Consider the following 121,896-nt stretch of genomic DNA (forward strand, 5'->3'; position numbering starts at 1 on the left):
GTGCTGATGTGACTTTCCTTCCTCTGCTGTACAGAACCATGGTTAGAGCTTTGTTAGGTAAGCGCCCCCACCCACTCCTGTAGACCCGCAGCCAGCCTCCTGCAGACGGCCGAAGGGCCCCGTCCTGCGTCATGTTTCAGTATGCGCAGCCACTGAGCTCAGCCACTGCATGGCAGTCCTTTTACGTCTTTCTAGTATATGTTCTACTTTCCAAGTAGAAAATATTGAAAAAACTAATCAATATTTACTCACCTACAGTAATTTATACCTTCCCCAAACTATCTCATCTTATTTTTGTAGGGAGGTTGGGTAGTAGCTGTCGGTTTACTCAGACGGCCTGTGAGACCGAGTCACAGAGCTTTCGATATTTGGTGACTGAGCTAATGCTCAGGAGCCTCAGAGGAAGTGAGCTTCCTAGCACTGGAATTTGAACAAAGACATTCAAACATTCTGTGGGAAACTAGAAGAGACAGCTTTTAAAGCCTCTTCCAATGTCAAGGTTCCAGGATTCCACATTGCTTTTTATAGTCTATCAAAATGAATGTCTTACAGAAACTTTTTCTTCAATCCCAATGTCAACCATTTATATGAGACTTCTTAGACTGTCTCTCTAATGTTGTTACATATTACCCAGCGAACAATTGAAGGTTGTAAAATTTTTGTCCTTTTTTCTCTTTTCCTTTTAATCCGTGCTCTGCTCTCCCCTGCATGAAAATATGGTAACACACAAAAGCCCACCTTGATGCTGCATCCCAGCCTCACCTTTCTCTTTCCCTTTCCCTGCATAGCCAAGTTTCTCCAAAGAAAGGTTTCATTCACTGTCAGCTTTCTCCCACCTCAGCTGCCTGGAACCTAGCTTTTGCTAAGACCATCTTCTAGTTGTCAAACCCTAAGGTCATTTTTCATTATTTCCCTTTCCTGATCTCTGTAGCACTTGATGAGTTGCTCTCTCTGAAATTCTTCTCACACAGTATCGTGATTTTTTTCCACTCTATAACTCTACTTCTCATTCTCATACAGTACTGTCTGACTCTTAAATGCTGATGCTCCCCAAAGTTCTATCCAAACCATCCGCTTTAGCAATCTCATATATGCCATGCTCCAGATCCTTGTGTTTAACTGCTTAATGTTCCAGAGAAACTTTAACTTCAGCATACCTGAAATAAAACTTTATCTCTTGTCCATACTTCATTTTTGTTCTTGTTCCATACATATTTGTCACCAACTCTCCTGATTCTACATTTTTACTTTTTATCCCCTCTTCTCCATTCCTATTAACAATTCTTTGGTTCAGTCCACATCTGAACCAACTCAGTAAGCCTGAAACTGGTCTTGCTATTTCGGTGTTCATCCTTTCTGAACAAATTGCAGTCAATTGGTGACTTAAAAAAATTTAAATTTCACAGCATGGTTTTTTTTTTTTTTACCTGCTCAAAGTTCTAGAGGATCCAGCTGAATTTCTTACTAAGCATTCGAGGCCATTGGTAGCATAATGAAAAGAGCACAGGTTTCGACCCTTATCAGTGGTATAATTGTGTGTGTATGTGTGTGTGTTGGGAAGGGGGGGGAATGGCGAAGTAAGGAGTGCTCAGGTTCTTCATCATAGTTGTTGAAGGGTTAATGCTAAAATTGTAGTGTCTAATACAAGGCAGGTGCTCAAGAAATGGCTGCTCTCTTATTATGCCACATTGGTCCCATAGGATTGCACTGAATTCTCAGCATGCTGCTGGCTTGTTTTTTCCTGGCTTTTATTTCAACTTGTCCCTGGACCAGCCCCACCTTTGGTCTGTCTGGTTAATTCCTACTCATCTTTCAATATTATACTTGAGTGCCACTTCCATGCCAAGCTTAGGTCTTGACATGTTAGGTAGGTGGGTAGCCACCACTTAGGTGGAGTTAATCACTTCCTTGTCTCTGCTTCTGTTTCCATTGTGCACTCCATAAATCTTATTTGTTGCTCTGATGTGGGGGAAAAAAAGTTTGGTTCTGGACTATATAAGCAAGTATAGGGTGTGTTCCCTGAGGACAGGTATTCCCACCTTTGTATTCCACACAGTCACCTGCACGAGTACTACATCAACACCTTGGTAAATAAATGTCCAAATTATGAGATAGGAAGCAACTATGAGCAAGAATATATGCTTACAACTATATTTTCTGAAAAAAGCATTAACCATTTTTCTGGGAAAATTCAATCTCTTAGTGATATTCTTTCTACTGGCCCCTTAAGTACAGTGCCTGACACATAATAACCATTTAAAAAGTTGGTCTTTCACATTACTATAATCTTCACAGATCATGTATTTGCATTTATCTTATTCACCCAGATTTTTCTAAGATCTACCTTACCGAGTCAACTAAATTTGGCACTCTTAGAAAGTGATGCGCTCTTTCAGGCCATAGCATAAAATATAGTATCCTGCCAAGATGCACTGAAAGATTAAAGGAAGAAAAGGTCTCATTAACATGTGATAGTGGTTTGTTAAGTCCATGATCATGGGTCAATGCTATATTGCCGATTTAGAAAAACAACCAACTGGCTTTTTAAGACAAATTAAGAGAGAATTGACTGTCTCTTTACCCAATAACTTTTGGCCATAAATCATATTAATTTAGATACTAACTGCACTAAAATGTCTAGATCCTTGACTATCAGCAGTAATTTTATATGCCTGAAAGTCCACAATTTCCATACATGTTTTCATTCTAGCATTGTAAATTGAGAGAACTCAATTTAGTTATAGCTGTACAAAGTAATGGGGCAAATTAAGGAAACATATTTGCCTATCCTGATTTTGTTATGATTACTGCTACTAAATAATTTAATATTTTATAACTACTATGCAGTAAAACTTTTTGGCAAGTCTTACCTGGAATTAAAACATATTTAAAAATTAAATACACTTACTTGAAAAAAATGAAAACCAATATTGTTTGTTCTAACAAAATTTATTATGTAGGAATTACAAAGGTTAAAGACTCTTCCATTTCAAATAAAAATAACTATTTTAATTACACACATAACATAGTACCTTATAAGAATGATTCCAATAAATATCACAGGAAATACAGTGCATTTTCAAATTAGAGACAAATACTTTCTCATTCACAGTGTTTGACATAGGAAAGCCTGTTCACATAATGATCTGTAAGGTCATGCTCTTAGTAACAGTCCACACAGAGCTCTGCCAACACAGTTCTTTCAGAATGTGAAGTACCGGGCAAACCACTCCTGGCGCTGGGGATCTGGAGAAGCCACCGGGGAAGCTTCACTCTGAGGAGGACTGAATTCATAAAAAGATCATAAAAAGAGAGACATGTAACCCAGCATTAAGCTGTTTTGCAAAATGAAGGGTAAAGCACATAAAACATCAGTTCAGTGACCACAGGTGGTTGGCTATGTCAGAAGATGTGTGTTAAAGATTTGCTACCCCTAGGCACTAGATTTGGTTCTCCACTCCATGAGGGCCTTAGAGTGCATCAACAGCTCAGGTGGACAGTTAAGGAGGAGCCACATCGTAACAAATTCCAAAAAAACCAAAAACAGTTGAGGAAAAGAATGTTATTTTCTTCGAATAAGAAGAGAATTCAGGAGGAATGGTGGGGAGTAAGAGAGAAGAAGTGGACATTCCTCTCTTTCAGCACCTTTCCTGTTTTAATTTCAGAATCTGATGCAAGCAGTTGATTTTTACAGATGTGTACTTAAATATAACTAAATTAAATAACTAAACCATGGAATAGTATTTTTACTATAGGTATATTTACATTAAACTTTCATAATTCTATAAGCAAATGCTCTAGAGGAGTGCATTTAAAAGCCAAATTCCCCTCTATTTTCAAAGTTATATAATATATAGTTATCTTAAGTCAAACTAAGATTCTTTGGGCTAGTTGAGAAAAGAAAAGAGTCCCTACCGTCTTTGGGGGAAATTACACGCAACAATGTGTAATGGAAACTCCAGTAGTCATGTTCCTTGAGCTCATGCACATGCACCTTACTGATACCTGAACATGCCCATGCACAAGGGAAAATAAGCAACACAAAATATTTAGCAGGAGACACATTCAAAGGTGTATTTGACTATTTTTTCATCCTTGCCATTTTTATTTAAAATGATTAGTCATTAACTATGTCATTAATCATTTAACCTAGAAAAAGATAGTCTATCTGTAAGACTACTGCTAGTGACATTGCTGAAATCTGGTAAAAATAATTTAAAAGTAAGTAAATTTAAAGCAGCACAAAATCAGTGATATTAAGGTAAGCATATAATGACACTGCTTTCTGACTTTAATTTTGAATGGATAAACAACTGGATTTTGTTTAAATTTTATTTGTTAATACATTTAATCTACAACTCAGATAACAAACTGGAATGTCAATTATAAAAACTATTTTTTCAAAATTTGTTTTTTGCTTATGTATATCATTAAGTTCCCAGAGCTTACATATTTTTTATTTTGGCAATAAGCATATATATTTATAAGTAAGTCTGGTAAACAAGAATGGGAAAAAATATATAAGAAACAAACAGAAGCCACTAAATTAAAAGAATTCTTTAAATTCTGTAATAAGGATAGATTACTAATGAGAAATTGGTGACGATACTAAAAATGAAGCAAGAGTCCATAAATATTGAAATTCCAAGCATGTGAATTACATTAGCACATCTTTAAACATTTAGAAAATTGACTAATAAATTGGAAAAATCTTTTTAATAGTCAAAAAAGAGTTCTCTGGAGAAGTGAGAAATATATATTGAAAATATTTCACAGTATTTTCCTAGGCAGTTCTTAAAGCAGTAGATTTCTGCAACGTAAGAAGATACATTTCTCGAGTTAAAAAGGTAAAGAAAAAAATCACTGGTGAGACGGGGCTCACCTCAAAAATGTCTTGGGCTCTTTGGGTGGCACTGGCTGTGGAAGTGGCTTGCTGCTGTTGAACTCAATGTCGCGGACTGGAGAATTAGGAATGGGATCCAGGCGGTTAGGGTGTCCATTGCCCACTCCACCAGATTCCAGAGCACTTAGATTGGGAACACTCACAAACCTGTTTGTTGGTGATTTATCATTCTTCTTCTTTTGCTGCATTAAAAATAGTACATGTGAGGATAGTCCCTGCATAAGGACAAATGAGAAAACAGGAATAGTAGAGGATAAAAATTTGTCATAGGAAAATTTTGGAAGCTTTCTGTTCAATTGGGATGTTAAAATGAACCAGTGTTACCCAAAGTGTGGTCTGGGGATCCTTGGAGGTGTTCTTCATCAACATGGAATCCCCACAGACAGACATGCTGCTAGGACAGGAAGAATGAGGAAGAAACATTTAGGGATGGTTCTTGGGGAGGGACAGAGGGGGTGGAAAGAAGGTCAAGGGATAAAGAATACTGAGGGAAAAAGAGGGGAAAAGAGTAGGTCTTTCAGATACCACAAGGACGGAGGCTAAAATTAGGAGAAGGTGTAAAGTTAAAGATAATTTTAAAAGAGAGTCCTGTGAACTTTAGCCATCTGTCAAAGGGAGGCAGTCCTTGCCTGGAAAAAAAAAGGAATGAGAAAATGCTTGGCAATGTAGTTTGAAACAAAACCTCACATTTCTATTTGAGACCTAAAGTTGATTTAGAGAAATGATTTGGCTTTAAATTTATTGCATCATCTTTCTGAAGACAGAAAATTAAATCTGCATACTTAAGTCTCATTTCCCAATTGGTAGTAATGTTAATTGGTTCACAATCTTGTAAAAAATTTATAATTTATAAAATAAATCAATTTTTTAAATTTTAAATTGTTCTTTATAATTAACAGATAAGGAGAATACAGTTGCAGGTTATCAAAATTTATCTTCTTGTAAATTATTAACCACAGCTCTAGAATCAATGAGCATCAATCATCTTGTTATGCTGAATAAAGGTTAACATGTTGTAAGATACTTTGAATATTCCTATATTTTACTATTTAGATGTATGCTAATTAAATTTATGAAATGATTTTTGGAAAATGACTCCAGAGGTTGGAAAAACACAATAGATAAAAAGGCCCTTTTCCTTTACTTCCCAAATAATCATCTCACTATCTAAACATTGTCCTCTGTATCATAGTCTGTAATGATGGAGTCTTTAATAAGGAGCCTCTTTCAGCATAACTGAAAAAAGAAGAATAATTTTTTCTTTAGAACTATTCGTGTAAATTGAAATCACTCTTAGGAGTCAAAAATAGTTAAAAGTTCTCAAGAGTTCTATCTTTTGCAATTTCTTATTTTAGTCACCAGAGGGCATAATAAAACTTACTTAAGGTTTTTATTTTAAGAAATCAAAGGTATCAATGACAAAGTTCTATAGTAATGGTTTTGGAGCTAAAAAATCTAATTCCAATAAAATAAATAAAAGGAAAATATTCTTAGTATACCTTGTTTTATAATTAAAAGCTTGTTTTTACCCTAAATTATGAACTTAAAACTAAAGCTAAATATATTCATCCATTCAACTATTGAGAGCCTTCTATGTGCCAGGCAGTATTTTAGACTCTGAAGAAACAGCTATAGGCCTCCCTACTTCAATCATTCTACTTTATGAAAAATTTAAGTTTAAGGTCTGGAGTGCTTTAATTTGTGAAAGAAGGGCATATTCCATGTTCTTAACAAAGTAGTTTTATGACCCTTGAAAGCAAAAATTTCTAAGGGCCTAAAAGAAATTAGGCATGATAAGCAAATCAATAAAATCTGAATTTAAAAAATATCTTCAGCCCTGACTGGTGTGGCTCAGTGGATTGAGTGCCAGCCTGCAAACCAAGAGGCTGCCAGTTGGATTCCCATTCAGGGTACGTGCCTGGGTGGCAGGCCAGGTCCCCAGGTGGGGGCAAGTGAGACTCTCACACATTGATGTTTCTCTGCCTCTTTTTCTCTCCCTCCCTTCTGCTCTCATTAAAAGTAAATAAATAAAAAATCTTAAAAAAAAAAAAAGAATTTGGTCCAAACTTTTAAAGAAAACATATCTTTAGCCCTAGCACTTTTATTTCTCCTACGGATTTCTGCCAAAATATACGTAATCCTATGAAGTCAATGGATGTAATTATTTATTCCTTATTACCTGCTTTCATCACTAGAATAATTCTGGTGCCTTACAGGAAATGTGATGAAATTTGCAACTGGACCAATATTTATTGAATACCCACTATACCCAAAGCACTATGACAGGAGCCATAGGAAGCTGGGTTTCCTATGATGGGTTTCCAAAGATGTTTAAGACTTAGCCATGTCCATTTCATTTGTCTACAAGGTGAAATGTACTTTTATCCTAAGAGAGCAAAAAAGTGTCAAGATAGGTCATGTTCAATTTCATTGTTAAGGAAAGATCATAAGACTGACAAAAGGAAAGCCTTTCTCTGACAGTTGGTTAGCAACAAAATAATATCGAACTCCCTTAAGACAGAAGAGAGACAGAGCTGTTGGGCACACAGTGCTGGGATGTCTTTCCAGACCCCACACAGGCTCGTGAACATGAAAGAAATGACAAGAGGTCATCTTGAGGAGACTTAGAAGGTAGTTTTCTTTAGAGGTATGAAAAAACAAAATGATAGCACCAAAGTTTTATAACATTAAAAAATATTATTTTAAGGAGTATTATCAACAAATGAATAGTATTGGAGTCTCATTCTGAAAACAAAGATTTTGTAGATTGTAGTCTTAGATTATTAAATTTAAGAAACATCTTTTGGAAGTTTGAACCTATGTTGCTCTAAATATTTTATAAAATTTTAATCAAGTTTTGAACCATATTCCTATTTTACAGTGTATACAGCACATACCTTGGTCAATGGATTAATAACACCAACAGTAGGACTTGAATTAAACACTTTGTTGAAGTTAGTTTCTCGATTGACTAATTCCAGTTGATAAAATTTATTATCATCCTATGCAAAAGAATTACAAACATCTCTTAAACATTTTCTACTGAATTTTAAAAACATAATTGTGTGCCATTTCATTCAAAATTTAGTAACACCCTAAACGAAGATTTATATACCTTGCTCAAAGATTTCTCACCGGCTGCCAGAGTCATAAAGACTGCCGGGGGTAAATTTTCAACACGCTTCAAGCCCTAGGCTCCAGGACTCTTCTCTACCCTTCATTATCTTTTTCCTTAAGCCTGGATCTAAGCATTTTCTTTGGTTCCACCCCTGTTCCAAAAGCCTGACTGCAGTTTCTGCAGGCTTCACTTGTATTCATGGAGCTGTGTGCATGATTGTTTCCACATATGAAGATGGCACTAGGATATTCAGTATTCTTGAGTACTGGAAAGATATGTGATCTTGTCAAATTTCCTCTCTGAGACATCAACATATGACGGTGGTAACCACAGAACAGAGAAAAAGTGAATGGCTCATGTAAGAGACAAACAATAACATGCTAACTGAATAACCAGATGGGAGGGAGTAAACATAAGTAAATGGAAAACCGTGTGAAATGTAGGGTTGTGCTCTAGAACGAGATTCTTCATACCCCACTTAGGTACCACTATCATTGGCATATTTAATCATTGATTAATTTCAACCATGGTGCCTCCCTGTCCACAGATTCAGGGTGTAAAGGAAAGAGTGTGGTACAACCCTTGGCTAGATTTTTGGCTCTGTCACCAACTGTGTTATTTCAGAAAATTACTTCTCCTTTGAAGTCTAATACTTGTCCTTTTGTGAGAAAAAAATGCAATTATATCTGTAACACCTGCTCAGTAGGAACTAGAAAATCAATAACTATTAATATGGGCCACAGATGAAATACACGTAATGGCTTTGCTAATTTCATGTGTGGTATGGTAGGTAATTTTCCATGAACCTTACTGCTATCCAACAGAACCACCGGGGAGGCCTGTGCTCAGGCTCACAATGCCTGGAGGACGGGGTGGTCAGTGGGATGAAGCAGCACAGCACATGCTCTGTCTTCCCAGTGCCTGCTCCTGGTTCACCTACAAAGCCCAATCTACTCCCTGTTGCTTTTGGCAGGAACTTACAGCCCTAGACAACAGACTGGCTTTCCTAAATGCTAAAAGAGATATGTTAAAGGTAAAAGGATTTCAGACATAAATGCTCTTATGCTCTTTTTGCATGCTAATTTCCAGAGTTTTTAGTTGAAGGATAGAATGATTAGTTTTCTATTTCTAGTTTTACTCTGAAAGATTTCTCATTTGTTAGTGGCAGTAAGAATCAGTATTTTAATTATTGATCAGAACATATAATTTTAGAAGACTATGAAATGTTTTATGAATCTTAAAACATTTGTGTACTTTTTATTCTTAAGGAATAATGGCTTTAATGAAAGCAGTGTATTTGTTAAGTCTGTATTTTCCTCCCTGATGGATTTCTCAGAATTCCTAACATCTCAGTGTAGACTGAGGCTCTTCAAGAACGACCCCATAGCTTTTATTAGGCTACATCATGGTACCTTTCTTCATGGGGTATCTCCTGAAATCAGGGTTCAGTGGAACACACTTTAGGAAATTAACATAACTACCTTAGAAGTGTACAATGCAGACTTACACATGAATGTGTTGACTATTCTTTCCTATCCAATTCTCCATGTACAATACTAACGCTTCAACAGTATATTAACTGTACATTGACAACGACATGTAATTAAACATTTGACATGTACTAAAATACTGAAAAAAGAGGCATAATCCCCTTATCCTAATATCAAATTTAAATTTTAAACTTAGTATTTCTTTCCCTTGTCCATAACATTTTAATAAACTTTCAATCACAATGCACATTTCATACTTCAAATTTTTGTTTAGCATTACTTAAAAATATTTTCCCATGTCCTGCAAATCAACAGTCTATTGATATACTACATGGTTACAGCAAAAACAAAATATCTTACAATTAGTTTCTTTATGACATGGTCTCTTTCTGTAAGCATGGCTTTTAATTCTGTAATCATCTGTACATCTTCTGGTTTCGATTCTCTCATGAGATATTTTTCTTCCATTTCTTCTAATCTAAAAACAAGAAAATCGTTAGCTTATTAATATGATTCAGACACATTCTTTTGTCATAACTGCATTTTTTTTCATTAGTCCAGTTGAATACACACAAAAACTTAAAATCAAACTTTTTCCTTAAAACTTTTGATAATGGCATGATTGTCTTATTAAAACTCTCCAAGAATAGGTGATATTAAAGGCTTTGCAATTGGCTTTTTGAATAATTTATCCATTTTATGTCATTCCAAGAGTACATGAGGTTGAGGTGAGGTACGCTTTGTAGAAGAAATGATATGCTAAATGATACTAACCTAGCAAATGCAGCTTTGATGCTGGAAATGTAGGCTAACTATTAGAACGTACACAAATACAATATTGTGTTATGACACAGGATTAGTAACATACACAAAAAAGACAAGGAAAAAATACAGAAAGAAAGGAAACAAAGGACACAAATATGGAATCATTCTTTCCTGGCTGACAAGAAATTCAGTTTAAAAATTCTGTATTATCAGCTAATCCATATAAACTATAAAAAGAATTCATCAGGTAAAAGAATTTTATTTCCCTCTAGGCCTATTCTGCCTTGAGTGAGATGATTAGGTTATAGGGCTGCGGGCCACTGAAGACTCTAGAATAGAAGCCACACTTTATGAGCAGAGGAAACATAGACCCCAAGGGTATAAAAATACAGAACAGGGTAGAATTAAGAGAATACAAGTGGAAAATTCTGGCTTAGTTTGAAAAAAGCACTTCCAATTTTAGAAAATTTAAGTAATTAGAACGATTTTAAAAAATCATTGTTTTTAGAATAAAAAAATAGAACTTAAGCTCAATAAAATATGGTTAATGATGATTCACAGAAAATTTTATTCACTCAACAAATATTGTGTAACTTGTAGGTGATCTTCTAGGAATTAGTGATCCATGCCTATCCCCTGATGCAGAGGGGCACCAGAATCTAATTTTAGTAAATTCCTCCTCTGGCTCAGCCTAAGCTAAAGATGTGGAGGTAACATATTTGGCTCCCTACCCAGCTCCATGGCTGACGTTCTAACCTGGGAGTGGGGAAGGATGAGGCTGACAGAGTGTGGCCCATCTCAAAATCAGTTGGGACTTTGTCAGTTCAGTGTGAGGTTTCATTATCTCTATTTTTGTATTTTTGCGACAATGCAGAATGAGTGAAAAATGTGATTCACTGAACTCACATAAAGTGACCTTGCATTTTATCACAATATGGCATTTTATGGGCAAAACTATGTATTTTATGGGCAAGGTTTCAAGAAGCTTGAGAAACAGTGATCTAGTCAAGGAAAAAGGCATTTGGCTTTGACATTGGAGTAGCCACAAGATGTCACTGGAGTACATTATCATTAAAAGCAAGGTACAAGATTTTTAAACTACTTCTTGCAGCTGAACAAGAATAACTGGTTGTTAATGGTTGCTTAAAAAAAAGAAAAAAAATTTAAGCCTTACTTAAAACTATTATGTCTATCTTTTGTTCTATACAGCAATTTTCAACCTTCTTCATTGCATGGCATACATAAACTAATGACTAAAATTCTGTGGCACACCAAAAACCACATTTTTTGCTGATCTGATAAAAAATAGGTATAATTTAGATTCATTCACACCACAGGCTATTGTTGTGTTGGCTTTTTCTTTTTTTTATTTGACAATCTAAGGGAACAGAAGTCGGTGCCCCTGACTAAATAGCCAGGTTTTGCATTTTTAAACATTCTTGTGGCACACAGGTTGAAAATTGCCATTCTGATACAATAAGAAGGTAAAGTGAATCTAAGGTCGGTTACAATCTTTGAACCTCCTTTTTGCATAATGAAGGTCTGCTCTGAACCTTAATTCTAATATATGCTTTCATTTAGGTTAAACATCCTTTGCCTTCAAAGTTATCAGTTAATCTTGACAAAATACCTTTACATCATCAAAAAATATTTAAAAGATACCTGGATATTAAAGGGAAAAAAATAATTCATTAACCTGGAGAAACAGAATCCACATAAACACAAATGGGAAAGCATTAAAGGAGAATACAAGTAATATAATATAGATTTAACTTGTGAGTATATTTCCAGAATGATTAGTCTTTGGAAATTCTAATAGAAAGAACACTTGGTACTATTTTGATACCCACGTCAAGCCAACACTAGTCAACATTCTACTTTGCTGTGGTTGCCCCCATGTGGCATTCTAAGCCAGTGTCGCTACCCAAACCCTAGAGATGAACGACAGGAGAGAGAGGAGATGATATTTAACTTGTTCTCCTTTAATCTTTCGAACCATGAGAAGGAGGAAGTCTGTTTGGTTCCATATATCTTAAATAGCCTTCATAACATATGTTTCTTACCCTATTTCACAACAGTCAGGCAGGCCATGAACATCAGTACTAACTAGAAACTAGTGACATTGTTTTATTTTCACACAATTTACATTATAGCTTAACCTCTATTTAGAATAATGGATATAATTTTCAGTGGTGATAATGATTTTACTGTAGAGATACTTGAGTTTTCCTGTTAAATTTTTAAGTTAAAATTAAAATATTAAGAAAATAGTATCATAAGTAGTCAGAAATGACAGAATTCCAAAAGGCTGCACAGGAATGAGTATAGCCTGGGAAACACTGCCTTAAGTAACCACACAAGCACAGATAGCTTTTTTATGTGAAACACAAATTCCCATCAAAAGTAATACAAAGAGAGAACAGACAGAAGTAGAACATACAAAATTATTAATTAGAGTCACTGCTGGATTCTCCCCAGGCATTCATGCTCTGATTTTTTTTTTTTTTTTTTTTTGGCTCTGAGAATACAGAGATCAATGTCTATGGACAATACAAATCTAAAATATCAATGCCTAAAAATCTGTACAAAATTGGCACTGGCTGTATGGTTCAGTGGATTGAGTGCCGGCCTGCAAACAAAAGGGTCACTGGTTCGATTCCCAGTCTAGGGCACATGCCTGGGTTGCAGGCCAGGTCCCCAACAGGGGGCACACGAGAGGCAACCACACATCGATGGTTCTCTCCCTCTCTCCTTTCCCCTCTCTCTAAAAATAATAAAATCTTAAAAAAGAAAAAAGTTGACTTTTTAAAAAAATCTGTATAAAACTATATTTTTAAGAAGTTTCCAAGTTGACAGTCCTCCCATGCTGTTTTTTAGAATAAGTAATTGACAAAAATATCAGTAAATTGAAAGTTTAAAGCCAAACAACAGTATTACTAGGCACATATATATTTTAGAATTTTAATTATATAAAGACAAAAGCCCTCTGTTACACCATCCTCCTCTGTAGCCTGAAGGAAAAGTAATAATGAAGGAGTTTAATGGCAATATTTTCCCCCCATAAATTGTGGACACAGGTGGCTTGTGCCAACAGACTACTACATCATCTTACAAAGTTTATGAAAATAACATGAATAGTAACTTAAAAACCAAATGACAACAACAAAAAGCAATTAGCGTATTACAGATAAAAGAACTCAAACAGCTTTTTTAAAAAATAAGTAATTCTGTTGTGTTGGAGTGCTTCTTTTCAATTAGGGATACTGACCTACTTAAAGTCCAAGCACAGAAACTCAGTATTTTCTCCAAGAAGAAATTATCTTTTTGCTTCAGCACAGTGAGAAATTAACATAAAGCAGACTTAAACAATCAATAGTCTCCAAATAATTTTTTTTGCACAATAAAGAGCTGTCGTTTTGGTGTATCTTTATGCCCACATTTAAACCAAGTTCTTTAAAACAGCCCATTCTCTCATTTGTTTCTAATATAAACAAAAAACATGACATTTTTAATAGATTAAGGCTTTTTACTAAGATACTGTATTACTCAAGAAAGTATTTCTGTAGAATGTCTGAAAATCTAAGGCTTTAATACCTAGCTCTAGAGAAGAGGATTTCTAGTAGTCACTCCTTAAGATACAGAACTCTTATCACCATTTCTACAATGTTCAGAGGGCACTTTCCATCCTTTAAATGTTTTGCCCCCTCTTCCCTGGAGTCCAGCAGGGTCTGGGGCAGGAATAGAAGAAGCCTCCAGCTGCTTCAGAGGCCCCTTGCTCCCGCCTCCAGCCTGGGAGACTGTCCCATGCTCCGCCAGTCCTCCACTACCACCCTCTTCCAAGAATCCAGAGGTTTTCTCATTCTGCAGCTTGAATGCAAGCATCCAGTTGATTATGAACTTCAGCAGGGTATCCTTAGTCCTTTGGAACAGGCTGGGAACAGTCCAATGCTGCTCCCTCAGCTCCTAACACTGAATGGAGACTTCCTGTTCACCACATCTATCTAAATCCAAACCATTCAGCAAATCCTAGCAGGCTGCATTTAAGAATTTGGGTCAGAAATATTCAACAGTTTTAAAACTGTGTTTTCCAATATAGTAGCTACTTGCCCACATGTGGGTATTTACATTTTAATTTAATAAAATTAATGGAAATGAAAAATTCAATTCCTTGGTCTTGCCAGCCACAGTTCAAGTCCTCAACAACCATTGTAGCAACTGTATTACATAGAGCACATATAACACATTTTTATTATCACGGAAAAAATTGGACAGTGACCTAAAATATATGTTTGTTTTTAACTAAAAGAGTAAATATCTAAAGCAAGATGGCAGCAGACTTCTGGTGAAAAAGGAAATATGATTGGTTAGCATAAACCTAGACGAAGTTTAAAACATATGGTACAGTACATCTAGAAAAGTAATAAAATATTTGACTTATGAGTAATAACACTAATTAAAATGATATTATAAAAACTAAGTTATTATTTACTACTAAAAATCCATAATGTACAAAACCATGTAACACAGAATAAAGTGAAAACAAAGACATAACCTTTACTTTTTGTAAATTAACATTCCAAAGGAGACAGGACACAGGACAGGGGTTATTCTTCTGGTATGCACGCTTCTTTTCGAATATATAGTAGAGGGCACCAGGATTTCAGCCTCAGTCTGATGAGCGGCATTGAGGCCAGGAGCAGGGCGAGCCAGGGCCCTGGGATTTACCGTAACTCATTTCTGCAAAAAGCCCGAGGGTATGAGATCCTGTGCACGGCAGGTTTCAAGAAGCAAAAGTCACTGCGACTGGGGGAATAATCTCATGAGTCTATTTCAGAAGTAAATTCATGACGTGATAAATATTATAGGAAATCCTCCAAAAAAAACCATTCATAAAGCAATCATTGCGTGCCTACTGATGTAAAAATTCTGCATTTATCCATTAGAGCGCCTCACCTCAGAGGCCCCTGAAGTAAATGCCAAGGTTGGAAGTCTACAATCTGTTCCAGTTTAAGTGAATGCGGGTCTTTGTGCTGCATACATAACGATATTTACTGCGAGGCTTATTTAGCTATATGGGTGAAATGTGAGATGATTTTTAGATTTGAGAAAGGTTGTCAGGTGGTAATGACACAAGTTATTCTAGATTGTAGAAGACAACACTGGAGAAGTTGAGAAGGAAACCAAGAAGGTCAGTGTGGCTGAGACAAGTGCAGCAGACAGGGAATAAGGCGACTGACTATGGCATGAGGCGGGATAAGGCATACTGAAGCTACGGATTTAAGTTAGAGACTAAGGGCAATTGGATTAGTCACTACTTTGACTTTACTGAAGTGTGTGGAATTTATGGACTTTTTTTTTTAATTGATTGGAAGAGGAGAGACTGAAGATGAATAAATCATCTACAGCAACTTAGAGAAGATTAATTTTGAGATAAGTCGGACCACGGTTTGGGCCACAGAGATGAATGAATGCATTGATTAACGCAGTTTATAATTGTCTATGAGAGACAAGGGCTATTAAATATTTTTTAAAACATTAAGCAACAATTACAAATTTGGGTTTTAACAATATTAGAGTTACTTTGTATAAGTAATATTTGTGATGTTTCATTTTTATGGATTTTTAAAATAAAATAAATGCTTGTTACAGAAATTCAAACAATATCTGAGTATATAAAATAAAAAGGAAGTCTGTGCTTTTCCCCACCCCAATCATCAATATCTCTTAATTCATTCCCTAGAGGGAACCATTATCATTAAAATTTTGTATTTGTTTTTAAAGATCGTTTGATATCTTTGTGAACTATTTATTATTAGTGTGACCTACTGGTCACAATATGCTCCTTTTACATAACATTATATAGGGGACATCTTTTGAGTTTTCACTATGGCATGACAGTTCATGACCCTGAGGGACAGTTTTTAGACAAGTATTTGTCCTATAGTAGAACTGTCATAGTAGCAGCTAATAATATCATCATTCAATTAATTTATCCTAATTTAAAAATATTTTACTACAATTACCATCTGTAATATGTACTTGTTTTCTTTTTAAAGTATCATTTAATTAGTTTAAGAGAGTAGCTATTTTGAGGTTAGACATACTATTCCTCAATTTATTATCCGCATATGAATTTTCTTTAATATAATGTGACTTACGACACTTGTAAAGCTGCATTTATTTCCTTGAGAAGTTCGTTAGTCTTATTAAAATCTGCCCGCATGACATTTTTCTCTCTGAGGTGGTCTGCTGTCATGACATCCAGCTCTTTTTCAAGCCTCTTGTTTAAATCTTGTTCATGCAACCTGTTTATTTTTAGTTAAGAAAAGGTCATTCTGAAGTCAAGCTTTCAAAATTTTTTATATTCTACCAGATCTGAAATGGCTTTAGGTATAATATATAGAAAACTAATGGAAACAGCCCAAAGTAAGTTACTTCTAGCTTGTTAAAGTTGTCTCCTTTAATGCTTTTTAAAATAACATTTTTAAAGATTTTGGTTAATTTTAAACAATTTCCAAAGTAGATGAATGCATATACATCATTCAAAATATAACATTTCATCTATGTTCTAGATTATAACATGGTCAACAAAGTCAAAAATGGTCCTCAATATCTTACTAGAAGTCAGTCTAGTTATATAAATAGGCATGTATTGCTAAATACTATCACAATAGTCTTTCAAATAATTGTGCAAATTCCTTCTGTTGTAATTAATGGCATACCTCATCTGTTGGTTAGATTCGCTTCGTATCCTAAGAATTTCTTTCCCTTTAAATTCCAGTTCTTTGGTTAGGGCACTTATATTTTCGTGAAGGTGCTGTACCTCCTTATCCAAGTCAGAGATGTGGCGCTCTCTGTGCCTTAATTCCTCTTGTAGATCTGTTATTCTGCACATGTGCTCCTTACTCTGCAAAATACAAATAATGCTTAAAAGGTTTCTACGTATTTGCTGCCTGTGTTTATTTGAGGGAAAGAAAATGGCATACTGGAATGTCAAATGTAACGCATCTGCCATTACTTTAAAAGCAAACTGCAGACATGAGAAAATCTCAAGGCCTCTTCTCTTTCCATATATATAAAAAGTGTTTATATGGATATATTTTCAATAATGTCAGAGCTACAAGGAACTCAAAGGACCATAAAAGCACATCTCCTTCATTTTACAGATGAGGGAAGTAAAACCCAAGAGATGATTTGTCCAAGGATGATTTATAAGAAATGGCAGAGCTGAGTTAGAACACAGGACTCTCACATACTCAAGACGCTGCATAATCTGCAATAAAATGCTGGCACCATTGTCCTTCAATCCAAAAAGGACCCACACACGTGAAGGCTATCCCGACACACACAGAGACGCATACACACATATCCCATGGCTTAGAAAGCAGACTTTGTCTGCATAGTGCTGGTCTGGCAATTATCTTGTCTGAAAGGTAAGTTTCCTTGTATTTTCATAGAAGTCACTGCCTAGACATTGTCAATTTTACTGTCAGCCTACTTGCAGCGAATATAACTTCTGTCCATGATTATAAAGTAGCTCATTTAAAATTTCCAAGTAATGAAGAGAAAATTTGGGTGATCATTTAACATAGTTGAAGGCTAACAAAGTAAAAGTTGTAAGTCTAATAAACTAGTAACAGTCCTCATTGCACTGTGTCTAAAAAGAGTCCATCCATCCACATTAAATAATTTGTGATTCTGAATGTTTGTATACATTCAAAATCACAAACTATTTAATTAAACAAAGTACACATGGCCAAAGAACAAAGTTTAAAAAGTATAAATAGTGACTGTGCTAGAGAGATATGGAAATACAAGTTTTTTTTTTTCTTCTTCAGGACCAGCTACTTCTGTAGCTATGTTATCCAATATAGCTGTTTAAATTCAAGTTTAACTGAATTTAAATAAAATTGAAAACTCAGGTCCTCAGTCACACTAGACGTACTTGGCCCATTTGGCTAGTGGATGGCAGAGTTATAAAACATCATGAAAGTTCTGCTGGACACTGCTGTTTTATAGTACTCTGCCTTCACTCTTTGTGTTATTTACATTTTATTGTTCACTTTCTTCAGGATGCAAGTGAAATTCAAAATACTCAATTAAAAGGTCATAAAATATAATGTAAATTATATGACCAATATTAGTCAAGGTCCCTATTTACCCTTAAAAATAAAACACTTTAATATAGATAGTAAATAATAACTAGTGAAAATACTAGTCATTATAAAATACTTTTCAGAAAATTATGAACATTCAAATCTATTCACGTTTAGGAAATAATCACAGAACAGAATGTTCTTCCCTACCTGTCTCCTGCTGATGTCCATGCTTCTCTCTAATTCCATTTTAGCAGCTGCCAATTCTTGATGGTGATTATGCCGTAACAAATCAATTGCAGCTGCATGTTGATGGTTTAATTCTGAGCGTAAAGAAGCTGGAATCCGAGAACAAAAAGAGGTTTAGCATATTTAAAAAATATTTTAAGTATAGATAAAAATTATATGTGTCACAGAATATTTTTAAAATCAGGACACTTGTATGTATGCCTGTTAAAATTTCATAGACTTGTGTATGCCTGTTAAAATATTACAGACTATAGAATATTATGAATTTTAGGTGAATTATCACCTAGCTTTAATAATTTTTAGCTGCTCAAATGCATGAGGATATTTCTATACATGCTTTCAGTTTGCAATTAAGGTACTGATATTTTTAATTCTTCTCATTCACTATTAGAATAACATTTTAGAGTTGAATGGTACCATAACACATATTTAGGAGGCAACCTTCTATCCAGGTAAGAATTCTTCCACAATATCCCTAAAAGATGTTAACCACTAACTAGTGAATGTGTTTAGTGATTTGGAAGTCATCATTTGAATTTGAATTTGAAATTGACTTTTTCATATAATCTGCATTTACTGAAAGTCAGGGAGAATACTAAGGGAGAAGAAAATATGACCCTGTCCTTGTAACAGCCCATGCTAGAAGGGAAGACACCTTGTTAGGGAATTAAGAGAAATATCAGAGATGAATAATAGTTCTAATGAAAGCACAATGGTGGAAGTAACCTAAATCTCCTGAGAAAGGAAAACTGAGGTTGCTATCACAAAGGAATTATACAGTAACTAATCTAAAAGAATGAGTAGGGTTCTCTAAGTGGAAGAAGAGATACCATGCAGAAGCAGAAAGAACCTGACCTATCCAGCAGTCCATGACAAGTTTGGTGTGGCAGAAGCCCACGGAGCAGGTAGTCATACTGGAAAGAAAATGGGAGACCAGTCCAAGAAAGTTTTATTGTAGTATAAAATGTTTTTTACTTCGTGTTTAGGTTTGTGGTTCTCAGGCTGGGATATGTGTGTGAGTATAGCTGAGGCTCCTGTAGAGTACACATGAGCATCTTTGGAAACATGAATTTACATGAAGACTTCTGGGAGAACCATTATTTTTATATTAACACAAAAGAGATATAAGTGAGTAAAATGTAAATTATAAATTTTAAAGCCAAAACATGAATCTTCAAAGAAATGTTGTGCTTGCAGCTAGTCAATTCAGGCTCCTCCTGAGACCTCCATGTAGGGCTCCTGGTATCAAGGGCTTCTTCAGTGGCAAAACTTGACAGACCCTGAGGAAGGGCATGTGGAATCACTGAAGGATTTAAAGCTGGGAAATCACATGGTAATATTTGAGTCTTACAGGGATTAATCTCACTGGAGTTTGGAGGATGAGAAGGGAGATCAGAAAGAAAGTTATGGTAATAATCAGGTGACAAATGATACGACCACATACTGGGTATGGCAGAAACAGAAGATATAGGGAATATTTAGAAAGAAGGAACAAATGGGATGTAAAAGTGAAAGAAAAAAGTTTAATTTTCTGGGCAGCTGGGTAAATGGTGATACTATTAATTAAAGTGAGTACAGGAATAGAAACACATTTTGGACCATGAAGGAGACAGTGAACTGATATCTAAAATGTAGAGTATAAGAATATCTAATATACAGTAATAAATATAAATCTAATTCACAAAGAAAGCAGTATGGTCCAGAAATACGTATTTGGGGTCACTAGCACAATATAGATGTAATCGAACACAAAGATATGAATCCCATCAACCAGGAAAAGCCTGAAGACTAAAACACCAGACCAGAATGCTGGGAAATACCAATATTTAACACCAGGCCAGAGTGTTGGGAAATACCAATATTTAACAGGTGCACAGGGAAACAGGGCTGGCAAAGGAGATTAAGGAGGAGAGGTCAGAAAGGTAAGAATAGAATGAAGACAGTATACTTTCAGGGAAACCAAAGGGAAAAATGAGTCAAGAAAGTCAAAGGGGACAAATGATGCAGACAGAGCCAACAATATGAGAGCTAGTGAAAATACTTTGGACTTTCAAAGTATGATCATGACCTCAGGAGGAGTAACTTCAATGGAATAAGGGACAGGGGTGGGGGGAGCGTGTGTGTGAAATGTAGACCTAAAAGATCTTGACCAGTATCTAGAATACATAAAGAACTCTTAAAGCTCAACAGTAAAAATACAAACAATCCAACTAGAAGATACACAGATGAAAATGAGTACATGAAAAAATGGTCAACATTATTAGCCATAGGGAAATGCTAAGTAAAATTCACTATGAGATATCATCATATCCCTAAAATACAAAATAACAGTATCAAATGCTGGGGAGGAGGTGAAAAAACTGTGCCACTCATATGTTGCTTGTGGGGGTTGCAAAGTGGATGGTACAGCCACTTTGAAAAACAGTTTGGCAGTTTCTTCAAAAATTAAATATACCATTATCATATGACCCAGCAGCTGTATTCCTGGGCATTTATCCCAGACAAATGAAAAACTTAGTTTACGCAAAAATGAAAATACCCAGACATCCTTCAATGGGTGAAGGACAACAAGTGTGGTCGGTCAATACCATGGGACGCTGCTCAGTAATAAAAAGGGACAAACTATTGGTGCAACCACCTCAGTGACTCTCCAGAGACTCACAGTGAGTGAAAGAAGGCCAATCCCAAAGGTTACATATCGTATGATTCCATTTATAACATTCATAACATTCTTCAAATGATAAAATTATAAAAATGGCTTCTGGGAGTTAAAGGTGGGGGAGAAGAAGAGAAGTAGGTGTAGCTATAAATGGGCAACAGGAATCCTCAAGGTGATGGGATTGTTCAGTGTCTTGACAGCACCAATGTCAGTATCTTGGTTGTGATATGTACTTTAGTTTTTTTAAATGTATTTTTCATTTATAGTTTACATTCAATATCATTTTGTATTAGTTTTAGGTGTATACTATAGTTTTGAAGGAGGTAACCAATGGGAAAAATGGGGTAGAGGGTTCAAAGTATTTTCTATATTATTTCTTAAAACTGCATATAAATCACAATGATCTCAAAATAAAAAGTTCAATTTAAAAGCATCAGAAAAAATCTTTTTGTCAACAAAGGGGTATTTAAATCATGTTTCAATGGACTAAACAACAACTTTTCCTACAGTTGGCCTGTTTTTACCTCTCCTCACATGGCTGCAGAAAGTGCTCCCTTTGGGCCACATTTTACAAAAGCTACCTCTGCATTTGACTAGAAGCTACCTGAGGCCAAAGACAGAGCAGCAGTTCATTTCTGAATCCTCCTTGATTAGCAGAGTCCCTAGCACGTAACACATATCCCACCGATGTTTTCACGCAATGATTTTCATCTTAGGTATCTCAAAGGTTTTTAAAAGAAGAGAAAGCTATAGTGACTTGGCCTAGGGCTCCCAGCAACAGTAGAGATGGTAAACTGGATCAAACGGCTTTCTCTCTGAGGTCTACAATATTCACAACATTTTGGTCTTCTTTGTTCCCAATTTCTACTTGGAACAAGTGTGACACTGAAGTGTGACAACATACACTAAAAATATGAGGAGAATTTGGAACAAAAGGAAGGAAAAGTGAGATGAGAGGAAGGAAAAGTTACTGAACGACACTAAAAAGCAAACTGAAAAAACCTTTAATATATATTTGGTTTTTCTTCAAAACACATCTCCTTATAAAAAAGGTAAGTGATTTGAACACTTCAAAGATAAAAACCCCACTTAAAATATCTGTCCGCATTTTAGTTGAGAGCAGGATGATAGCTAGTGGTGGGGGGGGGAGGTTGGGGGGTAGTTTAGGGGGTGGAGGGATTGAGCAAAAAGGAAAAAGGACTCACGGACACGGACAAGTGTGGTGAGTGCTGGGGTGTGGGGGGCATACGGGGACTAAATGGTAACGGAAAAAAATAAAGATTTTAAAAAAATATATCTGAAAAATACCTAAACAAAAAGTCATATCTAAGCATGACTTTTCACATTTAAAAAACAAAACAAAACAAAACAAACCCTGAACTGGAAAAAACCAATATGACTATCTAGTCTAAGGATATGTGTCTCCCTGTCTAACTCTCTTTTTCGTTACTGGACAGTGGGAAGCCTGAATGTGCTGACTCCATTTAGTTGGTTAATGACAGACGGAAGCATCAGTTACTGTTGCTTACATAGCCAGTGTGTGGAGAAATTTTGCGTTCTATCCATGCTATTCCACCATACTTGCCTCTTCATCTGGTAACTTCAAGTAAAATATGGAAAACACTTAGATATTTATTTTGATATTTCAAAACTTAAAAATAAACTTTGTGATTTCACGTTGAATTTTAGAGTAGAAGAATGTCCACATAAATATAGTATTATAATCCACACAAAATACCAAGCATAGCTTTTCCTTCGTCTTCTAATTCAAACCGCAGAGTCTGAAGTTCCTGTTCCATTTCTGTCCGGAAGCCCTCCATTGACTCTCTATGTGCATCTTTTAATGACTGAAGCTCTGCAGAGTGTTTTTGTTGTAAATGATTTTCAAGAGCCTAGAAGAGGAGAAACATTCAAATTAGTATGTTAAAATACAGGAAGAAAAATGCAAATAAAAATAATTAATAAAACTCAGTCATTATTTAAGAAAAACAAGGGATTTTAAAAAAGATTTTACTTAGAGACAGAGAGGAAGGGAGGGAGAAAGAGGGTGAGAAACATCAATTGGTTGCCTCTTACATGTGCCCTGACTGGGAATTGAACCTGCAATCCAGGCATGTGCCCTGACTGGGAATTGAACCTACAATGTTTAGCTTTGTGGGACAATGCCTAACGAACTGAGCCATTATGGTCAGGGTAAAACAAGGCACTTTTAATTTATTACAAGAAAATTAAATATAAGCCCTGGCCAGTGTGGCTCAGTTGGTTGGAGTATTGTCCTGTAAACTCAAGGGTTGTGAGATGGATGGGGCACATGCCTAGGCTGCGGGTTTGTTCCTGGTTGGGAGCATGTGAGTGGCAAACAACCAATCAATGTTTCTCACATTGACATTTCTCTCCTTCTCTCTCCCTCCCCTTCCCCTCTCTCTAAAAGCAATGGGCATGTCCTTAGGTAGAGATAAAAAAAATAATTTGAAAACGAAAATTAAATATAAGATAATCATCATTAGAAAATAAATTAGTAGAGTCACTTCAAAACAACAAATTAATTGTCATGAAACCAATCTGACTCAATATATTGTGTTTGAATTGGAATATGGACTCCTGCTGTAAAGCAGTTTTCAATAGTTATTTTCTAAAGCTGCTAACAGGTGTGAATCACCTAAAATTAATGGATAAGTCTTCTGTGTGCACAGAGTTAGACTTAGGAAAGACAGAAGGAGGGCATTAAGATGAAAAGATCTTCTGATCAGTGAATAAGTGATGGGGGCATTTATAACTTCAACCTCATCAAGTATTTTGTAGCTTCTTTCTATAGTTATTCTTTTTGACTGCATCTGTGTACAGAAGCAAGAGCTCTGAGGCTTTGACTTCTGGTCAAGATAGAGGCATAGGTAGACATGCATTGCTTCCTCACACAACCACAAGAAGAATCACAACTAACCTCAAAACAAAAAACACCCAGAACTGCCAGAAAATGAAACTGTATGGAAGTCTGACAACCAAGGATTTAAAGAAGCCACATTCATCTAGATGGGTAGAAGAGGCAGAGGCAGGGAGGGGGTGGAGAGGACTAGGTGAGGCACAGAGAGGCGGTGGTGGTGGTGGAAAGGGCAGCCCGAGTGATCCCAGCCCCAGGCCAGGCTGCACAGCCCAGGGTTCCAGTGCAGTCTCGCAACTACTGACTGTAAAAACCAGTGGGGGCTGGAGCAGCGGAAGAAACTGCCAGTTTCTCAGGAGAGTCCATTCAAAGGATCTGCAAGGTCCTAGAACGCATGTGAACCCACCCACTCTGGGAATCATCACCAAGGCAGCAGCTAGAAGGGTGCCAGTCACATACGGGAAGTGGGTGAGGTGACTGGAAACAGGACAAGTGCCAGGTAACCCTCCAGAGGCCAGGCAGTGGTGAAGCGGGTTGCCCTGCCCTCGTGAATACCTAGGGCTCTACCCCTTACAACTTAACTGGAGCACTAAGACAGGAAGTCAAAGCAGCTCTACCCAACACACAGAAAACAAACACAGGGAGGCTGCCAAGTTGGGGAGACAAAGATATGGCTCAAATGAAAGAACAGAACAAAACCGCAGAAAAAGAACTAAGTGAAATGGAGATAACCAACTTATCAGATGCAGAGTTCAAGACACTGGTGATAAGGATACTCAGAGAAACCACTGAGTACTGCAAAAACACAAAGGAAGAAATGGAGGCTACACTAAGTGAAATAAAGAAAAACCCACAGGGAACCAAGAGTGAAGGGAAGGAAGCTGGGATTCAAATCAATGATTTAGAATATAAGGAAGAAATAAACATTCAACAAGAACAGAATGAAGAAACAAGAATTTTAAAAAACGAGAATAAGAAGACTCTGGCACATCTCCAAAAGGGCCAACATCCAAATCATAGGGATGCCAGAAGGAGAAGAGGAAGAGTAAGAAATTGAAAACTTATTTGAAAAAATAATGAAAGAAAACTTCCCTAATTTGGTGAAGGAAATAGACATACAATTCCAGGAAGCACAGAGAGTCCCAAACAAGTTGGACCCAACAAGAACCACACCAAAACACATCATAATTAAAATGTCAAAGGTTAAAGATAAAGAGAAACTCTTAAAAGCAGAAAGAGAAAAGCAGAGAATTACCACCTACAAAGGAGTACCCATTCTTAAAAGAAACTTTGCAGGCAAGAAGCAACAGGCAAGGTGATGAAAAGCAAGGACCTACATCCAAGATTACTCTATCCAGCAAAGCTATCATTTAGACTGGAAGAGCAGGTAAAGTGCTTCCCAGACAAGGTAAAGCTAAAGGAATCCATCATCACCAAGCCATTATTACATGAAATGTTATAGGGATTTACTTAAGAAAAAGAAGATCAAACTATGAACATTAAAATGACAATAAACTCACTATCAACACTTGATAGCTATCAACTCTAGCTATCAACACTTGAATCTAAAAAACAAAAACAAAAATGAAAATGAAAACAAAAACTAAGCAAACAAGTGGAACAGGAAGAGTTCTTAGATGTGGAGATCATGTGGAGAGTTATTAGCTGGGAGGGCAAAGGGGAAGAACGGGGGAAAATGTACAGGGATTAAGAAACATAACTGGTAGGTACAAAATAGGGGGACGTTAAGAATAGTATAGGAAATGGCAAAGCCAAAGAACTTATATCCATGACCCATGGACTTGAACTAAGGGGGGAGGGATTGCAGGAGGGAAGGGGGTTACTGGGCAGAGGGGGGGAAAATGGGGGGCAAGGGGAAAAATTGGAACTGTAATAGCATAATCAATAAAATATATTTAAAAATAAAAAGCTCTGAGATGGGGTGGCTGAAAAAGTAAACTAAAGCCTTTCATGTGATTAATTTTAAAAGCCTAGCCAGAGAAAACAGAGAAAAGCCTAGCAAGTGGCTAAGACTGAGAAGATATATGGCCACAAGGAAAAAAAAATAGAACTCAGGGTACTTTAAGTTTAGAGACTGAACTGTGCCAGGGAGCGTTTATCTTACTGTAACTATGACATGAAAGGTTCCTTTAAAAGATTCTGTACTGTAAATAGGGGAGCATTTCTTTAATCATTACTCTAAAATGCTGTTTTTATAAATTAGTATTGGGCTACAAATGTTCACTGTTTTATTTCTGAAATATAAATACATTTCTTTGAATATAGGTAAAATACTGGCCTTTCAGTTTAGACGTTACTTAGGTAGCTTGGCCACCAAATGACGGGCAATAAAATTTCACATTCTGATTTCTTTTTAAAAACGATTAAAGTTTTGAAAAGAATGAATATGCAAAATTAAAGTACTGATATAAGAGCTTGTTATTCCAATTCACATATGGTATCCAATGAACTGATTACTTAGCAATGTAATCAAGTCTAACTTTTAACCAAAGAAACTTCCTTGACCAGATCAAGAGACTTCAACGTACTGTACAGGCAAGTTAACTGTTTTTAAAAGGTTAGGACTTTCTTATTTTAACTTCTTTATAATATATCACTTCTTAAAATGGTGCCTGCTCCCATATAAAGAATTAAGAAACAACTTATATCTGTAATGGTTATAGATGTTGAAAATTACTGTTATTAAACTGTATTTTTCTATCAGTCTTTACTGTGATTACCACAAGGTCCTTGGAAGAAATTGGAAAATTCAGTGTTAAGAATTAAACTATATCAAAATTAATCACACTAAGACTATGTCAAATTAACATTTTAACAAGGAACTGAGTAATGTATATGGGGAAATTCTAGCATATATGATTAATCTAATAATACACCTATTTGATTTAAATCTCTTCTGAGTGATTTGTTTGTATTGTTACCTTTCGTATAGGCTTTGGGGCTGCATATAGGGGATTGCACTATTTTAAAATGTTCATAATTTCACTGAGAGTTTTGTACATTTTTTTTAAAAAGTGTGAGAAAAAAATCTGTTTGAAAAATATATCAATTCTTTGGATACATGCCTTTTGTAGATCTAGCTTGAAATAGAAATTAAAATTTGAAGAAAGACAATTATAAATTCTAGATAGTATTAAGTGATTATAGCAGTTACAACTCAGTAGAACCATGCTAAATTTATTTAATCACTGTTAACTGTATGACAAACCAGACAGACTATTAATCTCATCATGAACTTGGCAATATAATGGAAAACAGATATAAAATGCTGTCCCTAGTCTAACTTGTCTGTGATACTGTGTAACTAGTATATATGCTTAAACACTGGAAACCACATTGAAATAAAGCCATACATAGTTTCTGGGAGCTAAAAGAATTAGAAGGCTAATTATTATTAGGCCATTGGATTCCATTTGATATATGTCACATTAAACTTACTCTTTGTTCCTTTTCCTTTTCTTCTTCCATAGTTTGAAATGCAAGGACATGTGCTTCTTTTAATGATTTATGTCTCTGCTGATGTTGTTCCTCCAATTCTTCAAGCTCCTGTGTAAGTCGCTGTCGTTCTTGTGTAAACTGGGCTTGCAGTTGCTGCAAAGAAGTCTGAGACTGGGAAAGCTGCATCTCCAGATTCTGTTTCAGCAGGGAGATCTATGCCACAGAATGGTACACAATGAAGAATAAATATAAGGCATATTTCACAAATTGCCATTCTAAGAGAAAAAAAGCATTTCAAAGATATTAAGTATAGTAAAACAATTGCCTTAAGTGGTATCTACTTCAAATGCTTACAATACATCATAGATATCAAATCTTTAGGTGTTACCACTTTCAACTCTATTTTTAGTAGTTGCTCTAAAAATACTGTTTAGTGACATTAAGTTTGTAGACACTAAAGAACACTGCAGCCCACATTTAGAAATACAATGAACAACTACGTTGTATTGCATTAAATATTCACAACATGAAATAAAAACAGAAGACGACTAATTTATTTAGTAGATTACAGTCACTTCAAAGAGTATGAAAAGTTAAAACTACTTATTTGGGAGGCAGTAATGTTGAGTAGTTAGGACTGCGGGCTCTGAGTTAAAATCCTAGTTCCGCCACTTGCTAGTACCAACACCTCACCGGGCTGTGTGAGAATGAAGTGTGTTACTATGCATCGTCACTGAGAACAATCCCTGGCATGTAGCAAGTGCTCAATGTTAGCTAAGATTATTTGAGGATTGAAACGCTAGTCTTTAAAAGAGTGATCAGTTCATATTTAGAATCCTTGCATTAAATAAAATTTTTATTTTGAGATCTGATTTAATTCAAGGAACTTGAAAACCTTCAAGCTTTTTAAAAATCATAAGCATCCTCAAATCCTCTAGTTACATCATTATAATAATGACAGGTACCCTTATTTCACTACTGAAAACTGATTTGTCACTCCTTTTGGAAACAGACATCAACATTAATGCATACATGGCTTCTGGGTGTTCCAAAACACTTAAAATTAAGTCTTTTTTAAAGAATAAAAACACAAAATATGTATATGTATATGTGTACACATATATGTGTTTGATGAAACGATTTAGTGTTATCTATTTCTCTTTCCCTATAAGGGAAATGGTAACTTGACACTAGACAGCTATATATTTCTTACAGAAGTCTGAATCTAAGAGAAACTTAGGAGAATGAGATAAAAAGCTGTCATATGTGTTCCATTAAGTACCTAAAGACACGGTATGTGTTCATACACAACAGTTTCTGTGGCCAAGAAAGCCTATGGAAAGAAAGAGCTATAAAGTGAGTTTTTGTAAATGGAAAAAGACATTCATTTGAATGATGAAAGACAAATAAAGGCTGCCTCACATGTCTCACAAAGGAAGGTACTGGGAAAAAAAGAAAAAGGGTGGAGAATCACTATATAATTGCAAAATAAGAAAGAAAAAAAAGGAGGAACTGGAAAACAGAAAAGGTCAGAGGCAAGCAGCAGGAACTGGTCAAAGCCTATAGTGATTTTGGGTGGGTGACTAGACATCTGGAGGGTTTTGGACCAAGTTATAAATCAGGATGGGTTGTAAAGATTAGCACATACCTTTATGGAGGTAGTCAAGAACTGGTGAAAAATGACGGAACTGATATAGATGTTCAATGTGTCTTATTGTATTTCCAAAGAAGTAACTCTACCTACTAGAAGTTATATGAACTCTACTTGGTGATTTCTATGCAAACCTAAGGTTTCAGAGGGTATTCCATTTGATTGGAGCCAAGTGGAACTGCAACAACACTCCTGACTCCACGCACTGCCACTCCCAACACCTTTAAATGGCAGTAGCACCCATGACAGACAGAGTGAGATAAACCTTTAAAGTGTGAAGAGTGCAGAAAATTTTTACAGCAACAACTACAAACATACCTGTGAATTAGGAGGATCAAGACATACTATACCCTGTGACATCTTGCCATTTTATGCAAAGAAAATTAAGATGAAATGAGCATTAAAGACAACTCAGAAAATAAATAAATAAATAAATAAGGGTAAAGGCAACAAAACTGTGTGTTTGTGAACAATGATGTATAACTAGTAGAGTCATTTTTTTCCCAGCTAGCTGGTTCTTGAAATAGAGAAAGAACCAAATCACTCTCTTTCCAAAATCAACTCTAGTCCCAGACCTACCATGGGGACTCATGTGACTGGAACGTGACAACTTGTTAGAATACATGTAAGAATGTTAGGAAAAGACTGTTACATGTACAAAAATGACTGATAGTTAAAGCTATTACCTGGCACCTGTCCAAGTGAGGACTAAAACCCACCCAGTGAAAAAACTGTTCACCAAGCTGTCTGCTCGGGTATGCATTTGCATCTACCCAAAGAAAATGGGCTTGTATTTCTGATTTGTCCCAAATCAGCTGCCAATGGCCCTGGATCCTGACCTCCAACACGTGTGCACTGATGTTAGTAACAAGCTAATCAGCTCACAGCTGTGGATCTTATAGTCAGCAATACCTACTTCAAAAATTCACTGCATGGAAAAGAGCTCCTATGTTAATGAATACAATCTGATTCACAATTAAACTATTTAAGGGTGAAACTTATGAAGAAATATAACTTTTAAAATGAAAGATGTACTAAAGTAATATAATAGTTACATGTTTAAAATCTAAGTCTTTCAAGAGTCTCACCAGCTTAAATATACTTAAATATTTTACATCAAAATATACTTTACCTTGAAAGGACTCCAAAGCGCTATTTTTCATTTTAGGATATAAGATTAATCTTTGTCTCTATACTCAAGAAAATATAAAGTATGTACAAAAAGACATTATCATGCAATTTAGTGTTTAGTTATACTTAGTTTAGCTATTTTATATTAACTCTGAAAGCACACCAAAGTAATTTTTAGCCTATCCAAAATCTTTGGATTCATGCAGAAAGCCTTTATCATGCAATGCAGCATCAAAACTTATTTTGTTCCTTTTATAAAGAGTTGAATTGCATTGAATTGACAGCCTTTATTCAGCATGAAAATGACATAAGCTTTAAAAGACAAATAACGAGCAAAGCAATGTCAAATGAACTAATGTTTAACAACTGAGTATAGTATACTTTATGGAAATATATATTAATATAAAACCAGTAATTCAAAATAAAAGAGAACAAAGATAGATTTTACTTTCAATAGTTTGGGCAATTTCGATCAACAGGTTTATGACAGAATTATAAAAAAGCATTTGTTGAATAAATGAGCAATAGTGGTTGCTTCAAACTATATCTTTAAATTATGAAGTATATGGTATTAGTCTCTATACATTTATTATAATTTTAAATTTTAATGCTTTTAATTTTGTTGATTTTAAATAAACCAAAAAAGTCCTTATTTCAGAAAAAAGTTTAGCCCTCACTTTAAAAATTCTTACCACAACCACAGCAGTTTAGATAGGAATTATACAATATACTGACTTGAGTGATAGGTACCAGATACATTGCAAACAATTTTATAGGCAAAACTGTACTGATAATAAGTATCACCTTTTGATTTCTACCACTTAAAATACTTTTTTTTTGTAAAAATAAATTGTTGTAATAATTTCAAAAATGCAAAAATTAAAATGAGAACATACGGGTACTTTTTTTTGAAGAAAGGAAAGCTTTACCTATTTCCTCCAGAGCAGTTTCACAAGGATTCTGTGCCTCCACCATGGTGCCTGAGAAAGAATTCCCTCAACATAGAAATTGACATGTCAAATCTGAGGTCCTGAACATGACAGGATGTCAACATGGGACATGCCGTTAATTACTTATAACTTTTGGTTTTTAATGCTCTGTTGGTGTTTTTTTCTCTCCCAAAATATGTCTTGTTAGAGAAATGAAAGAACATATCAAGTATACCAATAATTTGTCCTCAAAACAAACCTGTGTGTGGCCCCGATCCCTTGATACTCTGATTTAGTAGGTCTAGAATTGGGCCCAGGCCACCTAACATACTATTATTCTAATTTAGCAATGTAATGAATGTTCATTGTGGAAAAGAATTTTTAAATATAGCCATTATAGAGTAAAAGGAAAGCCTGTTTCACTCCCTTTCCTTGCCAAATCCCAGTCTTTAAGGGTAACCAGTGTTAACACTTTGGCATCTTCCTAGATATAATGACTTAACGTCTTTTGATATAAATTGCCTGTTTTGTTTTCTTTGGGTTTTTTTTTTAGATTTTATTTTTATTTATTTTTAGAGAGAGGGAAAGGGAGGGAGGAAGAAAGAGAGGGAGAGAAACATCAATGTGTGGTTTCCTCTCACATGCCCCCTACTGGGGACCTGGCCCGCAACCCAGTCATGTGCCCTGACTAGGAATCCAACCGGTGACCCTTTGGTTCTCAGTCCAGTGCTCAGTCCACCGAGCCACACCAGCCAGGGCTATTGGCTGTTTTCTTTGGGTATTCTTACTACATCATGTGTAAGTGGCCGGACAACTTTCACCAAATGTAGAGAGTACATCTACCCTGATCTAACAAAATAGTGACTATGTCTTACACATAAAAGTTACTTTAGGGCCCTGGGGCACATGTCAAGAGACCAGTGAGTGCCTAACATTCAATGTTGCTGGAACAGACCCTCTAGGCTGTCAGCTGGGACCCATTCCAGATGCATTGCATGGAGAGAGAAACACCACTTCAAATGTAAAACCATGAGGTGTCCAGACCTGCAGGTACTGATACGCGATGGGAGTGGCTTTTCACACACCCGACTCTATGCAGCTTCCTCCAAGATGAGCACAGCCATGGATGTATTTAATGACGGTTAATGGACTTTCCATTAGGGTGGCCAGTAAGTTCGTGTTTTTTATAGGTTTGTTCTTCTCTGCACAGTGGTGTTGATAAAGTACACATATCCATGATGAGGAGGTATACGCCAATTCTTTTCAATGACAACAGACTTTCTCCTGCAGGCACTGTTCCTTGCCTCCCCAGCAGTTAACGCCCCCCTTTCCTTTCTTCTCAGTTAGCTGAACTCTTGAGTTTGTTCAGGGGTTGAATGGAAATCCCTACCTTAAAGAAGGTAAGCCCCTCCTCTCCTAGCACCAAGGGATGGATTAGGACTGAGATGAGAAAGTCACAGAGATCTAATTATAAGGATATGTCACCCTGTTTTAGTTAATAAGCTAAAAGAAAGTATGTGGGAAATTTCAGGGAAAGATTTTACTTCCTGAGAAAAGTTAAAAAGCACTTAAGGAGAGCCTCTTGCATTAGCACACTTGTTTAGAATTTAATAGCTAGAGCTAGATCGGCCATGCTGCAACTATGATACGACAGACTTAAAGTCAAAAAGTTAACACAATGATCATGGCAAAGCCGAAGTACAGGAAATACCTAGTTCTTAATTAACTATCGTGACAGCTTAAGCTCTGCTAACTTGGTGTTCTGCTGTTTATAGCCAAATGTATCCTAACAGACATAATTCCAGAATGTAATACACTACAAATTGCTTTCCATCCTGATGGAAATTTGGATCATCTCACCTAGTTTTGCTATTATAAATATTGCACACACACACAAAATTCCCCCTACACTAAAAACCAAATGCTTAGAACATGCACACATACGAGTCTGTTGGAGGGCTGCACATCTCTCTCTTTTTTAAGGTTCACAGATGACTTTAACTCACAGTCACAGTTGAGAACCACTGCCCTGGAATTCATAAAACTAAATATTTTGGCTGCTGCTTTTCTGATAATCTTAAGGCAATGTCTTAGAGAAGTCCTTGAAGCCTTGGCCTTTTACATATCCTCTGCTCTCAGTTCATTTTATGAGATCAAGGAGAAAAAGAAAACAAAATATTATTTTCCTCAAGTAATATTAACTATGATCCTCTCTACTGTAGCTTTTATCAAAGTTTATCAAGATATTGGTAAACTTTATCTGTGTATTTTTTGAGGAAGGTTATTACGTAAATCATTTTTCAAAAACGATTTTTTTTTTATGGCAGAGGTTTGGGTTGAGAGGTTCATTCATTTTTGTAAACATGAAAATTAGTAAGAAAAAAATTTTGAAAAACTAAGGTACAAATATAACTTGTCTTATAACTTTGTTTTTTAAAAATTATAAATATGAAATTGTGTTGGGCTGGAATACTTATCAATTTTGACAAGGAAAGTAAAAAATTATTATAAAGTCTAAACCATATGATAGTAATATTTAGTTTAATGCTCTCAAATATATAAAAACATTAAAAATTGCTAACATAGGCTTAGTAGCAGACAGTAAGGATAGTTTATTACTATGAAACAACTTTCATTAATGCTCATGTAAGATGTTTGAAGGTGCCTGAATATTTTAATTTTTCCTATAGTTTTCTCTTTTTTAAACAATAATTTCCTATGTTTGAAGAGTCTAGCTAAGAAAAGTAAATTTAAGCTTGTGAAATAACCATTCTGAAAAATTTCAGAACTGTTTACAATTTTTTAGTATTTTCTAAGGAGACCTATAAACTGAGTTCATCAATTAAGAGCCACACTATAATGCCTACTTGATGTCCCAAAGATATTTCTGGAATATGTTCCCAATTACCCTCTTACTCCCAGTTGAAAAAAATTAGGAAGGTTTCATAAAGAACAGATGTATCAATAATGATGTGTTATTTGGAACAAGATGGTATATAGCGGAAACTTGAATGAAAGGCTGGAGAGAGCCAATGTGCTAGCAGGTGGGTAGGCGCTACCGTGCTGAACAGTACTCTGAGGAGGTCATATTCTGTTTGAATAATGACAGAGTAAAGAATTGATCCTCAATGACTATGATGTTACAAAAGAGAATTAATTAGTGGAGATTTCACTGTGTTACCAATCCCTTTTACTTTTTCTGTAGGAGGTGAATCAAGGCATTCTTGTTCTAGTTACTAAGAGATTTAACATCACCAAGGTAGTTTTTTAGTTTAATGAACACTTTATGATTTATAGTTATTATGGAAAAAGTGGCTATGTTGTTACAAGTATGCTGAAGTACAATTCAATTAATTTCCTGACAATAATTATACCTTATTTGGGGGTTCTTATTTCTATCCCAGTTAGCACATGTGTCAGAAAGATTAATATAACTTCTATGCCCAAATTCTTACTATGTTCTATATTCTGCTAAAAAGAACTTCTAAACACAGCCTTATTTCACCAGTATTGAGATAAATATCTTTGTTGGTTATTTTTAAATATATTAAAGAAAATGATGTTAAATTTATTTGTATACTTCTAATTACTTTTTTAATGCAGAAAGCAAAATTGAATATGAAAGATAGATAAAATTTTTCTTTTCTTGCACAACAGAAAGAAATTAGGGTGGTATGAGGGAAGAGTTTCACTTGAGAAGTATCAAATGTCATAGGACATCTCTAGACTCAAAGGTTTGATTCCTCTAGGATGAGAACTGGCCAACTATAGCCTGTCTGTATAAATTAAGTTGTACTGGGATACAGCCACATGGTTTCATTTACATACTGTCTGGCTATGGCGCCTTTCACATAGCTGCATCAGACTCCAGCAGCTGCCACAGAAACCGCATGGGCCGCCCTGACTGGTGTCATCCCGCTCACAAAACGGATGCCAGTTCAATTTCGGGTCAGGGCACATGCCTATGCTGTGCGCCAGGTTCCCAGTTGGGGGCATGAGAGAAGTAGCCAGTTGATGTTTCTCTCTCACATCAATGTTCTTCTCCTTCTCTAAAAATAAATAAAGCCTTAAAAACAAAACAAAACAAAAAAAAACCCCTGCATGACCTACATGTCTGTTATTTACTAGCTGGCTCCTTTCAGAAAGTTTGCTCACCTGTGCCCTCAGATATCAGGAAAAATATTAAGTAATGTTTAACTCTGTTCTTATTTTAAAGAACAAGTTGGGAATGGATCTGACGTGAAAATAAATCTCATTTTTTCTCCTCATATACAAAGAAAAAAAAATTTTAATGAGTGGTTAAATGGAACATTGTTTTGAAGCTAAATTTCTGCATAATTGAGATACACATAAGTAAAAAACAATGGCTTTGCTAATTCTTAGGAAAAGGGTTTTACTCCACTTTAAATCTTTTAATAATTATAATATTAAAATCGAAAGCATGCTCTGAATTTAATGAACTTTCACAACTATCGAATCATTTTAAATAAAGAAGTCTATTGACAGTAGTTTTTCAAAAAACAAACTTGTTTAACAAAAAAAGAAATACATGTATATTTATTTCCAATTCTATGATAGTCAAGTAGTTAATAATTTTTCAAAAATATTAATGTATCTTACAAAGTAAACATTAAAGTAATGAATTTTATGTGTAAGATGTAAAATTTTGCTTGGCTTTATGATGAAATATATGCTTATTAATACAACGCAGTAGATGTATGCACATACACAAATGAATGGCTGAAATAAAGCTCTCATGACCCATATACAAAACATATCTTACTGAATGCCAAAGTGTATTTTTATGTAAGCTGCAGCTCTAAAGCAGTGATGATGCTTATGCAAAATCCAAAGTGCAACATGCCCTTGTGTACAAATTGTAAGTGCCGCTCACTTACATTGTTGATAGATTTATGCAAAGCTTCACCCAGAGAGTGCCGCTATGAAGAAAAGATCACAGGAATAAAGGAAAACATTCAGAAATCAACTAAGTGAAAAAAAAAAAAGGGAATAAAAGGGACAGTAAAACACAGAACATTAATTATACTCAAGAAAAAATAAGTTGAAAATACTTCTGAGAACATAATTGGACAAAAAGAACTTTAAGATTTACAGTCTAAATTATTGGCAGTCCCTTAAAACAGTGTTTCATGTTTGTGGGCTGGCAGGCTTACCTATGCAAAATACCAAAGGCTAGTTAGTGCATATAAACCAGAGTTCAGCATAAAAGATGATCATTACTGAAGGACCTAGAGGGCCTATGACTATTCCAAATTCCTCCCATAAATCTACAACATATTGCTTCAAAGTATTACAGTCAGTGCTGATGCTGGTTTATGAAGGACTTCTCTTAAGAGCAATGAACAGATGAGACGTGAAACACTAACTTAATTGACTGCATTAATTTCGGAGTCAGAAAATAAGAGATAACCATTGCAAATATGAATATTTAATAATAATCTGGTTTGGTACTAGGGGAAAGAAAAAAGAGATGCCTTCTTATCCTTTTGACCCTATTTTCTAGGATATAATTGGAAAATTTATTTATGATATGGGTTCATTTTTCAGAAATTCACTGAAATTTTGAGTGATAAATACTGGAAAAATCACTAGCCACTCTCTCTCCTCCCCAAATGCGGAAAACATTGTTATTTCTATTTCAACTGCTTTACCTTTCTTGCCCTCCAAAAAAATAACATTTAAAATTTTTATTACTAATATAAAAAGAAAAGTTCCTATAAAATGTGTTTACTGTGGACAAATCAAATTTTCAGATGAAACATAATTAACTTTTTTTCTATAATATGATTATTCCTTGGTATGTCACAAACTAAAGCCAGTTTTTATTTAGTAAACAATTTTTTACTAATAGATTAACATTCTAGTATAAGAGTTTACAAGAGTTGAAAAAATTAATATGAGAAAAAGTATTAACTTTCTGATTACTCATAACTTCTCAGTCTAAACTTTCTCACACTTTTATATGTACTATATTAATTTTATTTTAATTTTTTCTTATTCTTCCTCATACTATTCATATTCTTCATATAGTAGTGAGACATTTAACTTCTCCAGACTTCATAAAACTTAAGAAAATCTTAAGGATTTTTAGTTACAGTTTTTTACCTCTTTGTAGTTCTCAGACCTGAAGTTCTAGTACTAGAAATTAATATAAAATGTACGGCACTTGCTTATGAAGTCCATTTTACTTTTCACTCTTTAAGGTACCTTTAATACAATAATATATATGTTGTTAAAGATTCCTGAACTAATTTAAAAACTAACCAATATGGAAAATCAGAGTGGTATGCCAGGTCTTCTCCTAGGGATTTTAGACTTTACACAACAGAAGTATATCTGAATCTAAACTCAAATGGTCACTACCTCTGTCAACATACTTTTGCAGGCCATAGAACCATCCCGGGGTGTCCAACCTTTTGGTGTCTCTGGCTACACCGGAATAAGAGGAGTTGACTTGGGCCACACATTAAATACATTGTGACATGCGATCACAAAAAAACTCATAATGTTACAAGTAAATTTACAATTTTGTGTTGGGCTGCATGCATAGCCATCCTGGCCAGCATGTGGCCCAAGGGCCATGGGCTGAACACCCCTGAAACCAAAAGGCATTGTCCCTAAACTGTAACATGGGGTGACTTACATTACAGACCTAGCTATGGCAATCAGGAAAGGCACAACTAGTGCTTTTGGGTGGTAATGCTATTATTGGTTAATACTTAAATGAAGTATGATTTATTTCTTCATTAAAAAATATTTATTAGAGTATTATTACATTCCATGAAATATCATACAGAGTGAGATAAACAGTTGAATAAGATAGTAAAAGAAACACACACACACACAAACAAGAAAAAAAGGTTCGTGATAAATATTATTATAAAAAAAGAAAAACAATGCTATGATAGGAAATGACTGGAAGTGATACTGGATTGATGGAAAGGACAGATGTTTCAAAGGAATTGTCATTTAACTGAGAATGAATGAAGGAGCCAGCCACAAAATTAGATGGTCTTGCGGGAAGAGCATATGGGGAAATGGATCAGTACAAACACCCTGAGGTGGAAGTGAGCTCAGAGGGACTGGGCATGTGTGTACGTGTGTGTAGGGTGCTGTTTGAGAGGCTAAAATGCAGTGAGATATCTGTAGGAGCAAGATGGCTTAAGGTCTTGTTGGACAATGAAGGAGTCAGAATAAGAGCTGTAATCCAATGGGGTCCCCTGAGAGAATTTTAAGCAGGGGAATGGCATGATCTGGTTTACATCATCAGAGATCACTTCGCGTGCTGTGAAGAAAAGTGAAATTGGGGAGGTTAGGTGGAAGGTAATTGTAACAGTGACTTGGACTACTGTTTACCAGGGGAAATGGAAGTGGATGGAGTTGGGTATGTTTTGGAGGTGGAAAAAACAGGATTGACAGATTATGGGAGAGGTTAAGAGAGAGAGAGAGAGAGAGAAAGAAAGAAATCAAGGATGACTCTTCCTTTTTTGTTTTGAGCAACAAGCAGTGCCAGGAAGTGAAGATGTTGGGATGATAGATGGAGTGTGGGAGTCAATACTTCTGAGTCAGACATGCTAAGTTTGAGATGCCTATTAATCAACCAAGTGATTGTGAGTTTGGGGCAAGAGGTCAAGGGTGGAGATTTAACTTTATAAGTCACTGACATATAGTTAGTATTCAGGCCACAAGACTGGATGAGATCACCCCAAGAAAGGGTCTGCTTGATATAATACTGGATGAACTAAAAATGTAAATGCAAAAATATTATTTGGTAAGCATTCTACATAAGCAAGATCTATGTTAATAAGAAATGATGTCCTATATTACAATTTGTTCTAAAGCATCTTATGCTTTTAGTGTTAGTTTTCGAGATGAGTGAAAAGGGCCTCAAGAGATCCTCTTCAACTGACTGACAGCACTCACAAACTTATCATAAAAGGCTTGAGGTATGTGTTTCAGGATTTTTATTTTTGAAAGGTGAATATAATCATACTTTCAGATAAGTAAGGAAGAAAAGGAAACACTTAAAAAGTTACTGCACTTAATTATAAATTTAGAGCTCTGTACATAAGAAATTATGCTCTTAGGAGTAATCTCATCCTTCTAAACCTCAGTTTATTCCTTTAGAAACTAGCACAAAGTTTTCTATGTCTGCAATTTATAAATGTATTGGTATATAAATATTGATATCCACTGAAATTACAATCTTTTAGAGAACAGAAACCCTGTTTTATTCATACTTTGCATACAAAGTAACAAACTTGATACCTGGCACAGAGTAAATAATGCTCAACAAAAGTTTATTATATAAATATTTATTAATGAAGGATATGGACTTATACTACTGAGTTAGTTTCTACTACTCTCTCTTTCTCCCCCCATAATAATAGAAGTAGCAAAGAGAAAATTCTAGGTAACTAAAATGATCTTAATCTAAGAACTGTATCTACTAAGAAGTGAACGAATGTGTATATTATATAGTTTGTCCAGAAAATAGTAATCTGAAAAAAAGAAAGGCTGCCAAGAGGGAATCAATATTCATTTTCTCCACTGCAGCAAGAGATTTGAAATTACAACATCCTAAAATTTCCCACTACCAATTAAAACCTTTCAATAGCTTCTCATTGCTCTTCGGATAAAGTCCCAATGAGGAACTGAGGTCCTGCTCCACTAGACCCTGCCTACCTCCCCAGCCTCCTAACCCTCCACCCTCCAAAACAGAGGTGTTCTGGGGCTGCCCGAGGGCCTCTGCACTTACTTCCCCCTCTGCTCAGAATGCTGTTCCCCTTCCCCAGGCCTGACTCCTGCTTCTCTTCCAGGTCTCAGGTAAAGGATCCCACACTCAGAGAACCCTTCCACAAGTTCCCAGACTAGGTCAGGTCCCCATGGTACACATCCTTTGTGCCACGGCTGTAATGGATTAATGGGTCACTGTCATTTCTATTTGCCTTCCTTTCCAGGGTGTAGCACTGAGAAGGCAGAGTTCGCTGTGACCGCACTACTGGTATGGCACAGTGCCAGGCATCAGAAGCACTAAATTTTTGATAAATGTCAAAGTGTCATCAAATGTCAACAGAAAGAATAAAATTCTCATTACTAATAAAGGAAATGTCATTTACTAATTCATAACTTCCTTGACATATAACATCTACACTATCATTATAACTCACAATGTTAAAGCTTAACATTTCATAATTCAATATTTAATATATAATACTATACATGTAAAATTATTTAACCCAGTATATCCTAAACATTAACATGTCAACATGTAATTATATAAAAAATACCAGTGAGACATTCCATGTTATTTTTCAGACTAAGTTTTTGAAACCTAGTATATACTTTACATTGATGTCTCAGTTTTGATGAACTTAATTTTAAGTACCTGATAGCCATGGGTGGCTAGCAGCTGCCAGATTAGACAGCACTGGTCTAGAAATGAGAAGGAAGTCTGCAACAGATCTTAATAAGAAACTGGTTTTTCAACTGATCTTGATCAAGAGCATTTATTTTAATGCTTAGTTCTTACCTGTGTCATTGTTCTTTCCTACATTGTGTAAAAAAGTTCTAAAATAGCCTGTGATTGTAAAATCAATACATTTAAAATTAAATTCTCCAGCTCGACTCCCTCAAGTGTACCTCACTGTGACCTTTCAGTCAAATAATGATCTTCTTTTCATTATCCTGGTTTCAAATCCTGAGTCAACTTTAACATTTCCTTCTCTTTTTCATGAAATTACATGATTTGTTTCTTTCTGGTTTCTCTTATAGTCTCAGTGAAATAAACTTAATTCAGGTTCTCTTTGGCCAGAATGATTTGTTCTTCATATGTTTGACAATTTCCTCTTTGGTCACTGTGCCTTGGTTTTTGTTCACGCTATTCAATAACTCTTGAATGCTTACTATGTGCCAGGCACAGTTTAAGCTGCTGGGGATGTAACAGTAAACAACACAGATAAAGATCAAGTTCTCATGGAACTGTATTCTAGTAGGGAAGAGAATCAATATGATGTCATGGAGTAATAAATGTTGCAAAGAAACACAAAGCAGAATGCAGAGACAAAGCAGTAGAGGGGCTATTTTAGAGAAAGTGGTCAAGGAAGATCTTTTTCAAAGTTCAGATCTGAGCACAGAATTGAACAAAGTGAAAGAACATGCCCTGCAGATCTGGAGAAAGTGGGTTCCATGTGGAGGGACTGGCAGATGCCAAGGCCCTGAGATGGACTAAGCGTGCTGTGTGCTCCAGGAAAGCGAGCAGTCCACTATGACTGCAAAAAAGGAAGGGAGAAAGGAAAGAAGGTGACGTTGGCAATGCCATCAGAGGCCAAATCCCGAGGCAGCTGTGGCCATAGTAAGAGTGTGGGTTGTATTCTAAAGGTGAGAGGAAGCCTCTGGAAGGTCTGAAGCAGGAGAGTTACAGGATCCAACTTAGTGTTTTAAGAGCCTCACTTTTGCTAGCTGGAAAATAATTTGTAGGCGGGCAAGAGTAGAAACAGAAAGACCAAATGTAGACTCCAGCTGCAGTGCCAGAAAGAACTGCAAGTGGCTTGGACTACGGTGGTAGTGCAGGCAGTGGTGAGAAATGAGCACATCCTGGATGTACTCTGAAAGGAAAGTAGTAGGGAATGCTGATGGATTGACTATTCAGTGAGAGAAAGAGAGTCAGAGGTGGTCAAGCAGCAAACGGACGGCTACGTCTAGGAGCAGCAGTCTGACTTAGGCTGAGTGGTGTGCATTCTCTTCCAGACACTGCAATTTAGACACTTATATTGAGATGTCTCCATTTCCTCCTCACTTCAATATCACAGCCATATTAAGCTTCCTAAAATAAAAAATTCAGCATGTTAGCTCCACCATCCCTAAACCTTTAACAGAATTTTATAGTTTGAGTAAACTTTGAACTCCTAAGCCTGAAAGTCAAAGTTTTTCACTGTGACTTCTTTCCTCAACCGTCCCCATTTTCTTCTTTTTCTGTTCCTCAAATGCCTGGAAAATAAGAGTATATTCAACAAAATGTTTGTTGAATGAATACAAATATTTGTGTTCATTCTTCATCCTACTCAACAGTCACACTAAAACTGACCTCCTCAATAAAATCCCAAACACGCAGACTATATTACTTTCTCTATTCTGTACTCCTTTCCAGTGGTATATCGATGAGTGTTAAACAGCTTTCAGAAAAGCAAAGCCCAAATTTGTAGAGTCCGCTAATGTATGTGCTGTAAATACCCCCACCACAAATGCCTGCAAACTATCAACATGATGTAGCAACAGAGCTGAGAAGACATGCACAAAATCAGCTACTGTGACCGGTAGGAGCCAGTTCCAGCTCCTACAGCACCATTGCTCCTACAGTACAAACTGTCCAGGTCACTGATAAAGTTACTTACTGCAGAGTGACTTTTACTGCAGGTATCTGTACGTACATCTTCCTCCCATTTGACTATAAATTCATGGAGGATAAACTGTATTAGAGACATGGCTATAACCAGCTACATGACCTTCGGGTCTCAAAGTTAAAAATGGAAGGTCAGATCCAAACTGTAAAATTCCATTTCTGTGTCTGAATAATCTCTGTGTTGCACAAATTTCTCAGTCCACTGCTCTGAATGAGGGCACTGGAATATAAAGTCATCGTATTGGAACCACAATAAAATCAGCTTCAAAAAAGGTGAAATAAAGGGATATGTCATGGTATTACAGAATCACAAATAAAAAATATGATCACAAAGGGCTTTACATAATCGCTTTTCTCTAGACAAGCTGAAGAGTAAGAATGCAGTTCTTTTGCTTTAAAGGAGTTCTAATGTACCCACCGATAAGCCCAGGAAGCACAATTAGTTTTAGACTAAAGAAGAATTATTGGAAAGAAAAAATGAACACAATGAAATATTAAAAAGAAAACTGATAAATAGGAAATTATGCTCCAATTGAGGCACAGAATGAAAATAATAGTTTTTGGGAAATTTCATAAAGTGAAAAACATGTGATTCAAGAGAAGTAAAATTCTTATGCTTTTCCATGCCTATTTTTTGGTAGGTAAGCCATGAAGGTTAGTTTAAATCTGGTGTGTCCAACCTATGGACCAGGATGGCTATGAATGTGGCACAACATAAAATCATAAATTTACCTAAACCTTTTTTTTATTTGCTCATCAGTTTTCATTAGTGTTTGTGTATTTAATGTGTGGCCCAAGACAACTCTTTTTCTTCCAGTGTGGCCCAGAGAGTCCAAAAGGTTTGACACCCCTGGTTTAATTCAAATTTAATTCTCGAGAGTTTAAAATTCACATGAAAGAAATTATTTTATTTCTTTGCTCTAAGTAGGATGAAACAGAAGTAAGCTAATGCACTAAATTGACTCAGTTCACGCAAACAGTTAAAATAGGTGAAAAAGCAGATCTTCTGATACCTTTTACAATATATGCTTACACCTAAGCCCTGGCCATTACAGTTCTATTCCCTACTCTCAGTCTTCCAAACGTTTCAGCCGGCAAGCCAGACCCGCCTTCCCGAAGTCAGAGGTGGGTGGGCAGTGCTGGGGGAAAGGGGTGGGCAAGGCCAGCAGCCCTGAAGAGAGTGGAACGGTCGTGCGGTCGGGCTGGGAGTGGCAGGTGTCAAAAGCAGGGCTCTGCGGGACTCAGGCAAGTGGCAGCACAGGCTCTAGGAATCCATCCGAAAGAGTCCTGAGAACAATATCCAAAGGGCCGAGGAGGAGGGGTCCTTTGTCCATAACAAAGTTGCATGAAAAAGACTGCTGGTCCTGATATAATTTTGTGTCACCTCATGTCTAGAAAGAGTGAAAACTTGCTAACATAAGAGCCACTTTCACTTAAATGTAGAAATCTTTTTTCAGTGTTTTCTTAACTTTCTTTAAGAATAGCCAATTCTGGAGTGGAAAAGTTATCTGCAGTTTTTCTACTGTGGTGTGTATGCCCCATATATTTGAGAAGTGGGGAGAAATAAAGATATTGTAATTTTCGAAATGGCCTGATGGCACAGAGCAGCACAGAATGGTTTTACCTTTGGAAGTAATTCATTCTTGGTTATCTTCATATTTATGATTAATCTGCACTGAAGACTGACTAAAAAATTCTTTCTGTAAAACTGGCAATAAGTGGAGCCAATATGTGATAGATCATTTTATAATATATGGAACTAGAACAAGATGCAAAGCATGATGTCCTCTTCCAAATGAACAATGCAGAATTGACATAAAAAATAAAATAGAAGAGAGTAGCATGGATGAAATCTGACAAGACAGATTAAGTGAGTAATGAATAAAATGATTTAATGGAAAACAGGTGGAAGAAGTGGTGGGACCTCTTTACAGTGTCAAATTCAGCCAAAAAAAAAAAAAAAATGTCTATGTTCAATAGGCCCTGATTGAAAACCAAAACAGACTTTTAGGGATCCTTTTCACTTTTATCATAGAATTGAAATAGTAAAATCTTCCTAACAGAACATCACAAAGGAGAGACACCACTCTATCCAGTAACATCTGTCTTTCTAGGTTCCTAAGTGGTACCCAACTTCTAGTAAGAATTGTTTCATTGTTCTGATATTTGTCTGAGTTTCAAAGGTTTCAAAATTATTCACAAAAGCTCATACACACACACTACACACACACCCATGTATGTATATAATTATGACTATAGAATACCAGACACAAATTGGCAGGTCCCTAATACTCTTGAAAGACACTACGTGTGTGTACTTATGTAATGAAATAACTTATGAAAAAAGTCTATCCTGTTTATTTCAAAATCCATCATGAGCACAAATAGAAAAATAATAGTGGATTCCTAGCACTAAATAACTGAGCTTCTTGTACAAGTTCTGTACTCGCTTATCAACTGGTGACTCATGCAGTCAGTCCTATTTAATTACTGGCTTGGCAGGAGAATGCTAAGGAGCTATAAACTCAGAAGTTGTGTAAATGAGTGAAAATGTGAAAATTCTTTGAGAATATTTATAAATGCTCTGGAAATAAGCAAGCATGACATGAGATAGATTTAAGAATACCACCATGTTTTAAGTCATTCTGAAGCATAACAGGCAACATCCTGTTGGTAAGAAAGAAATAAATGGTTCACTTCTGATAAGTGGTTTTATGCAATCAGAGTACAATTCATAAATTTTACCTTCCATTGCTCAAATGGTATCTAATGGTCTGAAAAAATATTTTATACTTTCAAAAAATAAGTGAGTTTTCCATTTAAAACCTCTAATGTGTCCAAATATTAAACCTAAAAACTGTAAATGCTTCTTAGTATTTAGGACTAGCGGTGTAATAATCAGTGCAACTCATAAATTTATAAGTATGTCTTCTTGATTTTCTACATTTAAAAATTTTAGTGAATACCCTTCTAGTTGTTAGATGAGATGCTGCCCAATTCATGAATCACTTAATTAAAGACAATTAGAGCTTCAAAAATTTTTACTTGTCCCATTAAAAATAATAAAATAATTACCAATTTGTACTTTTTAATCCTTTCACATTTTTCACTCAGCTCCCCAATCCACCTTCCCTTTCTCTGTCAACCATCAGTCTGATCTCCGTATCTGTAAGTCTGTTCTATTTTATTGGTTCATTTATTTTTTTCTTTAAATTCCACATATAAGTAAAAACATATACTTGTCATTTTCTGTCTGACTAATTTCACTTCGCATAATACCCTCTAGGTCCATCCATACTGTAGCAAATGGTAAGAGCCCATTCTTATTTATGGCTGATTAATATCCCATTGTATACAGGTACCACAACTTTTTATCCACTTGGCTACTGATGGACATTTTAATAACTGTATGGTGCCTGGTGGATACTGGAAATATCAGGGGTACCCCTGTGTAAAGTGTATGTTGTCTAATCACTGTGCTGTATACCTGAAACTGAAACAAAATAATAATGACTATAAAATGTAATTGAAAAATAAAATTTAAAAGAAAAATAACAAAATACAGTGAATTAACATAAAATGTTGTATAACACTTTGCTAGCTAAAGAATGTCAAGGGAAATGAAACTTCATAATGTACAGACTCTTAATTACCTGATTTAACAGATCTTCTACTTTCTTCTGCCATGAATCCCTGGCTGCGTTTTTCTCACGCTCTTTTAATTGCAGAAGTTGAGACATTGCTGACTTCTTATCCTCTTCATGTTGAAGTCTTAGCTCTTCACGAAGTTTAGAACACTCTTGTCTAAAATAAAACAAATACATTTCCTTTGTAAAGAGAATGATTTCCCTCAGTAATAGTAGTATATTTATTAATGTGTTCCCTAAGTATTTAATTAATCCTCCTCAAAAGTCAACTCAGAGTAAGAGTTGATTATTTTATAGTTAGGGACTCTACGGTAATTTGGTAACTTACCCAAGATTATGGATTGATCAATTTTATCAATGGCAAAATAGGTACTAGAACAAATAAGTCTTCCAATTTCATGTTAGTACTCTACCTATTTTATATTCAAGGAAATGAAATCAGAACAAAAGCAGTCTGCATTCAAGGGAAAAACAAAAAAGAAATCCAATTTCTTTGCATCTACTCATGGGAAAAATTCATTTAAAATGCTGCTACTATGTCTTTAACAGTAATACAGTATAAGCACAGAAAAAACATTTTCTGCACAGCTGCACTGATGAGATTACATTACAGAGTAAAAATTGTACCTAAGATTTTCAGTCCATTTTATCTCTAAGTCATGGGCCATTTTGTCCACTCTGAGCTTCTCCTCTCCTTTCATGGCAGCAAGCGCTTCTTCATGCTGTTGCCTTTCTTGTTCTAGCTCACTCTGAAGAATAAAAACTTTTCAGTAAAGACTAGTCTTCAAAAGCAAAGTCACTGCTGGTTATTTCAAATAAGCAGAGTGCATCCCGTAAAACTTTTAAATTCCTACAGCACAATAATTGATAGTGCTATCTATGATAATTGAGACGTTCTGACAATAAAATATATGGTACACATTTTATAACTTAAATGTCCCCATGTAAACTACCTTTTATTAAGGTTTATAATTAAAAAAATTTTTTTATTTAATCTCTATTGTATTTTTTCCCATTACCATTTAGTCCCCTTATGCCTCCATCCCCGCAGCAGTCACCATATTGTTGTCCGTGTCTGTGGGTCCTTTTACCTTTTTTGCTCAATCCCTCCATCCCTCACCTCCCCGCCCACTGTCATCCTGCTCTCCATCTATTTAAAAATTATTTTAAATAGTTTCAAATCAGCATACTTAATAATCTTAACAAAATCTTCCATATCATAGGTACGTAACTGATTAGTTATCTTTACATGTATACATATTACATAGACAAGTTATTCAAATTCATTCATACTTAAAAGTATGCTATTTATTCAAAGCTTCAGCTATAGCTGTACCCCATTGGTATGATTAAAATAATTATGAGAAATTTAGGCTACTCAGTACTTTTATTATATAATTTCAAACCAGTGAGACATGTGTTCAGTGTTATGGTAATATAAAATGATATATATGAAATCCCTCTAGATTAGCATAAATCAGGCAGCTCTCTGGAGCCTGGGGCTGGAGGTGACCTTTTTGGACAACACTGGCACCCATCGTTCCCTGCCAGCAGCGTAGCTATTCTTAGGGTACAAGAGAAGAACAGACGATGGTCCATCTTTCTGTTATCACCACGACTTTGTTATCACAACGACACTTTCTGGGTCACCCACTTGCTAACTGCAGTTGTAAGGGGTATATCCTAGGCTAACGGGAAAGAAGCAAGTCAGTGTAGAAATTCCCATTCCATATTGTTGACCTGGCTATTAAACAGTAAATACTGAAAACTGAATTCATCCATCATAGCCAGCTGTCCTTTTCACTAAGTACTCTGCCTCTGGGATCTATTTTTTCCACCACAAGTATCATTAAATGGGGCAGAATTACTTAAAGTGTATTTGTTTCTTTGAATGCCCAGCACTTTATTAGACATTACTGGGGTGGGAACAGAGGGGCCAAAAAAAAAATGAAAACAAAAACAAAACACTTGCTTTTAAGGAAATTTCCCCAAGTTGTGGTAAACTGTGATCCAGTACTTTTATTTTCTCAATTAAGACTGTCCAGCAGATCAGAAAATAAACAGCTGAGAGTTTTGCTTAAAATGTGTATTATGTTCTAATATTTGATAGAACAAAGTAAATATGAGCAAGGCCCTTAACTGAAAGTGAATCCCTGTCTAATTCTCCGTGCCAGGATGGAAGGTAGAGAGAGAAAGGCAACCAGGACAAAATGCCCTGAAGGCAGGATGCGCAGCAAAGTGAGGGACCTAGACCCTCCACGGCACCATATCAAAACAATCTATATTCCATCAACATTTGTCAGAAATATCTCAACTGTTTATTTTTAAGCACATTTTTATTAACTTATTTTTTTATCGAAGTACTGACATGCAATAGTATATCAGTTTCACATATACAACATAGTGACTCAACACATATATCTTACAAAGTGATCATTGTGACGTTTAGTAAGTGTCTGTCACCACATTTTCTATTTTAAGATACTGTCCTCTTGTTATCTTTGACAATGGAAAAAACACCTCAATACAGTTTAGTCAGTTTTATGCCAAAGAATATTGAGATTATAGTCAATACGTTTTACATCACAAATATATGTTATATATTATACTAGCTCTAAATTCCAACCTATTCCCTGTTACATATTAATACTCATGTCACATAGCCATTAGGGACAGGTAAACAGAAGGAATAAACTAATCATAAAGAATCAAATAGTCTGTTTATTTTGACACAGAATTTAAAAATAGAATGTCCATGAGTACTTGCTACGCACAAAGCCAAAGGGGAAGGACTGAGGGAGGGAGAGGGGGGAGGGGGCAAGGGAAAGTGGTGGGAGGAAGGGAGAGACAAATGTATTTGAAAAACTAAATTAATTAAAAATTTTAAAAATAGAATATAATTAGTACTCAAAGCTTCTTATATAAAAAAAAATACCTCAGATGAAATGTAAGTAGAACTATATATATGCACCATAAATTAGCAGTATCCACTAAAATTTCTTGTTTTTACAATTTTTCTCCCTTAAGATTTACTTATTATTAGAGAGAGAGGAATAGAGGGAAAAAAGAGAAGGAATGAAACATCAATGTGAGAGGGAAACATTGATCAATTGCCACTCATACATGCCCCTTCCAGGGACCAAACTCACAACCCAGGCATGTGCCGTGACTGGGAATTGAACCAGCAACCTTTCATTTTGCGGGACAACACCCAACCAACTGAGCCACGCTGGTCAGGGTGTTTATATGCTTTTGAAGTATCATCAATTCTAAGCTAAAGAAAAAACTGAAATATCCAAAGGCAACATTTAGTGTGGACTTACCATTTTGGTAAGCACTGTACTGCACATGTTTTATCTCATTTAATTACTACCAGAGTGGTGTGAAGTGTATTATTTTCCCCCATCTATCCAGCACTGATCTGATGAGGAAATTGAGGCTAAGAATAAGTAACATGCCAAACGCTACACACATTGTTTGGATATGAATTTGGGACCCAATTCCCAAATTCATATCCAAACAATCCAACTTCAGAGCCCACACTCTTAAGTCACCTCCCTCAAAGAAAAAGTAAGAATCTCTCCCTATTAGTCCCCTACTTTTATGGATTCTTTTCTCTCCTAAGGTAATCTAAATATTGTCTCTGCTCCATGAGACTGGAAGGGGAAGGACAGAACTTTAGGAAATGTGTAGTCACAAGGAATCACTTAGTTGATACACATGAGAGTTCCAACACTTACCACTGAAAGAACTCTGCATACTTATTGTTAGGGGTTGATCTGTGTCCCCAAAATATATGTGGAAACCCTAACTCCTCAGTAATCAGAATGTGACCTTTTTTGGAAATGGTGCCTGTATAGACATAATTAGTTAAGATGAAGATATACTTGAGTTGGGCAAGCCCTTCATTCAATTAAGACTGTTGTCCTTATAAGATGTGAGGACACAGGGAGAATGTCCAATGAATACAGAGGAAGAGAGTAAAGTTATGCTGCTGTAAGACAAGGAATGCCTTGGGCTACCATGAGCGGGAAAAGCCAAGGAAGGATCTTCCCTTATAGGTTTAAGAGGAAGAATGGCCCTGACAACATCTTCATTAATACTTTCAACTTCCAGAACTGTTTCCTGTTGTGTTAAGCCACCCAATTTGAGGTACTTTGTTACAGCAGCTCTAGGAAACTAATACACTAAATTACATCCAATGGGGTGTTTACAATAATCTTTAAGTGACTAAATTATATTTTTACCTTTCTGATGCTTAGATTACAGCAGGATTATGAAATTACCTCGACATTTAATAGAGCATCCTTGGTCTCCTTCAGCCTGCCTTTAGTCAAGTCAAGCTCATTTTGAAGTCTTTCTTGGGAGTCCTGAAGACTAGCAATGAGTCCTTCTGCGGAGCCCAGACCTTGTTCACTTTTTCTTACCAGATCTTGGAGACGGCCAATCTGCAAGTTAACAGAGAACTTTTAATATATCACATTGTATTCCACTAGCATAACCATCACATTTGTTTTCCTAAAGTCCTCTCTTTAGTTGCAATTTTACCGAATGGATCTTTTTTGATGAATTTGGAAAAAACACTCAAAGAATCATTATGGTCTTCATGTGTTGTTTCTTTAAAAAACCTCCTTATTTATGATTTTCCCCTTTCATGACAACCACATAAATAGATGGATATACCTCAAGCTCCTGGTTTAAAAAAAGAGAAATTCTGGTCCCATCATATAACCAAATACCTATAAAAAGGAACTGAAGCCGGATTAAGATTTTATTGAAGATTGAGGGGAAAAAAGTATTTTTTGATAAAAATATTTTTAAAACTACTTTTCAAGATTGAAATCACATATTTCATTTGACCCAAGTTCTGCTATTTATAAAGTTGGTGAGTTTAAGTCAACACTGATAAGCTGGTAAATGTATCATTAATTAGAGTAAGCTATGATTTCATACAAAATTTGTCTCATGAAATTGTTAAGAGCTGAATATATATTCTCTTGAAATTAGGAGCTAATAGACAATTTGTTCAATAAGCAGATTAATACCCTCACCTTACAAGAACGAAAACCAATAAATGAAATACTCTAAATTATCTAGGAAAATACTATAAAGTAAAAACTCCATTTTTATATAACTGCCAAGCCTATCAAAACTATAAAAATGAAAACTAGTAGTTGAAAATCAGCTGAATATTTCTCATTGTAAATAAAGACATCACAAAGAAAACTATGAACATTCTCCTTCAACCCCCTCTGATCCACAACTCCCCACCCCCCGCACGTGCCTTCCTGTCTCCTGTCCATGAAGATAGATGCTGATGCTGCGTACCTCAGGCGGAATAATTCTGGTGACAGTAGCAGTAGATTTTGTTGGTGTCTGTAAAGGGATGACGACCTCAATAAATGAGGTGGGAAGCTTCCCATTTCCTCTGTGCTTTGAAATAGTTTCACAACAAAGATCTACTTGTTTCTTCAAAATTGAGTAAAATTCATCCATTCAAGTTCTCTGGGCCTAGTCCTTCTCTAGAAATATATTGGACTATTTAATTTTTTTTTATGGTTATAGCTGGGTAGTCCAGGTTGTTCAACTAACTTGAGTCACTTTAAAAATTTAAATTTTCATATATTTTTCTTAATTTTTAAAATTAATGGCCTATCTGTATACAGTATTCATTTCATTTACACTTTAAAATGTTATCGGTTACTGTATGTATGACTCCTTTCTCTATTCTAAACTTGACTTGTATCTTCTCTACTTTTTGTGTTGATCTTGCTTGCCATAAAAGTGTATTATAGCAGTGAATGAATGAAAGAATGTAAGAAAGTGGCTGTAACAGACTTGAAAGAGTACTGAACTTAGCACAGAATCTAGTTTCAAGTTCTGGGTTGGTCACTATAAAATAGGAGTAATAATACCTACCTCACAGACTTATTATAATTAAAGATACATAGAAACAATGATTTAACTAGAAATCAATGTATAAATATTGGGTACCAATCAATAAGGAACACCCAAATTTAACAACAGGAAGAAGAACTTTCTTCCACAAACCAGAAAATTTTCGCATGAATAAGAATTACATGTACAAATGATGTACATGAAAAATCTTACAAAAAACAGTATTACAGTTACTACGTAATAGAGGGTCCATTCAAGAAACTAAGACTTTAGAGACAGAACAAATGTTTAAATAGGTAAAATCTTTAAAATTCTGCAATTAAATATAATAAGCAAATGACATGAATATAACTAATTAAAGTTTATTTTCTAAAAAGTAGTGAAAATGAATACGCATGGAACACATCTGTTGTCTCCCAATACCAAAATCTCCCTTTGTCGTTTGGGGAATCCACTCTGCTTCATGTGCTCCATGAGGTCTTAGTGGGGCTTCAACCTAGCAAACTCCAGGACTGAAGAGCTTCAGCAAAGCATAAATCAAATAAGCTCGTCTCATTCTGTTGGCCACAGGGATTGGTCCTGGGGCAGGCTCATGTTTTAAGCCTATCTACTAACAGTGAGCTCTGGATTTTTGAAGGCGTTCCTTTAAAAAAGCCTTTTCCCGCCAGTTGCATATATACTAAGGGAATTTATGACTGAAGCATGGAGTCATCACAAAGAGAAAATGTCCACTCAACAGAAAAGAGAAACTGAATTCTGGTGTCAACAATTTCAGTTCTGACTCTGGGGATGCTTGATGGTAACATTACTCTAGGACTTTTTAGTCACTTAATTCAATACATTCCCTTGGACCAGTGTGAACTGGGGTTTCTGTCATTTTCAACTGAGAGCAATACTCAGGTTCCCCTCAAGACTGAACGAGTGCACCCCTCCTCCTGGAGTATCTATCCATGCTTGCTCTTCTCTAACTTATTCTCCTTGAAACATCAGAGTCATTTTTTAATAAACTACAGATATTGATGTGATGGTAAGTCCTGTCCCCAAACAAGCAGCACATATTTTACTGAGTATCTTCCAAAGCTTAGGATAACATCAAAAATCTTTCGTGGGACTCCCAAGGCCTCCATGGCATAGCTCCCCTCTCTCTCCAGCCTTAGCTTGGCAACGCTTCACCTCCTTGGTCTTTACACTCATTGGGAAAGAGTGCATGTGGGTAGAAAGTGAGTCTGAAATCAGGCTGCCTGGAATTCTGGCTTTATCCGCTTACTACGTGACTTTGGCAAGCTACATAAATTTTTGGGACTTAAGAAACACTATATAAAACAATGCCTGGGGCATGGTAAGAATTAAATAAAAATTTATTATTAGAGTTGCCATCACACTCCATCTATACAGGCATCCCTCCAATTCCTAGAAACTGCTCATGCCTCAGGGCCTTGTTTTTTTTTTTTTTTTTTGCAGTTGAGTTTTTAATATAATGTAAATATCTTTATTTCAGTTTAGTATTTTTAAAAGTATATTTCATTGATTATGCTATTAGAGTTGTCCCATTTTTTTTTCTCCCATTTTTCCCCCTCTGCCCTGCACTCCCCTCCCTCCAGCATTCCTCCCCTTATTTCATGTCCATGGGTCGTACACATAAGTTCTTTGGCTTCTCCATTTCCTCTACTATTCTTAACTTCTCCCTGTCTATTTTGTGCCTATCAATTATGCTTTTTATTTCTTGTACTTTCCCCCCCCATTCTTCCCCTCCCCATCCCCGCTGATAACCTTCCATTTAATCTCCATTCCTGTGATTCTTTTCCTCTTCTAGTTGTTTGCTTAGGCTTTTGTTGTTGTTTAGGTTCAGTTGTTGATAGTTGTGAGTTTGTTGTCAATTTACTATTCATAGTTTTTGATCTTCTTTTTCTGAGATCAGTCCCTTTAACACTTCATATAATAAGGGCTTTGTGATGATGAACTCCTTTAGCTTTACCTTATTTGGGAAGCACTTTATCTGCCTTTCTATTCTAAATGATAGCTTTGCTGGATAGAGTAATCTTGAATTTAAGTCCTTGTCTTTCATGACTTTGAATACTTCTTTCCAGTCCCTTCTTGCCTACAAGGTTTCTTTTGAGAAATCAGCCGCTAGTCTTATGGGAAGTCCTTTGTAGATAACTCCTTTTCTCTTGCTGCTTTTAAGATTCTCTCCTTATCTTTAATCTTTGGTAATATAATTATGATGTGCCTTGGTGTGTGCTTCCTTGGGTCCAGCTACTTTAGGACTCTCTGAGCTTCCTGGATCTCCTGGGAGTCTGTTTCCTTGGTCAGATTGCAGATGTTCTCCTTCATTATTTTTTCAAGTAAGTTTTTAATTTCTTGCTCTTCCTCTTCTTCTGGCACCCCCATGGTTCGGATGCTGGAACATTTAAAGTTGTCCCAGAGGTTCCTCAGCCCCTCCAAATTTTCTTGAATTCTTGTTTCTTCATTCTGTTCTGGTTGGATGTTTATTTTTCTTCCTTTTATTCCAAATCGTAATTTGAGTCCTGGTTTCCTTCCTTTCACTGTTGGTTCCCCATATATATATTTTCCTTTATTTCACTTTGTATAGCCTTCATTTCTTTCTTTATTTTGCAACCATACTCAATCATTTCTGTGAGCATCCTGATTATCAGTGTTTCGAACTCTGCATCTGATATGTTAGCTATCTTTTCATCGCATAGTTCTTTTTCTGGAGCTTTGATCTGTTTTTTCATTTGGGCCATATCTCTTTGTCTTGGAGCACCTGTAACATTGTAAGGGGCGAGCCTTAGGTATTTGCCAGGGCAGGGCAACCCAGGTCACTCTGTTGGGAGAGGTATGAACAGGAACAATGCTGCTTGCTTGGCTCTTGGCTGGCTTTCAAACATTTCCCCTGTTGCCCACAAGCAGACTGTGCCCTTCTAGTGCTGATTCCCAGGTGGATGGGTTTGTGTACATTCTAGGACCCCGTGAGTCTCGCCAACAGACTCTCCTGTGAAACTGGGAGTTTCTCCCACCGCCACAACCTCCACAGGTTTTTACAGTCAGAATAAAATTTTGAGGTTTTATTTTCTATGCTGGAACCCTGGGTTGCACGATCTGTCTCGCTCCCCAGCTGTTTCTCCCAGCTTATCTGCACACGAATGTGAGATATTCCAGTCTTCCAGCCGCTGCCTCGCCCACCCCAGTCGGCCAGCCACCACCTTGGCCCACGTCCTCTCCTGCTGGTCTGGATGGTTGTTTCTTCTTTAACTCCTTGGTTGCCGGAATTCCATGCAGTTTGACTTCCTGGCACTTCAGGTTGTTTTCTATTTTTAAATTGGTTGTTATCCTTCTTTTGTTTGTGTGAGGAAGTGAAGTGTATCTATGCCTCCGTCTTGGCTGGAACCACAGTTGAGGTTTTTCTCAGGGCCTTTGTATAAGCTTTTTCCAATTTACTCTTCTGGTGAACCCCATGTTAATCACTTATCACCATTTTGTAATATGTGTCAGACATGCAATTACTTGTTTCCATATGTGTCTTTCCATACAGTAGGGACTTTATTTGACTTATTCACCACTGTAACCACAGTGTATAATACAATGCTTTGGTACCTAATACCATTCAATATTTATTAAATAAACAAATGAGTCAATAACAGAAAAAGTTCATATAGTCTTACTAGCAATTAAGAATAAAAACTTTTTTAAAGATTCTCTTTTCATCTCAATTTGTAAGTATTTAACTCCTAAAAAGGCCTTCCATGCCTTCACTTTCTTGACCCTGTATTGTATAAGCAGAAAAAAGCAATTCCCCTCAACTCTGGTAGCGGCCCCAGAAAACGGAAAGCAGAGCAAAGATGCTTCTGTGTAAATAAAGATTCCTATTCCTCTAGAGGCAGAGAGAGTCCTACAGAAATTTAATTTGCTTCTAAATTTCTTGCACAATAAATAGTGCTGAAATTTTGTCAGTAATCTTTACATTATTTGCTTTGGTTAAATACACAGAAATGAAACTGCTGAGTCAAAGGACATGACCGTCTTTAAGGTTTTTATACATGCTGCTGAATTCGTTTCCAAGAAAATCGTATGTGCTCTGGCAGGTGTGGTTCAGTGGACTGGGCACCTGCCAGCAAACTGAGGACTCACTGGTTCAATTCCTGGACAGGGCACATGCCTGGGTTGCAGGCCAGGTCCCCAGTTCGAGGTATGTGAGAGGCAACCATCGATGTTTCTCTCCCTCCCTTCATCTCTCTCTAAAAATAAATAAAATCTAAAAAAAAATCAAAAAAAGAAAATATTCTCAGCAGCTCTTGAGTGCTTTATTTCTTTACCCTTATCAACACTACATGGTATCAATATTTTAATCATTATTAATTTTATGGTAATGAAAATAGCATCTCACTGATTTAATCTCCAGTTTTTAAACTGTAGTGATGTTTACTCTTTTTGATTCTTTCGCCCATTAAAACATTAGTGTCTATTTTTTCTTACCATTTTATATACTTTTAAGGTATTAACAACACGAATTTTTGTTACTCATACAATTTGCCAACCACTTTCTCCCATCCCTCCCACTTTTTCCTCTCTCATAATTTTCCTTTGATGTGTTTTAATATATACAAGTTTCAGCTTTAATTGTACAAATACTATGTTTTTAATTCATAACTTTGTCATGTTTCAAAAGGTCTTAATTGTCCCAAGTTTTGTCACTTGTATTTCATATTTTATTTACATTCATATTCATGATTTGCTGTTACATTTCAATCTTCGCCCATGTGAAACTTTTTTGGTATAAGGTAATATACATATATAGTCATACATATAGTCTTAAAAGAGCTGTTATCTACTATGACTCAAATTAGACCTAATAACTCTAGCTTCTGTCCTATTTTTCGAGTGAAACTGTAGAATGGACCTCTTCAGAAATGTTGATTACACAACCCTTTTGGGCATCATACTCTAACTGCCAAGCACTGTATTACACTGAGAGGCATTTCTACCCTCTTATGAGTAGCATCTGCTTTCCTGGGTTTCTGATATCCATCGATCTTTGTTCTCATGCCTCTGGCTTCTCCCTCTCAATCTCTTACCCTGGCTCTATGAAACCAATACTGGTGCTCTTCTTTGTTATGAGCAATCTTTTCATCAGTTACTGCTGCGTAAGATCTTTTATGTTAGTGGCTTCAAGGGCTGTCGCATCTTCAGTGCCAAGTCTGAACTGTCCACTTAGTTCCAGCCTAGGTGTCTTGTAGCCACTTCAAAGTTAGTATATCCAACCCACTCAAGATCTTGCTATTCTAATGTATTTTTCCTACTGCAATTCTTATCTTCCAATAGTGGCATCATTATCTGTTCGAGTACTTGAGCTAGATACACTTTCTATCAATCACCATATCAAGTTCTATAAATTTTATTTTTGAATAATCCTCTCCACTCCCAGTTTTACTGTTCTAGTCAGGATGCTAATCATTTCTTGCCTGGACTAATATGACAGCATCTTAAGTCATCTGGCCAACTCAGACCACCAAGCCACTTCCCACACAATCCACCTCTTACTGCCACTAGAGCTCTGTTCCTATAATCATCTGACCACGTGGCCATTGCAACTCTCTTGCTATCACTCCTTCATTAAGGTAAATTCCAAACTCTTTGTCACAACACAAGAGTCCCTCACAATTTAGCTTCAACTTTCCTTCCTACCGTATCTTTTGACAAACCCCACCTATATCCAATGATGAAGTGTAGTAGTTCTCAGCTGGGGTCAATTTTGCCTCCAAAGACAGTATCTGGAGACATTTTTGGTTGTTACAACTTGAGGGGAGAGGGTGGTACATGCTACTGGTATCTAGTGTGCAGAGGCCAGAGATAGTGCTAAACATCCTAAAGATTACCTGGCTCAAAGCTGTAAACAGTGGTGTTGAGAGATCCTGGTGCACTGAAACTGAACTTTTGATGATGCAGCAAGACATTATAACTTGCATACCAATATGACTGTACTAACATTATCCCTCATGCCCATATTGTATTTCATCATTCCTATATCTGGCACATTTACACTCTTTAAAAGATCATCTCCCATACTGCATTTTTAAATTCACCAATATCACATTCTGCAGAGCCTTTATGAACTCTTTTAGTCAGAGATCCTCCTCTGGACTCTAAAAATATATTGTATTTATCACTGAATCGTAACAGCCACTTGAACTTATGAGTTCCCTGACATTTTGTCAAAGTATCCCTACCACCTAGGAGACATTTATTGATCATGCAATAAATGTTTCCTAAATCATAAAAATATGGAATATTACTGGTGTTAGTGAACTCTAGTTCCAATTTTTCCAGAGAACAAGCTAGTAATAAGCAATGAAAGCTATAAAATTATTCCTACTCTTTGGTCCAGTAATTTAGTTTATGGCAAGAGCTAGACAAAAAGAAAAAAAAATTTAAAAGGCATGAGTTTTTATAGACCTGACAATTTATCCACTTAGCAGTAAAAACCAAACCCTGATAACCAGGGTTGAGAAAAGACCTAATAGGGTTCCAGGCCCATAAAATACGCCTTGGTTGGTCACTGATCAGAACAAAGAACTGGCCTTTGGAAAACCCCATCTTGCAACTCTGACCAGGGCCTTTGCATGATAATCCTTTCCCTTAAATAAGAGGGGAAAACTCCTTAAGTCTATCCATATGTATAATTAAAAAATTTAAAATAGTAAATGCTCAACAAAGAAAATGTTTAACCAACTCTGGTAAAGTTATACAATGGGACACTATATGAATATTTTAAATGACTAACATGTAGACAAAGTTTACATATTAGGCCTTTACAAAGAAGGCCAAATGAACAGAGATATTACACGGAATGAAGTTTTGAAAATCAAGGACATATATCATCTGTGAATACAGATTATAAATATATTAAAATACATACATATATATTAAATGCCATTAGAAAATCTGGAATTTTAAAAATATTCTTCATGTTCTTGTTTTTTTTTTAATTGCTTAAGTTCATAAAGAGCAATCCTCAGAAATTTTACCAATCATTGATTCTGAGTGATCTATATTGCAAATCCAGAACAGAGACTCAGTCACTATTTTCTAAATCATGGAATTAAATATTCTGTGTGTCTCCTGTCACCTGAATGCTGGCCCAGCCACTACAGGAGCCAGAAAAATGAACTATCGGTTCGTTATAGTAGGCAGCATTCTAAGATGACCTCTGTGACTCCTCGCTTTCCCCTGGAACCTATGAATATGATGGGCAGCACACCCAGGATTGTTTCAGCTAAAGGGATCCTACGGAAGTAATTAAGACCACTGAATAGTTGGCTTTAAGATAATGAAAAGGGAGACTATTCTGGTTGGGCCTGACTGACCTAATTAGATGAGCCCTTAAAGGAAGCGCGAGAACTTCTTGGAAGCCACAGAAGTTCTCCTGCTAGCCTTGAAAAGATAAACTGCTCTGTTAGGAGAGGGGGCGGCCTTGCGGCAAGCGCTTCAGGAGGGCTTCTAGGAGTTGAGAGCCATTTTTGGCCAATAGCTAGTAAGAAAATGGGGACCATAGTCATACAGCCACAAGGAAATGCATTCTGACCACAACCAGTAAGCCTGAAAGAAAACTCTGCAGCTCACAATGGACTGCACCCTTGGCTGTCACCTTGGTTTCAGCCTTTGGAGGTCCTGAGCAGAGAATCCAGCTAACCCACACCCGCCGTCCTGACTACAAAACTGTGAGGTAACAAACATGTGTTGTTTTAAGACACTAAGCTTTGTGGTAATCCGTTATCGATACACAGCAATAGAAAACTGATACTCATATATAGGAAGTTGACTTAGTTTTCAATGATGAGTTTCATTCACTCAACAAAGATTTTGTTCATAAATATTTACTGATCTCCTACCATGACAAGCAGATTAGCAACCGTACTATAACATTTTATAATAAACAAGGCCAAATGACTTTCATTTTAACAAAGAACTGACTATATATATGAGCATATTTATATGCTTAAAAACTCATGTCCAGAAGGAAATCTACAACTTAAATGTTATAACAACATTTAAAAAGACCACAACAGTGAGACTTATTGACCACTCAGCCTAGTATTCTGTCTTGGAAGGTGATCCCAAATAATATCTCATTGGAAAACAGGATTATCCTCTACCTGAGATTTTATCATTAGCTTGCCTTAATATTCTATTATGATTCTGCATTCATGAATTTATCATCTAAATCCACAGTTGACGTATATATATATTTAGGCTATCTCACCTGTAAAGGGTATCAAGATCCATCAACTTATGAAGATAGTACATTCTTTAATTTTTTCTATAACAATCCCTTTCAATCTTTATGAAGTATTCCCTAATTCTTTCTTTCTGTCTTTTCTATAAATATATCTACTTTCCACCCAACACATGTAAATGCAATAAGCTCTCTATTTAAAAGGTGAAAACTTCAGAATATATATATATATATATATATATATATATATATATATATATATATGGCAACGGGCACATATAAACAACAATATTGAAAAACAAAAAGTCAGTGTACGTAAAGAGATATGCCAGTCACATTAAACTAAAAGCAAGCTGGTTATACAATAATAGACAACACAAACTAAGCCAAAAAGATGACTAAGTAGCTAAAACAATTTATATTTGTACGCACATAACAAAGCCTCTACACATACAAAGCAAAATTGACAGAATGTAAACAGATATAAACAAATCCACCATCATAGTATCAGTTTTACTGATTGATCAAGAAGATAAAAGTCAAAAAGAGTGCAGAATTTTTTAAGAAAACAGCTCAAAATCTTGATTTAATGAGCAGGCTCACAGACTACATTGTATTAAACAAGTGGATGGATGCACCCAGAACATTAAATTTATTTCATGTGCTAGGTCACAACACTAGCAGCCTTAAGAAGTTTCAAAAATTGTTTTTGTACAAACCACAATTTCTAATCACAAAGCAATTAAGACTTAAAAAGCATTTCAATCTCACACAACTCTTCTGGATACAAAAAGGAGAAGACCTAATTCATTTTATGAGGCTAGTAAAACCTTGATTCCAAAACCAGAAAAGGATGGTGAAAAAAGGAAAAGTACAATCTTACTCAAACCTAGGCTCAAAAATCCTAAAATTAATATTAGCAAACTAAATCTATTATTATATAAAAAGATATATATTTCATGACTAATTAGGACTTATTCTAGAAATCTAACATTGGAATATTAGAAAATTGATTAATATAAGGTACCATATTAACATATGAACAAAGAAAAAAAGTATAATTTCAATATATACAGAAAAATCAGTATCAATTTGTGATTTCTTTTAAATTAAGAAACTGTAATTATAAGAGAATTTCGTATAACCTGATAAAGATCATTTACAAAACAAAACTTTAAAGAAGCATCATAATTAACTGTGAAATGTTCATATCCTTTTTTAAGAGCAGGAAACTAAACAAGAATGCTTATTATCTCTGGAGAGCTGAGTCAGGAAAGAAGAACACACAACAACAAAGAGATGTCCCAGGCTAAAGAAAAGGCAGATAAGTGCTTATGGAGAAGTGAGCCAGGAAGATTCTTGGGGAGCCCCTCCAACATGGCACCAAAACATTGCCAGGGTGTTAAAATATAACTGCAAATGCATTAAGAAGGAAAATCAATTACAAATTTATTAGAACTCTTTTCAGTGAAATTAGAGTATGTAGGCTTGAAGAATACTTAAGCCATTTGAAACTGAGAGAAGTCCAGCGGACCTGAAAAACAAATTGTTACTGAAGTGCCTTCTAATGAGAACGGAACACCGTAATTACAAAGACTGTGCTCTGCCAGGAGAGGTGTGCAATGTGGAGCCAGTGGTGGATTAACTGGGACAATAAAAGAGAGGCTGAGCTAATCATACCAATTCCCACATGATACCTTCTCTAGATAAATGTTTAAATACTCATATAATTAAGGAATACTGAGTGCAAATTATTCACCTGCCCATGGGCACTTGTGTGTGTATTCTGGTGCGGTTCCTGTGAGCACAAGCAGAGTGATGAGAAAGCAGCACTTAAAGATTATTGGGAAGAAGACTCCAGCGAAGTAGGAAGAGCTGACAAGACAAGAATTTGTTATAGGAAGATCGGTCTATAAACCACAGGAAGGGTGAGCTGGAACAGAAGGAAAAGAGGACAGCAGCAAGGCTATTCTAGGGCATGGCTGGCGCAGGGCAAAAGAGAGAACGGGATGAAATACACATATTAGGATTTAAAATTTTCTTGATATTTATTTCTTTCACAACTTTTTGATTTATAACATTTTTATTACATTCTATTCTTAGACTTTTCTAGGTTAATATTATTTTCATATACAATTTTAAAATTACTTTAGGTGTCACTGTCTAGAACTTAGAAAGTCTTTTTTAAATGGAGACAGTGGAGAATACTAAGTCAATGTTTTACAAGTTTTCTTTCCTATACAGTGATATTCTCCTTTGTTTTTGCTTTTCCTTCCAAAAGCACATTGGTTCTAACATTTTTAGTAGTAAATTTTTACCTGGTGAGATATAAGCTAAGTTCTGTGAATAATTCAGCATCGTGTATTGATTATTTTATTCTAGCTATTACTTTCACTGAGGCTTACATAATGTTACCAAATGGGATTTTATCATTAAAACGTGACATAGGTGATGAATCTAAGGAGTGCTTGCCTCTTGATTGGCTGTATTCAGCTTGTTTTCCAGTTCTTTCTTCAGGTTTTCTAGCTCTTGTTGAAGCTGACTTTTATCATCTTCAAGGTTTAGCTTCTCCTTTTTATATTGTTCCTCCAATTCCTTAAGAAAAAGAATGCTTAAAAAAATTAACAAAATTTCAAACACTGTATACTTCAAAGACCTTAAGAAGAAGACTATTCTGTTTATATTTTGATAATTTATTCTCCAAATTAACCTTACCCATAATTAATAGTATCAGAATTAATAGTAAATCTAATTAATCCTAGGAACTTAAATGCTATCATTCTGAATAATTTATGATGTAGCAATTGAACAATTTTTTAATGGTAAGAATATTTTGTCTAATCAACAAGCATACTGTGGCGGTGAATGACACCCTAGATCAAATGGATTTAATTGATATTTACAGAGCATTTAACCCCAAAGAAGCAAAATATACATTCCTTTCAAATGCACATGGATCATTTCCAAAGACAGACCGCACGGGAGGACACAAAACAAGCCTCAACAAATTCAAGAAAACTGAAATCATATTAAGCATCTTCTTGGATCACAATGGCTTGAAACTAGAAACCAACCTCAAGGAAAAAACTCAAAAACATTCAAATACACAGAGACTGAATAACATATTATTAAATAATGAATGGGTTTACAATTAAATCAAGGAAAAAATCAGAAAGTACCTGGAAACAAATGAAAATAAACATACAACCCAAAACCTATGGGACACAGTGAAAGTAGTCCTGAGAGGGAAGTTCATAGCAATAAAGGCCCATCTAAAGAAGACAGAAAAATCTCAAATAAACCACCTAACTCAACATCTAAAAAACTAGAGGAAACCACAAAGCCCAGGGTAAGTAGAAAGAAGGAAATAATCAAGATCAGAGCAGAATTAAATGACATAGAGACTAAAAAAACAATTCAAAGGATCAATGAATCCAGGAGCTGGTTCTTTGAAAAGATAAACAAAATTGACAAACCTTTGACCAGATTCATCAAGCAAAAAGAGAAGGACCCAAATAAATAAAATCAGAAACAAAAGAGAAGTAACAACCAATACCACAAAAATACAAAGGATTGTAAGAAACTACTATAAACAACTACATGCCAAGAAATTGGACAATTTGGGTGAAATGGATAAATTTCTAGAAACATACAATCTTCCAAAACTGAATCTAGAAGAAGCAGAAAGCCTGACTAGACAGGTAACAACTAGTGAAATTGAAGCAGTAATCAAAAAAACTCCCAGCACACAAAAGCCCTGAACTGGACAGCTTCAGAGGCAAATTTTACCAAACATTTAGGGAAGAGCTAACTCCTATCCTTCTCAAACTATTCTAAAAAATTCGATAAGATGGAAGACTCCCAAACTCTTTTTATGAGGCAAGTATTATCCTAATTCCAAAACCAAGACACAACAAAAAAAATTACACACCAGTATCCCTAATGAACAGAGATGCTAAAATCCTCAACAAAATATTGGCAATCTGGATCCAGCATTACATTAAAAAGATCATATACCATGATCAAGTGGGATTCATTCCAGGGGTGCAGGGATGGTACAATATTCACAAACCAATAAACGTAATACACCACATAAACAAAATGAAGGAACAAAAACCACATGATCATGTTCCTCATGTTCATAGTAAGATTATTTTACAATAGCCAAGTGAGGGAAACAGCCCAAGTGCCCATCAGTAGATGGTGGACCAAAAAACCATGGTACATTTACACAGTGGAATACTACACAGCAGAAAGAAGGAATCCCTACCTTTTGCGACAGCATGCTTAGAACTTGAGACTATTACGCTAAGTGAAATAAGCCAGCCAGTGAAAGACAAATACCATATGATCTCACTTATAAGAGGAATCTAATGAACAAAATAAACTAATGAGGAAAATACAACCAGAGGCATGGAAACGGGGAACAGACTGACAGTGGCCAGAGGGGAGAGGGGAGGGGGATGATGATGGGAAGGAGGAGAAACAGCTGGTCAAAGAACATGTAGGGATGGCCCGGGGGCATGGACAACGGGGTGGGGTCTGACTGTGCCCGTGGGGTGTGGGCTGGAGGGAAGAGGGCAAAGGGGGAAAACTGGGACAGCTGTAATAGAATAACAATAAATAAAAAGAATATTTTGTCTAGATAAAGTTGTAGTCAAAAAACCAGAAATATGTGATACATATGCAGTAAGACATGGTGCTTGTTTTTAATAAGCTCATGGTATCAAATAATTAAAGGATATGCATTTAAAATTGAATGTATATGGGAGTATATGGATGAGGAACTGGTAAGTTCTAGCTTAGTGATGAAACCTCCATAGAGAAAGCAATTCCTAATACATTCTGAAGGAGTGCACCAAGCAAGAGGGAAATATAATGTTCTAGGTAGAAGAAAAAGCATGTGCAATAAACCATGAAGGTACAAAAGAGCATGGTATGTTACAAGTAGTTTAATACTTTACAGAAGGTGAGAATAAAAAAATAGGGTTCTTTGTTGAGAGTCCCCAAAACATGATATGTGGAGGTTAAATGCCTCAGGATCTGGTATCTGAGACCTGAGTTGAAGGCCTGGCTGATTCTTCCTCATTGCATGAGCTTAAACAAGCATTTACCCTCTCTGTGCCCCCATCTCCTCTTTAGTAAAATGGGTATTGCAGTGTTATAAGGATTAAATGAGAAAGAAATTAAATGTAAAACATCATTTCCGTGTCTGGAACACAGTGAGAAATACTAATACTTAACATTTATTCACCACTACATGCCAGGACATGTCTGGGTTCTTAACACTTTATCTCACTTAACTGTCACAGGAACATTATAAGATGGGTTTTATCTTTGTCAGATGAGGAGCCCAAAGCACAATAGCATTGGGAGCCCAAGATTAGGCAGTTAGGAAGCACAGAGGCTCAGTGTAACACCCAAAAATCTCTCAGACACCTTGCTTTTTCTACTGTGTGATACTGTCTGCAATGTATTACTATTAGAAGTTGATTATTTAATTGAGGGGAAACAAAACAAATCATCTTCCCAGGGAAGAAAACTGTAGATAAGAGAGTCAGTGCTTCATCTAGCTGAGGCTTCCTTAGCGTATACCTATGTTTCTGTCACATGAACAGAAAGCCCAAGATCAAGGGGGTGTTTCTGTTGTGTCTTATACAAACTGGAAATGCCTCACATCAACCTAATATACTCTCTCTCATACCAAGAGCCTTTACATATATCACTATTTGAACCAAGATTTAGAATGATCACAAGTCAGCAGCCATCAAAAAATGAAGCAACTCACTACTCCAAAATTAGTCACAAGTCCATCAATTTAGATGCTATCAATCCTAAATTGCATTTTTACTTACCATTTGCAGTTTTTTCTTATCCCTAACTGCATTGCTGTGGACAGTCTCAATTGCCATATGGTGTTTCCAAGCCAATTCTTCCAAAGTTTTAGAATGGGCCTCATTTAATTGAGCCACCTCTCCTTCCAATCTATTTTGCAGGTTTTTTAGCTCCAACTCATAATATTCTTGCTGAGCTTTCTTTGCTTCATTTACTTTCTAAAATTAAAACAAATAAAGATCAATAATTGGTGCCTGCTTTTCTCATTAGTGCTATTAGCATTTTGAATACATAAACTTGATTGAGCTGAGTGCCACAAGATTTAGACTATGGAACATGAAAATAATACATCATTGGTGTTCTCACAAAATGACAGGGTGGTGCAGGCAAATAAATAATTTTAAAGCAAGTGATAACATAATTATTATTAGGTTCGAACCAAATGTGAATTAGCACATCTGCAAACTTAAGAGAGAAAGGATTCCTGTATGTCAACACTGTACTAAAATGGCTTACCAACTTACCCACTCAAATGATATTACTCAATATAATTTTTTTGAGTTCCAATTATATGCCTTTTAAGCATTCACAATCTAATGACAAAGAGGTGAAAAGACAGTGGCAATATAATTGTATAAGCTCTATGAAAGAAGTGTGCATGGCTGTTGTGAGAGTATACAGAAAAGGAGCCTAACCTGGACAGGGTGGGAAAGGAGGAGGAAGGGGCAGGGGGAAGAGGCAGGAGAGTAGGGGGTTGGGAGGGAGGGAGCGGGTGGGGGCGGGGGGAGAGATTGAACAATCAGGGAAGACTTTTCAGAAGAAAAATTTCTGCGCTGATGACAGTATGTTCTTTCATTTAAATTCTTACAAGCCCATCAGAAAACAAGAGAAACTTTCAAACCTAGATCTGGTGTCAAAAGCTTGCATTCATCACCATTTACAGCATTTTGAAAGATGAGGGGGTGGTTAATCAGGTGGCGAAGTTTAGAGGTGGACAGAACGTGAGCCACAAGGCTGGGAGTGGTCAGGGATAACGCTTCCCAAGTAGGCAGGAGTCAAGTGATAAGAGGTCTTTTATACTAAAAACTCTGGATAGTATTCTGACAGGGGTGAGAAATTGCCCTGAAATTTAATTAAATGACATTTTAAAAACCAATCATCTTGGCAGTAGGCTAGTGAGCCTGACTCAGGGCAAGGAGAACAGGTAAGGAGGCGGTAACCGTGATCCAGGCAAGAAATGACAGGTGCCTAAATCTAGCATCTATGAATGGGCACGAGGCAGAGAGGACGGAATAAAAATACATTCAGGGAGTAGAACCAATGGGACTTGTAACAAACAGATAAGGATACAGTAATCAAGAACGGCTCCCAGAGTTCTGATTTACCAAATTAGATAGGTTATAGTGCTATTTGTTCATCTGAGGGGACAAAGTCCCACGCATGCTGTCTTGATGTTTGTGAGATATAGTGGGTGTTAGATACACAGGATTAAGGTTCAGGGAAAAGACCTGGCCTAGACCAAAAGATGTGTGAGCTATCACCGAATAAGTGACAGTGGATGTTAGTGAAATCGATGAGCGTGTGGAATGAGATGAAAATGCTGGGGAACACCAACAGTAAGGGAACAAATGGAGGAGGGAAGCTCACAAACAAACGTGCAAGACCAGGAGATAGGAGGAAAAGGTGAGAGAACATGAAATACCAAAAGAGAGATGATGTAAGTCAGAGGGGAGTAAGTACCACAGTAAGACAAGATCCGCCAAATCCAGTAACCAGGATGTCACTGGAGGCTGAGGCAAATGCAGATTCTGCGGAGTGGTGGTAAGAAAAACCAGACTGCACCCGAGCAAGGACTGAATGGGAGGTGAGCAAGGGGCAAGGAGAACAGACATTTTTCAATATGCTTGGCTGTTGAGGGAAGGAGAAAGAGTGTCCAGAATTCCCACTTGGTACTGCAGATATCTGAAAAATTGGAATAAATATTCAGAATTATTCTACAAATGATATGTCTTACTTGTTTCATCTAAAAATTCAATATGTTGGTAAATAAATTTTCAGAGCTTGGTGTTTGTTACCCTTTTGGGTCTTATAGATGTTTCCTAGGTATATATGTGATAATACGTTTCATACATAGAAAACCAAATACAATTAATCACAAATGTACATTCCACTCAAACAAGAGTTTATTTGGTTTGAAATAGGTTGAAATGCCTTAAATTTTTAAATTATAGTTACTCACAATAATTTGAACATATATACAAAATGGGACAGTCCAGATTTAAACCTTTTTTCCTCAAACAAAAACAACTAGGGTTAAGAAATAGACTGAAAAGAAAAAAACTGAACTTTTCTTTCTCTCCTTTCTTGGAGGGGGGAGGGATCCTCCACTCATTTTTACCTTTTCCAGTTCCAGAATCTGCTGTTTCTGCTCTTCATCCAGACTCTGAGTTTTGCTTTGCAAAAAAGCTCTTTCTTCTTCAAGCTGAGATAATCTCTCATTGGCTCTTGATTTTTCTGATTCTAGATCTTTAATTGTAACTTCCTGGGTCATTTGAGTTGCTTGAAGCATTCCAATGTGACCTACTCCCCGAAAAGAAAAACTCCTCCAATTTAAAATCCAATTTAAACAAAACAGTCTGTATTTATTAATACGATTGTACTTAAATGGTAATTAATACCTAAGTGAAATAAATGGTCTGCATGTACAAATAGTTCTTCAATTTCTTGAATGTATAAAATTGAAATATTTATCATGGGAATACTTCATACCAAGTAGAATAACTTAAATTAGAAAGAAATGCACTGATACTGCTTCCTGCAGTCAGGACCATGCAACTTATTTTATGAAGATTTTAAGCTATACAAGTTGAAGTGGAAGCATCTCTTCAGGAATGCAAATAAAAGTATTAGTAAAACAAAGTAAACGAGGACACACTAACATGATGGCACCAAATATTTTGTTTTTTTCTAGTCTCTTCTTTTTTTCAAATTCTAACATAAAGAGAAAGAAATCTATATGCAGGGCGTAAAGGAGGTAGGCAACGGTTTGATTTCAACTGAATTTGTTTTAAACAAGAGACCTGCTAAAGAACTGAGGCAGAGTAAAAGACAGATAAGGCCAGCAATATTATGAAAAACTAAGTAACAGCAAATTTAAAAAAAGGAGATAGGGGATGAAGAGAAAGATAAGTGAGTGTGACTGTTCTGAGCACAGTTTGCACGCAGCCTGTTAGAAAGGTATTGATTAAGCAAACAAACTCAAAGACACGGACAACAGTATGGGGGTTACCAGGAGGGAAGGGAGGTGGGGGGAGGGAGAAGAGGGTAAAGGGGTCAAATAGATGGTGACAGCGGCAGACTAGACTTTGGGTTGTGAGCACACCATGCAATATACAGGTGATGTATTATAGAACTATACAGTTAAAACTTATATAATGTTATTAACCAATGTCGCTCCAATAAATTTAATAAATGTTTTTTAAAAAGTGAGTGTGAAATAAAGGTATGAAAAGGCAAGCATTGAGGCAGTTCTCGAAGCCCCCATGCACCAGCAGCAGCTGGGAACTCCAGTTCGAAATGACGCTCACCTACTTCAGACCTACTGAACCCGAGACTCTGGGGCTGGGTCCCAGCATCTGGGGTTGCACGTGCCTTCCCAATGGTTCTCACACATGCTAGGCTGAAGAAAGTATTACTTTAGGGAAAGGGTAACCCGGGATTCACTGATGAATCATCAAATCAGGTGACAGCCTCAAAGAGCTAGTTCAAAGGGCTTCACCCAGCACAGTAAACGCTCAGGCAAAGTAAACTTCAGACCTAGCAGGGGTCACTCGCATCCCCTAGTAAGAACTAGGAAATTAGCATGAGAACCTCGTGAGGATGGGCAACTCAGCTTTGGTATGTTAAGTAATCCTTATTAGTAAGCCAAATGAAATGAGGGTACTCTAATTTATAGATCATTCCACTAATTTGCATACTTTACAATGCCTGTTTTTAAGAGACAAAGCCCCTTAGAGTGCATTTTTATTTTAGTGACTGGCTTACTGGTGCTTTAATAGACACCACTAATTTTTCTACAAAAACATATTTCTAAAAATAAGTTATCATGTGCTTATTTATGATTAATGAATAAGATATGAGTCCTTAACATACTTAGAGTCTAAATAACTTTAAAATATTAGAAGGGAAGACTAGTTTGTCTTGAATGAACATTTAAGTGTTGGTTTTAGCTGAGGTCTAACACCAAGAACTAAGGTCAGACATACTGGCTTTGAGGACAAGATCTGAAGCCTGCTGTTGTAAACGTTCTCTGGCTGCTGCTAGCTCACTTTCCACCTCCTTGTGCTTGCTTAATAAGGCCATCTCTCCCTCCTTGGCATCATCAAGCTGTTTTTGAAGACCCTAAGAAAGATCAAATAGCCATTACTATCATGCAAGAACTACGCTAAGCTAAATAATTAAATTACAAGCATCAACAATTTCTTATTCAAAGGTCACACTTAACAGTGCGCCTAGCTTTAAATCTGTTTTGATAGGCGACTCATCACAATTTTTAATGAAGGGAAAAGAAAACACATAAGTAAATCCAAAGCCCAGTATTTTAACTCTCCCACAGCACTTATGAAAAGTATCAACATGTTATTTAAATAAAAACCCTTTCACCGAAAACACTCAGGAAGATTTTAAGTTATTTGGGGGGCCTTTAATATCTTTTCAGGCCTTCTGGGCCTGAAATTTGAGTAGGAAATAGCAATAACTACAGAGTAGCAAAAATTACCCCTTCATTGATTTTTTCCCCTCAAAGAAGTACGAAAAAAGCAAAAATCGAAAAAATGTTAAAGTAGCCCCATTAAAAAGAGGAAAACTGGAAAAAAAAAATCCATGTGTTGGATGTAATATTCTTTGCTCACCTGAACATTGTTCTCTGCTGTAACAAGGGCTATCTGAAGCTTTTGGCATTTGTCACGGAGACTTCCAGCTTCATCCTGTACCATCTGTAACTCTGTCTTTAATTTCCCTATCGTTTTTCGTAAAATTGCTTCCTGTGCCTGAAATTCTCTTCTAAGATCAGCTTCCTTTTCTTTGCTCGCTTGTAAGCTTTCTGCTGTAAAAAGTTGTGATCTTTTCAAAGTATCAAGCTCACGTTCATAAAAGGATTGAGCTTTATTCAACTTGCCTTCGTAATCCTCAATTAGCTTTTTCCGCTCAAGTCTTAGCTCTTCGAGGGTTTGGTTTAAGGTCTCCATCTCCATCCTGTGCAGTTCCCCTGAATTCGACCCCTTGCTCACCAAGGCACTCTGGTCTTGCTGTGACTTCAACAGCTCCTGGATCTCCCGTCTGTGAGCAGTCCTCAGATCTTCTAATGCCAACTTTTTGTCTTTTTCAAACTGTACCTGGAGTTGTCCAAAACTCCGTAATCTTTCCTCAAATTTCCTTCTAATCTCTTCCACCTCTCTAGACATGGTTACTATGCGTTGGACATGCTGTGCTTCTGCACAAAGTTGCATGTCCTCAACTCTGTGCTTATAGGCTTCAAATTCTGTCAATGCCTGTTGCTTCATTTTCTTGTGATCTTCTAGTGACGCTTCTAAAGTCTGAATCTTTCTCTTAAGGTCTAACTCCTCTGTTACTTTGCTTTTATACTGTAATATTTTCTCCCTTGTTTCGGCAAGAATTTGTTGGATTTCTTCTTCATGAGCATCTTTGAGGGCTTGAATTGCAGTTTCATGCTCATCATTTTTAGTGTTCAAAGCATATATTACCTGCATGGTTTTAAAGAAGAAAAAAATCAGTGAACATACTCTTTTTTAATTTTTTGCTTATCTCACTTTTATTTATTTTTGTCTAACCTGGAAGTTAATTCTTTCATTTGGATTGACAGCTTTCTACACACTTAATATTGACTTATAAATAATACTGAAACATCATGCATTATTTCTGAACTCATAGAATGATTTATTTAGCAAATTGTTACCTTAAAACGTACAGTTGCAATCCTTTCTAATTAGGATTTTAAAGTATTCAAAATTAAGAATGTTTTACTACAAATAAAACAGTGAGGAGGAAAAAGGCCCAGAAAGGAGCCACCTGACCTATGGGCAAAGAGTTTTCTCATGGCCCAGCCTCGCTCCCTGGGGGTGGCAGTGGGGACCAGGAGAAAAACCTCACAGAAAGTCTCTGCCCCACACTGGTGTCCTAGAGACAGCAGAAGCTTTGCATGAGTGTGACCTTTGGGCCCTAAGAATTCCCAAAGGTCTCTTTCACCGGTTTAATAACCAATACCTTTTAAATTTAGACGTTTCCTTTTCTAATTCCTCTATGGCTTTTAAAGCCAATCCTCTTCTCTCCCAAGTGGTCTTACAAATTCCAGTAAGTATTTTTCCGCTCACATATCAAGTGCTGTAGTTTGACTCACTGCCTCATTTTCCCTCTGCCTCCAAGCAAGGTGATTTCCTACAGCCAGAGTGTTCTGGGTATAGGTCTTAGCCCTTGGGTTTTCATGATTCCATTGAGGTCTCCCCAACCTTAATTCTGAATGACAACATGTTCCCTTTATATAGCAACACTCCCACTCTTCCATGTTCCCTAACACCCTTCATCACACCACTGTGATCCAACAGTGCACTATTCGTGACGATTATTTAAGGCTTAGAGATGTGCCCACTTTCTTCTGAAGTAAAACGAAGTGAACACTACACAATCCAACAATCCAGGAGCAAAAAAGCAGTGTCCTGGAGCTTTGCTCATTTTACTGTGATCTCACTCTGAGTTTCAATACCAAACAGTAAACACTGCAATTAAAACACAGAAGTATTTCTATTTTTGCAAAGAACTTGTTTATGTAACCCGGGGCAATTAAGACAAACTCCCTAGCTCTTCCGGCATCCTGGTAGCTCTAGAACCTACTGCTGCATTGGGCTGTCACCAACTGGGCCTGCAGCTGCACGTGCAGAAAGGAGACACAGGTGGGCCTCACTCACTACAGGGGCTTCACTCGCTCCACACAGAGCTCTGTTTTGCAGACCCAGTCCTCCTGCCATATCCTCGCTTGCTTGGTCTGCTGTAACTATTTTGTGACATCTACTTATACCAAAGATAAAAAGACTGAGAAATGACAGGACCCCAATCTGTCTTAATATAGCTACCCTTTCTCCTCCAAGATCAACAGGAAAATAGATGCACAGAAGGGAAATAAATGATTATACAGTCTTTCTCTAATTACCCTAACTCCTCTGCAATTCCACATTATGTCCCCAGTGAGCTAACACAGCTCCCCATGGAGGACTCCTTTCCTTTACACATTTATAAATCCAGCACAGCCTCCTATTCCCTTCCCCAGGATCACATCTGCCTACCATGGCAATGGCCACCAAAGACTGGGACACTTAGAAAGAACATGCCTGCCGCCCAGCCCAAGAGAAGTCCATCTGACGGAAAGCCTGTAGCGGAGCTAGTCATGGCCACAGGTCTCAGACCTTCGCAGGGCAGGTCTGCGTGCATCTCCTACACATCTTAGGAAGCACATGGAAGGAAAAGAAATACCCAAAGAGATGGAATCTCCAGAGAAAAACAAGTCACACCTTTAGCACTTTGCTCAAGGTGATGATCTTGAAGAGGACTGGTCCATGGTGGGATTCCATCTAATTGGGGATTCTTAGTGTGGGAGGGCAGCAACGTGAGCTTCCCCTTGTCAGTGATTTATTGAAATACTCCTCTTATGTTTATTTTTTATGTGATGAAAATTTTAAGATTTACTCTCTTAGCAACTTTGAAATACACAATATAATATTATTAACTATAGTTACCATGCTGTACATTACATTTCCATGACTTAATTATTTTATAACTAGAAGTTTGTTGACCACCTTCGTCCATTTCACTCACCTCTGGTAACTCCTAACCTGTTCGCTGTATCTATGAGTATTTTCATCTGTTTGCCTATTTGTTGGGGCTGCTTTTTTTTCAGATTCCACATATAATTGAAATCATATATTTTTCTTTCTCTGACTGATTTCATTTAGCATAATGCCCTCAACGTTCATCCATGTTGTAGCAAGTGGCGAAATTTCCTTTTTAATTTTTTTATTATCTTTTTAAAAATATTTAATTTCCCTCTAGTCTTTCAAGAGTCAGCTCAAGTCCTGCCTTCTTTAATAAGTCTTGCAAGACCACCCAAACCTGTGGGAGTTCAGACTTTCTTTACATTCAGCACTTCTATTTCCTTAATACCACTGATTCCCGAAACTCAATAAATGTTAGAATAATTTAATTTGGGGGGGGGTCCTGACAAAATGCTGGAAGGCTGTGTGAAGACGTTAAAGAACCTGGAAAGGTAGCTGAAGGTATAAAAGCACAGTTACACAAGTGTGAATAAAATTAATAAAAGGTGAAATTAAAAAGGACAGAAGTAGGAATCACAGCATTAAGTTAGAAGAGAATTTAAGGAAAGTAACCAAAACATCTGACAAATAATAGGGAAATATTATAGTGAGGAGCTCTATTCCACTTTACAGTCAAATCTAGAGGTCAGCAAACTACAGCCTGCAGGCCAACTATGGCTGCTGCCTCCTTGAAGGAAAGTTTTATTGGAGCACAGCTATGTCTATTTGTTTATGTAGAGTAGTGCTCCCTTATCCGCAAGAAATGCATTCCAAGACCCCAGTGGATACCAGAAACTGCAGATAGTATTGAACCCTATATGTACTATGTTTTTTCCAATATATACATACCCATGATAAAGTTTAATGTATAAATTAGTGCAGTAAGAGATTAACAACAATAACTAATTATATAGAGCAATTATAACAATATACTGTAATAAAAGCTATGTGAATGTGGTCTTGCTCTCAAAATAATTTACTGTACCGTAGGTACAGCACGGATGCACTGGACCAAGGGGTGAGTTACACCCTGCGGAGCACAGAGCGGGACAACGCGATTTCAGCACCTCACTCACAATGGTGCACAATTTGAAGCTTATGAATTCTTTATTTCCAGAATTTCCCATTTAATATTTTCAAACCATGGCTGACCACAGGTAACCGCAACCTCAGAGGGTGAAATTGGATAAGGGGAGACTACTGTATGTATTGCCTACAGCTGCTTTCTTGCTAGAACAGCCGAAGGGAGTAGTTGTGGAAAAGGCCTTATTACTGACTTCTGATCTATATATAGACAAGCCACCTAACCAGATAAAATTGGTAGCCAAAAAGTTTTAAAAACCTCGATTTGTACCACCTTTATTTATTTTCTACTGAATAATCCAGGGTTTTTACCACTACAAAAAACAAAACAAAACCCATTATTTGATTTGAAAGTATTGATATATAAAAGAAATTCAGTATCACAGTGCTCATATATTAGTATTCTTTCCAGGAAAGAAATGTTAAAATAAGTTTCTAAAAACAAAATATAACAGTAAAAGGATGCCTTTTAATAAATAACAAATCAATAGTGCTCTTGCAAATGACCTTTTGAAATATATCACTATTTAATTATACTATTTTAAAATAAGAATGCTTAACTAGAGGTAGTATCCTCTAACTATGCACTTTTCTACATAATTACAAAAGTAAACATTTATTAGTAGCTTTCTCTGATTAATTATTATTTCTCAAAGGTAATATAAATGTCCCATGTTCTTTAAAGATATAGCATATATGACTTAAAGTAGCAGAGCTGATCCAATTTGGATTATAACTTTAAGTAAAATAACTTTTCCAAGCTTCAAGTTTCTCAATGTTAAAGAAAGATCACATTTATTTCTACCCTAGGGACACTGTTGATATTATATCAACCTATCTTTGACATTTTTAGAATAATGTTACATAAAGTTTTGTTTAAAAATATAAAGTACTATAAGATGATAAGATGGTAACTTATCACATCATTTATTTATGGAGAGAATCAGACTAATTTCAAAAGAAACCAGTAAATGATCATAATCATCCATAAAATTGGCTATTTTCCACGTAGGAAAAGAAAACACTCCAATATTTCTTTTCATAAACTGTTTTAGCAGACACAAAGAGCCGTTTACAGGGTTTTCTGGAACCATGAACATTTATGTAATGGGACAGTACAATCATTTCAGCAATTTCATACACTTTCACAGTTCTACTTTATTCCAATAATGCATAATTTTCCTATATATTCCATGATGAAGAAGAAATAATGAGTAATTTTAACTTTTTCTATGAAGATTTTCAGATAATCTTACCCACAGATAAAATGAGAACAATTCTAGATCCTAGTTTTAAAAACGTCACTTAGGTAGAAACAAATAATTTCTGAAAAAGTTCTCACTGTTGACTGCTATGGACTGAACTGTGTCACCTCCCCCAAACCCTCTCCTTAAATTCATGTGTTAAAGCCCTAATCCCCAATATAATGGTATTTGGAGATGGAGGCTTTGGGAGATAATTATTTTAAGCAAGGTCATGAGGGTAGGAGTAGTGCTTTCTTAAGAAGAGAGTGAATTCTGGTCAAGACAGTGGCATAAGTAAATAGAGCTCGCCTCCTCACACAACCACATCAAAATTACAAATAAACTATAGAATGACCATCACTCAGAGCTGTCAGAAATCAAGCTGAATGGAAGTCCAACAACTACAGAATTAAAGAAACGACATCCACCCAGACTGGCAGGAGGGGCAGAGACATGGAATGGTCTGGTCCCACATTCACGTGCACTGGATAAAAATTTGGGAGGGACATCTAGGGAGTGAGGAGTCACAGACCCATACCAGGCACACCAGCCCAGGGTTCCAGTGCCAGGGAGATAAGTCCCCATAATTCCTGGCTGCAAAACCCAGCAGAGATTGAGTCGGTGGAAGAAAATTTTGGAGTCCCAAGCAGATCCTCTTAAGGAACCCACTCATGGACTTACTCAGACTCACTGCTTCTGAGCTCCAGCCCCGGGGTAGCAGCCTGAAAGGCGCCAGTGGCATACAGGGAGGAACCGAAGTGTCTGGCAACAAGGCAAGAGCTCGGGGACAGCTTTCTCCCAGACAGAAAGGCTGGCAGTCCCACCACAGAGCCACAAAGCTGGCAGGCGGGTGCCATATCTGAGAGTCCATCAACCTGGCTAACACAGTTTGCCCCACCATGGAGATCCCCAGAGACTCCATCCCACCCAACTTAGAGGCCCACCCAAGCTGTTAACAGTGACTTTCCCACATAAATGGCTGGTCTTGGCTCAGCTTCACAACTTCCTAAATCCTCTCAAACAAGCAACAGTCGGCCTCAGTGAGCCTCCAGCCCTCGTTCCTTTTGCTAATTGGCTCCAGGCCCAGCACTGGCAGCAGCCAGCCTAGATTCATAGCTTGCTTCTGCTGGGAATCTCTGAGCCCAGCACAAGGAGCAACCCCCTCAGATTGCTTTACAGCTCAGGCAGGGTGGCCCTGGGCAAAACACAGCTGGGGGCTGACCTTCGTCTGCACCACCCAGGACACCCCAGAGCCTGGACAACTGAGTGGACAACTGCAGACCATGTCGCACCACCACCACTCTGCCCCTGAATAGTTGATCCTCCACAGTGGGCAGAGGTTGCAGGTCAGTGGTCACAGCTAGTCCTTGAAGCTGATTGGCCTGGGAAATCCCTCCCACTGATCTGCCAACAGCTATCAAGGCTTACTTACAAGAGGAGAGAGTACTTAGGCCACATGAAGGGCACACTTTGAGCACCCAGCTTGGATGACAGGGGAGGCTGTGCCACTGGACCCTACAGGACACCTACTACATTAGGCCACACTACCAGACAAGAAGTCATAGCAGCTCTACCTAATACACAGAAACAAACACAGGGAGGCTGCCAAAACAAAGAGAGAAAGAAACATAGCCCAAATAAAGAACAGATCAAAACTCCAAAAAAACAAATTAAACCAAATGGAAGTAAGCAATCTACCAGACGCAGAGCTCAAAACACAGGTTATAAGGATGCTCAAAGAACTTCGTGAGGGCTTCAACAGCATAAAAAAGATCCAGTAAAAACTGAAAGATACACTAACTGAAATAAAGAACAATTTTCAGGGAAACAACAGCAGGATGATAAAGCCGAGAATCAAATCAGTTATTTGAAACATAAGGAAGCAAAAAACAACCAATCAGAACAAGAAGAAGAAAAAAGAATCCAAAACAATGAGGATAGTGTAGGCAGTCCCTGGGACTTCAAGCGTTCCAACAAGCGCCAGAAGGAGAAGAGAAAGAGTAAGAAATTGGAAATCGATTTGAAAAAACAGTGAAAAAAAAATTCCCTAATTTGGAGAAGGAAATAGATATGCAAGTCCCGGACGCACAGAGAGTCCCAAACGAGATGGATGCAAAGAGGCTCTCTCCAAAACACACCATAATTAAAATGCCATAGGTTAAAGATAAAGAGAGAATCTTAAAAGCAGCAAGAGAAAAACAGTTACCTATAGGGGAGTTCCGATAAGACTATCAGAGGTTTTTCAAAAGAAACTTTGCGGGCTAGAAGGGATTGGCAAGAAATATTCAATGACATGAAAAGCAAAGACCGATAGCCAAGATTGTTCTACCCAGAAAAGGTATCATTTAGAATCAAAGGGCAGAAAAAGGGCTTCCCAGACAAGAAAAACTAAAGGAGTTCATCATCACCAAACCATTATTCTATGAAATGTTAAAGGGACTTGCTGAAAGAAAAGAAAAAGATCAAAACTATGAACAATAAAATGGCAATAAATACCTATATGTCAACAACTAAAAAACAAACTAAGCAAACAAGAAGAACAGAAACAGAATCATGGATCCAGAGAGCATTTTGATGGTTGCCAGATGGCAGAGGTATGGAGAAATGGGTGAAAAAGTGAGTAGATTAAGAAGTAAAAATTGTAGTTACAGAATAGCCATGGGGATATAAAGCACAGCATAGGAAATGCAGTAGCTAAAGAGCCTATACGCATGACCCATGGACATGAACAATGGTGTGGGGACTGCCTGAGGGAATAGGAGGTGTGGCATGGAGAGCAATGAGGGAAAATTGGGACAATTATAATAGCATATTCAATAAAATAGAGTTGAGAGAGAGAGAGAGAGAGAGAGAGAGAAAGAGAGATTGCTTGCTTCCCCTCTCTCTGTCCTGTTCTAGCACAGTAAGAATGTCTGGTAATTTCTTATGCAGACCAAACTGGCTAATACATTGGCAATACATATACAAGATGTTCCCACTAAAATCTAACTCATTAATAAAAAAGTACATTTACTGAAACATATGTGTTGTATAAATTTAAAGTATTTTAAGTGGACCTCAATTATTGTATACTATACCAACAGGTTTAACACTGCTAAGGTAAGGGAATTATTGAATAAATGATGCTAACTTCATGCAATATGATGTCATGAAACCATTAAAAAGCACATGTCATTTAGAAGAATGTTTTATAATATAAGAAAAAGCTTCTTATATAAGGCAAATACACAATGTTATATACGATAAAATCCAATCTTATAGAGGGGAAAAAAGTGAGTGTGCATTAGTGTGCAGATACATATTTAAAGGTTTATAAGTAACTATATGAAATTTTAACTGAGGATATTTAGTATTTCTAAATGTTCTACAATGACTATGTTACTGTTATAATCAGAAAACATTAAACCCTTTTAACTGATTAACAATGCTAAAAAAATGAATCAATACTCAAAATGCCTTAGCTTTAGAAAAACATAACAACAAAATTAGAAATAAAAATTAAAGGAACACTTGTTACTTACCAACTGATACCCTGCCAGTTTCTTTTAAAATCATCCACTGAACTAAAACCTATTTTGAGAATTTATACTTAAACTTTTTCAAGAATAATGAATATTAACCATCATACTTATGGATAACAACATATATTTTGAGGAGAATATAAAATAATCCAATTACCTAGATAAAATTTGATAGTTTACTAGCAAATCTTTACTGGTCAATTCCTACTTCATTCATTCTTTAGCAAAAATGTACTGCGCACCTGCCACATGCTGACACCTACAGTGGGCACAGAAAACGCTGCCGTGCACTAGATGCATATGCGTGGTGTCTATCCTCATGCAGCTCAGTGGGAAGACTCACCTTAAAAAATACTTACTCATTAAGTCAAAGTAAATTTTTGGTAAGTCTTACAAAGGAGAAGAAATACAAAATAAGTCTTGGCAGGGTGTGGAAGTGAGGGTGGTAATGTGTGCGTTTTCCCTTATTTTGAGTAAAATGTTGACTTTATCTTAATCATAATCTCTTAGTTTAGTCGAAATGTGAAGGGAAAAGGTTCAGAGAGAGAATTGCAGGCTGAAGGGATGGTAAGGGCAACAGGCACAGAGATGGGAAAGCACAGGACTCTGAGGGGAAGATGGGCTCTGGAGCTCGGAGGGTGGCCACAGTCCGCACTGCAGAGACACTCACGCAGTTGGGCTGAATGAGATCCGGAAGGGAAAACCACTGAGAAAGAATGAAAAGACTGAGGACCACGCCTTGGGCAGGGCTGAGGGGTGCGAGGGGGATGAAGACCCACAGACAGAGGCAACCTTGCTGAGAAAGGAGTCAGTGTCGCGGAGGCAGGACGCTGCCGTGCAGGATGCTAGGGACGGGCGGTGCATCGTTCCGTGGCTGCACAGCAATCAAGAAAAAAGAAACTTGAAGCCTCTGTATTCAGAGTTTAAATCTCAGAAGTAATCTTTGAGAGCACACAATCAGGAGAGTGGTAAGAGGAGAAGTTAGAGGACAAGTGGCAACAGTGGGTGAGCAGACGGTGAGTGAATGGAGGCAGTTAGTTGGAGAGAAAAACTCCAAGAAATGGTTGGTAAAAAGGAAGAAAACAACCAAGAACAGGAATGATGATGGATGAAGAGGAAACAGAGTCCAGGGAGAGTTGTTGTTATTTTGTTTTGTTTTTTTTTAAAAAAGAGGGACTGAAAATGCAATCCACATAAGGTTTCACTGTTGCACCAAAGTGATGGAAGAAAGTTCAAGGTCAGGATTGCCTGACACGGATGGACAGACTGGTGCTGGCTGAGAGTGGAGAAAATTCCTCCCAAGAAAGTGAAGATAAAGACAGATTTGACGTGGAAAGGGAAGGTGGGCAACTCCTGTCTGACCGCTTCATACTCCTCCATCACAGGGAAAGGTCACCCTCTTGGAGCGCAGGAGCCGGCAGCGGCTTCTCTCCACTGGCCATAAACGCTGCCACGAGCGCAGGCGAGGCCAGCCTCAGCCTTCCCCGCATGTCCGCCTCTCACCACGACAGACTCACCCACACAGCCATCACAAGCAGACACTCTCCTCACAGCCACTCCGGGTGATGCTTTTCCTACTAGTCTCAATCTTTACTTTTTGTGTGTGTGAAAATTCTGGGTACTTACTCACTTTTCCTGTATGATCAATGTCAGGGTCAGACAAGACAAACAGACCTGCAGACAGACAGACAGACAGATAGATAGCCACTCACTCTTAAAATGCATATGTACTACTGAGACACAAGGGAACTTACAAAGCAGTAAAGGAGTAATCTCAGATGCCATTTTTTAGAAAGACCTGGTACATTTTAAACAAAGAAAGAATAAATTTGAATAATTCTATTTTTATTATTAAATTCTCAGTTCTACTAGTTGAGCTAGTCACCAAAAAATTAATTGGGTCTTAAGGTACCAAAGTGAGAGAATTCTGAAAAGAGGCTCTCAGACCTCCCTCATTCAGGAACAGTGTGGGTTGCTGTCCTCTGCCAAGCAGGCTCTGTTCCGGCTGTTCCAGAGCAGAAACACAGACCATAGCGCTGCACCTCAGTTTATATGCAACAGCACTCCCAGATCAGCCTTGTAAATAAAACGTTCACAAAGTAGCAAACACTACTGATGAACTGTAAATTATCTTGCTTAGGGAAGCTAATGTTTCTATGGAATGTTTCACCTTATAGAACCCGTGCCTTAGTAGCATCCTTACTATATAAGGACATGTTAAAACCTTTTCTTTTAGAGGTGACGAAATCATCCTTTCTTTTTTTGAGTGGAGTCTGTGAGCCAAAGACCAGCTTTGGACTGCTCCTAACTACAGAGGGAATTTTTGAGAGGCTGTGGAGAAAAAAAACCCACAAAAAAACAAAAAAAACAAGGCAACTGACAGGCTGAATATCTAAAACAAACAAAGCAGTTAAGCCTCCAGATTATCAATTGGAGCAAGCAGACAATTAACTCTCCTCTTTCTTGGTAAGAAATAGAAAGGAAGTGAATTGAAAAAAGCGAGCTGGCAAAGCTCCAGACGTGGGACAGTGGGCACAGAGGAGGGCGGGAGTGATTCAAGGGACAAAGAGCAGAGGATTCAGTGGAAAAATCTAACAACACACTGGGAGAAAATATCTGTAAAAGATGAAAGGACTGTGGCCCAAAATGTACAAAGAACTCTTAAAGCTCAAAAAAAAAATGAATAATCTGATTACAAAATGGGCAAAAGAGTTGAACCTCAACAAAGAAGATATGTAAACAAGCATATAAAAGGATGCTTAACATCACACATCATACGGAACTGCAAATTAAACAATGAGATACTGCTACCACCTATTAGGCCAAAATCCAAAACACTGACAACATCAAATGTTGGCAAGGATGTAGACCAACAGGAACTCTCTCACCCATTGCTGGTGGGAATGCAAAGGGGTTCAGCTACTTTGTAAGACAGTTTAGCAGTTTCTTAAAACACTAAACACATTCTTACCATATGATCCAGCATAATGCTATTTGGTTTTATGTCCACACAAAAATTTGCAAATGCATGTTTATAGCAGCTTTACTCATAATTGCTGAAATTTAGAAGCAACCAAGGTCTCCTTCAGTAGGTGAATGGATAAACTGTGCTATGTCCAGACAATACGATACTATTTAGCACTAAAAGGAAATGCACTATCAAACTATGAAAAGACATGAAGAAATCTTAAGTGTGTATAAAAGAAGCTAATCTGAAAAGGATACATACTGTAGGCGTATGCATTATGGAAAAAGGCAAATTATGGAAACAATAAAATAATCAGGGGTTGCCAGGGATAAAAAATGAAAAGGCGGAGCACAAAGTAGTTTTAGGTCAGTGAAAGTATTCCGTGTGGTAAAGTAGATACATGACACACATTTGTCAAAATCCATACAATGTACAATACCAAGAGTGAATTCTAATGTAAACTATGAACTTAGGGTAATTATGATGTGTCGATGTGGGCTCATCAGTGTAACAAATGTGTATCTCTGGTGTGGAATGATGTTAGTGGAGGGAGTCATGTTTGCTGGGGAAGGGGGTATGTGGTAAGTTTGTACTGTTGTTCAATGTTCCTGTGAACCTAAAAGTGCTCTAAAATATAAAGTCTGTTTAAAAAAAAAATCTGCATCCTGAACAGTGAGTCCCCAGTTCCTCTCACCTGCCAAGATTCCAAATGCTAGGAGTCAGGCTTACAGGGTCCAGGTGGCCAATTAGAGACCTATTCATACTGACATTTAGGTGTACTGAAATTTTAAAAAATCTGATGGACTTCCAGTCTCCACCAAGGATGGAGAAGGATGAAGGGAGCAAGGCTCTAAAATAACAATAAAAAATATCCAAAAACAATAAAAAAAAACCCTCATGAAAACAAAATCATGAGTTTTCTTGAACCCATTAGAGAGTTGAGATCACGACACAACCTCCTGGCTTTAAATCTAGGACAGGCCTCCAAGGTCAAATGGCTTACAAGCGCTGGCTCCGCTATGGCAGAGCACAGAGGGGAGATGAGGCTCTCTTACAAGTGGTTAAGAAGAATTCAGCTAAAATATATAACAAATCGTTAAAGGTAAAGCACAGTTGTTGAGAGTTTAGCGAAACTACTCAGGAGTGTTGCTGCCTTGACAGCCATTCTGTGTAGCCAAGGGGCCTACAGGGGCCTCAAACAGCCCCTCCCTCAAGTGCTCACGTCCTAGATAACAGCCTTGACGAGTCACAGGAGAATCTAAGTTCCTGTTCGGACTACCCCAACTGCCCTTGTGATAAGCATTCTCCCAGAATCTCAAGGCCTTAAGCTTGTGTATATGTCTTAGATTAAACCGCCCTAAAGCTTACCAAACCCCAGCTCTTTTTGTTTGAATTGACCAGTCTGGTCCTAGCCCAGGAACCTCAAAACATTCTACCCACGGACCCTAATAAAGGCATGTGTCCCAGGACCTACCTTGCTGTTTCTGCCTGTACCCTACCTTGACCTCCCTGAGTGGCCCCCCAAGGTGTGACGTGCATCTCCTTCAGAGCCTGTGAGTAATAACTTCTGTATTTTGTTGAACTGAGGCTCACCACTGGACACTCCAGGGCTCTATTTAACAAATGTTAATTGGACAAAGTCACAACCATGGGCAAGTGTGAGAATACAGAACCCATGGATTGCACAAACAGGGACACACGCCTACTCACAGTCTCTGCCATGACTTCAGTAACCACAAGAAAGACTGCAGACAGGGCAGGAGACCAGAGAAAGCCTCTCTCAGTGATACAGGCCAGCCAAGGCAGGAAAAGTACACACCTTACCCATATCCTTCTCTCCTAAGGAATAAAAACCATTACCCTGCTATGCTCCCCTAAACCCCCAAAGAACAGGTGTGAGCCAGCTAAGGCTAGGGGTAGGGAAGAAAGAGGAAAAACCTTTTGGAGAAGGGGCAGGAGCCACTGGATAAACATGAAAACAAAACATATCAAAACTTGTGGGATGCAGTAACATAGGTTGGCAAACTAGGTCTGCAGCCTGTTTTAATAAAAGAACACAGCTATGACCATTTATTTACATACTGTACTGTTTATTAACTGCTTTCCCACTGCAATGGTAGAGATGAGTAGTTGCTACATTTAAAAAAATTTCATATAAATAACTTAAATTTACAACTCAAAGAACCAGAGAAAGAAGACCAAACTAAACCAAAAGTTATCAGAAGGAAGAAAATAATAAAGATTAGAGTGAAGATTAATGAATAGACAACTGAAAACAACAGAATAAATGAAACCAAAAGATGGTTCTTTGAAATGGTAAAAATTGATAAGCCTCAGGGAAGTCCATTTTACCACTGCTCATCAACACTGTACTAGAAGTCCTAGCCAGAGTAATTAGGTAAGAAAAAGAAATATAAAGCATCCAAATTGAAAAGGAAGAAGTAAAACTATCATTATTTCTATAGGTAGAAAATCCTGAAGAATCCACAAAAAACTATTAGAGCTAATAAATGAGATCAGCAAATTTGCAGAAAACAAGACTAACACACGAAATCAGTTGTGAACCAGCAATGAACAATATGAAAAGGAAATTAAGAAAACAATACCATCTGCATTGGTTCTACAGAGAGACTTGCATGCCCCAAATGATATAATATTAATTGTTAAGAGTGTGAAGTTTACAAATGTAAAGAAAAAGAAAGCCTTCTGGACAGTACTTTGGGAAATGCATATAACTCTTAGTTTATCTCATCTACACTGCAATTTCTAAAGAATGATATTATTAATGTGTATGGTGATTAGAAATTATAGTGCTTTATTTTCTCACAAAACTTTATGGATTTGATCTGAACCTCGCCCTGTACATTGAAGTATATCGCATAGGTACATAGCATCCATCATGCATGTGGAGACAGGAAAGAGATTGACAAGGACCACAAGTCTATGAACTCTTCTAATCGGGACTATTGCAATAACCGCTGTTTGCTCTCAAAGCCATATGGGTTCACAACCAATTACTGTTCCTCCATGCATTTCTAGGATTTCTGATATTTCAGGTGGAAGAGAAATGAAACCAGAAGTGCTATTCCTTCCTTCATCTACTCATCTAGTCAGTCCATGGCTGTATGGTATATCAAAGACCAATGCAAATGAAAATTAGCTCTTAATTACAAAGAAGTTGAGAAACCCCTGCTATACTGATAACAGATTAAGCAAAAAGGGAGGCTTGGCCCTGGCTGGTGTGGTTCAGTGGATTTGACCTGTGAACCAAAAGGTCACTGGTTCAATTCCCAGTCAGGGCACTTTCCTGGGTTGTGGGCCAGGTCCCCAGCTGGGGAGCGGGGTACAAGAAACAACCAGTTGCTATTTCTCTCATACACTGATGTTTCTCTTCCTCTCTTTCTCCCTCCAGCCCCTCTCTCTAAAAATAAATAAAATAAAATCTTAAAAAAAAAAAAAAGAGGATGGCATGTTCTTCACTTTCACCCACCAAAACAAAATGCTGCAACTGTCTATCAGTTTCTCAAAACCCCTCTGCTTTTTTGATTTTCTCTTCTTTTCATTATATCAAGGAAAGGGGCCCTAGGAGGAACTACCTTTGTTTGTTTGTTTGTTTTTAAACACTTATTGGCTCCTAGTTGTCTCTCCTCCTCCTAGGTGCTGAGCAGCTTACCTGAGCATCTGCTGAGCAGTTTACCAGCATCTGGCTCTGGCTCAGGTCACATGCAGACCCCTTAAAAAGCCACTCTGACATTACTGCATTCCCTCCCAAGCCCTATTTCTCCAGTAACAGATTCACCTACAAAACAACAGCATCACAGTTACCTAAAACAGGAGACTTCTGTTCTTGGTGACTGCACCTTAGAGTAGGATGGAGCAGGATAGTAGTTGAGACAGAACATGGAGTCGGATACAAAAATGGCAGGAGAGACCAGACTGCCTGCCATCCTCAGTCACAAATAGCCAATGCATAAGGCAGCACAATGAATTCAGTAATGAGAGTGGAAAATATTCAAAGCTGCAATATTGACGATTTCTTCTATTTTCACACTCAAACAAATTATCTTCTGAAATGCAATAAAACCAATTAAAAAATTTTATACTGAAAAAATACTGATTAGGAAAGTAGATAAGTATTTCATACATAATAATGCCAATACTAGGGTTCTCCCTGGAATAGCCTCCTTTTATCATTTCCAGTTATTTAAAACTACCTTTTAAAAAGTTATATGTTCTATATATTTTCTTATTACTAATCTTTGTTCATTGTAGAAACTTTGTAAAATAGATAAAAACAACAAAAAAGGAAAAAATATTTGTCATCCTTTGTCTTATGACCACTGATACCTTTTTTTCTTTGCATCTCTTTCCTTATAAGAGAATTTAATGAGATTGGACATAGGGAACAAAATAAAAATAAAAAATCATGCCAATATCTGTGATCTGAGAAATCAGAAAAGCAGTTATGTCCACGATGGAAAAGGTGTGCTTTGGAAAGTTAATTGCACTATGTTGATCCTCAGATGAACAGACAATTTTGAAGTAATTGTTATATCCAAATATGCATCATAATTTTCATCATGCTCATACTGTTCCCTGACAGTATTATTGCTACTGTCCATTTCTATTTTTCTTTTCAAAGGAAATCCAGAGAGGTGATAATATATAACTATACTGATCAATACTGTCAAAACTGGAAGACCATGTAAAAATATTTTTTTTAAATCTGTACCATCATCTCTGTTTCAACCAGCATTGGAAGGCTGGGGAGACCCACACTATGTGGGTTCCTATAATAGTTTGAACATCTCTCTACCTATGGTACTTATGTAGCATGCTATAACACATCCCATCTCCATATACATCTACTTTTTTTCCTATATTTGGTATCCTATATTTGGTGCAATAACTGGATATTTTAGATACAGATATGTATTGGGCAGTATTAGTGAATTGTTGGCCAACATTTTATACATGCCTTAGAAGGTTCTATACTAAATAAACAAAACAAGAGGACAATAACATCCCATAGTTCCTATGGCATTAAAACAAGATGGAGAGTAAAGGGTCCTCAGCCAGGAGGAAGGAAGATGAAGCCTGTGTAAGGTTTCTAATAGCTGACTGGCACCTTCCTCTCAGGAAGCCAGGCAGGGAGCCGATTCTTCTGTGACTTTCCTGCTTCTGGCTTCAAGAGGCAGTACAACAAAGTATGAATTCCCTCTGCCATAGATCAAGTGGCGTGAATTCCTTATGATGGCATTTCTCCAGTATTTGGGAGAGGCCACAGACCCCAGCCCTGCTCTTACATACCCTGATGCTGTGCCTCTGCACAGCCAGGAATGCAGAACAGAAATTAAGAGGAGCAAATGCCATTACAATGATTACCCGGTACATCACAGGATCCACAGATTGTAGAATCTTCATTGGTGAGAACATCCCATCGTGAGACTAAGAGGGCTATAATGTGGTATCTTGTTATACTGCAAAATTACAGACTTCTGAATAAGTGCTTGGGTGTTAGCAAAATTTAATAAGCTTAATCAGGTAGGACTGGGATAAGATTATTCTATGCTACACACACTCTCTCTCTCTCTCTCTCTCTCTCTCTCTCTCAGACGCGCGCGCGCGCGCGCTCACTTATTCTGGTGAATTTGGTGAGATCCCCTCTTTGAAAAGTCAGAGCCTTGAGAGCTGTGGGTTTCAGAGGCCCATGTTTCCACATACCAGTATCTGACCATGAGACTCAGGGCCTGAGCTGAGATCCGGACTCCCTGGATGGCTTCTGAGACAGTCTGTCATATCGTAGCAGCCTCAACTATGTCAGCCTCTGACTAGCCCTTACGTTCTCCAAGTCCCATATTACCTTCCGATCCCTATTGTTAGCCACCTAACTCAAGCATAATTCAAAGACTTAAAATAATTTTAATTATCTCTTTTGGATATATTCTGCTTTTCTCATTTCCTCCTTTCTCACCTCAATGTGCTATTAAAGAATGAAAATATACAAATGTGTCACCTCAGAGTTCTTCCTTGTACCGTTTCCCTCACCACTTTAGGTCCTGTCAGTTATACTTCCAAAATATATCATGAGTCTCTGCACATCTCTCTTTCTCCACTGCAACCACCCTAGTACAAAGCAACCAGCATCCCTGGCTGAAGGGCCGGGACCCCTGCAGTAGAGATCTAACTGATCGCCCTGCTTCCGTTCATGCTGTGTTGCAAATCATTCCTCACTCAGCAGCCAAAGTGGTCACATCGAAATATAAAGCATAACATTAAGTTTTGCTTACAACCCTACAATAGGTGATCACATGCATACAGGGAGGAAAAAAAGCTAAGATCCTTCTGGTGGCCTTCAAAGTTGGACCTGCTCTGCCCCGACTCCTGTACTAAGCCTGAAGCCACTTACGCAGAGCGAACCCACTAACAAACACACCACCAGAGGCAGGACAGGCAGTACCAGCTGAGAGACCAGCATCACACAGGTTGTGCAGAGGCAGGCTTTGTGCAAAATTCACAGGGAAGCCGAATTTCTATATACTGAGTTTTCTCAATATAATAAATAAACATAATATGTAATCAATCAATCAAAAGTCAAGATAGCAGCACCTTCTACTGAAATCAACAAACATGCCTTTCTTTGTAGGTAACGAGAATCACTGAAGGGTTTTAAGCAGAGAATTAACTTAATTCTACTTGCATTTTTAGAATTAAAATTCTGGTTGCACTGTGGAGGTTATATTGGATGAAGTGAGACTATAAAGAACAGTACAAGGCATTGAAATAACTCAGGAAGCAGCCTTGAGGTTCCTAACACAAACTCTGGCAAGGAGAGATGACGCTTGGGTGAAGAACTGTTCGGGAGGTCAGGCACGGCCGGCCGAGGGAATCTGGGGTCGATTCAAAGCAGAAGAGACACCCTCCCCCAGCTGTTCAGTCTGTCAAGGAGGTCATGTAGCTCCACAAATTTCATTCTATCTTCAACCAGCGCTCATACCTATGAGTCACAGGAGGCTTTTATAGCACCTACGGAGATCACTCACATGCCACCGATGTCCCCGCAGTGCTTGCGGAGACTGCTATTTCAGACACACCTGGGACAGAATGGATAGAGCTCAGGGGCCTTTGACTCCCAGGCTACTGTTCTGTCCTTCATTCCTATCTGATCCAGCAGATCAGACACCTCTAAAAACACATCACCCCAAATTCCTTGAGCCTCCTCAAAGGCAAACTGTGTTTAACCATTTTTCTGCCCAACAAACAAGGGGATATTACACTTCATTAATAACTTCTGATGCTGTGGCAGCCATCCTCAATTTGATGCAGGGGTAGGAGGTGATGTAAGAATCACCAAGCGGCCTTCTAAAAAAGCTACACATTCATCTCCCTCCCCCATTATGATGGCCACCCACACACCCCCCAAGAGGATTTGCTGAGTGGAAAAGAGGTGGAGAACCACCCACTGCTTTACTTAAATACGAAAATAAGGGCCTATAAAATTAATTCAGTAACTAAAAAGAAGAAATACTTTGCCAACCTATTTTATATGAATAAGAATTCTAAATTATAGCAGTGGTATCCCATACTGAATTCTCAGGGAAGTTACTCTGTGCTTTTGAAACATTTTTTTCTACTGTTTCCTACTGCGATAAACATTTTCAGGTCTCAATCTACTTCTCAGCAGGAACTGCATATAGTTTAATGAGATAAATATTATGATGCGCTCCCTACTGAGAAAACGTCAGTGCCATTCTGTAAGAACCTGAAGTTAAGAAAGGTAACAAAATTCTAGGAAAGGGCTTTAAAGACATCAATATTCCTTTAGGGAAATCCTTTAGGGAAAAGAAAATCATATTTAATTTAATGGCCAAACACAAAACAAAAAATATATATTCCTCTTTCTGTACCCCATATACACTTTTTTTTACAGAAAATTTTAAAGAAAATATTGTATGTAACTTGACAGGGAAGTTAAAGTAGATGAGTGAGTTACAATAAAATAGAACACACTACCTTGGCAGTTACATACAATAATCTGTATTTTTCCAAAGTGTGGCATGGAGATGGCTTTAAGTAATCAATATATTTATTTTGATGGTCACTAGAAGTAACACAAGTCAGTCACCACATCTTACTGCTGGAGGTAAGAGTAAAGCAGGCAGAGGAATTCACAAAGACTTCTTATCTTACAGGCCCTACGCTCAGGAATGCTCTTGTTTTGAGCCTTCAGTAACTGGCCCTTGCAACCATTTTTTTTAATTGAGTAATAACTTTGAGACATAATTCACATACCATAAAATACACCCTTCAATTATACAATTCAGTGGTCTGAGTACCTTCACAAGGTTGTACAGCAGTTACCACTAATTCCAGAACATCCTCACCACTCTAAAAAGAAACCTGTAACGATTACTAGTTACTCCCAATCCCTTCCCCTCCAGCCTCTGGCAACAGCTAATCTCCTTTCTGCGTATGGACTGGCCTATTCTGGACATTTCAGAGAAACCGAATCCTATAACATAGGTAGACTTTTGTGTTGGGCTTCTTCCCCTTACCATGTTTTCAAGTTTTGTCCATGTTTTAGCATGTATCAGTACTTCACTCCTTTTTAGAGGCGACAATATCCCACTACATGAATACAGAACATTTTGTTCACCCATTCATCAGTTGAATGGGTACTTTAAGTAATAGCTATTATAAGTAATTCCATTATGAATGTTGGTGTACAAGTTTTTACGTGGACCTATTTTCTGTATTCTTGGGTATATACCAAAGAGCAGACTTGATGAATCATTTGGTACATCTACGTATGTTAACCTACTGGGAAACTGAAACACAATTTTCCAATATGGCTGTATCATTTGACAATCCCACCAGAAATGTCTGAGGCTACAATTTCTCCGTATCTTCACCAGCACTTGATTAACCTTTTGTATTAGTATTACTATAGCTGTCCTAGTGGATATGAAACGGTGTCTCATGCAGCTCTTATTCGCCTTTCCCTAATGACTAGTGATGGCAACCGAGTTCTCTGAAAGTACGCATGATACAGATAGTATATATCTCCAGTGTCCAATCTCAAATACTGCATTTCTTTGGGCATTACAACATGGCTTTTTAACCCTCTGCTACTCTCTGCAGTGAGTGGGGTTTATTATAGGCTCCTCTCACCCTTTCCTGCCTCTGTCTTGGTTACCTCCCCCAAAGCCGTGCCCTTGCCTAGTAAGACCACTTCTTCCTCCTCCAACGAAGCCCGCAGTCTCCACTTCTCTGAGGTTGGTCGGGCCTTGCTCATGTTCCTGCTCCCATCCTGACAACACACATTCAGCTCTTTCCCACACAGCCCTGCCCGCATCCCAGCAGCCTCGGTCGGCCTCACCTCGGCAGATGTCAGCTTTCCCCTTTTTCTCAGTTCCCTCTTCTGTTTCTCAGTCTCGTTTCCACATTTCCCATGTCCTTTCTAACTCTGCCACATGCCAAATCACCTCTCCCTTTGACTCCAGTCTCCTCTATGCCCCTCAAGTCCTCTCCTTGTCCCTTCCTCCTAACACGTCTTAGGCTACAAGCCCTACCGGCCGTCCCTAGCCGGTCCTTTCTCCTTAGCACTATTAAATGTTATCCCATTCACTTCCTCTACTCCTCACCTTCTCACCATAGTCTGAAATCTGTCTGCCATTTGATTTGTGAGTAAAAGCAACGATGGAAGAAAACCTTTTCCCACTGAGGGGCTGTGATGGTTAAGTGCTGTGTGTTTATGTGACTGGGCTGTGCAGTACCCAGACTTTTGGTCTAACATGTCTGTGAGGGCGTTCCCACCTGAGATTCACATCTGAATTGGCAGACTGAGTAAAGCAAATTGCTCTCCCTAAAGTGGGTGGGCCTCATCCGTTCCAGTGAAGACCTAAATAGAACATTTAAGGCTGAGTAAGAGGGAAGTTCACCATCACTTGGAGCTGGAATATGGGTCTCCTGTCCTGACTAGAACTACACCATGAGCTCTCCTGGGTCTCCAGCTGGCCCACTACAGACCTTGGGACTTTTCAGCCTCCAACATCATGTGAGCCAATCTCTTACAATAAATCATATGTACATATCCTGTGATATACTGCTAAAAGAAAAACGAAGGCGTATTTAAGATGTTAAGAGTTTACTTGAGTTAAAATTGATTAGAATCTGGCAGCACCTAACAGAACGTGGTAGGAATGCTCTGCTGATAGGAGCGAGGGGGAAAGACCATCACAGAGGAGAGGAAGCAAAACAAGGAGATAATTGGATTGCCTACAGCTTAAAGCCTAGTTGGCTGTTTGTGATTGACTGTCCATAAATTTAGATAGTGTAACCCTGAGGCCTTTTCAGGTTCAGATTCTCGTTTGCTTACGCAGGGTGCCATGGCATCAGAGCCAGCTCAGGCTAATGGCCTCCTTGCTTAATGAACTGAACAATCTCTCTCCCTCCATCTGTCTGTCTGTCTGTCTGTCTCTCTCTCCCCACTACTGACTCTCTTTCTGTGAAGAATTCTAATATAGGTGCTAACGCCCTGGAACCCCTTTACCCCACAAACAGGCAAATAAGAAAAAAACATACAGAGGAGTTTAGATTTGGTTTAGTGGACAACAAACAGAAATAAGCATTTATGCTGGGGATTACATTTACTGATAGCACCATAGCACTAAGCGAGATAAACTGAAATAAGGTGAGTATGAAAGTAAGGTGACTACAAAAACAAGGTGTACAATGATTCCTACCTGGGAGAATGAAAATGAAAATCTAAAGGATATTTCAAAGAAAGAAATAAAACCACTTAAAAGAAAAAAAAAAAGAGAAGAGGAAAATTTAATTCTAAAGTTCTACTTTAAAAGGAGGGTAGGGTCAGACTGAAATGATAGAATTGAGAAAGGAAAGTAGGTTTTGGAGGGGGTTATTTCTTGATTCTTTGGCATGTGGGAGATGTCTGATGGAGAAGATGATTAATTCAATTCTGGACATGTGGCATTGGAGGTGATGGCAGACATCCAGGTACAGATGACAGTGTTCAAAGATGAAATGGACAGAAGTTTCCTAAAATTAATTTAGGGTTCCACCATCCCATGGCAACATTTTATGCCCATCAAGATGTATCTGTTGTCTTATTCAAGGACATCACTTGGCATCAGACATCAAAGCAAGCAGCCACTGAACCACGGTTCTACCATGCAGTTAGCTTATCAGCTCCATCACTAAAACCTCCAAAGCCAAGGTACCTTCCAAACTAAGGCTATTCACATAATCTACTGAGTACTTCCTTCCTTCCCAAAGTGACATAAATTTGGGCACCAACACATCCTGAGCATTTACATTGTGATAAAATGGAGCCAAGAGACAAAAACAGAAGAGCACCATCATAAATATTCAGCATTTGGACTAGAAGATCATTAACCTCCCAAAATCCGCATAAGTGGGGCTACGTCCTGTACAAGCCTGGTTTGGTGGACAATTCGCCAGTGAAGGACTGGGGTTTCTTCCTTCATGCCACATGCACCACTTATGCAGCCACCTGCCTCTCTTTCAAAGGGGCTAAGAGGACAGAAATAAGAGCTTAATCAGATTGAAAATTTTCTTCCACAATATGGTTAAAAATCAATGCAACAGAACTTAAAACCAATAAAGGCTGTTGCCCAAACACTCATACATACACTGTTATCACTCAAGCAAAGATCCAACATCTTAGAAGTAATCTCCACAGGGCCTTAAAATTATGGTCCGTTTGCTTATTGGTCCCAACAGGTACAAGACTGGCACATGGCTCAGCAGTGATAATGTCCAAAGCGCACACCATCATATAATGTAAGCTCTAACATTCTGCTAAGCCAGCGGAAAAAAAAAAAAGCCTTTCTTCGTACCGTGTATCACCGCATATCTATTAACGCCTTTGTTAAACGCTGAGGGAAAGTGTCCCTGCTAACCTGGAGATTCTAAATTTGTGTTCAAAATGACAGAAAGAGCTCTTTCCTGACAATGAGCATTAGGCTATCATCTCTTTCATTATTATTATTATCTTACTCCCTTAAAAGTCTGTGGCTAATTACTGAAAAAGATGTAAATGTGGGTTAATTTTTATCCTGTTCCCAGGAAGTACACATTTTGGTAGACTTGGGCTGTATTTTCCAGAAGCGGTCACAGAATTTCCCATCCCACGTGTGTTTCTGGTACGTGGCCCGGACACTCCCCTACCAAGAAGTGAGGCCCATTCCCCTCCTCCCAAACCTAGGCCTCACTCAGTGATTCACTTATAACAGCAGCAGGTGATACAGTGATAACAAATGGCTTCTGAGTAGAAACCTCGCAGCTTCTTTCTCAGTCTCCGGAAGACTCATTCTGCAGGTGCCACTGTGAGGTAAAAAGCCCAAATACATGGAGGGGACAACTGCCCAGCTGAGTCCAGACTTCAAGTCATCTCAGTCCAGGCACCGGATGGTTAAAAAGTCATCTTGGAAGTGGATTCTCCAACCCCAGTTGTTTCACCTCCCAGCTGCTGAAGCCAATTCTTCCTAGTCTTCCCATCTGAGAATCCCGATGTCGTGGGGCAGGCAAACCATCCCCTCTGGTATCTTCTTTAAATTCCTGACCCAGGAATTTGTGAGAGTAAAATGGTCCTTGCATTATACTAGTTTTCTGGGGGTGTGAAAGGCAAGAGATAGCCAGAGGCGTAACAGATAACTGGAATATGTATGGCAGCTAACATGACCATCCCTTTACTGACCATAGGCCACATTTTTCTTGCCCTTTACTGAAGCTCTCATTCCCAAACAAAGTTTTTTTGCCAGTGATGGATGTCCACTGTTACTTTCCCCATTTATTCTGACAGTTCAACTTTAGAAACCATCATATGCAATAAAACATCTCCTAGGGTTTGGTCTCCAGCCTAGTTGTTTTAAGGACTTCTTTCTAACATCCTCTTTACTTACTGGAATTATTTCCGTTTTTTCACCCTTTTATTCCTATCTATGTTTGAATTAGGTCATGACTAAAGACATGACTTGAAGCAAGATGCTGTGCACCCACCCACTCCCATGCATGTAAACATTCTGTCAGGTATACAAATCATTCAGTACATATCATAAACAAAGCAACATGCCAGGGCTTACCAGTACTTGAGATGTTTATCATTATAAGTGCTTTATTACTGAGAGTTGGCTCTACTGATTTCATACATCTACTCTCATCCCCAAGTATTATTTTGCCAGAAAAGCACATTTTAATGGTCCTTACAAAAAGACTATTCTTGTTTGATATATATTCTTAATAGAAATTCTCCAAACCATTACATTTTCATAAATATAGACTATTTTATAACTTGCTACTCTACGTAATAAGTATAAACTGTTCACACAAATCACAGGGTAAAATATCAAGCTTTTCATTTCCCTGACAGAACTTTGTTTTCTTTGTGTCTTTGTAATTACTTAGCACAGAAAAACTTAATCCTGTTGTTTCTAAGTGTTTAGCCACTTCTACATTAAAGTTTAGTCTCTTCAGAAGATATTCAGTTAAAACCAGGTATTAAGCCCCCAGTTGCAATTCACAGCTTCCTCCTAGAGCTCTTTCCCATCCAGAGGTCCCCCTTCCCAGGGTCACTTCTCTCAGCGGGTCTAGCTGTGTCCCCCACGGACTGCAGGGCGGCTGCCTGGGGACGCTCTGCCACTGACGCATATTAAGGGTGAGCGGGATGTACATGTGTCTGGTCCGTAAGTCCTCTGGCTGGTTCTGGATGGTATAGCAGAAAATCACAGGGCAAGAAAGCTACAAGCACTGGCAAGACAGTGGCTGACAGAATAATCTGAGCATCCAGGACAAATAAAGAACAAAGTGAAGAAAGGAGGGGCTGAGGATCAGGGAGAAAAATGAAGCACAAAGAACCGAAAGGACTGAAGACCATAAACTCTGAAAGAGGAAGACAGTGCTGAAGGTTAAGAAGTTCATTCATTTAATCAACAACTATTTACAGAGCACCTTTGATGTGGTCATTCTGGAGTTTAAGGTTGAGAGGAAAAGTGAGGAGCATGAAGAGGTCAAGAGCTGGGAGGCTAGGCGCTTAGATGGACCACCCAAGGATGGTGACTCTCTGCTGAGTGTGGGAAGCAACAAGAAGGGGTGCGGGTAGAGCAGCCAGTGGCCTGAACCTCAAGAGCTGTATTTACGTGAGCCCAGGAGCAGCGGTTCCCGAACTGCAGCGAGAGCCAGAAGAAAGATGTCATCTGCAGGACCTCGGGTAAGAAAATGTGTGAGAAGAGTGGTCACCTGCAAAGGCAGCAGAGAAAGCAGTGTCCTGGGAGGAGAGCCAGGTTTTCCATTAAACTAAGGAGATAAGAGCAGTTCGTGAAGAGAAGTGGCTACAGAGACATTTGTCCAGCAGGGAATAAGAGGCCTAGAGACGCCAGGAAAGGGAAGCCACACCCGCCTGAGCGTCAGCTAGATAACGCAGAGGACTGCACTTGGAGCTGGGGTCCCAGGACAGAGATGGGAGCCTGCTGGAACCTTCCAAGACACACTCTGGTCTTGCCATTTTGGACACAGCAGTCTGTGGATTTGACAAGAGAGTCATGAGCAGCGTTAGTTTTCTTACGATTGCACATCTGTGAAAAAGTTACCTTAAACACCTCTGAGCCTCTGGGGTTTTTTCCTATAAAGTAAATTAAGTATACAAGAAATTATGATAATGAAACAACACGATGTACAGTATCTGATATGAATAATGCACAACACACTTTTTAGGGTGGTTTTTTTTGTGTGCTTTTGTTTTTGTTTTGTTATTGATATGGTCCTTCCAACAAATTGACACAAGGTACACAGCAGGTTAGACTAGTTAGTTCCACTGCCTCTCGTCTTGCAGTAAAAGCTGTTGTGCTCAGCAGAGGAAATGAAAGGATGCAGAGTGCTCTTACTGATCTGGCCAGAGTTCCATCAGATAACCCGAAACAGTAAGGGGCTTACCAGATACTACTGTCCCAGGTATGTTCTTCCTTGTGCATCGATTTGACTGCAAGCTCTTGAAGGACAAGCTCCTCAGTTTACTGATATTTCCCACAGTGCTTGGTGTTTATTAGACACTCAAACGCCTGCTGAACAACTAGCCATACAGAAATAAAGTGAAACAAAGTTCCATTCCTCAGAAATATTAATTCCAGAGGCTATATTTGGAACAGTATCTCTTCTTTTGTTCAATAATGTTTATGGTAGTGTTCTAAATGATGTTTAGATTTTATAAACTATCTCCAGATTTATGATTATCAACCAACAAAAAGGTTTAGGTGACAACCTAAAAACAAAAATCCATATAAGGAGTACCTTCTAAATAGGAGAGTACTGGCATGTTACTCATTATTCTTAGAATGACAAACTATGCAGATATTTTGTATAAACAAATTATGAAATTAATAAAGAAGTTAGAAAATTGAGTTTTATCAAATAATTCAGTTCAATACATCCCATTTTTCTTAAAAATTCTAGTTTTTGTTTAGCGTTTATTGAATACCTATAATTTTCTAGTTATTGTTAAAAACAAAACTGCAGCATAGTAAGAGTCTGCATTCTAAGGCCATCGGTCCCACCTTACTTCGCCACATGACTGCAGAGCGCTGCAAGTTAAATCCAGTGCCCATCCTCACCTCCCGGTTCCTCCACCCCTGCCCCCCCCCATTACACAGGCATATTTCACTTTACTGCGCTTCACAGATGTTGCATTTTTTACAAATTGAAGACAATACCTTCCACTGGCAAAAAAAAATCACTGTTCATTTTACTGTGATGGTCTGGAACCAAATTCATAGTATCTCCAAGGTACACCTATACCGTCTATAATCCCTGAGCCCATATTTAAATAAAACAGCGCGTGCGCGCACACACATACACACACATACATACATATACATGCATATATATATATATATATATATATATATATATATATATATATAAAACTAACTCCCTACATCATCAGAAACCCATTTCTGCCCAGCTCAGCCAAAGACAATAATTCTGTTCCAAATGAAGCCATCCTTCATGCTGCGCCTAACTCATCATGGGGTTTGGAATTGATCTGGGCATTCACCTAGATGCCCAATGCTGCCTTCTAACAAGGGCAGCATGGCACAGTCAGACACACCGAGGTTCGAGCCCCAGCTCTTGTAGCAGCACGGCCTTGAGCAGTTACACTCTCTAATACTCTGCTTCCTCATGAAGTCTAATATGAACCTTATGGGGCTAGGATAAGAATTAAATATCATAAGAAAATAGCATGTAATGGTTGCTTTAAAATGGACTTACTGTTGCTATTCCAAATCATTATTCTTCCCCTATAATGAAAAATGCCTCTTGCTTTATGACTCATCCTGTAATTTAGTTTTGTCACGAGACCCGCCTCATCACAGTAGTAATACAGCCACCGGCCACCTTCAGTGAAGGCCGGGCAGGGACGCACAGACTTCCCTCCTACCCCACGCCCGCTAAACATTACTATCTTCAGAGACTTCAAAGAGTGCCTCAGAAATCTGAAAAACCAGACTGACAAGGGCTTTGAGATAACCTAACTCTAATAACTTTCAGTCTCCTATAAACATTCTCAAGACTGTACCCTGAATTTTCTTATAACTTATTCCATCTGAGAAGCCTTAATCTAGCCCCTGTCATCCCTCAGCCTCCAGGTGCAATCTAGGGACACACCACCGGTTCTGTCAGTTGCTAAATTTCCTTCTTCGGTTGGCTCCATTCTCCTCACTTCCTTCCCTACAGCACATAACTAAGGGTAAATTAACCAAACTACTCTTCATCAAAGCTCTTTAACTCTCTTAAATCCCAGTTCTTCTGTTCTACCTAGCAGGTGAAACTCACACTCTGCATTGACCCTTTAATAACTTACCTTGTCCCCTACATTTGGAAACAATGGTCCTCCCCACAGGACTGCATAGGACTTTGCGGAGAACTGCAAAGCATTCAAATTGATACCAAATGTCACATCTGATTTTTTTCCTTGGGCCAACGACACATCTCACTGACCTCTTCACTTATTTCTGGTCGGCTATTTTCTCCTCCTTCCCCCTGCAATTATTCTACGTGTTTTCTATTCTGCTTAAGCCTCAACCACTCATGATTTTAATCACCACCTATATGCTAAGAGCTTTTCACATTTTTATTCTAGTGTAGATCTCTCCCTTTTGCCTAAGACACATATCCAAATGTTTGGCTAAATATTTCTTTCTGAAAATACATGGTCACCTCAAATTCTCTGAATTTTTTGTATCTCTCCCATCAATTCTGCTTCTCTCTTGGTGTGACCAGCCTTTAAAACGGCCCCCAATGATCTCTGCCTCCTCATATTCCAATCTTTGTACAGCCACCTCCTCCATTTTACCATGGGTGGTCTGTGTAACCAACAGCAAAGGCGATGATACGTCACTATGAGGCTGTTATGCTATGGAGGGGCCCGTGCAGTGAAAAGTCTCCTCCTAACAACCCTGGGAGTGGACTCAAAGGTGGATCCTCTGGCCCAGTCAAGGTTTCGGCTTGACTGCAACCTCAAGAGAAGCCCTGAGCCAGAACCATCCAGTTAAACGGATACCTGATCTTCAGAAACCACGTGAAATAAAGTTTGTTGTTTTAAGCTGCAAAACTTAGGGGTAACTTGTTAGACAGCAATAGATGTCAGGATAGAAAACAGTAAGATTAATTATCTGCCAAAGATAGTCTATATTCAAACAGAATTTTTTTAAAGTTGTCTTTATGCTGTATATATTAATCCAGAAACTTCCAACCAACTGTGCTGTAGCTTCAGAGAGTGTAAGATTTCTGGTAGGCATCTTAGGTACCTAGACAAAGACTTTTAACAAATCAACTCCCACACTGATCGTTTGTCCTAGGAAGGAAGTAACTGCAAACATACTTTAAGCAAATGATAAATATAAAAAGAATAAAACTTTATTTTAACAAAATTAAAATGTCAACATTATATTTTTAAAGGTTTCATGCCACCCCATGTCATACCATTAAAGGTTTCATGGAATAATTATAAATTTTACTTTTCCATGACTTAGGACAATGTGGTAGATTCAAGTTCAGTTTATGAAGATGACAATTTACATACAAGGAGAGAATCTGTTTGCACTTTTATCTCAGGCTTATGATTGGAGGGTGGCTGCTAGGTGACTGGCAACTCGCACAAAAGATGAGTATTCCCGCCCCCACTGTCCCTCCCACCCCTCTCATCTGACTTTTTTTAGGGAGATAAGAGTCGCAGTCACACTCATGTGAGAGTGCTTAAGGTGGTAATGAGAGTCACAGTCACCCAGGCCTGTGACAACAGCTGACAAACCAAAGCGGGGGCTAAAGCAACAGCAGATGCAAAGTTCTGCATCCATTTTTAGATGCGGTGGATCTTCATTATTCACAGATTCTATACCAAATCCACTTACTAAAGTTTATATGTAACCTCACAATCTAACTCACAGTGTGTTAGGTAAGCTTCATTATGGCATGTTATAGGGGTGCTGGTCATGAGTTCACTATTAATCAAAAATGTGTATTAAATAAAGTGTCTTTAAACAGAAACACACCTAAAACAAGGTTATATATTGTTTGATGAAGATGTGACCATAGGGGTGTCAGAAACAGAACCTTGTGCTTCTCCTAAAATAACCTGATACTACATAATTACCTCAAGTAATGAGAATCCACTGCCTTTTATATTTGCTGCTCCAATTAACTTTTGATAGTGGTGGTCCCTAACACTGTAGCCTACGTCTCCATCAAAAGAGAAAAATATATACAAAAGATCATTATTAGACTGTGTTATCAGAAGCAGAACCAAGGGGGAGGCCTGGGAGAGTGGGTAGAAATTGACCTTTACTGACCTCCTTCTTAATCTTTACAATCATTTTATGACACAGGCTTTATTATTTTCATTTAACAGATGAGGAAACTGGGGCTCTCAGAGGGTGAAACACTCAAGGTTAGACACTGGTAACTGGGGAAGCTGAAATTCAAACCAGAGTCTCTCTCGCCCCGTGAGCCACCCCTCTGGCCCATGTAAAGGGCGCTGCCGCCGCCACCGCACCAGGTCACAGGGCTCTGGGCAGTGGCTCTGACTGCCCATGAGAGACCTAACCCAATACAGACCCTGAATTGCTGGGATTGAGAAGCCTGGAATTCCCCCCACTCCAAAGATGTTATAGAGTAGGTAACAACATTATTCTTTAAATTATTCTTAAAACCCTCATTAAAGAAGTTGGAGGCACTAGTCTAGTTTTTTAATCTAAGAAAATCAGATGTATAAATTCTACCCAAAACAAACCAGATAGAAACAGTTGCTCATAACTGAACTTTTTTTTTAATTGAACATTTTAAATTTGTCACATAAAATTAATCTACTAAGCCCTGGCCTGCAGCTCAATTGGTTGGACCACTGTCCCGTACACAAAGGGCTGAGGGTTCCATCCCTGGCTGGGCTGTATGTGGGAGGCGGCCTGGCCATGCCTGCCTGCCTGCCTGCCTGCCTGCCTGCCTGTCTCCCTCTCTCACATCAACAAAAGTATCCTGAGGTAAGGATTAAAAAATAATAATATCATAATAACTAATCTATGTATTAAAATGTTTACCTGCTTTATTCTGATCACATTTTCTCAAAAGTCTATTGGGAAAAAAGGAAAGAAAAATGTTCAGACTAAAAATGGAACACTAAATTAATATTGTTAAATAGTGGTGCCTACCATAGTATCTTTCAAGGACTAGACATTCAACAAAAGTGTACTCTATTTTAGCCTTTATTTATGTATATCGTCTTTTGTTACTCTGAGTAGACCATTATGTTGAACACACACAACTTTCTCTCAAAACTACAAATATTCTGTTTATACAGCATTTCACCAGGCAAAAGATCTAAGAATGAGAATGAAATACTATTTAGTGTTTTGGTTATGAAATGTTTTTGGAAAGAAGTGAGATTCTGTTCAGACCGCTGAAGGAGAAAGAGGATGAAAACCGCCAACACCTATGAACCCACAGACACATTCAGCAGAGTGAATGAAATCTTCCCAAACAGAAAGTCCAATGCCTAGAATATGTAAATATTCAAACTTTGGATAGGGGAGAGACACCCAAATAAAAAAGTAACAGAATTTATTCAGAAATGAGAACCCCGTGATGGGAACGATGACCTGCAGGTGACAAAGGACTCCATGTAATTCATAAATTGTAGGGTTTCAATATAAGCATATAATTGTACTCTGGAAGGTAGAAAATTATTAATCCTTATAGTAACTTCTAGTTAACTAAAATAACTCATTCTCCAACAATTTTGAATAGGGATATATCCTAGTATTTTATTAAAATTACCGATTTTGTTGATAATTTAAATATAACAATGTACTTTATGAATCAAATTTCTATTTTTAAAGCATCTTAACCCTCAAAATAGACATAACGTATAAATAAGGAAATACAGATTAATAATGTTTAAGTCATTAAAAATACTATCTCCTTTATAATAAATAAGGTGGCAAATAGTGGCTGAGTCTAATACCCAAATCCCAAGTATTATAGCTGGTCACTAAGTCTCCTGTTTTTCCATCTACCATAGGTCCTTTGGTAGTTCAGTCTCCCTTTATATCTCAAAGTGACAGTAATAAAAGACATAGGACAACAACTTTACATATTCAATTTAACTACTTTTTATATATTCTTGTTAAAGTTTTGGTAGGAAAAAAGATATAATCATTAATGAAATAAATTTGAGGCCTACAAATGACAGTTCTCACTGCTGTAGTTTTAATAGATGGCTAAGAATAAAAGGTTTATCTTCTAAAATACTTGCTTTGATCTCAAATGTTATGTATACCAAAGTATTGACTACAACTGGTAATCCCCAACTGGCAAAGATTGGAATTTCCAAAATTCATTTTTATGTTATTAACTGGCAGCACGAGGCTACTTTCTAATGCATTTTAAAGAACCAGTAAGTTCCCACATCAATCTAAAAGAATCTCTATGGCCCAGATCCCACTTGAAACATAAAATATAAATTTGATCATAATGTTTCTCCCACGCTTATAACACTATTTTTATTTTTATTTTAAACTCTGTATTCAGTAGTTATTGTCTCCCACCTCTCAAGTGTTTATTTCCAAAAAGGGTGGGGAAACATCAGTTCTGAAAGGCTTGCTGAATGCCCTTTCCATTGATAAGTGGCCTACAGGATAGAAACTTTCTTTGGTAAAAGAAAAACAAGTATGGTATTAAGAATTTCCGTGATTCACATCAATCCCCTGTCATGGCACAATATCTGATGCTCACAGAAATTTTTTTAAATCTCATAAGTTGAAAGGGCAGATAATATTTTACCAAGTTAACTGGTTTTATAGACCTTGGTTACTTTTCATTCTCATCTCAAATTTAAGACAGATAAAATTTTCGGAACTACTCATAACTTCTAAGAATGAATGTATATAGTAATTTACTTATTAATTCAATTAAAATGAACAGATTCCTTCAATCACATTTTGCTAAACCTTTATCCTTCATCCCACTTTTTAAGAAGTTGCCAATTAGAAGACGACAAAGAATTTTCATAACCTAGAGAGCAAGGGAAGAGAGAAGAAAGAGGAATTGGAAAATTTCCAACTTACCGCATTGAGAAATAGTTCAGGAATGGGGCCTAAGCAACAACCCAATTAAGAAAACGAGCAATCAAATGAAAAAACTTTTAAAATAACCCCACAGTAGTAACTTTGACAACAAGTATGATAGTCTCTAAATCAATGCAATTAAAATTTTTTAAAATATGAAATGACTAAAGCTGTTAATAAAAACATGAAAATATTATGACATTTATCTGAAAATACAAAAAAAAAAGCTCTGTTACAAGTTTACCGAAGCCGCAGTCACATTCTGTACCCCCGTAAGTCCAGAGGCCCTGCTGCGCATGGGGGAGGCACACTGGTCTCTCTCTGCTCAAATGTCTGATTCAGAGGGTCAACAAAATGCAGTTCCCAGATAAGGGACAAAACCACCACCATCAACTCTGGGGCCTCTCAGGAACTGAATGAATAATGTTGCCATATTTTGCCACGTATAATGTGCTCCCATATACAATGCATACTCACGTTTTTGGCCCAAACCTTCAGGGGAAAAATCTTTTGTTTTAATTTAATTGAATTATTTATTTATATTTGGATACTTTTTTTTTGCATTATAAAGGCATTTTAGCATTTATTTTTGAAACATATTATGGTACAAGAAATTTTATGTAACAAATAATTACAAAACACAAAAACAGATACAAGGTATTTGAGGTACTCCTCATGTATAATGCGCATCATTATTTTACCCTCAAAAACTTGGGCAAAAAGTGTGCATTATATGTGGCAAAATATAGTAGTTGGAAAGAAGGCAGACACAGGGGAAGAGACCTATTTTTATAGCTGCCCCTCTCCTACACTGATCCAGAGACCTGGGTTTACATTCAGGCTCTGCCGGTGACAAGCTGTGTGATCTTCAAATGACTTTGGCCCCCCACCTTTAACACCTAATAAAATGACTTAGGCTGGTCAGAATCTATGGTTTCTTCTAACTCTAAACCTTTTAACTCTAAAGTAGTCAAGTTTTTTTTTGACAACTGATAAATAGTACATCAGGCTTTTGTGCCTATTAGTAATACACAAGAAATCAATCCAAACCACTCAACTATGACTAAAAGATGACATTTCAGCTACTACATAACAAAATGACAAAGCTACAATGTAACAGAGAAAACAGATATCACATTTAGCAGGTTCTAAGCTGCAACAACACAAGTCATAACCAAAACTGAATGTATTATGAAACAGTACCCAGATAATTCAAACTAGCCAACTGGTGAACAAGCAGTTGTATTTAATGTAAAGAAAACAGGACTGTTAGAAAATTTCACTGGCTTTGCGATTATCTAAACATATTCTGGTTTTGTATATAGTAAAAGCAGAGTTAGTATTAAATGACTGATCATAAGACTTTATTTGTTGAAAATTGGTATATCAAATTATCTATCTTTTAAAACGATATATGATACTTATATTTTAAACTGAGTACTTTATATTTTTATTTTTGTATCAAAAATTATAAGTATATTATGAAAGCAGATTAAGAGGAAGCCAATAAACATTTAAATATTTAAGAATAATTTAATTCAGCTGAAATGATCTAGCAATAATCAGAAGACAAGCAGACACAGTTCCTCAGAATTATTTACTACTATCTACTGTGTAAAAAAAATTGATACATCAGCAGCAGCAGCATCACCATCCTCATCATCTTCAAAAAGTATTTACGAAGCTTTTATACTATGTGCATAGCATTCATATTAAGGTTACAGAAAATGAAAGATACAGTCTCTACAACTGAAAAAAATTAGAAAAACGAGGTATATTTATAAACACAATAAACAGTATTTTACAAATTTGTATTATTAGGTATCAAAGAAGTAACACAGATAATAAATGTTATTGTAGATCAGAGTAAGGCAACCTTTACAAGGCCTAACTGGCCAGGGCAGTTTTCAGGAGGAAGAACAAAAGATGGATGTTCAAAGAGGATAAAGAGTTAATGCTAAGCATAGGGAACACAAAGAAACTACTTGTCTTTCTTTGGAAACTTACAGTACTTTACCTTATACTAATTATATCTGTAAGTGATAAATGGATTGAACTATGTCAAAAATGCAATCAACTGAAGAGGTACCAGGTGAGCAGAAAACATAAGAGGATATTAAAAGGGAAGTTTCTACTGAGAATCAAAGACAATTGATGTTCCAAAGCACGTGCCAGGACAGTCACAAAACTCCCAAAGGCAGTCTACAGAGGGGAGTGTTTAGGTGTGTTACCCTCTACTCCCAACACCAGTGAGAAGCTACAAGATTACAAGGGGGGTTTTGGAGAAGGGTTCCTTGGGGAGTGGTATGGGACCAAGCGCCCTTGCCTTCAAGGGGGAGGTTGGAGGTGGATGTGTGTCCTTCACCTAAAGCTGGGGGAAAAGGCTTTGATGGAACCACAGGAAGGGCTTGATTTGTGTCTCGCACACGATGAAGGACAGAACGGAACCGGCACCTGATTTGTCCCTGGGGAAATCTAACGGTGAGGAGCTGGATGAAGAGGCATGTGAGGGCAAATGGGAGAGGCGGCTGAACGGGGCCCACTTCCCCAGTTTGCCTGGGCAGGTAAGGAGTGCCACCTATGGGCCAATGCAGGCCCCACGGATAAGAGACAGAGCAAGCTGGGGCGGGGTCTCGAGTCCATCCAGAGGGTTACCTGGAGCTTGACAGACCTCAGCAAAAACAGAACATGAGGGTCCTGCCAGATGCAGAGGCTGAGGGGAGAGTAAGCAATCAGCCAGAATTGAGAGACATTCTCACGGCCAAGCAACTTGAGGTAAGGAATCTTGAGCAACTGAAGTGGGAATGAAAGGAACCACATCTGCTGCTTCTCTTTCTTCTCTTCCCTTCTTCCCTGTCCAACTTGGGAGGGGTCAGAAACCAGGACTGGGAAGACAAAGCAGGAGTAGCAAAGCCCAGTCAGAAGAAAAAAGTCATCGACGCCCCTTGTCCGGAATTCTGGCTTCCCTCTTGCAGTCAGCAGAGCTACGAGTGGGCATGAGGAGAAACTTCATCCTTAACTCAGTCTGCGGTGGGGCTTTTATTGTCTTGGTTCTGGACATCTCAATAATCAAATTGAGATCTTTGCAACCTACTTACTGAAGGACAATTTGCATTATCTAAAAGCAATCAGAAAAGTCAGGTTGATCCAGGCAGGGGACAAACCAGTCTCATACAATAAATTGAAAGGGACAGTGAATGACAAAAATAAACCTGATTCATAATTACATCCCACCAGTCCTGCTTTTCAACATCATACACTAGAGAGCCAACACAGTGGAGTGTAGGAAAGTATATAAATGTGATCTTATAAAACAGAACTCACTCCACCCAGCTTCTCTGCCAATCCTGAGATGCTTCAGTCATTAACAAATCCAGGAATTTGCCACTACATGATTCTGGAATCTTGACATGAACAACCTAAACATAACTGATTCATTTTAAAAGGCAGAGATTGTGCCTTGCTCTGTGCCGTGTCTCTAACAGTTAGCGAAGTGCCTTTTACATAAAAGGCGCTTAAAGGACTGCTGTTCTCCTTGCCCTGCGATGGCTGCTATGTGAGGTTCTGAAGAAATAGAAGCTCAACAAGTATGTCTGCAGACTGCTTTTTAGTTAAAAATATATTAAGACCTACTGTGTGCAAAACTATATTTTCATCCTTATCCTTAAAAAGCTAGCCAAATCGCCACAAAAGGCATGTTGTATTTTTCAATACTGTACTAAAACAAAGCAGAATGTGAAAAATTTAAACTTTCAAACAAAAATAATTATAAATATCATACATATTTAAAAGCAGAAAATTCTCTAAAGAAATACAATATCATATGTTATTAAATACAGAATGGTTTGTTTTAAAAAGAGAGGAAAATTTAAATATATGTCATCCAGTGCTTTACTAATATGTCTTGTTTGTTGGCCTGTCTCTTCTCAGTCACAGCCTGAATTAAGAGCCTATCTCAGAGAGTTACAGTATCATCACTCCTCTTTTAAAGACTAGGCAACTGAGGCTCAGAGTTCAGTGGCCTGCCCAAGGTCGCAGATCAGGAGTTTTAGTTCCAAAGTATGTCAGGTCCCCAAGCCATGCCAGCTTAGAACGCTGAAGAGTTGAGTTCCACTCACTCATTCCAAAAGATATAAAATCCTATTTATTGGTTATTTGAAATATAAGCTATTGTCAAGTTCCAGCTCTGTTCTATTAACCTACGCCGATGTGAATTTATTAATAAATTCACTGAGTGAAAATTCTATAGAGCAGATGCCAGAAAGTCTAACAGTTGATATACTTATTACTAATGCTATTATTCTTATAATATAGTATTTACAATGTGTATGTGACTAAAATTTGACAGTTTCCAAAATGGTACATTAGGGAAGCAGGCCATATGGGGGTATGTTTCAGAAACTGAAGGGTGTTGGTTGCAACAGAGTCCTTTTATCAGACTGCTTCATTCTCACGCCTTATCTTAGAAATAGAGGCAAAAGATGGGTGGGAGAAACACGAGATATTTCAGCAGAACTCAGTGTTTCTCAACCTGGGATGATCCCCCCACTGTCATTCCAGGAACATCTGGCAATACCTGAACACTGTTTATTGTCACAACTGTGTACGGGGAAAGGGTATTACTGGAAACTCCAAGGTAGCACCTGATAAACATCCTATAATGCACAGGACAGCCCCCCAGCATTTCCAACACAGAATTATCCAGTCCAAAATGTCAACAGCGCCAAGGCTGAGAAACTCTAGTATAAGAGAACGAATGCCTGGAGCATTTAGCAGAGTGGGTGGTGCAAGTGTTAGCAACTGTAACCATAAACACTAAATCAGGGTCCATGTAACACTCAGTAAAGACAGTGTAGCACTCCAGCCAGGATGAGGGCACTGGCATGGGGCAGCCGCCTGCTTCCTTAGATCTGAAGTAGGTAGTGGTAAGTGACAGCAACTTCTATCAACATTTCCACATTAAACACCTGTGCTACATTATTTTTTTTTCTCTAATAAACAGGAAATTGACAAAGCATAAGTAAAAAAGTAGTTTAGTGAAGAGGTAAGGAACTGTTACAGAACGGCACGCAGTTTTACCACCAACTCAATGAGGGTTTCCATTACTTAGAGCAGGGCTCTGGAGGGTACAGTCTAATAAAATAAGAGCAATGGATGCTGTGGGCACACCGTCAGAATAAACAAATATCCACATGTTTCATTCTGGACATCAATATTCTTAAGATCATATACAATTTCAAGAAGCCTGGCTTTTAGCTCCCAATTGTATGCATGTTCTGATGGTGCAGTCAGTATCTTTCCTTCTTGGGCCTTCCTTTCTCTGAGTTTGGGGACCCTCTGTCATTAGAAGAAACAGTAAAAACTGGGGACATAAGCCACCTACTAGACAGTGCTGACATAAAACAAAAAGCCAAACTTCACCAAATGTTGACTTGCTTTGCATGGTTGAAAACACGTGCCCTTTCCTGTGCTCTCCTATTTGATCCCTCATCCTTGAGTTCTTTCATGTTGTCTTTCCACCCTCAATCACATTTCTTCACCAAAATCTTTTTATCCTCTTCCTCCCTTTCACTCCCATTTCCTTCTTTTCCTCTCTTCCATTTCCTTCTTACCTATCTCTCTCAAAAGTTATGTCCATCGCATGCGAATTTTAAAGACAAGAGGCAGACTTTGCAGGCAGGGGTGTCCCACCTTTTGGCATCTCTGGGACACACCAGAAGAGTTATCTTAGGCCACACATTTAACACAGTAAGACACGTAATCACAAAAAAAGACCAGATAATATTTTAAGTAAATTTACGATTTTGTATTGGGCCGCATTCATAGCCATCCCAGGCTGCCTGCAGCCCACGGGCGGCAGGTTGGACACCCCTGCAGTTTAGAGGTTCCCTGGCAATAAACCCCACAAGTCCCACCCTTCTTCAGCATATCAACACTCCTGACAAGTGGTTAGCTGAATCAGCTTAAATGCATTAAGATCTATTAGCTCAATTAATTTTCAAAAACCACCAATCACTTCTTCTCACTTAATGGATATTGAAAGATTGCTCCAGAGATCTAAAACAGGACACGATAATCTATCTAAACTGCTCCTGCTTCATAGATACCAACTCTTTCTCATTATCAACATTTATAAAACCTGAAAACACTCGCCATCCTAGCAGCATCCTGAACTACAGGTGGCCATCTGCAGGCTATTTGCTTCTTGCTAATTATCATCTGACCGGTTAAAACAGTTAAATACAGACATATGATTCATCTAATAAACCGTATCTGACTTTTGTCAGGTTAAAGAATGACTTATTAAATCCCAAAAAAGACAGGCAAGGTAGGTTTCACCCTCCTACACTGCTTGGAGATTTATACTCCCCTTAACTACGTAACCAGTCAGAGACACTGATTAATTCCGAAGACTCCGGGTCATGTTGGGTAAATACGGTACTGTACTTCACAGAGCGTACTGTAACGCCTCGTGGAGGCTTGGCACAGGCATGAAAGCAAAACTAACCGGACCGATTACTGTGAGACGAAGGAAGTCGATCCCGAGTTCTGTGCTGGCTTACCCCTAAATGGCAGAGGGGGTGCCAGTCCCACACACTGGGTCGTGCCTCTGAGCCTGTCTCGTTTAAATTAACGTCGCCAGCATTCTCCTAAAGTTTGAACGATTCTTGAAGGTAAGCCTCTGGCTGTTGCATCCCCACAACTGCCCTCATCAACTGGTCCCGAGCGCAGGGCGCCCAGCCGCCCAGCCGCCCAGCCGGGCAGGTGCTCCCGCGCAGCCCCCACGCGTCGCCGCCGTGCCGACACCCACGCCCGCCCTTACCTTGGTGAGCTGGGCGATTTTCTTGCTCATTTTCAGGTGCAGGTCCTGGCTGTACTCCATGCTTTGCCCCGCCTGCTGCGCGGCGGCCGGCGAGGGCACGAATTTGGCCGTCCCAGCCGCCGAGCCGCCGTAATAGTGCTGCTGCCAGCTCATGCCCGGGGTCGCCATCTTCCCGACAGACCCCGGCCGGGGCACCTGTCCCCGCACCCGGGCGGCGGCCCGCGGAGCGACGGCGCCGAAGAGGCAAGAGCCGGAGCGGCCGCTTCTGGACCCAACGGCCGGCGCCCTCCAGCCGCAGCTGCAGGCGCCCTCCTGCCCGCGATCCCCGGGTCACCCCCGTCCAGGGACGGGGCGGACCCGCCGACCCGAGGCCGCGGGCGACACCAGTGCGGGGCAGACGCCCGGGTCTGGCAGCGACAAGCCGGGGCCGGGCCCGTTCGCCCACTCTTCAGCTCGCGCCTGGCGCGCGCGTCGTGAGCAGCGTGGCCCCGCACGTCCCGCTTCCACCTGGCACCAGTGACCTAGCGAGACGGCCGCAGCCGGAGGGCGGAGGGCGGAGGAGACGAGGCGGGCTCCTGCGAGGGAGGCGGGGACGTGGAAGAGGACGCGGGAGCCGCGGAGCAGCCGTTACCAGGGCGCTCGGCTCGCAGCCCGCGGAGCGCGCGGGGTTGGAGACGTCATTTCCCCGCAGCCAAGCCCCGCCCCGCGCCGCCGCCGCCGCCGCCAGCTGCGCTGCCCCGGGGCCGGTGCTGGAGCCGCGCGAAGGGCCCCAGGTCCTTCCTCCCGCTGCGGGGGACTCCCGAGCCTGCGACGGGTGGTAAGCGTCGTGTCCCCGCGTGCGGCTTTTGATAAAAAAAAAATTCGGCCGGAGAAGATGGGGTCGTGATCTCCTTCGGTTTGCGGAACACAGAACGCGGAACGATGTACTGAACCTTTGCACGTGCATCATCGCGCGCGATGGGCCCAAGTGGCTCTTCCTCAAGAGACGCAAGATCACATCCAGCCTCCTCCGAGCTCTGGCCTTAGCACTGAAGACCTGGGCACTGAAATCACAGATTATTAGATAATCCCTGCCCCGACTTTTACTTCCAAACTCACACAAATAATGATTGTTACAATGCCTTAGGCCTACTAGGTGCCACACACTGCTCCTAATTCAACGACAAGGGTCTCTGTGTGGAGAGAGCTCGCCTCATCAGTCCATTGGTATAACATCACTTTTTCCAAGTCTAATGGAGCCCAAGACAGTATATATGACAAACCTAGTTGGCTCAAAATAAAGGAAAAAAAACTGAAGGTGGAACATGCCAACTGGGCCAAAATGTGTCACTACTTGTGCATTTTCACCTTCCTAAATGTGTTTATTTACTGATTTTTTTGCTACCATCTCTACTCCAAGGTCAAGTGGTTTTTCTTTTAACGTTTACTCCGCGTTGAAGTAAATAGGTCGTTTTGGGGCAATCTCAATACAAACTTCAAAAATGTAGAATTGTTCCTATTTTTAAAATACCTGTTCCCCATGCAGTTCTGCAGAATGGAATTCCCCCGTGTTTATAATGTGATTTCTCTTTAGCATGAAAATAATCATTATATACATCTGAGATTATGAACAAATTCAAACAGGGCCCAAATTAATAAAGTGTTTGGTTGTGACAAAAATCTAAACCAGCAAAATGAAGGTTGAATAAGATCTTCAAATACTTACCAGAACTGTGAGAATTTCAGAAAAGAAGCCTGAAATGGGTTATGTCTTTCCCCAAATTCTAGGTGCTCAGCCCCACCGCCCGCCCTCCAACCTGGAATAGACCTCCCCCGCCCACCCCAAAAACAGAGACTTGCCTAGTGGCAAGGTTCTGAATGGAGCAGAAGGCCAGAAACAAACACCAGGCAAACTGCTGTGCTCCCTTCTTAAACTCTAATGATTAAATGAAATTAGAGAGAATTAGAAGCTAGTGTTCTTTCATCAAGTTCTAGGCATGGGAGATTCACAATCATTTTAGGACTCTTATGGCTTGTACATTCTAAGCAGATGTGTATGCTCAAAAGCCGCCCCCCACCCCGCCACACATACAAGAGTACAGGGCTAGAACCAAGGAGACCGGTGGGTTGCCTCAGCTGTGTCACAACCTGTTTGCCCCCCCCTTGAATGTCTCCTCTGAGAAGAGTGTTATCAGTCCCTTCCCACTCTAACTTGGGAGTTAGAGGTTGCAACCTTCATCCATGGGTAGTTCACTCTGAACCCCATCATGCGAGTTTCTGCCATCAGGATACAGTATAGCTCAAGAGGAGCCTTTTCCTAAATACTAAGCTCAAAAGTCAGCCAATGTCACTACAAGAATTTATTTTGCCCTATCACAAGAGGATAAAAGCAGGTTATCTGATATAGAATTCTACTTAATTTTAAGTAATACATAGAAACATACAGAACAATATAATACACCCAGAATCTTACAGTTCAAAAATCCAGTAATAGGGAAAAAAAAATGGGAGACACTAAACAAATCTTTACTTAGTACCTGTTTCTCTCATAAGATGGTTTATGCGGAAATATTTATTGAATGCCTGTTGTGTGTCAGGTGCTGAGGTAGGTGCTGAGGCTGCAGTGATGACTAAGAATCAGTCGCTGTCATCAAGAAATTAGCAGTCAAGTGGAAAAGACAGACAAGTAAAGAATAAGGGGTGATGAGTGTGAGGGAACTCGCAACAAAGGCACCTGACCTAGCCTAGGGTGTCAAAGAAGGCTTCACACATACACACACAAAAAGGTAATGCTTGAATGGACTCCTAAAGAGGCGTGGGGAAGGTGGACTGCAGGCTCTGAGGACAGCAAGTGCAAAGCCCTGGCGAGGAAAGAGAACTTAACCCATTCAGAGACATGTAAGTAGAATAATATGACTGCAACAAAGAATGTGATGGGATGTCAAAATATGACATAGAGCAGAGCAGATTTGAAGATTTTGGAGTAGTGGGGGGGACTCGTTTTCCTTGATAAGGATGATACTTTTTTCTTAAGGCAATCATGAGCCACTGAAAGATTTTAAGCAGAAGAAATAATCAGATTTGCACTTCAGTAAACATAATTCTTGTGACTGTGGGAAATGGACTACAGAAGCAACTTTATAGATGAGGAGACTAGTTAGCTAGGAAGCTCTTGCACTTGTTCAGATGAAAGAGAATGGACCAGTGACTTACAAAATGGCAGTGAGAATAGAGGAAATGACGGATCTGGAACATCCATAAGGTAAAACAGACAGGACTTTGAGGCTGGGAAAGCAGTCAAGGGCTCCCCCTGAGACAAGCACTATACACAGGAGAATCTGTCTTGATATTCTTTGATTAGAAATTTCTCATACTAAAAAGTATTATGAGTATGATTTACATTTGCAATGATGTCTCACAGGCCCCCAAATCCCCTATATACTTTTGGAATTGTTAGAAATGGTAGGGGCAGGGAAGTAGAAAGTGGTAGTAGCAGCTTATTAATGATGAAACTAATTAAGCTTGCATGACTCCTTCTGGAAGGGGTCCTAACAAGTGGTAACATGGGTTCCAAAATTTAATAAACAGTTATAAAATAACATGTGTTGTCTCTTTCTATTATGCCTCTCAGAATACCTAGATTAACCCCAGGCAGTAGTACCTAAACGTAAGTATTTAAATTAGGATTTAATGTGCTCACACACCAGATCTCTTTAAGACTTCACAGAAATACATAAAATATTTTCCACTAAACATTTTCTAAATGACAACTATTCTCTTGGTGCAAGTCTCCAAGTATAATAGAAAGAGCATCCGAACCCTGCTATTTCAGGCCTGTGTGTGCCACTAAGCCACCTTGTTTTCTTCATCTGTAAAGTAAGATTATTAGCCTAAATGACCTTGTTGATTTCTTATATTTCTGACATACTACATGAAGAATTATTTCATGTTTTAGAACATAATTTTTCTATGTTCATTTGGAAACGCCACAAATCAGTCATGTCCCAATCCTCACTTTCACCTCCTAACACACCCCAAGCCTGATACACAGTATAACCCTCAATGACATTGTAGATCTGTCCAGATAAATGGTAAACCCAGGTGGTTGCAGGCTGGTAGACATCAGTATGAAGGGGTTTGACTGTCATTCGCTGGTGTCTTGCTATGTGTGCCTTTCTCTTTTCCTTTTTTAAATTCCTATCCCATGTGTTCAGAAAAAAATCCTCTTTGTCACAACAGTCCATTGAAAATGATATTGAATACCTTCTAAAATGTTCAATACATTAAAAATGTTAACAAGTGTTTGTTTCCAAATTTTGGAATACTTTACTTCCTCCACCAAAAACTATTGTTACCAAACAAGCGTTCCCTGCTGGATGCACATAGAAGTCAGTACTATGGCATCAGCTTTTGAGAAAAGAAAGAGCTTTATTTGTGAGTCAGCTGGCAAAAAGGCAGGAGGCAAGGCTCAAATCTGTCTTTCTGATCCAGGATTCAGGGCAGGGTTTTAAGGAGTAGCAGTTAACTATTCAGAAGTTACTTGTAAGTGGTGTTTCACTAGTGTCACTGTAAATGTTGAGACCATAGTTTAAACTTTGGTTCCAGGTCTTGTAAGAAACAGGATAGGACCAGTTCTGCAGCTACACTATTTATTGCTTTTCCTTTATTAACAAAGCCAGCCCTTTCTATAAGCACTATGATCAACCAGCAGCTAACCGTTTTATACATATGTCTTGGGTTTGTCTGAAAGCAGAGACTGAATCAGGTAGTTTCCTTCGCAGGTGACCTTGGAAACAGAGAAACTGACAGAGATAAGAAGGAAAAGCCAGTAGATTAGATTTATTGAATTGGCTATCACTTTGATCAGTTGGGACACAATCCTACTAGGGATTCTCTGAGGAACCACATAGAACACATCTCAGAATTTTCCCTCCCAAGGACAAAATGCTGACATATTTATCCACTGACTCCACTTACTTCTTGGTTGAAGATGGTTCCCTGGTATATCTGGTCATTCCTAAAGGGCTTAGTGAGACCCTGTGGCTTTGGAGAGAGCCAGGAGATGGGAAGACAGAGACCCAATAGGACTGAGGGGGACTGTGGTGTGTACAGGAACTGTCCAACACCTCTGCTGCTGAAATCAAAGGAAGTGGTGTGGGACACCGAAAGTGTCTGCCACAGTCTATCACTTTCAATTTTCAGATTCATTTTTTTGCCCTATATAAGGTCCATTCTGTCCTCAGTTTTTTAAGTTCATGGTTAGCTGATAATTATCAAAATGACTTAAGCCAAGAGAGTAAGTGTCGCAAACATGTTACTTGCTGCAACTGGTCCAAAGGCCGTACTTAATATTCCTCAGGTCCTTTTTCCACCACCCATTCCAGGTTCTCCTCACCCTTGGCAAGCACTTCCATTGATCCAAGTTATTTGCTTGGTGGGGAGACCTGGGACTTCATCTGCAAGGAGTCCAGGCCCTTGGTTGGCTTGCTTATGTCAGGCTGAGATTACTACAATTTTTCATTCAATACTATCACTAGTCGTTGAAGAGTAAGATGAAGCTCATGAATTTTTAAAGATCTAGAAATACTCCTTCTAAAAAAGATAAAGAACAAAAATAAACACTCTTCCTTGCCTCCATTATTTGGCAGAAATTCTGTGTCTTTATGATAGTTTGATCAATTACCCAGCCAGTATTTTTAAAAATGCCTTTCTTTATCTGCTAAACCTCCGAATGGCATAAATAGCCAAAGTGAACACATGGTTTTCATGTCTATAGGTTCTGTGAGAATTTTATTGTGTTCCTTACTAAAAGTGATTTTCCCTATCCTACCCTCAGCAGTAACCAAGACCTACAATCTAATAGAGCTGAAGGACATGCAACCAGGAAACAAATTCTGCAAGTGTTTCAATGGGTATGACGGTGAGAGGTGTCATTCCTTCTTCCCTGCCTGTTTTCAGATGTGTACCACATCCTATAGGACAACTCCCAACCATGCAGTGCGTTGTTCCCAAACTAACTGAGCCCTCAGATAATAAGCTTGATAGATATACTGTGGGCAAGGAAGCCAAGCAGATATGCAGAATAGAAAATGCTGCCTGTAAAGATGAATCACTTCCTCCCCGCCCTGCCCCCTGCCCCCACCCCGCACGTGTGTTTGTGTGATATCCGATGTAATCAACTTGCCATGAACTTGTCTGGCTATGTCCTCGAAGATTGATACCCTTTCCAATGTTGAGTACTGGTCTTCGCTATGGGCAAGTCCAAACTTCTGCAGAAGTAGTAGCTGTGTTTGTTTGATGAGAAGGAGTCAATACTATTGGAGTCATGCATGGCCCCCACACTTGCTAATAAGGCTGCTATGTTCATGGGCCCATTGCACTAGCTTTGGGGTATCAAGAATAGAAACTCGCTAACATTGACTTGAGGAGAACCCTATTTGCCTGGTTTTTAAGAACTTCCTTAATGATGGATTCTCTCTAATAGACATTAGTGTGAAATATAAAGATGTGTGTGTATTTCCACTTGCCTCTTCCTCAGATCTCTTTATTCAAGGTATATAATCTCACTCATTCTAAGTCTGCAGGCCAAGTCCTTGTATTTTGCCGTGTATAATGTACACCCATGTTTTTGTGTGCATTATACATGGGATTATTATACCCATTATTATATCCATGGTATATAATCATTATACACATATATAATGCACATCCTTATTTTTCCCTCAAAAATTTGGGCAAAAAATGGTGCATTATACATGGCAAAATACAGTAATTCATCACTGCACAAGAGAGCATATAGATCCTTATATCAGGCTAGCTCTTCCTCCGTACACCAAATGCCAGTTCCAAGCTCAGAGAGAACTGTGAGAGTTTCTCCTCACCATCGCCTCTCAGGGCCACCTGTGAATGCAGTACAGTGCAATAGCAGAACATTTGATCTCGTACCACCATATTGAGACAAGTCACCTTTACCAAAGGCTTGGATTTTTTTCCCCTTCTTTGTCAGGTGGTCACAGGGAACATCTCCTGAGGCCTTCCTTAGGTGTGGGCTGATAATCACTGACGCAACAGAGGGTGGTGACGTGAGAATCTGGTCACCTGTTTATGACACTTGTGCCTCTGGACTTTCTCAGTCCTGATCCTCTATATGCCATTTACATCATATGGCGGATCGCTGCTGTGCACACTCACTGTATAACCTAGATGACTTGACAGCATTCCAGTTGTGCTCCCCTGATGCACCATGGTCAGATGCTCAGTCTCTGCTAGGACCCTGTAATGCACCGGAGATGCTTTTCAAACAGCAGGCAGTTCTCTGCAGCAGGATGCAGGTCTTGCCTCAGAATCCTAGAGCTCTGAGTCCCCACGCCCAATCCCTTGCTCCTGGCTCCCAATCTAGTGCCCAGGAGATAGAGCGTTGCTTTACTTTTCATGCTACTCTCTGAGACGGTCTCTCCCAGAAATGATATTAAAATATCTAGATGAGAAATCATATAGATTTGTCTATTTTGTGTGTGTGTGAATTTCTGATTTCTTTTCCATCCTTCAGAGAATGGGAAGAATAGAAAGAAAAACATAATGCTTAAGAGTACTATTAGTATTGTTTATCTTTTGCCAGGCTGAAATTCAGTGTGGGAAAGATAGCATTTTGGGTAAATACTTAGAATGTGTTTATCTCCCTACTTCCTCCTCTGGTTCTCCTTCCCCCCAGGCCTTGCTCCCCTCAGGTCCCAGCCTGCCCTTGGCATTGGTAGATAACGGGCTGGTCTCCAGGCAGCCCATCCAAGTTCAGAACATGGAGACCAAGTGGTGCATTTTGGCACAGTCCTGCTTGAAACTCCTTCTCTTTTCTAATTTGAAGATTTGATTGTGTCACTCTGTAGGATGAGAAATGGCTGAAGAAGGAGGAATTCAGGGAGTACAAAGAGTGGGAGCCAGAAAAGGCAATAAGGAGGAGAGTCCAGATTTGGAAAAATTGTATCTAAGGGAAGGTTGGGGTCACAACGATGATGACGTTACCCTCCATCCTTTCCATCTCGTGGTCACACTGTTCTCTCTCACCTCTGCCTCTTGACTCATTCTGTTCACAACTTGAAATGTGCTACTTCCCTTTTAAGAAATGTTTATTCACTTAAATCAAAGAGCTTAGCTTTCAATCCTCTTATCCTTTCTTCTTCCTGTCCTACTCTCCAATTTCTCATGTTACCTTTATAATGAAAAGCAATGACAAAATGTGAGCCATCACAAACATATCCATTTAACTGAATTAAAAAGCAGATTCTGCAGCAAGGGTTTGGATACAACCCCTCTACTAGGAGAACGATCACAGAAAGCATGGTGAGGGAGGGGAGATGGGAGGGGGAATGGAGGGAGACATAGCAGGAGGTGGTACACTGTTACTGTGCAGATTATTGTCTGAACAGCTGGGCATCACTACCACTACAGACCCCCTGAGAGACTGCCAAACACATCTGAAATAGTCTCAATAAAGGACATGGAAGTGGGAGGGTTTACCCATCAATATCTACCCGATATTGGTTGAAGTTTGCTCTCAGGGCATTAACCCCCCAGGTGGAGAGATGCTGAAGGAAAGAAGCCATTGGAGGTAAGCAAATTATCTACCCCAGGGGGCGCCGAGGGGACGTGAGCAGGGTGTTGATGTCAGAGTTGCATATTTTTGTCTGAAAAAGCCATCTGCTGATTTAGCTTTCTTCTCTCTGTTTTAAGTAATTGTTTTAGTTTCCTTAAGACATTAAAAGTACTTTTCTGTATCCTGATTATGTTTTTCTAGGCTCTATGATAATATAAATACCCTATAATGTCTCGTGTTTCTCACAAAGCATTTTCTTATTAATGATTTCATTTAATCTCAAAACTGTTCTTGAGATGAATTTTAGTAGCCCCACTTTACTGTAAAAGAACAGTGGTCACAATAAGTTAGATATTCTCCCATTAGGCCACAACAGCAAGTAAGCTGCTAATGCTCAAACTTGACTTTTTTGACTTTAACCTTTGTGCTTTTCCCACCATACTCACATTTGTCTCCTATAATAGCTCAAATTTCTTGATCACAAGCCTTGGATGTAATATACTAATAATGCTTACATATTAAGTAAAAATCATGTTAATGGTCTTCTTATGAATCTTTTATACTCATATCCCTGGCTGCTGCATCTGGAATACATAATAGAAGGCAAGGAAGCACCATCAGGATACAAATAAAGAATGAAGGATATGAATCCATTATAAATACAGAAATACTAGGGAGAAACTGATCAACATTTTGTCATGGAATTGTTGCTAGGGCAGTGCATGAAGATCGATTTCTACCCCACGTCAGACGATTGAGAGTGAAATTTTCATGAAAAGAGTGAAGTTGATTATAAACACAAGATATTGACCTCTTAGGATTTACTGTACACCAGCAGTTAGTGGAACTCTTATTCCCCGCCAAGCATTACTGACAAGAAGGGGAGAGAAATGCTGGGGAGAGAATTGTTGAGGACAAGGAGTTGACATGAGGTGACAGTGCCATTTCTATGTTATCAAGATGGTTGTGGCTCAACTACACGGAATACCTAGGGCAATATTAAGGAAGAATATAAAGTTAAGAAGGGACATAGAGTGGTCTTTGAAAGTATGTAACAATGAATTTTATGTTTTGCTGTTGAATTGCCAAACCACCTCTCTTAGCCTAGACTGGCAACGCTCAGGGCATCTTTATATATCAATTCTGATCGTAGGAGTGGACTTCATGGAAGACAGAAGGAGAGAGGGTGGGGCTCTTCTGTGAAGAGTTCAGTGGAGCTGGCTGCTTAGAGTAAGAGGCAGGTACTTTTTTTGAGCTGAGATGAAGGGGGAAAATTATCCAATAATGTATTATAAACCAAATACCAAGAAGGGATGAGAAAGGAATTCTGTGCCTAAAATAATCTTTAGAACCAGGCTTACAAAATAAAAAGAATTATAGCAAAAATGAGCTTCAGTGTGTATCAGGAAAGCAGAGAGCTATTAGCCTGGAGAAAAACTTGATTTTGCAAAAATCCTTAAAAGAAGGCAGAAAGTAGCAAAGTAAGAAAAACAATATGGGTTCTAAAAGGTTTGAATCAACTCATCTGCCAGGGAATACTGGGAAGAGAGTATAGGAGGCCATGGTTTCCTACACAAGATCCATTGCCCCCTTATTCTCTCTTCACAGGACCCCAGTTTTCTTTAGATACCCATCTATCCTGAATACAATTCCAGACTAATCCCCAGTTCAGGGAACAATCTTGGTCTGAGTCAACTGTGATATTCCTATTCTCCAGCCAGGCACTGGTTTGTGAGCATGTCGTCCAGAGACCTGGCTCTCACCCATGACAACAGTGGGTAAGGGCTTCTGAGTAAGG

At 38.1% G+C, this 121,896-nt stretch overlaps 1 protein-coding gene across 2 annotated transcripts; it reads right to left on the reverse strand.

Annotated features, from left to right (window-relative positions):
• Positions 1-3,026: 3,026 nt before the first annotated feature.
• FAM184A (family with sequence similarity 184 member A) lies at positions 3,027-111,697 on the reverse strand. Of its 2 annotated transcripts, XM_054568915.1 has the most exons (18): positions 111,530-111,697; positions 71,271-72,122; positions 70,626-70,761; positions 68,759-68,940; positions 66,381-66,578; positions 62,998-63,120; positions 50,684-50,845; positions 47,025-47,146; positions 46,404-46,554; positions 27,618-27,830; positions 23,019-23,172; positions 18,583-18,710; positions 16,999-17,183; positions 16,435-16,581; positions 9,872-9,989; positions 7,801-7,905; positions 4,883-5,085; positions 3,027-3,284 (listed from the first exon to the last, which is right to left on the reverse strand). In XM_054568915.1, exons 1-18 carry the CDS (start codon positions 111,695-111,697, stop codon positions 3,203-3,205), a joined length of 3,429 nt encoding a protein of 1,142 aa, XP_054424890.1. In that variant the 3' UTR covers positions 3,027-3,202. The 2 variants fall into 2 exon arrangements, with proteins under 2 accessions (XP_054424890.1, XP_054424891.1); XM_054568916.1 differs by lacking the exons at positions 7,801-7,905; positions 16,435-16,581; positions 111,530-111,697 and having other exon boundaries at positions 71,271-72,010.
• Positions 111,698-121,896: the final 10,199 nt, after the last annotated feature.

This window comes from Pteronotus mesoamericanus, unplaced genomic scaffold (assembly GCF_021234165.1).
Source record: "Pteronotus mesoamericanus isolate MK-2021 breed Mesoamerican mustached bat unplaced genomic scaffold, CSHL_Meso_final contig_20, whole genome shotgun sequence".
NCBI classification, from domain to species: Eukaryota; Metazoa; Chordata; class Mammalia; order Chiroptera; family Mormoopidae; genus Pteronotus; species Pteronotus mesoamericanus.

What these genes read in the sequence shown, in the direction of transcription:
- FAM184A (XM_054568915.1), bottom strand. Translation starts at nt 111,697, where the DNA reads ATGGCGACCCCGGGCATGAGCTGGCAGCAGCACTATTACGGCGGCTCG. An exon ending in AAATCGCCCAGCTCACCAAG is followed by an intron (nt 72,123 to 111,529) that starts GTAAGGGCGGGC and finishes AAAACCATGCAG; the next exon opens with GTAATATATGCTTTGAACAC. An exon ending in CGAAGGAAAAGCTATGCTTG is followed by an intron (nt 18,711 to 23,018) that starts GTATTTTGTGTG and finishes CTCGGATTCCAG; the next exon opens with CTTCTTTACGCTCAGAATTA.